This window comes from Vipera berus (genome assembly GCF_964194415.1).
Source record: "Vipera berus genome assembly, chromosome: 1".
Taxonomy (NCBI): domain Eukaryota; kingdom Metazoa; phylum Chordata; class Lepidosauria; order Squamata; family Viperidae; genus Vipera; species Vipera berus.
Genome location: NC_138202.1, coordinates 116,684,840 through 116,821,744, shown reverse-complemented (window position 1 = coordinate 116,821,744; position 136,905 = coordinate 116,684,840). Strand labels below are relative to the sequence as shown.

Below are 136,905 nucleotides of genomic sequence, written 5' to 3'. Positions count from 1 at the left end.
GGAAAACTTCACTCTGAGTGGCTTGAACTCAATTTTATGACAAGCACTTTTCAGAAAGAAGGCTAAACCCTGTGCTGAATCTGGGTTTAGTGCCCTTTCAGAAGATTATTAAATCCACGTTTACATATAGCCTCTAAAGCAGCTGACTGTGTAAGTTCTCAGCAACTGCTATAAGTTGAAGTTTGAGGCTTTGTTGACCAACACTGGAAAGCTAAGGTGTTGCCCAGCTGACCAGCTGCTAGGAGCTTGGGCAGAACCTGGAGTGGGTTTTTCCACAGAGGGTTACATCTAAGAGTCTAGCCATTTGTCCAAATTCACTGGGTCTCATTCCAGTTAAGGAAAATGAATGGGATTTCAATAGGATGGGAGGGAAGGAAGGAAACCAAGATAGGGGGATCCACCAACATTTGGCAGTATGCTTCCAGTGGTAGGGTACTATGGACTGGCAGTAGGGGCAGCAAATACATTGACATAATACTCTGTCACTTTAATTTTTAATTTTTTAAATTTTAATCCCATTTATATCCTTCCCTTCTCCGAAGACTCAGGGCGGCTTACAATCTAAGAAGCACAAATCAATGTGCTTAGCAATAGCCTTCATTCTATGTATATGCCTGCTTGTTAGGGCTTTCACACACACCCCAAGCGGCATTATTACAAAGTCAGCTTAATTGCCCCCAACAATCTGGGTCCTCATTTTACCTACCTCGGAAGGATGGAAGGCTGAGTCAACCTTGAGCCTGGTGGGATGCGAACCTGCACTAATTGCAGGCAGCTGGTGTTACTTAAGGAGGCATTAGCCCACTGCTCCACCAAGGCTCTAAACTTGATGGATTGATGGATGGCACTTTAATGAGGCTGTGGGAAAGAATCCTTGTTAGCACTAGTTCTGTGAAGGTATCTTAATGTTTCATTTTTGAACAGATTAAATGCAAATAATTCCTCATCTCTGCTGAAGACCTAGTCACCCATGTTTGAGATTCACAAACAAAGATGTACCGAGTCCTCCACACACTCCAGTCCAAAACCTAGTAACATTCACACTGTTTGTCTTGTTAGTATTACAATACAGTACTTTGCAGGCAAATGCTGAAGTTGACAGAAACTGTACCTTTCTCCAGTATGGTAAACATTGTCAGGTAGGCTAGAATTCCCTGAGTGAGAAAGACACAAGATTTTACAAGGATCATAATGACAAAAAGCATGAAAAAAAGCATGCTTTGGTGGCCTTCCCCGCTTCCCCCCATCTTGCTTCCCTGCATTGGCCTCCAACTCATCCCTGGCCTGCAAGAACGACATGTTTAAATCATCCTTGATTTTATCAGTAATATTTTCCCCCTTGTTCCTGTACTGCCAAGGATAGCCTTAAGGTGGAAAAATCTGCCACGTTTGGTCATTCACTACCATAGAAGGAAATCCAGTGATAGCTGTGATGTGAAATACAGGCAACAGAGTCAAGAAAGGGAGCCTGCCAACTCAGGAAGAAATGAGAGCATTTCAATAGCAAAGGGGAAAAGCTACTAGTTTCCACCAGGGTGTCCATAGAGCAGGAGTAGGCAACCTCGGCTCTTTTATGACTCATGGACTTCAACTCCCAGAATTCCTGAGTCAGCATAGCTGACTCAGGAATTCTGGGAGTTGAAGTCCATGAGTCATAAAAGAGCCGAGGTTGCCTACCCCTGCCATAGAGTATGGTTGAAAAGTCAAGATGTGTGTTGCACATCTTGAAAATGGGCAGAACTTCAAGATCATAGCTGACCTTCCTGACTGTACCCTGTGGACATCCCTAATTCATACAGAAGCCACGAAGTAATGCCTTGCTTTGTGCTGTGATTGCCAAGTGTTTGCCAACCCTGCATTGTTACAATTTCAAACCTCCTTAAATAAACATTTAACCATGGTTTATTGAAAAATTGGCTGGCTTGGCAAAACATGCGAAGGCATTAATCCTAAGAACTGAGTTTATGAATACAATATAAGCACCTTTTTTTTCGTGGAAGCATCATGTTGAGGAGTCTTTGGTGGTGTCTGAGCTTGGTTGTTTTCTTGCAGATGTTTCATTACCTAAAACAGGTAATGTCATCAGCGCTAGTCCATCATCATGTTGCCCTTCATCTTTGCATACTTTATTGAAGAAGAAGAATTTTGCTGTATATGAAGGAGAAAGAGAAATCTAGAAACTTTTCTTTTGGGCTTAGTGGATAAAGAACTTGAAAAAAGTAGAACTTTGATGTTGTATATGCTGAGAGCAGCAGGCATACTCTGTGCCCAAAAATGGAAGAACACTTTGATTCCCACCATGGACAAACGGCTGCAAAAGTTGATGGAGTTAGCAGAGATGGCTAAATTGGCTGCTTTGATTAAAGAAAAGAATACAATTAATTTTGTTTCTACTTGGAAACCACTTTTGGACTTTGTGCTTGAGATGGGGAAAAAATGAAACTTTGATTTTGGGTTTTGCTAATTAGATAGGTTTGTTGTTATAGAAATGGCTAGATATATTATGATGTAAAAGTAAGAAGCTGAGGTTGTATGTTATTCTGCTGCACAAAAGAGATGGAAATTGATGCCTTTCTTTTTGTTTTCCCCTTTACCCTCCCGTTTTTCCTCTATTATTATTATTATTATTATTATTATTATTATTATTATTATTATTATTATTATTATTATTATTATTATTATTATTATTATTATTATTATTATTATTATTGCATTTCTGCATTTTATATTTTGATAAAATAACAAAAATTAGAGGAGAAACAGCAATCTGTTTCTTAAAAAGCAAGCTTATCCATCTGTAGCTCCTAGACAATTTTGCCCCCCTCAGTTGATAGTTGACAGCTTGTGAGGAAGTGGATTGTTCTAGACCCCAAACTCTTGCCTGAAAAATGAAATATAAGCATCTGTGGCCAAAATACAGATTTCACCATACAGATGCTAGTGATTCTTTTCATTTAGTGAAGGGGGAGGGCCATTCCATCTTAATTAGGTGCCGTAAATATGGCAGATATTTTAATGCACCTTGAACCCTATTAAGCAAATAAATGACAGTAATCCAATAAATCCTAAATTTTGAAAAGTTGCAATTCTGATATGTTTCAAATGGAACAAAACTTTTTATACAAGTATAAAGGTAAAGGTAAAATAAGAATCCTAAAGTGATAGCAACAGAATTAAGGAATCATCTCTGTGATAAGGCAGTTTTCAAAAGCTTTTGATGGGGATGTAGTGGCTCACACAAAACTGAATCCCGTCGACTGGAGGTTTTGTAAATGGGTGGATTAGGAAATCTGCTGTTCTTGACAGAATGGCTTTCTCCCTGAAGAAGTAGTTGTATCATTCTGCGATGTTTCTAGAATCACAATTATCACCAAAGACCAAGTGGCTATGGAGGCTAATCCCATTTTATAGCATTATTCAGCCACCACTAAAGCAATACAGTATAAAACCTGTCTTCATGACATTAGAGAAGCACAATGATAGTTGGATTATATCAGAAACCAGTAGAAATCTTTAATGAGGAAATAATCAGGAAACACCTTAAACTAATATGCCAGCTGAACAAAGGTTACTTTGACACTGATGTTTTCTGGCCTCAGGCTATGATTGACAGAAAAGGCTCTTAATTACCGTAGTGGAATCTCTATTCTGTTACCATGGAGCTACCCTTGCCAGTGGTCTAGAAACGGCACCAAGAGCAGAACATAGCAGTAAGATTATTGACTAGTGCAACCAGGTCCTGATGTATAACCTAGCTACTGAGAAAATTGTCCATGCAACTCTTGGCCATATTGATGTTGTAAGCCAGTCACTCTCACTCAACCTTAGGAAGAAAGCAATGGCAAACCACTTTTGAAAATACTGTCACTTAAATTGCTGAGACTTATCCAGGAGTCTAGAATACTAAAAACAACTTCAGTAGACTCGAGCAGGTGGAAGGATCACCTGGTGAATGTTCTCTTCACTATGGAGAGACAGAGGTCTATTTTATTAGCAGTCATTCCTAACTTTCCTCTTTTTTATTCTGCCCTTTTCCTTTTCTTTCCTTTTTGTGTGACATGAACACCTTACTCGTGGGTTTTAACATTTCCTATATTCCTTACTCAGTATCTTCCAGTATCACACTTTTCTTAACTCTGCTTTGCTATGTCCCCAAGTCATATGATATATGAATTATTTATGTGTATATGTATCTGTATACACGCATATGATTAGTCAAGGATATATAATCAGTTTGATAAATCTAGCATCTTAAACGTAGAGTTTTCAGTAGAATACGTTCATGCATAAATATTATTTTTAAAATGAATACAAGTCACAATCATCACATTTTAGTGATGATTGTGACTTGTATGAGTCATACATATGTGAAAGAGTAAGCTTAATAGAAGAGGCCTATTTGGAGGTAATCAAAATTTTCTAATCTCATATTTAAGAGTACATTAATAGCTGCCCCCCACCTAAAATAATCGGTGGGAGAACTTATCTATCCTCTTTGTCTTCTAGTTGCCCTGCTCTCCATAGTCCTTAAGTTTGAATCTATGCAAAAACCAGCTGCATTTCAGTTCTAAATGAATTGTGATGGAAACAAACATATGGTCCTGACCAAAATGTAATTCAGGATTAGCTGCCTGTGCCCAATCAAACAAAATAAAATCATTCTGGGAGTGATTATACTGTAAGTCTGGTTATTCACTTGACTTTCATGTTTTGTCAATGTCAGCTGAACATTGCCAGGTAGATCCAAGAGCAGCAAGTCCCTTTGAAGAAATGAGAAGCTTACTTTTCTTGTAATTATCCTCAGTCACTGATGGAGCCACTTCAGGGAGGATCAGCCTTCCACACCTTCCACCATGTTGGCGATTTCAGTTAGTCCCTGTTCACTGATGAAGTCCTTATCTAGAATGCTGCTTAAGCAGACTAAAGAATATAGAATTATGCATGGAGAGAAATTTCTCACTTCTCTTTTACAGATTCTGCAAGGCCTGCAGTCACAGGAAGAAAGAGAAACTAGAGGAGTTGCCCCATATGTTATTGTAGCAGGAACTGCAATACAGATTATGTATCATTTATCATTTATGGGCAGTACTCGACTTACAATGATTTGGTTAGTCACCATTTGAAGTTACAAAAGCACTGAAAAAACTGATTTATGACCGTTTTTCACATGACTGTTGCAGCATCCCTCTGGTCATGTGATCATAATTCAGATGCTTGGCAACTGATTCCTATTTATGACGGCTGTGCTGTCCCGGGGTCATGTAATCACCTTTTGTGACTTCTGACAAGCAAAGTCAATGGGGAAACCAGATTCACTTAAGGACTGTCCAATTTTCAGGGATTAAATACTGGAGAATCATAGATTTCATTTCAACATGATCACTTCCATGCTCAGCAGCTGAAATGAGAAGAAAGGAAACAGGGGCTACCTACTCTGTTTGTAAGCTTCCTGAATGCCTCAGTCTGTCTATTGTTGGGATGGGAAGATACTTTGGCCAGGGAGTTCTTGAACTCTGCTTAGCTTTAACCATGTAGAAATGTATCTGTATTGTCACCACTGAAATATAGAAGCTCTGAATGAAACCCCATCAGTGGAACTTTCTTTCCCTGGACTGCTGATCTCAAGTCTGTCAAAGGACATAAATATACTAACCCCCCCCCCCACACACACACAGCTCATCCATGTAACTCTGAGATGCGCTTTCGTTTCTTCCCTAAAGTGAGAACAAAGTATATCACTCTGCAAACCAATGTCCCCACATTCTATTTCTTACAACCCTGAAACAATGATTACCCATTCAAAATGGTGGTGGTGGGACATTTAGCTGCTCCAGCTGCTATAAGTGGCAATATTCTTCTGAAGCGGTGGGAAACAGGAGGTCCAAGAAGATCCTTCTATTATTTAGAATAAAACTAAGAAGGCAGAGGGACTCAGGTGAAGATCAGAAAGACTTTGGCAGAGAAAAAAAGAGAGGTGTTTATTTAATCATATTTTCACAGGACTCCCACACAATTGATTCTGTGCAGTTTACAGTACCTCCTCTTCAAATTTAGCAAGACAAAAAATAAGAAAAAAACAAAAGAAACCGCGTCTGATAATAAATAGTCATCTGAAAACAATGCCTCATCCCAAACCTAGACTTCAAGTTTCTTTTAAAGGAAACAAAAACCTCTGGAAGTTGCCATTTCAGAGGGCATGGCTGGCAATCCCTGCAGAAATCATCTCTCCAGCTGAGTATCTAAGGCAGGGGTGTCAAACTCGCAACGTCACATGACGTGTTGTGACGTCTCACGACTTTTTTGCCATTGCTGGCTATGGAGTGGGTTTTGCTATGACGCATCCTGCCCGCGGGCCGGCAGTTTGTCACCCCTGATCTAGTGTATTATAGATAGTGTGTAATATAAATCACATTTAATACAAACCATTATTTACTGTATTTATTTCTGGCTTACCTCAGCGCAGTAAGACTGTACATGCTCTGACATATTTTTGATATTGCTAGAATCAATCCAGTGATTTTCTCAGAGGTAAAACATTCAGCTCCTCTCCAATACATTACATTATATATTATCAGGGCTTTTTTTGTCATAGAACGCTCAGAACGGAGTTCCGACACCTTTTTTGGATGGAACCTTGTAGGGTAGGCAAGGCGGGTTGTAAGACATGTGTGAGTTCTGGCACCTTTTTCTTTTACAAAAAAAGCACTGTATATTATAAATTATACATAGCTTTCCTGGGCTTGCGAACCATACAGGTGAAGGTCTTTTTAGAAGAAGGCTTTGCAAGGATGACTATGACACTGAAAGGCCTTAATGAGAACCGGATTGTGGACACCACAGTGTTCTAGCTTATATGGAAGCTGCCTCTGTCCAAAGCAAATGTTCAATAAAGCACAGGATGGAAATTGATAGAGTAACTTAGCTTGTCTGCAATTGTACATTTCTGGAATCAAAGGAGGAAGTAAGCTTTTAATAGATTTACAGCCCAGCCCTACAGATGATTGTTCAAAAGGGAAATTGCACCTGTTTCTGTTAAGTTATGTGTCAAATTCCTCAACCCTAACCTGAGCTGATATTGAAAAATTTAGTCGAATCAGATTTGGTAGGCAAATCACTAGGAAAAATCAGACCTGCAGGCTAGACCTGGAACCCCCTCCACTCCTGGAAGAGGACAGTTGCAAAAAACTGGGATGGGGGGAACCCTACCTGAGCACATCTATTAAAGCACCAGTTACTGAGTCCAACTCAAGGGAGTCTTTACACATTCATGATGGCCCATGAGTCAGATAATTAGGATACACTTTAAAATGTCAATGGAAGGGACGTGGTGGCTCAGTGGGTTAGGACACTGAGCTTGTCGATCAGAAGGTCGGCAGTTTGGTGGGTCAAATCCCGAGTGCCGCGTAACAGAGTGAGCGCCTGTTACTCGTCCCAGCTTCTGCCAACTTAGCAGTTCAAAAGCACATAAAAATGCAAGCAGAAAAATAGGGACCACTACAGTGGGAAGGTAACAGCGTTCCGTGTGCCTTTGGCGTCTAGTCATGCCAGCCACATGACCACGGAGACGTCCTCGGACAAGCGCTGGCTCTTCGGCTTTGAAACGGAGATGAGCACCAGCCCCTAGAGTCGGAAATGACTAGCACACATGTGCGGGGGAACCTTTACCTTTACCCTTTACCTTAAAATGTCATCATAAAAGCCCTAATACGAGGCTATGTTTATCACTGGAACTGTATGCACTTAAGGGTCCTTGCTACTCAGCAGTTTCAGTTATTTAATTTTTGTGAGCAATGTTATCTTTCTTTTCCATGTGTGTATGTGGGGAGGGAGTTCCCAGCTATTTTAGATGTTGCCATGGAAATACTGAATTCAGAAATATCATGAATCTTAACTGTATCACTGATGTATGATCCTAGTTTATTATTTTATTTGATAACAAATTAATACACATATACTCAGTAGCATCTACAACTACCTGTAATGGTGCCAGCACAATGATATGCATTAGGTGACACCATTCTGCCAATGTTCCACCATGTATTTGCATCCGGACAGCTGATGTAAGTACTTAAGTCATGTCATTTGTATGATGATGTTGCAACACTTAGCATTTGCTCTCCCCCCTGCCCCATTAATAGCATAGCACTAACACTTAGCCTTATATACCACTCCATAGTGCTCTACAACACTCTGAGTTTACAAATGCCAGCATATTTCTCCCAACAATCTGGGTCCTCATTTCACCAACCTCCTGAGTCAATCTTGAGCCAGTCAAGATCAAATTCCTGACAGTGGGCAGAGTTAGCTTGCAATACTGCATTCTAACCATGTACCACCACGTCTCAGTAATCATGTGTACATCCATGGCACATCTGTAAATGAGGAAAACTATCTATCTTCCACCATTCTTCCAGGAACTCAATGTAGTTTAATGGGAATCTCCATTTTATCCTCACAACAACATGCTGTAAGTTAGATTGCATGGGGAAACAGTGGGCTAAAGTTTCCAGTAGGTTCTACACCATAATCCCCATACTACATATCTCTCAGCTTAAGGTTGAATTAAAATTAAGAGAAAAAAGTTCAAATGGTTCCTTGGAAAGTTTATTCAAAGTCAAGATGTGAAAAAAGCTGAAGATATTCACTGCCCTGAAGATGCTTCTCTGCTTCTGCTTACAGAATATCAGAGTCAAGTGTCAGTTTATCATCAAGGTTTTCAGTTTATCATCAACAAGGAGACGCCATTCGTTCATTTTATAAAAAGCCCAGTCATTGTGGCCATTGCTCTAGGACACGTCCAGCAGAAAGCAATCTCTACAAATAACACAAAAGTAAGATAAACAAGCTCAGACGTTTGAAGGTGCCAGTGAAATCTTCCAAAAAGCAAATTGGAAATATTGCAAACAAGTCTTGTTCCATGACAGAAGATGCCTTTGAACCAGACTCTCTCTGGTTTTAGTCCATCAGTAACCTGCTGATAAAATGTAGTGGATGGGGAGTGCAGGAAGACAAAAGGGGAAAATGTGTGCATGAAATCTAAACCAATCAGCAGCATTTTCAGAGGTATTAACACCACCATGGAGAAGATTCAGGGAACCTTTCTTTACTGACTACAGAAGACGGTACCCAGCCACTTTTAAAAAATAATTTGCCTTCTCTTCTGTCTCTGAAAGAGACACCTCTGTGAATGGCTATTCACAGCACAAATCCCTAATTGCTCAGAAATCCACTCTGTGTAAATCACATGACTCAGGGGTGCCTCTCTGTTGGCTGAGAAGGTAATCTAGGGAGAAGGCGGCTTTACCTACCAGCCAGACCTTCCCCTCCCTACCCCCTCAGTCTCTTGCAGCATCTCTGACTGCCTGTGACGTCATTGCTGACAGAAGCCAATAAGGCCACTTTCCCCCTTTCTCTGGGATACAGCGTGTGGTGGAGCTGAGCAGCCGGGCTAAGAGAGCTGTTATCCATGTTCAGCCGGTCTGGCTGATGCAGTGGACGGTTCAGTTGCTAGGGACCCAAGGGCCTGGGAGCACACACACCAGCTGGCTCCCATGCAGGGAATGGGGAACTTCCGGCTGGGCAGAAGGACTGTGATGTACACAGTGGAAACTATTCCCAAAGGGAAGAACCGAGTGCTGGGGGTGAGTGACAGAAGCTTGGGAGAACCCCCTCTGGGCAGGGAGCTGGGTTGGGCAAGGTTGGGGGTGGATAGAAGAGCTGGGGGTGGGTTTCTCCTGCATGGTACTGGCTCTCTTGATTTAGGCTAAGCAGTATGATTCTCTGGTGCATGTGGATATGTGTAAATGAGGGGTGTAGCTGGGAAAAGGTGGAATGGGAGAAAAGCTTTAAACTAAATCAATGTAAAAAGCCTGGGAATCAATCACGTCCCCACTTAGGGAAAATAATGAGCCATTTGGCTAGAACACCTTCCTGAGAATAGCTCTTCTGCCAACAGATGTATACTTGTATGCATTCCAATACTAAATATTCCCAGAAGTAGGAATGAACTCTGGTGCCAGGAAGGAGAACAAGAAATGATCCGACTGACCCACAACTTCAGAATTGCTCTCTGTTGTAAAGACTGGGCACTATCTTCAGTATCTGGCTTGGGGCAGCAGAAGAACGAACAGCCCAATATTAAACACTGAAGTCAATGCCCTAAGTACATAGGAGAAGTGGATAATGTCATTCTAGGAAGAAAATGTATTAAAATGCAGTTGAAAGCTGTCGACAGAGACCCTGTTCAAGCTAAGAATTGCTGTAGTGTATAAATGGAACCTGTTTGTTCAGAGGTGGTTTAGCTCTGAATACCAAATATTAAGCCCAGCCACCTAAAAATGCCCATCATTTCTATGCCTTTTTAAGCTTCCACAAGTGTTCTGTTAATGGAAAAGTTAGGCTACATGGGTCCTAATTAGGAGAACACTTCCAGTAATAGGTTGATCAAGGTTCTGGACTGCCCAGAAAACTAATCCAAGAGTCTCTCTATTTTTAATTACATATGCCCAGAGGGATTATTTTTACTTTTAAATCCATATTCTCCACACAGTGCTCAGCCTACTTTTTTGTTTTTTAATTATTAAGTTTTAATTTAAAAAAAACCCTGATCTTCGAATCGTAGAGACATGGTTTGTGCAAATCTGCCATAGCTTGTATAAATTAAGCCAAAATATCCATGTTTTTTGCAGACAGAGGAAAATAGCCTTCTCTTAACCCTCCCTTGCCACCACCCTCCATTTTTTCTTCCATGTCTCCCCCACAGTGATAAATAATGGGGGGAAATAAAAGCATTTAGAACTGTTCTTCAAGAGCACACCACATTAGCCCTGTCGAGGTTTCTTTTTCTGGAGACAAAATACATTTAAAGATCAGAGCTTAAGCATAAATCCATTTCCATTTGTATTTGTACAGAAATCGCTATGCGCTCTCTAAAGGGTATCAGCCATGCAGAAATTCTGAATAAACAAATGGCTACATTACAAAGGGAAATCCTGCAACTGAGCCACTGCTTTTTTGCTACTACAGAAGCACATAAAGGTGCTTTTTCTAAGAATAGGTATGGTATTGGGATTTTCTAAGAATGTTGGGATTGCCCAGATCGCAACCGCTAAGTCCCTTTTTGAAAGCAATAGAACCTCTAACTGGGATGACTGGGATTGTGAAATGTCAGATAGGCTGTAAGATTGCTCTGGATCCAAATACAGGGGGGGGGGAAAGGCTCAGGTTGGGAAAAAGCAGTGACAGCACATCACCCTGTTTTTCCAAGCTGTGCTCAGATGGAAGGAACTATATATTCACTTTTTCTTCCCAGCTAATTGCAGAAGTTGGCTTCAGTGCATCAAAGCGTTAAAATGAAGATGATTTTCCAAAAGAAATAAGGGATGCAGATTATATAATTAACAAAAAACAAAAGGAGACAATAAATATCATGTTATTTTTTAAAAAGAAAATCCAGAAACTTTGATCAGGGTTATCCTAACATTTTTCCTGTTAGTTGATGGCAGATTCTATCTGTTTTTGAACCGGATATTCTGCCTTAAAAAAAAATGATCCATGCGCACACAAAGCAGAAGGTAGATCTGCCTAGGCAAAACTATATTCTACTGTCACATTTAGCAATAATCATTTTACGGAGAAGCACCAGGCCTAGTGGGGAAGATGTGAGCAGATGGCTTGTCCTCCCTCACAGTTGCCATTCCAGGCCCTCTCTACGTACGAGCAATTCCATGCCTTTGTCTTTCTGATTGCTCACTGTCTTTCAGCTTGCCCTGGACAAAGGAATGCCTAAAGACATCAATATGGCATGTTGCCACTTTAGATACGTTCTGACTGATTTGCTTTGAGTGGCATTTGATCTCCTAGACAGCTGCCAACCTCATCTGATGCATCAGTATCTCTTAACTTAGAAAAATTAATCAAGCAATCCCAAAGCTACCAGAGTCATTGTCTGGTGTTTGCTGACTCCAATCCAGTATCTTTTGCACATGTTACCATGAGGATAATGAGAAATTTTCCCATATTTAATCCACCCAAACACTGTTGTCGGCCTGACTGGCAACACGGCAGTAACTACGGTATATAGCTTTTACCCAAACATTGGACTCTCTTCTGAAAAATTTGCCTTCTTTCTTCCCCCTTCCCCTCCCCCTTATGTATCCATCCACAAAGCAATGGACTTTTTTAACAAAAACCCACAATAAACAGAGAAACAAAAATTACACCACAACAGAACAAAACAAAATAGAAAAACCAAATCCCTGCTTAATTTAAAGAAGAGAAATGAAATTTTAAGCACCCATATTCCATATTTGAATCCAGAAGGACACTTCTAGAGACAAAGGCAATATATTAGGAATTCCTTCATAAAGAGAAGCAAAATGTAACAATCAAATAGAAATAACTTACTCTAATGAAGCTTGCTCCAATTGAATAATCCAGAATTTTTCAATTTATGTAATGGACTTTGAATGCAACTAATAAAATTTCCATCCAATTATCCCCTGAAATAATAGGCAAGACTGTTGCATCCAAAATAATTGATCAAGGCAATTAACTTTAACTTTGATAATATCTTTGGGATATTATGAGTGATGAAATTGATGTTATAAAAATAACATAGATTGACACAAATGGTATACTTTGGATTTTAAGAGACACTTGAGGATACCAGATATTCTCTCCCCAATTATAGTAAATCAAGGTTTTGTTGTATTATTCTTCTACATTTGTCTACTCTAGACCTTTGATTATTGTCAATAGAGGCCAAAAATAAAGACAGGAGTGCTCAAATCAACCTAGGCCAGCTGGCAGTAAAAAGCTGCTCCTGAAAAGTCTTCTCCTGGCATCTTCTCGGAAGCTCCAAGTAGCTTCAACACCCACTGTTATGATTCCCAATGTCTCCCCTGTGAGGTCTATTTAAACCACCAACCAAAGTAGAAAGGCTATAATTTTTTTTAGGTGTACTATATGCAGGGGATCTGTTCCCATCCTCCATATCCTAAAAATATGAATACTATATTTGTGAAATCTGGGTTGAATGAAAAGCTGGATTTTAACACAGTCCTTATATTCTCTATGACAACCTTCTTCCCCACAGAGAATTACTTTGCTTGGCTGCTTAGGAAATAGTGAAGACCGAAGCTGTAAGCCAGGAAGGGCCACATTATGTATGATTGGTTGACCTAAGGCAACAAAGCAGCCAATAAAAGGCCTAAGCTGTTCCCTGTGTGAAGAGGATCTATGTTTACTTATCAAAGTTCAGATCCTTTTACACAGCACTGTGATACATCTGAAGATGGTCCATCAGGCAACTACAGACTGGTCCCAAGCAGATAGGAACACCAGAATGCTCCCATAAATTCCTCCTTTCATACAGACTAGGTGACCCCAATATAACCAGTTAGGCACACCTAATGTAAAACCGTTCTATGACCTCTGGCTGACCCCGTTTGAGCAAAGGACCATATAATGAGGAGATCAGAGCACCAAGAGCCTTAGAAGTAGTTCAGTTCATTCTACAGACTCTTTTGGGCTAATGAGCCTTCCCAAACCTCAGACACAGAGTCACCTGGATTTTATTATTTATTTAGTTTTTCAAATTTATATACAGGTAATCCTCAGCTTATAATGGCATTAGGGACCAGAATTGCTATCGCTAAGCGATTCAGGCATGAAGTGCAATGTCACATGACCATGTCACTTACCAATGGCAATTCCAGCAATCCAATTGCTATCATTAAATGAGGACCGTGCAGGTCATTAACCACAGGTCTTGGGAGAATGCATTAGAATCTCACACATAGTACAGCCAACTTGTTGGGTCCCTGTTATGAAGGTATCCCCAGGCCTGCTGAAAGAAAACTCATTTTAAGAGATTTGCAGGAGGTCAATAGGCCCGGGGCTAACTTTGGAGGGGATATCTACTAGTTGCTGCCAAAATGAATAGTTAATTATACAGGTTTATAAACCCCAGATTTCTTTTCACTAGCAGTCTTAAATTATTCTCACTAATTTTTAGGAGCTCTTAGAAGCTGATAATCTGCAACCTAAACTTGAGGGCAGCAGTGAGGAGAGAGAAGGGCCTGTTTAGTGGAAAGAGGCTCCAGGGTAACTTCCCAAACCTTTGGCTAAACTGGGTGGGAGATGAAGGGTGGAATCGGACAACTTGCCATGGCCAACTTGACGCGGCCAAATCACCACAGCCAGTTTGCCAAAGGACAACTCATTGCGGGACAGTTCAACAATTCAATTTAATTATATAAAATAATTTTTAAAATATTTTAATTTTTGTCATTTGCATTTCATTTTGTCCCTCCTTTGGCTTCCTTTAATGATTCTATTCCACTATTTCTTCAATATTAAGATAACTCTTGTCCCATAGCGTCCCATGGCAAATTGGCTATGGCGAATTGTCCCGTGGTGATTTGGCCGTGGTGAGTCGGCTGTGGTGAATTGGCTGTGGTGAGTTGGCTGTGGCGAGTTGGCCGTGATGAGTTGGGGAGGTGATCTCCTACACATAAATAGGTGGTAGCCATATGGGACAGAAAATCCTCGGTGCCAACCCTTTGAAGTCAGTGTGTGTGTGTTTGTGTGTGTGTGTGTGTGCATGCGTGCGTGCGTGCATGTGTGAATTTAATCCATCAAGTGTCAAGTATTATTCCCCTGATTGTTCCCACAGACCATCCAGATCATGACTGGCTTCATACACATTAGCTTTGGGATCATTCTCAGCACCCTGTCCAGTGTATATACCTCATTCTTTGTATCTGGAGAGATTCCCTTCTTGGGAGGAGCTTCCGTGAGTATCACAGACCAGAGAAAATCCCTTTCCCTCCAGATAGGTGGGGAGAGGTGGAAGAGCGGGTGGGGAGGAGACAGAGAGATTATATGAAGAAGGGAGGAAGGGTGGTGGGAGGTCCGGGTGAGAAACAGACAAGACATCAGCCACTGAAGGAAATAGTTCCTGGATTATATGATTAACTAAACAGGTACTCCTCGACTTACAACAGTTCATTTGGTGACCATTCAAAGTTACAATGGCACTGAAAAAAATGACTTATGACTGTTTTTTTACAGTTACAATGTTTGCAGTATCCCCATGATCATGTGATCAAAATTCAAATGCTTGGTTCATATTTATGACGGTTGCTGTATCCCAGGGCCATGTGATCAGCTTTTGTGACCTTCTCATAAGCAAAGTCAATGGGGAAGCCAGATTCACTTAACAACTGAATTACTAACTTATCAGTTGCAGTGATTCACTTAACAACTGAGGCAAAGAAGGTCTTAAAATGGGGCAAAACTCAATTAACAAATGTCTTACATAGCAACTCAAGGGCTCGTAAGTCAAGGATTACCTGTACATTTCCTTCTCAATTAATTCCGTGATGCTTCCTCCCATCTCAACCAGCACTGGCTGAGATTTCTGTCAATGTTGTGGAACAAAGCTTCAGGTGCCTGCCTGATTTCTTCAAAAGGGTCTGATCTGTCATAAATCATCATTAGTTCTTGCTGAAAACTGTCCTGTCTGTTCAAAAAAATATGCTATGAAGTTGTGTATCCTTCCTTCTTTCCTTCGTTTTGAAGCGTCCACATTTTTAGTTTGTAATTTTTTTTATTATATCCCTATCACCTCTCTTGCTAAACTGAAGTACTTTCACTTTTGCCCAAATGTCTTTTTTCCATTTTGTTAAAAGCATCATTAGTTTGAGGAGGAAATATTATTCTTCTAAAAAAAGGAAAGGAGTATAAATTCTAAATATAATCACCATTGTTCTGAGATTTTATAGCATAAGGATGTGGATTCAGTTTCATGCCAAAGAAACATATATCCTGTTTTTCTTCTACTACATGCTTATAATTTGCTTTAAAATGCAACTTCAATATGCTGCATGTATGAAAGAATCACAGAGTTGGAAGCAGCCTGACATCAAGTCAACCCCCTTCCCCTGCATATTGCAGAATTCACCCTTAATAGATGACTATCCAGCCTCTAATTCAGACATGTCAAACACAAGGCCCGGGGACCGGATCCGGCCCGCGAAGTGGTTTCATGTGGCCCGCGAAGCCATCCTGGAAACAGTGAGGCAACGGCCCCCACTGCCTTGGCCCTGGCCCAGAGACCCTCCTTCTGCCAGAGACCCTCAGGTCTGTCCCACACCTGCCCAGGCCCCCATAGGCACCCTTGATGCGAATGATGTAGAGCTGGCCATGCCCACCCAGTAGGCCATACGCACTCTAGCCACGCCCACCCAGTAGGCCACACCCACCCTAGCCATACCCACCTGGCCCCTTGAGGGCAACTGCAATGCTGATGCGGCCCTCAATGAAATTGAGTTTGACACCCCTGCTCTAATAGAAAACCTGCAGTGAGGGGGAAGAATTCAGTCCCACTGATTGACAGTTTTTACTGTCAGGAAATTCTTTGGGATATCTAATCTGTCTCTAAATCCTGGAAGTTTCATCCCATTGATTCTAGTCTTTTCCTCCTGAACAATTAGAAATAAATCCTCTACAATGCTATCTATATTCCACCAAATATTTGAAGATAGCAATCATGTCCCTTCTCAGGGTAAATATTCCTAGAATCACTCCTCTTGGGCTTGATTTCCAATCCTTTCACAATCTTGGTTGCTCTTCTCTCCATTTGCTCCAGTTTGTTAATATGCTTTTTAAACTGGGAAGATGCAAAGAGGCAGGTCACAAATTGCAAAATTACAATTCTTTTTTTTTTGAGGACAGCTTCTTTCCCCTCCCAGAAGGTTGTCACTTAAAATATTCTTCCACACATGTACATTTGTGTCATTTAGGGATCAGTTGTGTATCTATACTATCTTTTGGAGTGGGCAGACCTAACAAATCATCACCAATGCTCTCACCATCATCTATTTTGGGAGCCAAATAATCCTGCCCCATTTTATTGGTGATAGCAACAAGGCTGGTGTTTTCCTTGGAATCACTGAAGCTTTGCAACCCTTGTAGGCAGTCTGTTTTCCTATTGGCAAGTATTCTCATATCTTCCATCTTCTGGGGTCAAACCACCCACTGCAATTTCTCCTACCTCCCTTTCCATAGCAGTACAGCATCCTCTTCCTGTCTCTAAGCAGTATTGATTGCTCTCCAGCTTCTCTAACCCAGCCACCATAGCAACCGTCAACCATCATCCCTGCTGTTGGGAAAAGGGCCCACAAATTGCGAAACTGCTGCCTTTTCACACAGCAGAAGAACAGCAGTTGAAAAACCTTGCTGAGATTTCAGCACTTTGTTAACATTTTTTAAAACTCAGACCCCCCACCACCACCACTTTCTATAGCTTCCGAGAGCAAACCCTTAGGGGTTGTTTTTTTTTCAGTTCACCTGAAAAATATGCACTCAAAAAGTTTGGGGGAATGTATTGAAATTCATTTTATTTAAATTCAGAGTGAAGTGAGGGATGAGATATGAATATGAATATGAATATTAATGTAATTTTCCTCTTAATTTTTTTTATTTATTTTAATTCCATTTATATCCCGCCCTTCTCCGAAGACTCAGGGCGGCTTACAAGCTTAGCAGTAGCCTTCATTCTATGTATATGCCTGCTTATTAGGGCTTTCACACACCCCCCAAGCGGCATTATTACAAAGTCAGCTTAATTGCCCCCAACAATCTGGGTCCTCATTTTACCTACCTCGGAAGGATGGAAGGCTGAGTCAACCTTGAGCCTGGTGGGACACGAACCTGCACTAATTGCAGGCAGCTGGTGTTACTTAAGGAGGCATTAGCCCACTGCTCCACCAAGGCTCTTATTTTGTGGCAATTTGTGGCAATTTTCCTGTGAGCACAATCAGTATGCTTCATCAAACAGTTGGTGCCGTGTGTGTGGACTTCAGGGACTGGAATCAGCCCAGCACTCATTCACTAGCTGAAGTGTGGGGTTGATATGACTGGACACTATTTCCCAGGATTATTCTGTTGGGGGCAATGGGAGAGTCCAGATCTTGCAAATTTGCCTCACACCTGTACTCACCTGATCTCTGAGTCATTTCTGGTCTGGGAGATCTGGCTTTGACAGAATGATCCCTCCAGTGCTTTTTTTGTAAAAGAAAAAGGTGCCGGAACTCACACATGTCATACAACCTGCCTTGCCTACCCTACAAGGTTCCATCCAAAAAAGGTGCCGGAACTCAGTTCTGAGCGTTCTATGAGAAAAAAAGCCCTGGATCCCTCCAACTCACCATGGAAGGAGGGATGAGCTATGAAAAGGGAAGGAGACTCTAGCTCATGGGTCAGCAACCTGAAACAGTGAAAGAGCCACTCGGAACCGGTTCCCTCACAAAAGGAAAAACTGGGAGCCGCAAAAAAGTGTGTGCGCATGCGCGTACATGCGTGCATGCGCAGAACAGGGTTTGACTGAAGAGTGGAGCCAAGGCAAGATATGCACCTACCCTGCATATTTGAATTGATTGGTTGAACTTTTTTAGTCCCACTTTTTTTTGGGGGGGACTGCACATGGCAGAAGACTGAGAGCCAGAGGAGACGGCTGAAAGAGCCGCATGCGGCTCCGGAGCCGCGGTTTGCAGACCTGTGCTCTAGCTGCATCAGACAACTCTTCTGCAAACCTGCCAAACATTGCTCTTGGGCTTAGTGTAGCAGTTTTAGCAAGTTTAAAGAGCTCTGGTTGTCCTGGCTCTCTACAGGTAGCTGATGCCAAGGCTGAAAGAAGTAACAAGAGGGAAGGCCAAAGACCTGGCTCTCTGATCCTATGGCACAGTGTTCTGTGGGATCAAAGGCAGATGACTCCCAGTTTGGGAGATCTGAAAGGGGAAGACAGGAGGTTGGCTAAACCCATAGATCTAATTATTTAATCATCCCCCTATTTTTATCAAGAGCACTTCTGGCAAATCTGGATGCAAACACACCTTGGCAATTTGTTATTTCTTCTGTGTTCCCTTTGCCTTATAAGCAGTTCTGAATGACAGCTATAAGTCATCTTTAGCTACCTTTTGTTCAGATAATGTCCTCTCCTTTATTCTCATAAAATGTTCAGAGTGTGGAAATCCTTTCTCACCCATTTTTGAGGAGGAAATAGGTGATGGCAGCACACTGAACCAGAAGCAATAGAGGCAGGATAGGGGTGAGTAATGGAGAGAACAAATTTGAAGCCAGTATAGTTTTCTGATGCCTCAAGAATGTGTGGGGAACACTTTAATTCAGTAGTGTGAAAGGTCTTGGTCACATATGGACTGCAAATGGTGCCAATCGATGTGCAGTATGAACGGAACTTCATTAATACGAGAAATGTTTCTGGGTCCACACTGGATGATTTTGGGTCAGTCAGTCCTTGACCCAATCCACCTCACAGGATTGCTGATGTGGGCATAACATAAAGGGAAATCCCTCTGTAAGATGCCTTGAGCTCTTAGAGAAGAGCTGGAGTATAAATCTAAGAAATAAATAACTGTACTTTAGAGCTACCACCTCTGGGTTGTCCGGATCTGAGTAGTCACTGTTGCTGTTTCCTCATTCAGTCACATTAACTGTTGTTGACCCGATAAGCAGCATGTTGCCACAGTTGTCTGTTAATAGTTGTTTCTTTAAGTTCTTGTAATCTCTTACTTCCATCATCTGAGAGGATATCCAACCATCTTGTCTTTGGTCAGTCAGCTTGTTCTAAACATGGGGGTCTTCTTCAGTGACCTTTGGATAAGATATCCAACATAGCTAAGTTTTAGCTTCATTTTTAATGCTTCCAGCGGGCAGTCTACTTTAACTTCATCTAATACTGAATGGTTTGTATCCTCTTCTTGTGGTCCAAGGTGTCCTCAGTAATTTTTCCAAAGCACAATTCAGAAGCATCCTTTTTCTTTATTCATAGAGTATGTTTCAGATGAGAAAATAATGTCCTTGATAATTCATATTTTTGTGGTGAATGGGACATTTCTTCATTTTAATGTCAACCAGGTGATTATTGGACACAGCAGAAAGATATAGAAACTGCTAGCTCTCTACTGCACCTACTTGTCTAAATGTTTGCAGCTCAGACATAACTCTAGCACAGCCTTTTGGTTCTGTTACTGCAATTTTGGGGCAAAATGGTGTGCCAATCTTCTCTACAGTGAATGGGATGTCAGCATACAACTATCCTGGAAAAGTTTCAACATGCTGTTCTCTCATTTGGATTATTTGATTTATGTATTTTTCACTCATGTAGAATACAAAGTACTTTAATCTCTATTCAGGGGCTATGTACTACCACCAACTCTTGTGCCACCTAAATCTAATTCTTAAAATACAATAGATTTAATTTAATTTGAAATAAACAACTTTAAGGTCAGGGCTAATGAACACATATGAGGGCCTTCTAGTTATTTTGTTCAGAAAATGACTTTCGTTTGGGGACAAAATCCAGTCAATTTAGAAAGTAGCAAAATGTCCTCTTAACAAATGTTTATTTGGCATTTGACTTGAAACTGGCCTGTGATGCAACACACACAAATAAACACAAACACACATTGTTTCACTATTTCCTTATTCTTGTTGTGCCTTTTCATCCTAGAAATTAAGTTCTATTCTTTGTTCTGTTTTATTAAATACTGTACTATAAATTGCATTCCTATATATCCTGATGCATTGGATGCAGAGAGAGAGTGAAAAAAAATTGAGAAAGGATCTGTCAGATGATGTAACAGATAATTTGAGCATCCTCTAAGAATAATTATCAGAGAGAGAGAGAGAGAGAGAGAGAAAAGACCAGAGACCTCAGCAAAGTCTACCTGGGCACAAGGATGCACACTTGCAAATAGAAAGATATAGAAATAATCTAATAAATATTGAATAGTGTTGTGTGGGGAGCAGGAAGGTATACCATGGAAGTTTTGTCCAAAACTTTTTGTGGTTAAGACTTTGTTTTTATAATGTAGGCTATGTGTTCATATCTTCATGCTTAACAGCAAAGGCACTTTGCATATAATAAGACAAACCTGGAAAGTACAATCTCTAACAGATTATACATAAACCCAGATGTTTCTTTGCTAGCTTTAGGAGAACTGCATCCAGCAAATTCTGTTTGTGTGTGAAGCAGCAGTGTGAGGTACTGTCAATGCTAAGTCTGACTCCTGTTCAGTTCTGTGACTGTCATCTGAACAGTTTCACCATCAATTTCCTGTGTAGGTGTCCATATTCTTATACATGTGTTCATGTAGTTGTCTCTGTTCGCACAACTTCATTTCTCCATGTTTCTCAGACCAGTTATCAGTCTGATCACCCTGCCTCACTTTTCATTACTATCCTTCCAACATTCTTCTGTATTGTTGTATACATTCCTATATGAGGCTTAAGAGGAGGTTTGCTTAAATTAGCATGTGACCTAAGTCTGAAATCAAAACTGACTCTCTCCTGTTTTCCAGCAGCTAGCAATAATGCTGGTGCCAGGTTTGATGCTGGCTGTACCAAATGCCCTATCTTGGAACCCCTCCTCGGTCAACAGGACCCTAGCTATTGGCTTCCCTGCAGATCTGCAGCTCTGCAGATCTGCAGCTACAGTGCTGCAGTGGAAATTAAAATGGCTCTAATGGTTATTAACTGACTAGGGGCTGACTCTGAATCTGATAATCACAAGTGTGTATTTATGAAAAGTAGCAAGGGAAGAACTCAAAGACTATTTAAGCCTCATACAGAGAATTACCCAAAACTACATTAGCAAAATCACTTCCCAAAATTCATTTATTTTCATTATCTGACTAGGGCTGCAATGAATATTCTCTATAAATCAACACAAATTATTATTGATAAAAAGATTGGTCTCACTGAACAATCACATTTTTGTCCTCACTAGCCATGCCCCCATTTGCTCAGTGCCATTGAATTTTTGCGGTGAGGCTCTATGTGCTTATGTTGAGTAGATTTTTGTCTTCATGATGTTGATAAAAACTAACAGATTTACTAGCACAGCCAGCAGGGCTAAAGTGTAATGTTGGCAAATGAGGACAAGGGAGGCTTTTTAATACGAAATACAAAAATATGGCAAATACTTTCATCTCAGCCCTAAAATGAATCATAATTGAGCACAGACTGTACTGTTCTATGGATCCAAAGCAAAGAATCCATAATTTGAAGGCACAGACAGACAGACAGACAGATGATATAGATGGATGTAAGACTGATTTGCCTGAAAAGATAGACTTCTCAATATTTTTTCACAGAGATCTGTGTATTGATAGAAAGTGTATAAGCAAATACCTTGATAAACAGCCCTGAGTCACTGAGAGTAAGTTGGGCGGCCATATAAAATTTCTTAAATAGATAAATAACGGAGCTAAAAGCGAAACGTTCTCCCCACTCCTATTCTTACTGATATACCCCCTCGCTCTGTTTTTATGGGATCTATTATTTTCTTTTCTTTTTTTTGTCTCTGTCTTTTCCTCCCTGTTGTGTCAGATTGAAACTGAGTGCTTTTTACTGTGGATTCAGATGTATTATTAGCAGAAGGGACTCTTGTCTCCCATCTTTGATTAAATGTTTGACCTCCAGGATAGATATTGGGTTATATCCCACTGCTTAGTTTACAGACAGCTTTTCTTTCTTGACAAAGCATTTTACGGTACCAATCTTCCTCTTCATTTCTACCACCGTGGGATTGTCTAGTGAAGGTTGGAAGGGATGTTCTCTTCATTGCAGTGCAAATGTTTACGACTTTCCTTCTTTCCACGCAGTTCATTGTTTCTGGATGTCTCTCAATTGGTGCTGAGAAGAGTCCTACTGAATGTGCAGTGAGTCTGCCTCACGTTGTTTTCTTTACTACGACCTGCAATTTAAGGCTTTAAATACTAGAAAAGATCTCAGTAAAACAACTGCATTTGCATCCATGGGGGGAAGGGAGCAAAGGTGTGGCCACTTCATCACACAGATGCCACAGCTTACTTCTGCTGGACATGGGGACACAAGTACATAAGTGTGGGATTTGTGTGATGATCTCCCTGCACGCTTGTTATTCTTTTTTGAAATCACTGGGGTTGCTGCAAATGTTGCTGATTGCCTCCCAGGAGCACATGTGACTGCTTTAAGAAGGTTTAGAAGACATTAAATGCATGTGAGCCTCTTAGAGGAGAATATTTGGGTGGTGAGGCAGGGGTGGCAGTGTCATTAGAGTACATAGGCATTGTTCATTTGTCCTATTAAAAACCCACTACACTTCTAGGAGAGATTTCTTTCTCCATTTTTGGAGGACTTTAACTGTCTTTAGTATAACATTAGGGACGCGGTGGCTCAGTGGGTTAGGACGCTGAGCTTGTCGATCAGAAGGTCGGCAGTTTGGCGGGTCGAATCCTGAGTGCCGCGTAACAGAGTGAGCGCCTGTTACTCGTCCCAGCTTCTGCCAACCTAGCAGTTCGAAAGCACGTAAAAATGCAAGTAGAAAAATAGGGACCACTACGGTGGGAAGGTAACAGCGTTCTGTGCGCCTTTGCCGGCCACATGACCACGGAGACGTCCTCGGACAAGCGCTGGCTCTTCGGCTTTGAAACGGAGATGAGCACCGGCCCCTAGAGTCGGAAACGACTAGCACACATGTGCGGGGGAACCTTTACCTTTACTAGTATAACATTTCATATACTGTAACACCAGCTATTAGAATCAGAAGCATGGTTCCCAAAAGTACTCGTAACTTGTTCTGCCCAGAGCATTAAACTGTATTTTAGATTTTGCCTTCAGACGGGTGTTCCATCACTGGAGGTTTTTAAGAAGAGATTGGACAACCCTTTGTCTGAAATGATACAGGGTCTCCTGCATGAGCAGGGGGTTGGACTAGAAGACCTCCAAGGTCCTTTCCGTTATTCTGTTGTCTGTAGCCCCTATGCAGCAGCTCTTTGCCTCTGCATTTATCCACACAGAACTCAGTAGGGCTTACCTCTGAGTAATCCTCTATATGGGGAAGAGATAGAGAGAGGCTCTAGTTTTTCTTAGTGATTGTATTTCTGGAAAGAAGCAGAAAACATTTGTAAGGAGATTTTGGACTAATGTTATTACAAAGGAAGTTACATCCAAAAGGGAAGAGATTCAGACTGACAGTACTCACTGGTTCATCCTTCTTGGTGAACTCCTCAAACTTTGGAAGCTGAGCTTGCTTTTTGAGTAACTGACGGCAGCATTCTTCACTATATGCCAGTTGACTGTACTGCTGCTTTTGCAGCTCAGTGTGTGGATTGTCTGGAGAGTATTGTACCTATTTCAGACAAAGGTGAAAGTAGGGTCAAAGAGATTAGAGCGTGTGACACTGAAAACGATATCTCTGTCATCACCTTCGACTGTCTAAAACATGTCTGTCTCCAGTCTAATCAATGTCTGTAGGAGGCAACTACTTGAAACTTCCTGATTTTCTATGAAAAGATTGAATTTTCAAAGATACGAGAAGCAGAACTAGAGTTGAAGTAGTTCTTCCCATGTATTAATATTCTGAACCAACCTTCACTGTGAAGGGTCTTTGGTGCTCTCTGAGCTTGGTTGTTTTCTTGCAGACATTTCATTGTCCAAACTACGTAACATCATCAGTGCTTCTTTTACTATCCTTGTTCTCTTCCAACATGTTGGATTACAATTCCCAAGTTCCCAGCTATTTGCTCTGGAGATTTTGAAGGATTTGTCCCTCTAGTACTTTGAACATCTAGAATCACCAGTCATTATTATGGCCCTGAATATAATCAGCAACACAATGATTGATGATGCAAGAAGATGCTTTAAGTCACTAGGGGAACTTCTTCCTCAAAGCTGTAGTCCCAACCCATCTGGATGACACCTGACTGAGTAAGGCTGTCCTAAATTCTCAATGCAGTAACAAATGTTCTTGCTGTAATGACCTAACATTCAATGTTTGTGCCTTTTAGGTAAAAGGCTCACAAGCCATGAATATCATCAGTGCCATTTTTGCGTTGCTTGGAATATTGGCCTTTATTGTAGATCTGAGCATAAATGGGCCATTTCATTCAGATGATAATTATGAGTATTCACTAGTGATGGTAAGTGTCAACGGTTCAGACATAGTGTAATACTGCCAGACACTAGCAAAGGAATTAGAAGGGTTGATGGTCTAGTTATTGTACATCTGAGAAGGAAAGCAACCACTTTCAAAGTAAAATAATGCATACAGCTAAAGAATATTTCATGTGGGCACTCAATCATGTATATCCAGCACACCTGAAACCCAGATGAAGACACTTGAATCCAAACTGGTAACTTGGTTCAAGCTACGGTTAGCCAGGTTTCAGTGCCACCCTTCTGTAGTTTTAGGCTGTACTGTTAGACACGATTTCCTTAGCATGGCACCTGTTTCTGCTTCTGGATTGGCTCTGTAGTGTGAATTGCTGTCCTTAGGATTGCCTGATAATTTAATCACAATGGACATGAGAATGGATCTGACCCCCTCTGACTCTTGAAAGAAAGAAAAAATTGAACCACAGTTTAAATGTTGAATATTCAAATATGTTCAGTTTGAAAAGGCTTTTGTTCACCAAGAATAGAGAAGGAGTCCTGAACCTTTTAATTCTGAAGCGGACATTTGCAAAGGGTTGAAGGACAGAGAGGAAAATTTCCCGGTTCTTTTATCCAAATGTGACCTGCCATTCTCTCCCAACCCTCTTTCTACAGGACTTCTCTTCGCCCCCAATTACTTTTGCCTTCTTTCCCCCAATTTCTTTTGCCCCCTTTTAAGCAGCTCAGCTGTCTCTGGACTACTGCTGCTGTTCATCACTATTTTCTAAGAATAGCTTACAGGACCATTTGAGATACAGAAACATTTTTAGAAATTAAGATGCTGCTGCAAGGTACTGATCCAAAAGGTGATGTCTGCAAGAGTACTAGAGCCCCAAGATCTGAGACAGGATCCTGAGAACAGAACAAAGCAATTATATGGACTAAGGCAGCCCCTAAGTCTAGAGAAGTAAATGGATAGATTGCCATTTATTAATTGGCTTGTATCATTATGTTTCCTTTTGGGAAAAGACAGGCAATAGGATCGCCATTGTGCTGTTGACATTCACCATTGTGGAATTCTGCATTGCATCAGCAACTGCATATTTTTGGTGCCGGGCAACCCGTTCTGACTCCAATGAGGTGAGATTTACTACCCAAATTATATTTGCTGCTACATCTGTGAATCAGACTTAGGTGGTTGTTATTGTTTTCGATTCTGATTAAAATGTGTCAGTCATTGTGTGTCAGGGTTTGATGAAAAAAAATGGCATATTGTAGCTTGGATGGACAGATGAATGTGGATTAAACAGAATTAATCTGAGAGGGAATGAGGTCAGAAAATGAAAATATTTTTTTAAAAAATGATCCAATCGGTTGAGTTTTGTTGTTTGTGGGAAGCAGAATCAATTCCTCAAATGAATGTGAAAAAAGCTGGGATGGGAGACAAGTCTAATGTGGTTTGTTTTCTAGGCTATATTGATCGACCCAAACACCGTCAGGACTGATAATGAAGTTCCTTCTGTAGAATCTTCCGTACATTGTCCACCAAGCTCTAATGATGTAAGTTATGATTTAAAAATTGAGTCCATGTAGAAGACTAGTCTGGAGGAATTTGTATGGAGAAGTCACATCAGCTGCACTTCTTTGGGGCATAAAAGTTAGCCTTTTCCTGCATGACAGAGATCCTTCATTTTTGTCAGTATTCCAGCTGGCAGGCCAATGAAGGCAAAGGGACTGTCTCTCTACTTTCTCCTGTACTGTCTCCATTTAAGCCTGGAACAACAAGACATGGGACTTGATATTTTTTGCCTTGGAGTAAAAGGTAATGGTTTCATTTGCATGGGCTGTGTATGGAAATAACCATATGTGACATGTGGATTGCTGAGCTGTTGAAGTGCGGTTCGAGGACAATCTTGATACTTTGTTGGAAATAGTCACAAAATAGTTGGTGACCCAGACTGAGAATATGGAAGTGAAGCCAATAGATGCCCAATGTGGACATTAATGCATCTTTTCAGCTCTGGCTGGCTGTGGTAGCCATTGAAACTGAAACCAGTTCATGATGTTAATTTCTATTGGCCAAAGTCCTGTGTTGCAGCTGGTTAATAAAGACTCTGTACCATTCTTAGGTGTCCCAGCAAATGTCCAGTATATGCGACTGTCTGGGCCTCAGTCTCTGTAATTGATTCCCCCTTACGTTTTCTTACGGGAACTGGAGATCAGAATACTGTAGAAAGTAGCATCTGCAGATTAATTTGAGCAAAGCTGATTGGCTTTATATGAAGCATATCTGCAACTTTGGATGCTCATTATTCTGTTTGCCATTTATATTTGCATTTAGTACATTCTATTAAGATATTCATAGAACAGCCTTGGGAAATGTTCCATCCTTTATTTTTTGCAAGTACTGCTTGTTTGTGACAGTCTCACTTGCAGCTTTGCTGAGCCAAAATTGCTGTTTCAGTTTCTTTTCACTGGCTGTACCATATAAGAATGCATCCTCAGAGGATAAAGCGCTCACACCCCAGAATGTTAAATCCTAGTTCAACTTTAGGTATTTCAAAGTTGGATATGCAGTTTAATATCTCCATGTCTTGTAAAGAAAAGAATGGCACAACTTTTAATGGATATCCAAAAATCTTGGGCAATGTTTTGTAGTAATCATTTCTAACGATGGACCAGTAACACTTTTTTTTAATATCACTGAAGCCCAGCTGTTACCTTGATGCAGGGCCAGAAATACTGGAAGAAACATGGGACTACTACATGTCTGTTCCTACACTGATAACCAGACTGAATTGGTTCTGGATTTTATCTACCATTCTCCAAATGGTTCCCTCCCAATGTTTAGGACTATAACTCTAATTAACTACAGCTAGTAAGTGCAGCCAGCATTCAGGGAGAATGTAGGGATGCTATAAGCAAAATTAAAAGTGACCTAAGCTTGGAAAGGCTGGCTTAGAAGAAATGGCTTTTCACTTAAAAATGTCTGTTGCAAGAAGGAAAGCATTTAGACTGGATCCTGACCTTTAGCCAAGTATGCAGCTTCAATGCAGAATGCTGGATTGCTCCCCAATCCATCAGGCAATTCTCTTGGTCACACAGCACTGAAATGAGTTAGAGAGTTCATAAAACATGTGATGTTTGTGAACATGGATCATGGAATTTGCAATGGAGAATTTTTGATAGACCCTGGCCCTGGCCTTTAAAAGTGTTGGGTTGGGATGTTTCCCCCTTTGTTTGTTTCTGGCTGCATATTATATATTTTGTACTGTTTTCAGAGTTTGGAATTATCTGGCTTGAGATTGGTTTCCTTGGCTGCTAAGCATCTTGACTAATGTTTTTTCAGAGCATGTTTCAAGAGAAATTTCTACAATTTTAATGCCTTTCTGTGAAACAGGGATAGCTAACTTGGGTGACTTCACTGAGGTCTGGTTCTTGTAACTGTTTATTCAATTTTAGACCAAGTTAAATCTTAGATTTCTTCAGTGATTCACTATTTTTAAATCTGACCTTGTTTTTCATGAATGTTTTTAAAAACTGCAATAAAACATGTACTTGAGACAAGTCATGTCTGTCCTATGTCTTTTCTCTGATGCTTAATAAAGAATCCACCTTCATAATGTTGAATGGTCTTAGCTTCTCCAAAAGAAAATATTGGAATATGTTGTTGGAATGTATTTTTGTGCAAAAACTACAGTAGTATTCAGCCAGTAGATGGCAGTGTTTACATGTTTGGATCTATGGTATATATATTCTATGTAAGGGCTTTTCAACGTGGTACGGGTACCACCTGTGGTACATTGGCACCTGGCAGGTGGTACACGACCATCCTAGAAAAGTGGTAGCAGGGGAGGGGAGTGAGCTGAACCGGTGGCAGCACCACACAAGCCTGAGTGAGAGATGGCTGGAGATGCAGGGCTGTCAGGGCTCAGCTGAAGCACCAGGATCAGTGCTTCTTCGGGGCTGTCAGAGCTCAGCGGAAGTGCCAGGCTCCAGCTGGAGCTCAGCACTGATCCTGGCGCTTCTGCTGAGCCCAGAAGAAGCGCAGATCAGCTGGAATGTTGCAGCATCTCTAGGGTCTTGTGATTTACATTCAGATGCTTGGCAACTGATTTATATTTATGATGGTCACAGTGTCCCAGGGTCATGTGAAGTGACTAAAACCTGCTGCAACCACCCAGCAGACAGGGGTAATAAAAACCAAACACCCCCCCCCCCCGCTGCCAATCCTCAACAGAAATGCTCACAACAATGAAAACCTCGGACAGGAGGAAGAGCGCCGTTGGGCTGGCAGACAGGTGTCCTGCTCAGCTGTGGCTTGGGGGGCACTTTTTTCAGTGCTGTTGTACTTCGAACAGTCACTAAGTGAACTGTTGTAAGTTGAGGACTACCTGTACTTTATTACTCCCCCCCTTTTTTTGGTCATCAAGTTTTTGACACCTTGCTAGGCGACTGGTGGTACTCGGATGTTGCTATAGCTAAAAGTGGTACAATGGGTGAAAAGGTTGAAAAGCCCTGCTCTATGTTCTTTTTGTTCTAAGTAGAGTTTCCTGTTTCTTGTTACAGTTAAACAGTTAAGCAGTAAAGCACATGGTGATTGTACACTTTTTGATTTTTGGTGCTATATACTGTATAAACAGAATTTCTAACAGAAAATGAACTGTGGGACCCCTGTTACCTTCTTCTGTAAGTGGTCTGACAGACAGATGTTAAGTGAATATAAAAGGAAAATACATTTGTTAGTTCATAAATTTCTCAGGAATCTGAGAATCAGATTGGTGTAGTGATAAAATCAGGCTAGAAACTGGGATCCTAAGAGTTCTGGTCCCACCTTAGGCAGAAAGCCAACTGTGTGACTACAGGTAGTCCTCGACTTATGACCACATCTGAGGCCAAAATTTTAATTCCTAAGCATGATAGTTGTTAAGTGAATTTTGGACAACAACAACAATAATAATAATGTTGGAAGGGACCTTAGAGGTCATCTAGTCCAACCCCCTGCTCTGGCAGGAAACACTATACCATTTCAGACAAATGGCTGTCCAATCTCTTCTTAAAAACCTTCAGTGTTGGAGCATTCACAGCTTCTGGAGGCAGGTTGTTACATTGATTAATGGTTCTAATGTCAGGAAATTTCTCCTTAGTTCTAGGTAGCTTCTCTCTTTGGTTAGTTTCCATCTGTTGCTTCTTGTCCTGCCTTCGGGCGCTTTGGAGAATAGCTTGTCAGGAAATAGCTTGTCAGGAAATTTCTCCTTAGTTCTAGGTAGCTTCTCTCTTTGGTTAGTTTCCATCTGTTGCTTCTTGTCCTGCCTTCGGGCGCTTTGGAGAATAGCTTGCCTCCCTCTTCTTTGTGGCAGCCCCTGAGATATTGGAACACTGCTATCATGTCCCCCCTCGTTCTTCTCTTCATTAAACTAGACTTAACCAATTCCAGCAACTGTTCCATTTTACAATCTTTCTTGGCACAGTTGTTAAGTGAATCACCACAGTTGTTAAATTAGTTACATGGTTGCTAAGGGAATCTGGCTTCCCCATTGATTACACTTGTCAGAAGGTCACAAAAGGTCATACAACTGTCATAAATACAGCTACATGCCAGTTATCAAATGTCCTAATTTTGTTCACATGACTGTGGGGATGCTACAACAGTTGTAAGTGTGAAATACAGTTGTATCACTTTTTTCACTGCCATTGTAACTTCAAACAGTCACTAAATGAATGGTTGTAACTCAGGGACTACCTGTAGTCACTTTCTAGTCACTAGAATGAGTCATTTTCTCTCAGCCTAGGAAAGAGACAAGGGCAAATTACTTTTGAAAAACCTTTCCCTGCAAAATGCATAGATTAGTCCAGGCAGTCTCTGAGAATCAGGCATAACTGAATGGAGGAAAAAAACAAATCTTAAATTCCATATGCACACATATAGATACATAACTCCACGTCTACTTTCAAATTTTACTTATCAAGAAATGATGGAATGCTAAAATGAAGCCCCAGCTTAATAGACAGGATTACACCTGATCTGCCTCTTTTCTGTTTTGATCTGGGTTTTGGAGAAGTTCTGGGAAATGAAGCGTCAGAAGGGACACATCAAGCACTGCTGGAGAAAGATGAAGAATTCATCTGATCATACACGTGTAATGTCCCATATTAAGGCTGACACAGTGGTGAAAAGAGTAACAAAATTTAATTATTCCTCCCTTCCATACTGCATTGGCAGAATGTGCCCAGTGACCTTTTTTTAAGGTAACCTGGTCTCTCATGAGGGTTGAGGGACAGGAAGAACAACTGAAGGGCTACTGTGAAAAATATCCTAGGCATCTGATGGATTGATGAAGAAGTGCACTCTAGATGAACAATTCTGTACCTAAGAAATTTGAGCCTGTGAATGTCAAAGATTTGGACAGGATCCTCTGGGATGTCAGAGCTGCTTTCTATGTTTTAATTCAATGTCCCTCCTGCTTAATTTTCCCAGGGTATGAAAAATTGCTAGTTTCAAGTGATGCATTTGAATGAGTGGGGTCCTTCTGTTTACCTTCAAGGATATTGGTATGCCCCCTCTTCAAGAAGCCGCTGATGGACCTGGTTGTGTTGGATAAAACATTTTTTTATCAGTTCTCAATCTTTGCTTTTTGAGAAAGGGTCTTTTCCAGTCAGGCTTTACTGTTGGGTACAACAGTAAGATAGCATTGATCATGCTTGCGGACAATCTTTGGTGGGTTTGGGATTGAAATGGTATGACCATCCTGGTCTTAGCTGCATGTAATACTGTCTCAGTATCACATCAGTATACCAGTATGGTATACTCAGTATACCATCACAGTATCCTTCTGGACTGCCTTTGAGGGTTGGAAGTAGGGGGTACTTTTTTTAACAATAGTTCTTCTTTGGGTCCAGTTTCAATCAAGTGGGGAGACATCCACCCCAAGGGCCTTTCTTTTGTGGAATCCCAAAAGCCTCAACACTCTCTCCACTCCTATTTAACACCTACGTCAGTGGTTCTCAACCTTTTCTTCACCATGGACTCCCCCTTTAAATACCTTTTGTGGACATGGACTATGGCCATGGACCACCAAGTCTTAACTCAAGATTGAAATCATAATATTTCTTCAACCTTTCACTGACCCCCTGTGATGACATTGCACAGACTACAGGTTGAGAACCAATGATCTACAAGATAAGTGAACTTATCCAGTTTGAATGAAATCAGGTATCATCAGTAAGCAAATGATATCCAGCTTTACATCTTGCCCCCAGGTGGGGCAGTGACATCTTGGACTGGAAATTCTGTCCCAGTGCAGGGAGGCTATTAGTGTTTGAATGGGGAAGAACAAGCTTAGGTTGAAGCCTGCCAAGACTGTGAGTGGTTTTGGTTTCAAGGAACTGCCACTCATAATGATTTACCATCTTTAATTCTCAGCAGAATGGTATATAGAACTGGTATATAAATTAGGATCCTCTTGGACTCCTGGCTCCTGCTCAGTGAGCAGTTGGCAGCTATGGCCAGAGCAACTCTTACAGAGATCCATCTTGTCTTTCAAATTCATCCTTTTATAGAAATGGAGGCGCTTCTCACAGACACTCTTGACTTAGTCACTTCCCCTTATGAGTATTATGTATAAGAGTTTTACATTGGCTGTTCTTGAAAATCGCATGGAACCTACAACTGGTCCAGAATATAGCCATATTAGCAATTATTGTGCTTCTCATTTCACTCATATACTGTGAGCTGCATTGGCTACTGGTGGGCTTTGGGGCGAAATTCAAGGCTTGTCACCTACACAGAGACCCTTGTAGCTTAGGTTCTCATTTCTGTTCTTCTCCTGCTGTTCTTGCCCAATGAATAAGAGCTGGAAAAGCTGGCAAGCATTTTCACTTGCAGGACCTAGGAGATATGACTTCTCTGCAGATGTGACTGCCCCGTGGAAAACAGCATGTCCCCTGAGAAGCACATGCCCTAAACTGTATTTGGATTTTGTAATGCTGTAAAAATCTGGCTCTTTCATCTGTCCCTAGAGAAGTTGGACAGGTGTATTCCTTATGGGGTTTTTTTTTGCGCGGGGGGGTTGATAGGGGATATGTTTTACTTGTTGTTTCCATGATTATGTCATGCATTCCTCTAGTCTTATTCATTTGTTTTTAGCTGTTATTTATTTGATGTATTAACCCTATACTATAAGCTGCCTATTATTGAGGTTGCATTGAAACTGAATAAACAAATAAACATATAAATAAAATTCTACCATGCCAAACATAAAAAAAAATCCAGAGATATGTTCAGAATGATAGCTTGCTTCATTCCCTATCAAAAGACATTTGCATTTTGTTGCTATCCAATATTTCCCTCCATAATTTTGGAGGCTATTTTTTTTAAAATCAGTAGATAAACTAGAGAATGGGAGATAATTATTCATTTAACTTTTAAATATAAAGTTACCTCATTTGTATTTCAAGAACCAAAATGCTGTTAAATCTCAAATGTGCTGTTTTGTGATTTCTCTAATAATAAACCATGCATTATGGAGTCTTGTTTGCAAACATGTGACTATTAGGGCAGCATGTACAAAAAATATGTATTCAGTAGAAATTGTGAAAATGATGCGATGAAGGAGAAACAAGATCCAAGTGGGGAAATAAAAACTGACAAAAGTCAAAAATGTTAATATTTGTCCATTCCTAAAGAAAGCATGTCAGGGAATGATTAACTTCCCTGAGCAAATTCTGAGAAATATTACAGTTAATATTTGCAGGAGAGATCATCAGAAAATCCCAGGAAAATGGAAAAGCAACATGTAAAGAGGAAAGAGCAAACAAGAACAATTCCTGCCAACAGATAGATATCAAAGGGGGGAAAACATGGTGTGTCACCAGGAATCAAAATCAATGTGAATGTGAAGATGATTTTATGTGAAGGAAGACACAGGAGGGCTGCAAATGGAAGACGGCAACATCTGAATTCCTCCTCCCTTTGCCAAAACATTTGGTATCTCTACGTAATGAAACCTTTATCTGGAAGAATGTCTTTTCTTGTTATATGAATTTCAGATATGAAGTCAGGTATCTACCTTGTTCCCATTCCTAGCCCTCCTTCTGTCAGGGCACCCTGCAGAGCTGTACTGATGACTAAAACGCTCTTGTAAGTTATTGCGTGGGTTAAGGGAAAATTTCAAAAGATCTTGATCCAGGGAACTATTTAGAAGGTTTTGAAAAGAGATGATGCACAGACTGAGCATCATAATAATTGAAAAAAAACCAAAACCCTGGAGATAATAGGAGACAGAGTGCTTAATATAGAAAACAGGATAGAACATCAGCTAGACTAAATTATGGAGGCTCAGACACAGATTTATTTATCCCATGGGAGTTTATACTTTCAGGGTATTGTAACAAATTTAAAGGTTGGTGCAGGTTCGTGTGTGTGTGTGTGTCTGTGTGTCTGTGTGTGTGTGTGTGTGTGACAAAAGAGGAGAGGCCGCTGTCCAGGAGAATAAAGTCATACACACAGAGACATTCCAAATAGCAAGGCAATTTCTGATTCAACGTCATGGAACTACTAAATATAGAGCACTGGAGAAATTCAATTTGTCTGTTGTTTTTTTAAATGTTGTAAATTTCCTGGATTTGGAGCCAGGCTGATGCTTCTGAAATCCTCCTGGGGCACCAAGTGGAGAGATCTATTTGACAAGGCAAAGGGAAGCGGCACCACAAGTACTCTGGTCAGGCTACACTTGTACTAAAAATGGGACACTGGAATTAAGCATGACTGGTACTTAGGTATTTCATCAGCCAAACAACAGGGTAATCTAGAGATACAGAATGGAGGGGAATTAGTCAAAGGGTTATAGGTTGCAGACCATATCTTTAGATGCCAATATTTAAGCCAATTGTCTCACTTCATTCACTAAAGGCCTTTCCACCCTGCTGAATTAAAGTACAGTACACTTAAATCCACATAGAACAATGCCAATGTCTGCATACATTTGCTGCCTTGTTATCAATCCCTATCCGGCCTCCATTCCTCTCCCCTGTAGCTATTCCAAATCACTGCCAAATGGTGCTGCACCAGTCCTTGTATACAGGCTGAATGCTTTTCTTCTCTAGTCTTTGCTGTTTTCAGCATATCATTAAGTAGCAGGGAAAACATCTGGACACCACCATAGCAGGAAAAGGTGTGGAATCTGTCTTGGGACACTACCTGGGCTTTTCTGTCCTTCCTCCATCCCCCATTTAGGCATTTCCCAAGTTACAAACTGCAGGAAAGCAAGAAAATATGAGGAAATTCTGGAACAAAAGTAGATACAAAGATAAGGAAGCTAAACTCTGCTGCGACTGTGCAACTAGCTGGGTCCTGTAGAGTGGGAGAATGAAAACGTATTAGTTGTTGGACCTCCACAGTTTTCTTGCACAAGGGGTGGGGAGAGGAAGTGATTGAAATGGAAGATATAGGGAAAGTTTCAAACATGATCCTTCTTTTCTTCCCAATGGAAACAGTGTCTCTTTCACTTTTTATTGAAAGCCTGGAGGAAAAGTTGGTTTCAATGGTAGGAATACAAGAAATACAATGCCATTGCAGAGGACAAATACTGGGAGAGAAATGATTGAGAAGAAGGCTGTGGAAGAGTCTACGGGGGTTCTGCTTGTAGCTCCCAATGCCTCCCAAGTATACCAAAGATCACATCCATTCCCAGTTACTTAACCCCACCTCCCATGTAATGGGTGGCAAATCTAACATATTGCATAAGTTTCAAAGGATCGTATTTCTTAGCACTAACTGCCCATATGACCTAGTTAAAAGGACAAGACAGTGCATGTTTAAATGTACAATGTGCAAAAGAGTATTTTTTAAACATTTTTTTTCATCTTTAACTACTAAGTAATCTTAACAATACTTTCTTTAAAGTTGGACGGCAAGCAAGGTTGGATCTGCTGGTACTTGTTTAAAGGTAAAGGTAAAGGTTCCCCCGCACATGCATGCTAGTCGTTTCCGACTCTAGGGGCCGGTGCTCATCTCCGTTTCAAAGCCGAAGAGCCAGCGCTTGTCCGAGGACATCTCCGTGGTCATGTGGCCGGCATGACTAGATGCCAAAGGCGCACGGAACGCTGTTACCTTCCCACCGGAGTGGTCCCTATTTTTCTACTTGCATTTTTATGTGCTTTCGAACTGCTAGGTTGGCAGAAGCTGGGACAAGTAACAGGCGCTCACTCTGCTACGCGGCACTTGGATTCGACCCGCCAAACGGCCGACCTTCTGATCGACAGGCTCAGCGTCCTAACCCACTGAGCCACCGCGTCCCTTTGGTACTTGTTTGGAAACCTCTAAATAAGGAGTATTTCACTGTTTCAGGTTGCTGACCCCTGGTTTAGGACATGGTACCTTTCCTATCCAAGCGAGGTCCTTCTGAAGTGCAAAGATATGCTGGGCACGTGAATCAATTTTACAATTAGGCTGTGTGATTTGTTGGTTTTGTTATACTTTACTGTGGAGATAAGGTAGCTGATGGTGACTAGGAGTAGGAGCAGCATAGGGATTGGCAGTGTCTTGCTTCTGGTTTCAAATACTGATTCTCACACAATTGCCATGGTACTTCAGTTTACTCAAGGTCAAAGAGATAACAGTCAAAGCATGCAAACCAAATCAGAGTCTCTGACAGATGCTTGCCTGAATGGTTAGCTTTTTAACAGGACAGTGAAGAAGAGCCAGCTTGGTTTAGTGATTAAGGCACCAGGCTAGAAGCCAGGAGTTCTAGAAGGAGGAAGGGGTACTAGGTACGTTTGTGGCCTTGCTAGAGTTACTTACAAAAATAATGTATAAATGGTGGATAACAGTCCAAAACCAGTCCAACTTTTCAAGAGCTGGGTCAGAGTTTTCAGCCAGTCCAGAGGTCAGAATTACATGGATTGTCACACCAGAGATCAAATAATTGTTTTCAGCAAAGGAATATGGATCAGGGCTGCCTCTGAAATCAGGCTGCAGCCAGCTGTTGCTAATCAACAAATTTACTCCCTTGCTGAGCAAAAATGTCTCTGCTCTGCTCTCCTCCCCCCTGTGAGGTTGTTTGTGGGGGAAGGGGTCCTGGAGTCTTATGTCATCCTCATCTGGTTGCTCCAGTTTTACAGGTGGTTTCTATTGTCCATCATTCTCATGTAGTTCCTGGTTTATTGTCTCCTGAGGCTGACATGCTTTCTTCTAATTTATAGTCTGGGGACTGGACCATGAAAGGCAATATAGGGCAGTAGAGTTTTCTGTTGACTCAAGAATGGGAAAAAAGAGAGAGAGATTTTTTTTTGTCCTCAGAACAGCAGAAACCTTGATATCCACTTTTGGCACATTAGTTGAAAGGGGCTCTAGGAGTCTAAAGAGAGAGAGAGAGAGAGAGAGAGAGAGAGAGAGATATTTGAGTTATATGTAGCCCTAGCTGTTGTCTCACTCCACTTTACAGGAAGTCCACAACATACAACCATTCGTTTAGTGACTGTTCAAAGTTACAGTGAAAACAGTGAAAAAGGTGACTTATGACCGTTTTCACGCTTATGGGTGTTGCAGCATCCCTATGGTCACATGTTCAGATTTCAAATGCTTGGCAACTAGTTCATATTTATGACAGTTGCGGTGCCCTGGGGTCATGTGATCCCTTTTTTGACCTTCTGACAAGCAAAGTCAAGTTTCACTTGACAACCGTGTTGCCAACTGAACAACCCGCAGTAATTCACTTAACAACTGTGGCAAGAAAGGTGATAAAAGGGAGCAAAACTCACCTCACAACGTCTTGCTTAGCAACACAAATGTTGGGATCAATTATGGTAAGTCAAGAACTACCTGTGTCAGTTAAAGTTGATTAATTGACAAACTTTAAAGATGTATCCCTCTGTGCTGCAAGGTTTCTTTGTTTTAATTATGATGGTTTCATCTAGCTTAAACCCTTGCACAGGATTTCTTTGTTCAAAATGCAGTCCTGTTTCTTTTCCAAGCTTTGTGTGAACACTTGCAGTACTTGGCAATTGGCACTGGTGACAGAATAGATGGAAGCTTAGGTGTGCCACAGGCATTACACTGGAATCCAGAGAGGGGAGGAGAGGGAGAGGGAGAGAGAGAGAGAGAGAGAGAGAGAGAGAGAGAGAGAGAGACAGACAGACAGACAGACAGACAGACAGACAGACAGACAGACAGACTTCTCAGAATGTGGCTTCAAACAGCTATGTAAATGGAAGATGGTGCAGGCTGGTGGCTGATGGGAGAGAGAATGTAGTCCATTTCATTGGATCCGGAATTGCAGTAGTATTCTACATTGAAGTATCCCCAAGTTATACTACTAATCATTCAGAGCATTTGCCCAAAGTTCTTGATTTTCATTTTCTAGTCTGTTCTGTCACAGGCTGATGCATAATGCAGAGCCCTCTGCTTATCCCATTCTGACTTGAAACAGCATCTGGCTTCCAGTCACAAAACCCTGTAAGATGATAGTTTTCATTATGCCAGCTTCAGCTGGTAAATATACATGGTGTTTTCAAAAGGTCAAAATTCATTATTGGGCTTCTAGGTATGTATGGCTTTACAGCTATGCAATAATCATTACTGGGATTCTATGACTAGCCTAACCTGAATGATGAGTATATTATTCTTATCATTCTATTTCCCTGTGTTATTTTGAACAATCTAAAACTCCATATAAGAATGCATAACATACATTCCCTAGAAGGTAAAATTAGAGTGTACAAGGTAAGTGCATTATAAAAAGCAGGGTAGTTTATTAGTGTTTTCTTTATGAGGATTTGGTTTTTCCATTATACAAAAACTCCCATCTTTGCTACCTCTTGATGAGCATCAGATGATGATCTTAGCACAATAGCACTTAGACTTATATACCGCTTCACAGTGCTTTACAGCCCTGTCTAAGCGGTTTACAGAGTCAGCATCTTGCCTCCAACAATCTGGGTCCTCATTTTATTGCCTCGGAAGGATGGAAGGCTGAGTCAACCTTGAACTGGTAAGAATCTAACTGTGGGCAGTTGGCAGTCAGCAGAATTAGCCTGCAATCCTGCATTCTAACCAATGCACCACCATGGCTCTAGATAGGTAGTTTTAAAATGCTGTGTAGTTTTTCTAACAATGGCTTCCAGGGGTTTTATGATCACTCTATGATTTTCACTCTATTTCCACAAATGAAATGATGACAACTTGTACACCCATGTACATTATGACATCATGGCTAAAATACCTTGCGGTTTAAAAATAATTCTGCTGTCCCTCTGAGCATCTGCCACTAGAAACGTCCCTTGAAGTATTGCTGTTCACTGAGCAGTAGCATCAGCGAAACGTTCTTCTTTTTATCTTATCCCACAACTGATGCTTCAGCTAACAAACCCTTAAGCTCTGCAAATGCCTCACCATGTATAAAATAGTAACCATAATCAGCCTTAACCATGTACATTTAACTACTGAAACTCAACAGTCTGCAATAGCAATTGTCACAAAAGTGTGCTTGGTTTATATTTCATATAAACAAAACCCAATGACCATCCTTAAAAAACCCTTGGTAATTCCATGCACTCAGTAATAATGTCCATTTTAATTTCATCACCATCTATTATGAGAATGTGGCTCAAATATTTTATTTCTGCCAGTCTATATCTACATTTTGCTGCATTTAGTTACAGATTTTTTTTTTCTTCTCTTCATCTGGTCAATAATTGTGCTACTATTTTTTCAATGTCACTCCTTAGTTTTTTTGGGTTTTTTTTACAAATCAATATATGACTTCTACCATATCTTTAAAGACCTGTTATATTATTTCCTGTTACACTTCAAAGTGTAGAGTTTTTCTCCTGGCGGTCCTTTCCATCTCTTCATTTGAATCAAAGATTTTCCCATGAAGCTAATCCTTCAGTTTTGGGAAAAGGTGGAAATTGCAAGGCATCAAATCTGGCAGATGGGATAAGATGATGAGACTTAAATTTGTAATTGCAGGTAGTCCTCAGATTACAACCATTTGTTTAGTGACTGTTCAAAGTTACAAGCTCACTGAAAAAAGTGACTTATGAGCAGTCCTTGCACTTATGACTGCTGCAGCATCTCTGTGGTCACATGATTAAAATTCAGGTGCTTGACAACCTGCATGTGTTTATGGTGGTTACAGCATCATACAGTGATGTCCCAGCATCTCCTAATCACCCTTGGTGACGTTCTCAGATGGCTTCCAACAAGCAAAGTCAATGGAGGATGCCAGATTTTCTTAACAACTGTATGATTCATATAACAGCTGCAGTGTTTCACTTAACAATTGTGGCCAAAGAAAAACCATCATAAAAGCAGGTACAACTCACTTACAATCATCTTGCTTGGCAACAGAAAGTCTGGACACAGCTGTGGTTGTAAGTCAAGAGCTTCCTGAATAACAGAATAACAGAGTAGGAAGGGACCTTGGAGGTCTTCTAGTCCAACCCCCTGCTCAAGCAGGAGACCCTATATCATTTCAGACAAATGGTTGTCCAATCTCTTCTTAAAAACCTCCAGTGCTGGAGCACCCACAATTCTGAAGGCAAGCTGTTCCACTGATTAATTGGTCTGTCAGGAAATTTCTCCTTATTTCTAGGTTGATTCTCTCCTTCATTAGTTCCATCCGTTGTGTTATGTCAGTAGCTTTGTTGCAAAGAAGGTTCCTTTGAAGCGGGAGATTTGGGTGCAATTATTGGTTAATCTTGTAAAGGCGGGAAAATCCGGGCTTGGGATTGGATACAGTTCAAACAGCTCGAGTATATAAGCCGGAGTTATTTTGACAGTTGCCAGTTGACATATGTGTATTAATAAACCTTATTGCTGTTACCCCTCACTGAGTCATTCGTCTGTCTGGACCAAACAACTGGCGACGAGGGTGGGATAGACGGCGGACTAGTGAAGGATCGGCGACAAACAGCTGCGCGTAAGGCGGTAAATTTAAAAAAAATTCACAGTCAACCGCAAGCGGCCGCGGCAGAATCAACAAACCTCCGAATGGCGCAAATTGGTTCTTTAAAAGAATTCGATCCAAACTACCCAGAGGACTGGGAAGAATATGTGGGACAGGTCGAAGGGTTTTTGCTCGTGAACGGCATAACCGATGACCGGAAAAAGGCGGCTGCCTTACTAACTATCTGTGGCACACCTGTGTACCGGGTTGCCGTGGGACTTTGTCAACCATTGCCGGTATCTAGCGTTTTGTATGCGGACTTACTGGCCAAATTAAAGGTACATTTTACGCCGAAACAATCAGAACTCTTTTGGCGGTGCATTTTCGAAAAACGAAATCAGAGACCGGGCGAGTCAATAACCAAATTCGTTGCTGCAGTTAGAGAAGCAGCGTTACGTTGTAAATATGACAATTTAGAAATAAGGATCCGTGATAGAGTGGTGCTGGGCTTGCGAGACGAGCAGTTACAAAATAGAATTATCGCTAAGCCCACCGGCGACTTGCAAGAAGTCCTTGACGAACTTTTGACGTATGAATCCACTGGGTATCGCGACCCCCCCCGCAATAGCACGGCTGCTTCTTCCGAAATTAACCAAGAATGCCTTGTGAACAGTGGGGAGGTGGACCAACAATGGGAAGCCGACATAGCCGAAGTCTCCAGAAGGTTTGGAAAAATGGCGGCAAACCCATCCCGCAGCGAAGGACCAGAACCGAGTCGCCGATTCCAAACAACAACACCACGACAACTGAAAGATATTCCAACAAGACCGCGTGACAGCGACAACAGATGTGGAAGCTGCGGGGGCAACCATCCCCGAACAACATGCAGATTCCGCTCCGCTAGATGCAGATTGTGCGGAAAGACCGGCCACATTCAAGCCATTTGCAGGGGTCGTGCACGCGACAATCGTCTACACGAAATCGACGTTTGGCCCGAAGGTAAGGTAACCCCTTACTATAGTGGCAAGGAGACCCCTAGACCTAGGGCACAATACCCCAACCGCGGGGAGGTGGCGCGAGTCAATCACAGAGGAAAGGGAAAAATAAACTATATTTTGAGACCTAAATTAAAAATCTTAGTCCAGTTGCAAGGAATTCCTTGCAAAATGGAAATTGATTCTGGGGCCTCAGTGTCCATAATTTCTAGCGAGACCCTTAAACAGATTGAACTTAAAAGTGGTCGTAAAATTCCACTTAATTCAACCAAAATTCAATTGGCAGATTTCCAAAAAGCCCCAATAAAAATTAAGGGAAAAGTGACCCTTAAAGTTAAATATAAGGGGTTTAATGGATTCTTAGACTTAATAGTCACAGAAGGCCATAGAACTAGTTTAATAGGCCTTAACTGGTTTCCTGCCCTGGGAATTTGGGTCGGGGGAATAAACACCATTAATAATAATAATAAGACCCTCAAATCTGTCTGCGATGAATTCGCAGACGTATTTGATGGGTCTTTGGGTAAATATAAAGGGCCCCCAATTAATTTTAATTTAGACCCAGCAGTTAAACCCATCAGGCTTAAGGCCCGACGGGTGCCTTTTGCCCTTAAGCAAAAAATCGAGGCTGAGCTCGATAAGCTTGTAGGCCAAGGCGTTCTAGAACCGGTCGAGGGTGGCTTGTGGGAGACGCCAATTGTCACACCCCTTAAACCTAATGGGGATGTGAGGATTTGCGCTGATTATAAAGCCACCCTGAACCTCGGAATGAAAAAGCATGCTTACCCGGTCCCGACGGTGAAGCAGGTCCTCGCCACGATACAGGACGGCGCCATATTTGCCAAGTTAGACTTGGCGCAGGCGTATTTGCAACTTACTGTTTCCAGGGAAGCTGCTGAAGCTCAAACTATTGTTACCCACAAGGGGGCGTTCCGGGTCCACAGACTGCAATTCGGTATTGCAGCAGCTCCAGGCATCTTCCAGGAGGTGATGGAGAGGACCTTAAAGGGCATACCAGGTGTATGCCCTTACTTTGATGATGTTTTGATAGCTGGAAGAAATGAAGAAATTTTAGCTGAGCGTCTGGAACAGGTATTGGGAAGATTTAGGGAGGCTGGACTTAAATTAAAAAAGGAAAAATGCTGTATAGGAGTTAAATCCACAGAATTCTTAGGATTTAGAATAGATAAAAATGGAATTCATCCTACAGCTGACAAAATTAAGGCAATTAAATTGGCACCAGAACCAAAAAACAAGGCTGAATTACAAGCCTTTTTAGGATTAGTTAATTTCTATCATACATTCTTGCCACATAAAGCTGCCATCGCGGAACCATTACACAGACTATTAGATAGAAAAACCCCATGGCAGTGGCAAGAAAAACATAGAGTCAGTTTCCAAACTTTAAAAGATACAGTATTCTATCAAGCCAATCTACAGTTACTCATTTTATTGAGAACAAACTGATCTATTTAGCTTGTGATGCTTCACCTTATGGTGTAGGGGCTGTCATCAGCCACATGGATTGCCAGGGCATTCAAAAGCCAATTGCATACTATTCCAGGACGCTTACTAAAGCTGAACGGAATTATGCACAAATTGATAGAGAAGCATTAGCTATTGTGGCAGGAGTAAAAAAGTTCCATGATTACCTTTATGGTAGGAACTTTACCATACTCACTGACCACAAACCATTATTGGGACTGTTTACCACTGATAAGCAGACACCCCAAATAATGTCTCCCAGAATGCTGAGGTGGTCAATTTTCCTCTCAGCATATTCATTTTCACTGCAACATAGACCAGGTAAGGAAATGGGCCATGCAGATGCCCTTAGTAGACTGCCTTTAACCAACACCGGGGAGGACCCTGCCCCAGTAGGACAAATTATGTCATTACATGAAATTCCTGAATGCCCCCTAACAGCTAGAGAAATAACTGAGGCTACTAAAAAAGACCACATTCTCAATAGAATTATGACCTGGGTACTAGGGGGTTGGCCAAGTACTAACCCTGATTCCAAGTACATCCCATATTTTAGGAGGAAGAATGAACTATCATCCCATTTGGGGTGTATATTGTGGGGTAACCGTGTTGTTATTCCTGAACTTCACAGGAATACAGTTTTAACTGAATTACATGAAGGTCACCCCGGAATTGTTCGAATGAAGGCATTAGCTAGAAGTCATTTGTGGTGGCCGGGGTTGGATAAAGATATTGAAGAATGCGTTGCAGGGTGTTATCTGTGTCAGCGATCTAGACCAGAGCTGGCACACGCACACACGCATAAGTGGGAATTGGCCAGGAATCCTTGGTCTAGGATTCACATTGATTTTGCAGGGCCATTTCAAGGCCTAACCTTCCTAGTTGTGGTGGACAGCTTCTCTTGGTGGCTGGAGGTTGTGCCTGTTAATTCAATGTCATCAGGTAGAACAATACAGGTTTTAAGGGGCCTCTTTGCCACTCATGGGTTACCTGATGTGATTGTATCTGATAATGGGCCCCAATTCACCTCTGCTGAATTTCAGGACTTCCTCAGGGCCAACTCGATTAGACACACAACATCAGCACCTTTCCACCCGTCCACCAATGGCTTGGCTGAACGCAACGTGAGAACCACCAAAGACGCCTTGAAGCGAATCATCCGTGGCGACTGGCACCAAAGACTTGCAGACTTTTTGCTGACTCAACACACAACCCCTTGCACGGCTACCGGGAAAAGCCCTGCGGAAATGAGGTGGGGCAAACAGCTAACCACCAAGCTGGACAGGTTACATCCTGACAAATTACCCTCAAGTGCTGAACCTGACATCCCAAACAGGTCCTTCAACATCGGAGACTTGGTCTGGGCCAGAAACTATGGACAGGGGGACAAATGGGTTCCAGGGGTAGTCACTGACAGAATGGGGCCGTTGTCTTACACCATTGAGGGGGAAGGGAATAAAGTAAGTAAAAGACATATTGATCAATTAAGGAAGAGGGTTGCCGGAAGTATGCCAGTTTATGGGGGTCAAAACGTACACGGGGGCAATACAGCATCTTGGCTTAATCAAAACAACTTGCCAGTCAGTGGAGAAGTGGAAACTCGAACCAGTGTGGCTGCAGCAAACCCACAACATTGTCAAATCGATTGGGAGCTGTCCCCTATGAACAGGCCAGCAGTACCTGAACAACCACAACTGACACAACAGCAATCACAATCAGTTAGTAGTGAATCTTCAGAGCCTGTAACCCAAAATTCCAGACCCATAAATATCAGCCAGTCAATCAGACAGTCAGTTAACAATGACATAAGTAGCCAACCCAATAGATACCCATCTAGGGTCCATAGGCCACCCAAATACTTAAGAGATTACGTCAACAAATAACATCAACTGGGGGGGAAGGGGTGTTATGTCAGTAGCTTTGTTGCAAAGAAGGTTCCTTTGAAGCGGGAGATTTGGGTGCAATTATTGGTTAATCTTGTAAAGGCGGGAAAACCCGGGCTTGGGATTGGATACAGTTCAAACAGCTCGAGTATATAAGCCGGAGTTATTTTGACAGTTGCCAGTTGACATATGTGTATTAATAAACCTTATTGCTGTTACCCCTCACTGAGTCATTCGTCTGTCTGGACCAAACACGTTGCTTCTTGTTCCTGCCTTCAGGTGTTTTAGAGAATAGATTGACCTCCTCTTTCTGGCAGCCCCTTAGATATTGGGGGGCTGTTATCATATCATGGCATACCTGTACAAAGTATGAGGCCCAGAATTGTAGTGTTGCAGAACAAAAAAAGTTCTTTTTGTGCTTCCAGACGCCTCTTAATAATTATTTCAGAATTTTGTTGCAATGTAGTGCCCTAATTTAATAGTGGTACTAGGTTCAAGGAAATCCATACTGCATAAATAACATTTCTCAAAAAAGAAAATGAAATTGAATTTTTGTACCACATTTCTTTTTTCTTTTCTTTTCTTCTTTTTGACAGGTCCTAAGATTTCTGCTATCATAATGATGTGAAGAAATTTCTCAGCTTCATTTTTCTAATGTGAGCATTACTGACAAATTTTCACTCTTCCCGCACTTTCATTTTTTCTGTCACCATGCAAGGAAACATCTTGCACAAATCTTCCAGTATTGGAGAATAACAGTAATATGATTCACATGTTCCTGAGCAATGCCAAATTTGACAGCAATTACAGTTAGAGTGACCAGCCAACTGGCAGGTCATCACATTTGCTATGACAGATCATCCACTTCATTCTTGATCATACAAATCAGCTCTTTCTAGTTCACCATCTTAACATTTTTCGCTCAGTGACACCTAATATTCACATCAACACAGCAATGATAATAAACAGCCTAGTTTCAGTAATGAATTTCATCTTCTGGCAGTCAAAAATTCAGTTATGGCACATTGTTTAAAGCACACTGTAGGTTTTCATATTACAAACAATATCAACCCTTTTTTTCCCCTTTCACAGCAACTTCCTACCAAATGAAGTAAAAGAACTGATGCTGTGTATAACATGTTTTTGCTTCCAGCATCAAAGCACTGCCATCTGTTGGCAAATTGTAACATTGGTGTCATTAATTTTTATGTAACCTTTATAAATACCTTCCTCTCAGGAGCATGCAAGAAAAAAAAACCTGATGGACATCTACACTCTTCTTATCATCTTTACTAGCCACACAATAAAACTCATTTTTTGCTTCCCCAGATTTCTGTAACATTACTTCCAAACTCCAACTTGTCTAGAGGTTTCAACTAATTCCTCTCAACTCAGTCTGCTCCAATCACTAAATTGGAGCCTTGGTGGAGCCTTGGTGGAGCAGTGGGCTAATGCCTCCTTAAGTAACACCAGCTGCCTGCAATTAGTGCAGGTTCGAGTCCCACCAGGCTCAAGGTTGACTCAGCCTTCCATCCTTCCGAGGTAGGTAAAATGAGGACCCAGATTGTTGGGGGCAATAAGATGACTTTGTAATAATGCCGCTTGGGGGGGGGGCGAAAGTCCTAATAAGCAGGCATATACATAGAATGAAGGCTATTGCTAAGCACATTGGTTTGTGCTTAAATTGTAAGCCGCCCTGAGTCTTTGGAGAAGGGCGGGATATAAATGGGATTAAAAATAAAAATAAAAATAAATGCTATGTTTGTTTCTAAGACAACAGTAAAAAAGGACCATCCATGCATAAATATCTATAGCAAACCAAGATTACATCTAAATGAAAACACATTAACAGTAAATTCATGATGCAAAGGCTATCCTTAAATTCTGACTTCTGACACAAGGAATAAGCTGTGATTTTGTATTAGGGTACATGACACATTTATCTGTTGCCTTCCCTCCCCCCACACCCCTGTCCATGGATCTGAGGATAATATGAAGAACTTTATTCTTTGATTTATTTTTCTTTGAAGACATTTTGCTTCCCACCCAAGAAACTTCTTCAGCTCTGACTGGATGGTGGGGAATGGACGGATTTATATTCCTTGCGGACAGATGGTCATCTGCATTCTTTTAGAGAGAGTCATTGAGGCCACCTGGAGGTTTACAGTATCTGTGTCCTTGGGGTCACCTGAGAAGTGCAAATGGGTATGGCGTCTTCTTGGAACTACTGAAAGGACTGTGTTATAGACAGGAGTTACTGTAGATGGTATCATATTTATTATTTATTATTAGTTTCCTCCCCCTCTGTTGAGACAAGGCTGTTCAGTTTTATAGATGGCCTCTTTGACCCGTCTTTCAAGCCAGCAGACCTCTCTATCCAAAATGTGGACTTTGCTGTCTTTAAAAGAGTGGCCTTTATGTTTTAAATGCAGATGGACTGCTGAGTCTTGTCCTGGTGGGTTTGTTTTCCTATGTTGTGCACAGTGATGTCCTCCCACAAATGCTGAACTTATTTATTTGCATTTCAGCACCTGAAGCATGCTAGTTGCAGTATTTGCATGATTATATCAATGTATATACAGTAGTTTGACATTTGCTGACCTTGGATCCGCCTGCAGATGCCCACAGAGAGGGAGGAGTGTTAATTCACATTTGAAAGTGAACATATTTCTTCATTTTACAGAAATTTAACAGAGGAATTTAACTAATTCTCAGTAATGCTCTTTGCATTATGATACCTTTTCTGTCTTAATGTTTCCCAGAAGTAAGAAGGTTAATTTTCCATCATTATAAGCCAGCATGAACAATGGATATACGTGGGGGGAAGCTTTGGTTTAACTCATAAGAATAATACTGTCTTAAGATCTTTCCTTCTGTAGCCGGTTACAACCTCTCAAAAGCCTTTCCAGAAGCCAAGAACCACCAAGAAAACATAAAATGGGGCTCAGGGGAGAAGAACACTGGCATACTATGAACAGATATCCATGAAGAACTTAACAATAGTCAGGATTTGAACAGAAACTTGAATATATTTATCATGAAACAGAAGATAATCAAGACAATAATGTACTTACCAGTATTCAAATAACACAGTAACCAGTTTTTCAAATAATATGTTTACCAAAGTTTTCATTAATAACGTACTTAACAATATTCCACCCTAGAAGGGATAACCAGACAAAACACCTATAGAAATGTAGTAGGCTGTACTACAAATAAAAGCTGATACACCCCCAAAGCCAATATACTGTATATCAGTCAATTCTCTTCAGTTCTGAAGAGAAGCTTCTTCAGTTCTTGGATGAGAAACAAAATGTCTTCAAGGAAAAACAAAGGAAGTCCAGTTGCCTCTTGAAAAAGCACCTTTGGGTTATGCCTGAAGATGCACAGAAATGTAGTCTAGATATAGATAAGATCATCTTCCATGTAATTGGGATTGCAGAGAATTTCCTGAATATTAGAATATGTGATTTGTGTTTTGGTAAATCTGGCTAAAAAGGGTTGCACTATAGATGACAATATCCTGTGTAATGTACTGGGATTTTACTTGAACTGTTTCACATGTCTGTTTGAATTCTGCTTAAGGTTGCTCAATTGATGTGCCTGTGTAACAGTCACTGACTTGCCAGACTTGCTGTCTCCAAGAAGATCATTGGATGATTTGGGGCGGGAATGGGTTCCTTTAAACCTAGTGGCCACCCGTATAAGTAGCTGTGCAGAAGCCTCTGATTCAGTTCTGTTCCTGCTTGCCTCAATAAAGCAATGTTCCTGTTTGCAACCTCTCGTCTCGCTTACTGCCTCCAAAGAACTCACTACACAACACTGGTGATGAAGGTGGGATCCTGCTTCTTCGGAAGAGCTGAAAGTCACTAGGGGGTGAGGCCAGCAAAGCGCCTGGCAGGGACTGCATTCCCCACCCCTCAGTCAGCCTAGCAAGCCACGCTAGCGACCACACCGCCCTGCGGACCAGTCCCAGGGCCTACAGAAGAAGCAGGATGAGGCAACAAGAGGCACGAGCTGCGAAGACTTCCATATGATGGCAAAATTCAGAAAGTTTGAGGAATTTGATGTTACTCACCCAGAGAGATGGTCATCCTACATCTCAAGAGTAGAAAACTACCTCCATGCCAACCAAGTCGTCGAAGATGGTCTGAAGGCCACAATACTCCTCTGTGTCTGTGGGTCTGCAACATTCGTCATCGCAGAGAACTTAGTTGCACCAGTGCAGCTGGAGTCCGTTACTTACGCGAACCTGAAGAAACGGCTTGGCAACCATTCCCAGCCCAAGCTGTCGGTGATTGTGTGGAGGCATGCCTTCGAATGACGAGTTCAACAACCCGGAGGCAGCCATGGAATTCATTGTGGCGTTGAGACAAGCTTTGCGCCTGTGCCAATTTTCGGACTTGGAAGAAAGGCTTCGAGACCGGCTCGTCTGTGGACTAAGGAGCAGAGAGCTGCAACAGAAACTTTTTGCAAGAGAGACTCTCTCGCTCCAGGAAGCCTTAAAAGAAGTCATGGCGGATGAAGCCACCGGCGGAGCCGTGAAGGCCTTGCAGCCACCAAAAGCAATTCTCACAAGGAAGCCCTCCACTACAAGAACGCCAAACTTCCAGAAAATGCCAACTTTGACCACAAAGTTGACAAGATCCAACAGCACCATGACAAGGAACTGAAGCCCCCTTACAAGGCAATTCCATTTCCTCAATGTGCGGGCTGTGGCGGCCGCCACCAAGTGGACTGCCGGTTCCGGACAGCCATGTGTTGGGCATGCGGGAAAACCGGCCACATCGCATCAGTCTGTAGAGGTCACCAGAAGGACCGCCAATCGGACGATCCAATCAGTAGAGGTACCAGGACACTGGGGGTGCATAGAGTAGGGTTTTGCTCCAGCCGTTGGGGCGTTTGCCATACGGGAGCTCGCTGCCCCCTTAAGCCCAAACTTTGGCTTCAAGTCGAGTTGCAAGACGTTCCTTGCAGGATGGAACTGTACACTGGTTCAACTGTATCCATCATTTCCATGGAGACCTTCCAGTTCATGTGCAATCGAAGCAAGAGGTGGGCCAACCTTAGGCCATCCAATATCATCCTGACTGACTTCCAGAATTCCCTAGTAGCTGTCAAAGGCAAGGGCACCTTGGCTGTCAAATTCAAGGGGCTTTCAGGGCCCCTAGATGTGATTGTGGTGGAGGGCCAGAGAACAAGTTTAATAGGGCTCGATTGGTTTGATGCTCTGGGCATCCAAGTAACCGGGATTCACTGGAGACAAACGGCGAACTTGGTATCAGTATGCAAGGAGTTCGTGGATGTTTTTGACACTAGCCTGGGAGAGTACAAGGGCCCTCCGATAGCCTTTAAACTTGATCCTGCCATAACGCCTATTAGGATCAAATCCCATAGTGTTGCACTGAAACACAAAATCGATGCAGAGCTGGACAAGCAAGTCAGTCAAGGGGTACTACAGCCCATAGATGGGGGTGAATGGGAAACCCCAATTGTCATGCCACTTAAGGCCAATGGGGAGGTCAGGATTTGCACTCATTACAAGTGCACCATAAATAGGGCACTTAAGCAGCACACATACCCGGTGCCAGTCGTTAGTCACATCTTGGCATCACTGCAAGGGGGTACCATGTTTGCTAAGTTAGATTTGGCACAGGTCTATTAGCAGTTACCTGTGGACGAGGCTGCTGCAGCTGCACAAACAATTGTGGCACACAGGGGGGCTTTTAAATTCAAACGCCTTCAATCGAGGGTTAGCGTAGCCCCAGGAATTTTCCAAGGAGTTATGGAGCGTATGCTCAAGGGCATTCTGGGGGTTTTCCCCTAGTTTGACGATGTGCTGATTGCTGGTGAGTCCACTGAGGTACTTGCAAGGAGGCTCAAAGCCGTCCTTCAATGGTTCTGCAAAGCAGGACTTAAATTAAAAAGAAACAAAGGTAACATTGGGGTCCCTTCCACGGAGTTCCTGGGATTCCGTATTGATGCTGAAGGCATCCACCCTGCCGAGTCCAAGCTGAAGGTCATTCAGCTGGCACCAAGCCCCAGGTCCAAAGGAGAGCTTCAGGCATTCCTGGGTCTCCTTAATTTTTACCATGCGTTCCTTCCTAACAAGGCCACAGTGGCAGAGCCGTTACACCGGCTCTTAGACAAAAACACCCCTTGGAAATGGACCAAGGTTCACAAAAACAGTTTTAGGGCAGTAAAATCACTATTGTCCTCCAATTCAGTGCTTACGCACTTTAATGAAACATTGCCTGTGTGTATTGCGTGTGACGCATCCCCTTATGGGGTAGGGGCAGTGCTAAGCCACTTGTCAAGTAATGGGACTCAAGTCCCCATTGCCTATTATTCAAGAACATTGTCCTCAGCTGAATGCAATTACGCTCAAATTGACAAAGAGGCCTTGGCCATTGTGGCCGGGGTGAAGAAATTCCATGATTACTGGTATGGCAGGGAATTCACGGTCTTCACTGACCACAAGCCACTGTTGGGGTTATTTATTGCAGATAGGCAGATGCCTCAAATATTGTTCCCTAGAATGTTAAGATGGTCCATTTTTATGTCAGCCTACAGCTACAAGCTGGTTCACAAACCCAGCAAAGACATGGGCCACGCAGACGGCCTTAGCAGGTTGCCATTGCCACAGGTAGAACCAGATCCACCTCCAGCAGCTCGCATGTTGTCAATTCAGGATTTGCCTGAGTTTCCCCTCCATGCTGGGGATGTTGCTGCAGAAACTGCTACAGACAAGGTTTTAAGCAGAGTCTTGTCATGGATTCACACTGGGTGGCTTGAAAATAGCCCTGGACCAGAGTTCCAGAGCTACTTCACACGTAGACATGAGCTTTCAGCTCACAAAGGCTGCATTTTATGGGGGAGCAGGGTTATTGTCCCCAGTTCATTAAGGCACCGTGTACTTCAGTCTCTGCATGTTGGCCATCCAGGCATAGTCCGGATGAAGGCATTGGCACGGAGGTACCTATGGTGGCCAGTGTTAGTTAAGGCTATCATGGCCCAAGTACACGGGTGTTACACGTGTCAACAGTCCAGACCAGAAATGCCACATGCTCCCATCCACAGGTGGGAGGAAACTCATACACCATGGTCAAGGATTCACATTGACTTCGCTGGGCCCTTTCAGGGACAGCTGTTTTTGATAGTGGTTGACAGCCACTCTAAATGGTTGGAAGTAATTCCTATTTCAACTATGACTACTGCTAGGACCATCCAGGTGCTTAGAAAGCTTTTTGCCACACACGGGCTACCGGACGTCGTAGTCTCAGACAACGGGGCCCAGTTCACAGCAGCAGAGTTTCAGGCCTTCTTGAGGACTAACCTCATAAGGCATGCAACATCAGCTCCCTTCCAACATCAGCGGAAGTGTTTTGCAGAATGGCCACTAAGCGAGGACCTCATGGCAGGTCCACAAATAGAGCCAGAAACCAGCAGCCAAGCAGGGCAGTTCACACGCTCTGAGGACTCAACCAATCAGTACAACGGGGAGGTGGTCATAGATGGACAAAGTCCGGGAGTGCAACATGGGTCTCCAAATGGGGAAAGTCAACCCGAACAAGGCAGCAACTGCACTGACTCTGCTTCTTCTTTGGACTTTGGTTTGGGCCAACCTGGAATAGCCAGCCAAAGAGACTCGAGTCAATCCGACTCTCGTGAACTTGTGAGCCCTGGTCTACCCAGCCTGGCAGGCAAGCTGGTAGACTGGGGGTTGCCTGGGTCCCCCAGACAGTCTGCAAGGTCGCGCAGACCACCACATTTACAAGACTTTATTCTTAAATAATATTAATAATGTGTGTACACTGTAGGGGGGAGGGGTGTAATGTATTGGGATTTTACTTGAACTGTTTCACATGTCTGTTGAATGCTGCTTAAGGTTGCTCAATTGGTGTGTCTGTGTAACGGTCATTGACTTGCCAGACTTGCTGTCTCCAAGATCATTGGATGATTTGGGGAGGGAATGGGTTCCTTTAAACCTAGTGGCCACTGCCTAGTGGCCAACCATATAAGTAGCTGCGCAGAAGCCTCTGATTCAGTTCTGTTCCTACTTGCCTCATTAAAGCAATGTTCCTGTTTACAACTTCTATCTCACTAACTGCCTCCAAAGAACTCACTACACAACATCCTGCTTGTGCAGAACTTTGATCTTCTTTCTTAAATTGGAGAAAGTCTCCTGAATGGTGTCTGGCCCAGGATACACACAAAAAAAGGGATTGTGGGGTGAAGGAACAATGTTCCTCGTTAGTTTCAGTTGGCTTCTTGTTACAAGATACAGGATTACAGACCAGACAGGATCCAGTTCCACTGTGCTGGGAAGAGTTTCAACAATACAGTTTACTGGTATATTTACCGTATATACTTGAGTATAAGCCGAATTTTTCAGCCCACTTTTTGGGCTGAAAAATTCCACTTCGGCTTATACTCCAGTCAACAAAAAAACTTACCGAGGACTTGTGCGCGGCCGAGGCTTTGGTGCTTCCGGGATCGCCCGCACCTCTCCCAAGCCACCGCCGTCCGAGACCTGCCGAAGTTTGGGGAGGTTTGGGGAGGTGCGCGCGCACCTCCCCAAACTCCGCGCCTTGCCTGCCTGCTTCTTTCCGCAGCGGAAAGAAGCAGGCAGGCAGGGCGCGGAGGAACGGAGACTTGCCGACGTTTGGGGAGGTTTGGGCGCCTCCCCAAACCTCGGCAGGTCTCCGTTCCTCCGCGCAGACCTGCCGACGTTTGGGGAGGTTTGGGCGCCTCCCCAAACCTCGGCAGGTCTCCGTTCCTCCTGCCGACCTTTGGGGAGGTTTGGGCGCCTCCCCAAACCTCCCCAAACCTCGGCAGGTCTCCGTTCCTCCTGCCGACCTTTGGGGAGGTTTGGGCGCCTCCCCAAACCTCCCCAAACCTCGGCAGGTCTCCGTTCCTCCGCGCAGACCTGCCGACGTTTGGGGAGGTTTGGGCGCCTCCCCAAACCTCCCCAAACCTCTGCAGGTCTCCGTTCCTGTTTGGGGAGGTTTGGGCGCCTCCCCAAACCTCCCCAAACCTCGGCAGGTCTCCGTTCCTCCGCGCAGACCTGCCGACCTTTGGGGAGGTTTGGGCGCCTCCCCAAACCTCCCCAAACCTCGGCGGGTCTCCGTTCTTCCTGCCGACCTTTGGGGAGGTTTGGGCGCCTCCCCAAACCTCCCCAAACGTCGGCAGGTCTGCGCGGAGGAACGGAGACCTGCCGAGGTTTGGGGAGGTTTGGGGAGGCGCCCAAACCTCCCCAAACAGGAACGGAGACCTGCCGAGGTTTGGGGAGGTTTGGGGAGGCGCCCAAACCTCCCCAAAGGTCGGCAGGTCTGCGCGGAGGAACGGAGACCTGCCGAGGTTTGGGGAGGTTTGGGGAGGCGCCCAAACCTCCCCAAACAGGAACGGAGACCTGCCGAGGTTTGGGGACGTTTGGGGAGGCGCCCAAACCTCCCCAAAGGTCGGCAGGTCTGCGCGGAGGAACGGAGACCTGCCGAGGTTTGGGGAGGTTTGGGGAGGCGCCCAAACCTCCCCAAACAGGAACGGAGACCTGCCGAGGTTTGGGGACGTTTGGGGAGGCGCCCAAACCTCCCCAAAGGTCGGCAGGTCTGCGCGGAGGAACGGAGACCTGCCGAGGTTTGGGGAGGTTTGGGGAGGCGCCCAAACCTCCCCAAACAGGAACGGAGACCTGCCGAGGTTTGGGGAGGTTTGGGGAGGCGCCCAAACCTCCCCAAACGTCGGCAGGTCTGCGCGGAGGAACGGAGACCTGCCGAGGTTTGGGGAGGTTTGGGGAGGCGCCCAAACCTCCCCAAACAGGAACGGAGACCTGCCGAGGTTTGGGGACGTTTGGGGAGGCGCCCAAACCTCCCCAAAGGTCGGCAGGTCTGCGCGGAGGAACGGAGACCTGCCGAGGTTTGGGAAGGTTTGGGGAGGCGCCCAAACCTCCCCAAACAGGAACGGAGACCTGCCGAGGTTTGGGGAGGTTTGGGGAGGCGCCCAAACCTCCCCAAAGGTCGGCAGGAGGAACGGAGACCTGCCGACGAGCCTTGGCCACACAGGGTATTCCTGTGTATTCAGGCTTGCAAAATGGCGGATCGAGCCTCTGCTGGCGGCAGAGGCTTGCAGAACGGCGGATCGGCTTATACTCGAGTCAATAACTTTTTCCAGTTTTTGGGGGTGAAATTGGGGGTCTCGGCTTATACTCGAGTCGGCTTATACTCAAGTATATACGGTACTTTATAACTAAAGCCCTCAGGACAAAGCAAATAGCTAAAACCCATAGTGCATTAAGTCACGGTTCATTTCAACAATGGTTTGTTGAATAAATCTTAAGTATAAACCAAGCCATAATCTAAAAAAACATGGTTTACAAGTACCATTATATTTTAGTGCAATGTAGGCTTATGGTCATCAAGTTCACAGGACCTGTCAAAAAAAAAGCAAATGATATTTTAGAGGTAGTCCTGGCTCTTTATGACTTGTGGATTTCAACTCCCAGAATTCCTAAGTCAGCATGGCTGGTCCAGGAATTCTGGGTATTGAAGTCCACAAGTCATAAAAGAACCAAGGTTCCCTACCCGTGTACAACCACAATTGGGACCAGAATTTCTGTTGCTAAGCAAGATAGTTGTTAAGTGAGTCATGTCCTATTTTACATCTTTTTTTGCCATAGTTATTGAATGAATCCCTGCAGTTAAATGAATCACACGGCTGTTAAGCCAATCTGGCTTCCCTCATTATCAGAAGCTGGCTGGGAAGGTTGCAAATGGTGATCACACGACTCGGGAATAGCGCGATTGTCATAAATACATGCCAGGTTCCAAGCACACAAATTTTGATCACACTGATCATGAGGATGCAACAAAAGCAGTAAGTGGGAGGGCCAGTCATAAGTCACTTTTTTCAGTGCCATTAAAACCTTGAATGTTTTTTTTAATGAATGCTTCTAAGTTGAGGACTCTACCACCACTTACAGCACAATTTCCAGCATGTTAATTCTCAGATACACCCACTGAAACTCACCACAAATTCATAAGAATACAATGGAGTGGAGTGGAGTGGAATAGGAATTGAATTCTTTATTGGTCAAGTATGATTGGATACACAAGGAATCTGTCTCCAGTGTATAACTCTCAGTGTACTTAAAAACAATAAGTAATAAATCACAATTATAATCATAAAATACATTCATCATAAATCATAAGATACAATACTCAGTGATAATCATAGGATTCTAAATAAGCAATCAACATAAATCATACTAGGATACTAAATAAAACAATATAAATTCTAAGATACAACAAAGTTGTATTCATAAGAAGATAAGGAAATAGGTAATACAGTAGGAAGATGAGAAAGATAATAGTAATACAGTCTACTAGTAGTTTGACATTGTTGTGGGAATTAGTTGTTTAGCAGAGTGGTGGCATGGGGGAAAAACCAGGCCTTGTGTCTAGTTGCTTTGGCCTGCAATACGCTATAAGGTCAACTTGAGGGAAGAAATTGAAAGAGTTTACATCCAGGATGTGAGGGGCCTATGGATAATTTCACAGCCTTCTTTCTGGCTCCTGCATTGTACAGGTCCTCAATGAAAGGCAGGCTGGTAGCAATTGTTTTTTCTGCAGGTCTATCAGTTGAAGTTTGTCTGTCTTGTTTGATTGATTGCAGTGTCAAACCAGACAGTTACAGAGGTGCAAATGACAGTGTCAATGTTCCTTGGACAGTCTGAGCTTTCTGAGTTGGCACAGGAAGCACATTCTTTGTTGTGCTTTCTTGATGACATTTTTGATGTTAGGTGTCCATTTTAAGTCCTCAGTTATTATAGAACCTAGAAACTTGAAGGTCTCTACTGTTGATACTGTGTTGTCTAGTATTGCAAGAGATGAGAGGAGGGCTTCTCCTAAAATCTACTGTCATTTCTAGTGTTTTGAGTATGTACAGTTCAAGACTGTTCTGACCACATACAAGGCTAGTTGTTCAACTTCCCGTCTATACGCAGATTCGTCGAAGAAAATAAATTCTTGCTTCTAGGGAAGTGTTATAATTATTAGAAAAATAGAACTTTTAAAACTTGCCACCATTTAATTTGGTGTTTAAAGGTTGTAATTGAAATACAAATAAGGAAGCTGGAGGACAAAACAAAGTAACGCATTGCTTCTCCTGAAACCTCTGTTGCAACACTTCTATATTTCCTTCCTGTTTTACTGAGATTTGGTGATCATGTTCTCGTAAGTTGGTGGAGGAGGAGGAGAAGGATTTGGTTCAACTGTGACTGCTCCATCTCCGATGACTTGGTAAGGCAGAAAATGCGTAGTTGGCTGTAACAGAAAAAAATAGTCAATATTCAGGGAGGCATCTCTTACTCCGGGTAGGAGAAATAGATTCTCCAGTTGTGTGTTGTTAGCTGTAATACTGGCAGTCTCAACAACAGGCTGAAATCCTTGATAGCTCAAAGTCCTCATAGAGAATTCTTTAAAACTATAAATTAACATGCAAATGATTTAGGGCCTGGGCATTTAAGTGACTTTTCCTGATCAAACCTGCCAGCCTTATCCACACATTCAGAGAATATCTGCTCAGGATCTCCCACCTACCCAGAGGTCTGACAGGAAGACACTCGCCCCCACCCCAGTGCGTGTTTTCTGTATGTAACCCTAACCCTTCTGAAATAAGGATGGTGCTAACTGGGATGGTCCTCTGGACATTGGTAAGAGAAGTGAACCGGCTTCTCCTGGGGACCTTTGAGGGACTGATTTTATTTTGTGCATTAGTTTTTTTTGCTGTTATATATTGCTTATATTTTATGTTTCTGAATTCATACGGTTACTCTCTTGTTGTAAACCTCCTAGGGTCCAACTTAATTGAGGAGCATATAAATAAATAAATAATATTCTCGTGATTTATTCAAAAAAGACATCAGATTATTAACTTATTTTAACATTTACAGGCCGGAAGAAGCAGCATTTCCCTCTAGGGAAAATTATTTTTTGGTGTCTGAAATGGCTTCAGTTGTTCTGAACGGATACAGGTGCTGATAAAGGAGAATATTTGTAGCTCAGGGTTGAAATGAGGAGACCTTGATGGTCTCTAAGCTTGGTTGCCTTTTTGCAGATGTTTCACTACCCAAATAATAAACCTGCACTGATGATGTTTCCTTGTTTGAGTAATGAAACATCTGCAAGAAAACAACCAAGCTGGAGCCCACCAAGGCCTCCAAGACAGGTATCTCTGCATGCTGATTTAGCTGCTTACACTGTTTTTAGAGTGCTTCTGTTTATTCAGGTCCAACCATATTCGCCCCTTTCAGTCTTTGTTCTTTCCCATTTTCTTCCTCTCAAATTAATCTGAAGCATTTCTGAAAGGTTGAGAGTATGTTTGTTACTGGTACAAAAGGAAGCTAATTGTCATTTCTGCTGAACAAGGGACAGGTGTGGCTTTCTGCCCCACCACAGAACTTGCCAATGCAGAATGGAGGCCCTTGGTTGGTAATTCAGTTGTTTTCAAATGGTTTTTTTCAAAAACCTTTGCAGCTCTGTTAAAATCCCTTTATTACCACATCAATATCTGGAGATCTTAGGTAGCAAATGGTAGTCATGTATTTAGCTGTTGGTCTGAGATTTAAAAATAATGTTATTTAAAAAATATATATGAAAAAGACCTATTTTTCCCCCCAAAAATGGTAGCATTGTGAGAAGACGTGGTCAAGTGACAGATGCTTTAAATAAATGCAGTCACACTACTAAAGTAAATATATGCATTTAGAACGGAGCCCTCTTAAATGAGGACATGAAGTTCTGCATCATAAATTAAAAAGAGAAATGTGTTGCATTCATGACATTCCCTCTCTGGCAAAACAGAATCTATTATCAAACGGTCATATATTTACCTGTTCATTACCACAGCAAGTTGCCTGGCACCCAAAATGTGCAAGTGAAACAGCGATGCAAAATTCCAGCAGGCTGAACAAGAGCAGCACAATGGAGAGGCCATAACCAACACCCTGCAGAGTATGGAGACATGTGGAAAGATGGTTGTAATTTGCTGAGAAATTAATGTAGTGTATGTATTTTATTTTATTTTATGTGCTACACCATTAAAAAGGGACTGCCAACTGCTTCCTGGGGAAACACTAGGAGGAAAAATTGTACTGGGAAAAACAGAGACAGCATACAGGTAATCCTTGACCTACAATCAGAATTGGGACCAGAATATTCCATCGTTAAGCAAGGCACTTGTTAAGTGAGTCATGCATAATTTTACCTTTCTTGCCACTGCTGTTAAGGAAATCGCTGCAGTTAAGGGAATCCTACGGTTGCTAAGTGACTCCAGCTTCCCCACCCTCATCGTTTTGGCTGATCAGAAGCTGGCTGGGAAAGTTGCAGAGGGGATGCTGCAACTGTCCTAAATACATTGCTAGTAGCCAAGCCCCCCCCCCCCCCGAGTTTTAATCATGTGACTGTGAAGATGCTACAATGGCCATACATGCAAGGAGTGGCCATAGCTTTGAGTGCCACTGACTCTTTGAATGGTCACTAAATGAATAGTTGTTCATTCAGTTAAAGACTGCCTGTACAGCCTGTGTGATAGGAGAAAACCACTCCAGGGAACTTTAGCACCTCTTATGCTATGCAGCATTCTGAAGCGAAATTCCAGATAACACTGAGAATCAAAGGGGGAATCAATCATATTTCAGAGCCACACATCAGGTTAAATCATTGCACAGTAGCACCTATTTCACCTGAGCCTTGTTTCTCCTTTCTGCACCACAAAAAGCTGCTCATGGAGGATGAAGCAGAGAAGAAGAATCCAACGCTCAGGCTAAATCATTAGTTTTACTGATGCAGAATTTCTCAGCTCTCCCAACTAAACTGGCTGAAGGACATTGTTCAAGGTGGTAGTAGTGTTAGCAGGCCAGATTGAAGCCTTTGTAGGAATGTGGAATTTGGAGGGCCCGGGCCAGACCACGATAAGGACATCCCATAATAATGTCAAAGGTTCCCTTCCAGCTGTAAAGCCCATAGTACGATGTACATTACTTTAGCATTCTTATCCAATAGTTCAAAGGGTTTTTAACCAATAATACTTCTTACTTCTAGGCTCTTTGGCAATCTGCCGGCCAGGTGCCCAGTGATCACTCTAGCTTTGCATGTCAGTAAAAGATGCTTTGTTTTATCTTCAGTCCCTCTGCTTCCTTATTTAAAGCTACATGTTCCCAAGAACAAGATATTCAGGTTATGATGACTCAAACACGGGTGAACATTTTGGGTGCATGTTCTCCTGAATTACACCAAGAGTCACAAGGGACTGAACTGAAAGCAGTTAACACAGAGGCTGGCTAGTCCAAAGAGGAATAGCAAAAGGCCTCCCCACTGTCCTAACATATCCAGTCTTGGTCACCTGACTTTATCTCCAAGATAATGGATGAAGGGAAATAGATTGTATACACCTTGAGGCTGTTGTTGGATGAGGTCAGAATAAGAGGAGAGGAAAAAACTAGTTTTATACCAGTACAGCTAATGATGACTTAAGGCTTGGAATCTTACTCATCGGCTAAGGATAAGGTAAAGGTAACCTCATGGCAAAATTGGGGAAATTGGCATTAAGAGTATGGTTAAAGGCAGCAATGTGATTTAGATTCAGTCAAAGATATATTGTGTTCCTTCATCAATAAGGATGCAGCTATATCTATTTTCTTTAGCCAAGTTCTTTCCAATCATCTGTCAAGTTGAAAAGGGGAAAAACTCTGGATGTGATACTATTATGATTTAACACTCATAAGCACTTTACAAAATAGTAAAAAAATCAAGCCGTTGGTCCTAAGTATTGGTATGGTTCTAAACTGTCCACACTTTAGAATTTACCTAAATTTCAGTTTTCTAAAACTGGTGTGGCAAATGCAAAGATGGGGATGTGGAGGTGGTAGGAAAACGTGGTATAAATTTCAACATGTATGGCTGTATTCTGTTCTATATAGAGTTTTCAAACAATCTATTTAAGAAATAAAATTTATTGATGGAAGAGAATATTTGTAGCTTGGATGAAATGGGGGATCCTTAGTACTCTCTGAGCTTGGTTGTTTTCTTGCAGATGTTTTATTACCCAAACTGATGCACTGATGATATTACCTAGTATGAGTAGTGAAATGTCTGCAAGAAAACAATCAACAACCATATCTATCCCTCTTCCCACCAAAAAACAAAAACTGGAGAAGAAAGATGAAGTCTACAAAGTCCTATGCACTTTGTACTTGGATAACCAGAAGATTGCTTGCTCTTATTTAACAAATATATAAATATATTTTAAAAATTCAAATGAAATAGCACTCATGTCTTTGAGACTTAGACCTATTCAAAGAAACGTTTCAAACAAAACTCAAAGGGTATCCCAGCAGCATATATACTCTCCTTCAGGATTCTGCACATGTAGTCAAAATTTATGACCATATTAGTTTACTTACAATTATACTTGTAGTGTTATATAGAGAAGCACTGCTGATGATCAGGTCGCACATATACAGCATGATACCAACTAATGCCATTATAGCACTTGTGATGTTCAATCCTACACTAGATTTCACCTGAAACATCAATGCACCAGAAGGAGAGAAATTACAATTACGGTGTCAGCTTAAGTCTTATTAAATACAAAGCATAAAATAATTAGCCACAACTATGGTAAAAACAGTGACAGAGAAATTCTGTGAGGCTGCTTAATGACACATAACCATTCAGTGGTGAAACCAGACAATATCCACTAAAACCATAGGTATCAAACAGCAGCAACAACAGGGTTTTCCACAGTGGAAAGGCAAACGTCACAATTCATTTGAAGGTTTTTCTAGCACTGTCAATTCTTTCTTTCTGTTTCTGGATGTCAGCCTCCATTGAAGGCCAGGTGGCTAACAGTGACAGGAAAACTGGTAAGGTTTATTCACTCAATAACATTCTGGTAAAGAAAGAAATCCCACACTGTTTATTCTAGGACACAATGCACTCTAAGCATTAAATGTTAAGGTCAAATGCTCTTCTAGCTATACAACATTACAGAGAGGCAACTAGTGAGACGGGGATGGAGAAACCCTTGGAGTCACTTGTGAGAATTCTGAACGTTCAAAAACTGCTCTGTTTTTAGTTCTCCCATGTCGGGAATGTAGTATTTTTCTATCAAGATGGTTATTTTCCTTCTCGGGAATCCAGACTATGTTCCTTTACAAGACAAAAACATTTCTGTGTTGCCATGAACACTTTAAACCAAGGAGAAACAGGAGAGAAAAAAGCAAGCTCTTTGCAGGAGGGCTACCATCAGCTGTCTCCTCTCTTTGATTCCCAGGATGAGACCCACACTTATTCCATACTTTTACTCCTAATACACTGCTTTTTTGTTTCTAATGTTGCTTCCATGTAGGAATACTGCTGAAACAGGAACCTCTGTCAAGATGGAGGAGGTAAAGGAGTAGGAGCTTTTTTGGCGATCTGGTTCAAGATAGAGAATGCGAGAAGATACTTCTTTACTCAGGACTAGCAGTAGCCACTAAGGAAGCTCTCGTAGAACAAGCACCCACATCATGGTCATTGACTCTCTCAGGCTTCTCTCATTTTCGTCATGGTACTGACAGGACTTGCAGTACTGCAAGTTGCACATCAGGAAGGGAACTTGGGAAGAAGCCCATTGCAAAATGGGGACCAGGGGAGGCTCCAATTCTGGATGGTTGATCAGTCTCTACTGTTGATACACAGCTTTTAATGGAAGCAAAGCTCGGAAGAAAAAATTGATCAAAGAAGAAGGGGGGGGGCTTTTTAGTTTGCTTTTCTTTCCCAAATGTTGATTTAAGACTGAGCAGTATCTGAAGGCAATAGACAATATAAAGAGTGCTAAGTGATTATCAAGAAACAGCATAAAAGAAGTTCAAATGCTATATACAGTAGCTTTCTCACCAAACCACGATTTGGACCGTTTGCAGCCGCTACACAAAGTGATCCAGAAGTAATGAACTATGGAAAAAGAAACAGAAGAAGATTGATTTTAGTCCACTGGAAATATCCACAGAAAAAAGTATCATAGAAATCTGGCACCCATGAAAAGCCAAGGAGGCTCCAATGCAAACAGGACTTCTCTAGGTATCTATTAGCCATTAACACCTTGGTACATGACGGAATAGAAATTTGCACATACTTACAAATATCCCTCCCCAAAAGGGGTAACCTCCAATTCCAGACAAGTTAAGGTAGTACCGTTGAAAAGGAACGAGACAAAGCGAAACAGCCCCAAAACCAATGTGGATCAACCCAATCATGATTTGGACGGCCTACAGTAGGAAAACACACAGCAAAAGATAAATTAATTCTCTGAATCTGAGAAAGAGAAACATTCTAATTTGTTAGCACTCCAGGAAAGGCATCACTTTCTATCCATCTCTGAAAGGTCCTTGAAAGGGATTGGGGCTTCTAAGCTTCCAGGGCAGGTGTTGACCCAAGGCCTGCTTTCCTATGGTGAAAAATCCAAATGGGGAGAAGGGACAATTTGAGACACGATTCTTACTATGTTCTGGACATTTACTCCAGATTATGATCTAGATTCACCTACAGTGAGGCTGCTCTTGTCAGGAAGAAGGTCTGTATGAATATCAAGATGGGCCTCTGAGGAATGCCACTTCTCTCATTACAGACTCCTCTGCAAGAGGAAGTTAAGCATGGTCATAAGACAAAGCAACGTCAACCGGCTTGGGTTGTAGCCAATCTAGGACCAAATTCTTATGGAGAAATGTCCAACAGTTGCATTTCACAGAGAGAAGGGAGAAAAAGGAACTTCATATCCAAATTCAGAATTTTTTGTAGAAACAGAAAAGAAACTACCAGGAAGAACAGAGGTTTCTGGAGTATATTCCAGAACCAGGGAAACCCAAGGCACTACAGAACTTCAACATGGGGCTCTCAGGACTCTACATAGCTCTAAAACCTTAATAGCCTTCAAACAGGCACATGGCAAAGCATGCGTACCCCAAGCACTTTGGGCTCAGCACTGAGGAATCTCTCCACAGGACCCTTTTGGAGGACTTGATGAGGAGCATTGGTAGAAATTCCAAGTTGCTGAGCTCCATACTGCGGATATGGAATTGCTCTGGATGCCTGAAGCGCAACAGTGGGAAATCCAGGGGCAGTTTGGATTACATTCGCTCCATCAGAGGGGATGACAACTACGGTTCCACTGGCCATGCTTGCTGGAAATGTTGCCATAGCTAAGATACCTGCAAACAAACAAGTGAGAAAAGTTAACGTCTTAGCACAGGGGTCCCCAACCACTGGTCCATGGTCCGGCACCAGGCCACGGCATGCCAGAAACCGGTCCGTGCAAACAAGCAAAGCCCCATCTGTGGGATGCAGGCAGTACATGAAACCACATCCCCTACGGTCCACAGAAAAGCCTCTCTCCATGGAACCGGTCACTGGTGCTCAAAAGGTTGGGGACCTCTGTCTTAGCATCAAGGAGGCAAAGCCTAATCCTTGTCATTAATCTCAATTTATGAGATAACATTTGCCTGCAGTAAAACTGCAGAAGATTGCCAGATGGCTTCACAGAGCAGGGTACTAAACAGGTACAACTTTCTCAAAGATAAAAATCTTCCCTTTTCCCACCATTCAGCCAGAACCAAAGAAGCTTCTTTGTTGAGAACTGAAATGTTTTCAAGGAAAAAAAACAAAAATAACTCCAGCTGCCTTTGGAAAAACACCTGTGGGACAACCATGACCTGGAGGATTGAGAATCTCCATAAATATCAGGGAGAAAAAGTTAATCAGAACATGCTTATATTCCATTTTTCAATGCAAAAAAGTCTCTTTCTAATCTTAGCGCCACCTCAAATCCATCCAGCTAAACGGCATTTCTCATTTGGGAAAGGTTTTATTGTATTTGCCCTCTTCTCCTGTTACTGGCAAAATGGATTAAAGGGATCAAGCATGGACGATCATGCTGGTTGCCATCTTCCAGCAAGTTCATACTCATTTGCATAGGACAAGTTACTGTAAAGCAGCGGTTTACAACCTTTGTGGCTTGTTGGCCCAGCTAGTAGGGGAGAGGGGAACTGGGCTGGGTAGGCACGCACGCGTACAGCCCCTACGCAAAGACCACGGGGCTGGGTAGTAAGCCACGGCTCAGGGGTTGGGGACCCCTGCTCTAAAGGACACAAGAGCAGGGATCTGTATCCCATCTTTGCTTCACCGACATGGTGAGGTTTCTTTTCAGAACACGAGCATCAGCCTGGGTTTCCTAACAAAACTCCGGACGACCCCAGAAAGCAGTGAAGCAATAAAGTCCCAACAGCAATTGACATCTAATAACCCCTCCGGATTTTTACAACCCTGACCAAATGGCCCGAATTAATCCCACCAGTTAGGATTTATACAGACCTTAAGAGGAAGCTACATTCTTTTGGGAAGTCAGAATTAACGGAACTCGACCCACCCACAAACTTTTGAACGGTGAACTTCAAATATTGAATCTTTGTAAATTTACAGGGCGCCTCTGTGCATATTGGGCACTTCCATCAGGGCAAGAAGATCGACTGTAAACTTTTCTCTGTCCGCTAATTCTCCTCTTAAATGCTCCCATCTAGAAAACCTGCGGTGACGGTGAGGCTGAGAAGACCCCGGGTGGACGGCTGAAGGGGAGAAGCGGCAGGCACAGGATGGTCCACACATTAATTCCATATTATTATTTTTAAAAAATAGTAATCAGAATCTACTCACGACAGCCGCTCAAGACGAGATATACGGATACACTAAGGAACACGAAAATAACTAAGGGAAGTAAGTGGAGGGCGGGGTTCCGCCGCCTACTACGTAAAAGGATTTACTCATAGCTTAATCGAGGAGTCCTGGAAAAACTTTTTTCCCCGTTTAACTGTTGCAACAAATAACTGTGTGGCCAGGAACCTTCTGCTTATTCAGAGACGAGAGGAAAATTATCCAAGTTTACAAGGTCCTGCTATTCCCAGGCTAAAACGAATTATTGAAATCAAACGCATCCCTCGATCTTACTTCCTCCCAAAGGAGGCAAGTCCCACGCTTGAAGGAACTCATTTTTAACCCCTTTCTACAACCTTTGCAGGAATCGCCAGAAAGAAAAACAAAGAGGACGCGCACTGCGATCACAGCCTCCCCGTCCGTTCCCTCGGAGTTCTTTAAGTCAGCGTTTCCCAACCTTAGGAACTTGAAGATGCGTGGACTTCAACTCCCAGAATTCCCCAGCCAGCATAGCTGGCTGGGGAATTCTGGGAGTTGAAGTCCACGCATCTTCAAGTTCCTAAGGTTGGGAAACGCTGCTTTAAGTATCCCTCTTCCGGCAGGAGAGGATGCCCCGCCCCCCACCCCCCCCACCCCTTTTCCTCCACCGGCGCTCTCTGTAGCTTTCGGCTTGCTCCTTTTGGCCATTAAATAGGGAAAGCCGCAACGGCGTGAAGGGGAGGAGGCTGGTGGGAGTCCCGCCCAGCCTCTGACTGCGCTCCTTGCGGAACTCTCCCTGTAAACCTCCGAGGCCGCTGAAACTCCTGGACCACCATATCGTTTGGCCACTAAGCACATGCCAAAGGCAAATGTGCATCAGCAGAATTAGCAAATGGGTTAATCTACTGTATTATGTTTCCTGTTGTGTAGCGGGCTTTTTGTCGCAGGAACTAAGACGAGGCAAGCGAGTTCAGGAAAACTCATGGTTTATTGCTTGCAGAATCTGAACTGGGAATTGGGCTGTAACTAGCCGCAAAATATAGTCTAGCCCCTAGGCGGCAGCCAATAGGTTTGAAGCAACCATTGCCGCCTAGGGATAGCCAATACCAGCACTGGAGACTTGTAGTCTGGGTTGCTGGAGAGCCGTTAGCTGCTCCAGCAACCCCCCCTGGTATTACTATTGAGCCCAATGCATAACATTTCCTTTTGCACTTATTTAAACTGAACATTTGCTTTTGAGTTGACTACCGTTGGAGAGTCCCCCATTTTTTCAGAGTGAACTCTAGAGTCCTGATCCTCCTGCTGCTGGAGAAGGAAATGGCAACCCACTCCAGTATCTTTGCCATGAAAACCCCATGGACAGTACCAAAAGGAAAAAAGATATGACGCTGGAAGATGGGCCCCTCAGGTCGGAAGGTTTCCAATATGCTACTGGGGAAGAGCAGAGTGCTAGTACTAGTAGCGCCAGAAAGAATGAAGCGACTGGGCCAAAGCCGAAAGGACGTTCAGCTGTGGATGTATCTGGTGGTAAAAGGAAAGTCCGATGCTGTAAAGATTTTTTCTCCATAGGAACCTGGAATGTAAGATCCATGAATCAAGGCAAGCTGGATGTGGTTAAACAAGAGATGACAAGACCGAACATCAACATCTTAGGAATCAGCGAACTAAAATGGACAGGAATGGGTGAATTTAATTCAGATGACCATCAGGTATACTACTGCAGGCAAGAATCCCTCAGAAGAAATGGAGTAGCCTTCATAGTCAATAAAAGAGTAGGAAAAGCAATACTGGGATACAATCCCCAAAATGACAGAATGATCTCAGTTCGAATCCAAGGCAAACCATTCAATATCACAGTAGTCCAAGTCTATGCCCACCAGTGCTGAAGAGGATGAAATTGACCAGTTCTATGAAGCCCTACAGCACTTTATAGAACTAACACCAAAAAATGATGTCCTTATCATCATGGGGGATTGGAATGCTAAAGTAGGAAGGCAAAAGATAACTGGAATAACAGGCAAGTTTGGCCTTGGAGTACAAAATGAAGCAGGGCACAGGCTGATACAATTTTGTCAAGAGAATACGATGGTCATAGCAAACACTCTTTTCCAACAACCCAAGAGACGGCTCTACACATGGACATCACCAAACGGTCAGCACAGAAATTAGATTGACTATATGCTCTGCAGCCAAAGATGGAGAAGCTCTATACAGTCAGTAAAAGCAAGACCAGGAGCTGACTGTGGCTCAGACCATGAGCTTCTTGTTGCAAAATTTAGGCTTAAACTGAAGAAAGTAGGGAAAAGCACTAGGCCACTCAGGTATGAACTAAATCATATCCCTGGCAAATATACAGTACAGGTGACAAATAGATTTAAGGAATTAGATCTGATAGACAGAGTGCCCGAAGAACTATGGATGGAGGTTCGCAACATTGTACAAGAAGTAGCAACTAAAACTATCCCAAAGAAAAAGAAATGCAAGAAAGCAAAATGGCTGTTTGAGAAAGCTATGCAAATAGCTGAGGACAGGAGGGAAGCGAAAGGCAAGGGAGAAAAAGAAAGATACGCCCAATTGAATACAGAATTCCAGAGAATAGCTGTCAGAATCCATTTATATCATATTCATAAATGGAATGTTTCAAACATTATCCCATGGATTCTGCCATCTCCCGAAGAGAAGAGAATAAATGTGTATTGAACCGGCAATAGGCATTTCAAAGGAAAGGAGAAGCCTTTTGAACTGGGGAAACAAAAGGGGGGGCTAGCATCTGGCTTTTGTCACGGAAGAGAGCAATAAACATGAAGGGTCCTAACTTCCTTTTCCCCACGAGATGGATGATACGAGAGGAAGGATGGGGGACTGACCAAATGGGGATTAAGGGGGGTTAAACCGGGAACTCTTTATAAGGGTTTACTTCGTGGAAATATTAAGTCCTGTCTCATTTCCTACAACCAAGCATGTCATAGTAAAGATTCTTTTTGGAATAGATTTGACTCCAAGAATTTTGTCTTCCTAAGACGTGGTTTGGGGTGGGTCCTGACAATAGCTATAAGAGATAAGAATGCCTTCTTAAATGAACAGTGCAAAGAAATAGAAGAAAACAATAGAATAGGGAGGACTAGAGATCTCTTCAGGAAAATTGGAGTGATGAAGGGAACGTTTCATGCAAAAATGGGTATGATAAAGGACCAAAATGGCAGGGACCTAACAGAGGCAGAAGAAATTAAGAAGAGGTGGCAAAATTACACAGAAGAACTATACAAGAATGAGCTTAATGTCCCTGATAACCAGGATGAGGTGGTCACTGACCTCTAGCCAGACATTCTAGAATGTGAAGTGAAATGGGCCTTAGGAAAGCGGAGCAACAACAAAGCTAGTGGAGGTGACAGTATTCCAGCTGAGCTATTCAAAATCTTAAAAGATGATGCAGTAAAAGTGCTACACTCAATTTGCCAGCAAATTTGGAAAACTCAACAGTGGCCACAGGATTGGAAAAGATCAGTTTACATTCCAATTCCAAAGAAAGGCAGTGCCAAAGAATGTTCAAACTATCGCACCATTGCACTCATTTCACATGCTAGTAAAGTTATGCTTAAAATCCTACAAGCTAGACTCCAGCAGTATGTGGATCGAGAACTACCAGAAATACAGGCAGGATTTCAAAGAGGCAGAGGAACTAGAAATCAAATTGCCAACATACACTGGATCATGGAGAAAGCTAGGGAGTTCCAGAAAAACATCTACTTCTGCTTCATTGGCTATGCTAAAGCATTTGATTGTGTGGATCACAACAAACTGTGGCAAGTTCTTAAAGAGATGGGACTACCAGACCATCTTGTTTGTCTCTTGAGAAACCTATATGCGGGTCAAGAAGCAACAGTGAGAACTGGACATTGAACCACTGATTGGTTCAAAATTGGGAAAGGAGTCCGGCAAGGCTGTATGCTGTCACCCTGCCTGTTTAACTTATATGCAGAGCACATCATGAGAAAGGCAGGGCTAGATGAATCAAAAGTTGGAATTAAAATTGCCAGGAGAAATATCAACAACCTAAGGTATGCAGATGATACCACTCTAATGGCAGAAAGTGAAGAGGAGCTAAACAGCCTCTTGTTACGAGTGAAGGAGAGTGCAAAACTTGGGTTGAAACTTAACATTAAGAAAACCAAGATCATGGCATCCGGCCCTCTCAATTCCTGGCAAATAGATGGGGAAGAAATGGAGGTAGTGACAGATTTTATTTTTCTGGGCTCCAAGATCACTGCAGATGGGGACTGCAGCCAAGAAATTAAAGGACGCTTGCTCTTGGAGAGGAAAGCCATCGCAAATCTAGACAGCACACTAAAAAGTAGAGACATCACCTTGCCAACAAAAATGCGTGTAGTCAAGGCTAGGGTCTTCCCAGTTGCAATTTATGGCTGTGAAAGTTGGACCATAAGAAAATCTGAGTGCCAAAGAATTGAAGCCTTTGAACTATGGTGCTGCAGAAGACTCCTGCGAGCCTAAATGGACTCCAGAAGATGGTAGAGGACAGGAAGGACCGGAGGAATGTTGTCCATGGGGTTGCGATGGGTCAGACACGACTTCACAACTAACAACAACATTGACCTGTGCCACGAACCTCTACGCGGGGTTCTATAATGCTTCAACATTATAGTGTTTTGGAAGGGGAATCAGCTTCTGCCCTTCCCTCCCATGAGCTATGCTATTACCAGATTTCATCTTTTTAAAAAGCTTTTTAAAAGTGATTAAAGTTCAGTTTTGCAGTTAAACTCTGCCCACAGTCTGGACTTTGATCCTGATGGGGCTCAAGGTTGGCTCAGCCTTCCATCCACACAGGGTCAGTAGAGTGAGGATGCAGATTGTTGGGGGCAACATGCAAATAATGCTTCAGCATTGTAAACCACACAAAGTGTGCTGTAAAGCATTAAGGGGCAGTGGTGTACAAGTGGTCCTCAATGTACAACCACAATTGAACCCAACATTTATGTTGTTAAGTGAGACATTTCTTAAATTAATTTTCCCCCACTTTACGACCTTTCTTGTCACCATTGTTAAGAGAATTACTGCAGTTGTGAAGCTAGTAACACGGTTGTGAAATGAATCCAGCTTCCCCATTGATTTTGCTGGTCAGAAGGTTGCAAAAGGGATCACATGAACCAAAGACACTGCAACCGTCATAAATATGAGTCAATTGCCAAAAGTGTGAATTTTGATCACATGACCTTGGGGATGCTGCAATGGTCATAAGTGTGAAAAATGGTCACTTTTTTAGTGCCATTGTAACATTGAACAGTCACTAAATGAACTGTTGTAACTTGAGGATTACCTCTGTAAGCCCAAATGCTATTGCTAATGCTATTTTTTCTGTTTCATGTAAAAAGTGTCTAAGGGGCTTCCGGTCAGTCCAGTCTTTTGTCTAATCAAGGAAGTCAATTTAGCCTTGTCTGCAAGTTCCATCATTTTCACCAACCATTCCTCTATTGTGGGTTACGTCAAACCTTCCCTCTTTTGAGCATATTATAATCTCCCTGCAACTGTCATATATAAAAACAAAGTTCCATGGCTTCTTTCTCACTGTCTCTCCGTGCATCCTAAAGAAAAGCATACGGTTTTAATTGTACCTGAGTCTTTAAAAATCTGAATTTATCTAGGTATTTGTATCCAACATTTTTTGGAAATTCTCTTTTTCTGAATAGCCAGAAGATCAGAACTGCAGATTCTACAAGTAAAAATATTAATCTTTCAATTAAAGTTGGTGTGGAGGCATCAGGAAGGAGATGATAAAAAGTTTTTCTAATGACAACAATATATATTATTAAGAGAAATATTTGAAAAATTAGAATCAGAACTGCAAATGAATCCAGAAAAGAAGATTGTGAAAAGAGTAAATGGAAACAATAAAACATAAATTAAATTTGTTGGATTCAGAAAAATTGGCACATAAAAAGAGCAAAACAAAACATTTTTGAAAATTCAAACCAACCGGGAAGATGGCTAGCTTACGAACTTAAAAAACAGAAGGAGAAGAAAATAACAACAACAACAACAACAACGATAATGATGGAAATAACAGAGGCCATAAGAAGACAGAGAGAGAGAGAGAGAGAGAGAGAGAGAGAGAGAGAGAGAGAGAGAGAGAGAGAGAGAGAGAGAGAGAGAGAGAGAGAGAGAGAGAGAGAGAGAGAGAGAGAGAGAGAGAGAGAGAGAGAGAGAGAGAGAGAGAGAGAGAACACTGGGGCCAGATGGACTACCAGCAGAGCTATATAAAACTTTACAAGATATATTAAGTAAACCGTTGAAAGACATTTGCAATGAACTTTTGTTGGAGGCTAAACGCCCAAATACATGGATAGAAGCAAATATTACCGTAATACCAAAAAAAGATTCAGACTTGACACAGATAAAAAATTACAGGCCGATATCGTTATTAAATGTGGATTATAAAATTTTTACTTCAATAGCAGCAGAGAGACTGAAAAGATTCTTAACTGAATTTATACATTCAGACCAAAATGTTTTTTTACCAAAGAGACAAATTAAAAATAATTCAAGAGTGATAATGGATGTTTTGGAATATTATGAATTACATCCAGGGAAACAATTAGCACTAATATTTTTAGATGCCCCAAAGGCATTTGATAATGTTTCCTGGCAATTTATGATTCAGCAATTAAAAATAATGTACTTTGGACAAAACTTTATAAACACGATTAAAACAATATACAATAAACAAACAGCGAAAGTGAATGTGAATGGAGATTATACAGAGAACTTTGAGATAAGGAAAGGCACAAGGCAAGGATGTCCATTATCTCCATTGTTATTTATTCTGACCTTGGAAGTTTTAAATAGAAATATTAGACAAGATACAGAAATTACAGGAACTAGAAATAAAAGGTGAAACATACAAATTACATTCATTTGCTGATGATTTGGTATTCAATTTAGAAGAACCTTTGGAGATGATTCCTAAACTATTGGGAAAGATAAAACAGTATGGAGAAACAGCAGGACTGAAAATAAACAGAAAAACTAAAGTAATAGTCAAAAATATTTCAGATAAACAAAAAAAATGTCAAAAAAAAACACCCAGAATTACAAATACTCAAAAAGGTCAAATATCTGGGAATATACTTGACAGTAAGATGTTCAACAATAAAAGAAGATAACTATACAAAACTATTGAATCAAATAAGAGTGGATTTGGAAAAATGGAAAAACTTGCAATTATCAATATTAGGAACAATTGCTAGAAAAGATGTTGGGAGAACACATAGATTTTAAACCTGAACTTTTTTTTAATTAGGTAAAATGCCAGAAAAGACTGGTAAACAAAGCATATATTTGACTTTGCATGCTATAACAGCAGCAAGAATTATATTTGTGCACTATTGGAAAAATGAAGGAATACCATCAGTTGAAGAAATAAAAAAATATTAGAATGTGCAGAGATGGATAGACTGAGACTGAAAGAAAAAGAAGAAACAGAATATTATCAAACTTGGGACTTATTTTATCAATGGTTAGAGGAAAGAATAAAGGATTAGGAACTAAATATGTAATAGCGAATGTAAACTCAAGGCAGCACGTTTGTTGAATAAATACTATTGAATGTATGGAAAAAAATAAAAACCTTTAAACAGGAAAAACGTTTTGTAATATTTTCTGATCCTCCTTCTCCATAAGTTGTCCTCTAAATTCATCTTCTTTGGGAGGAAGGATACTTGAGAGAAAAAAAAAATTCAGGCAACCTAGTTTCCCAGATCAAATAAGCTGCTTATTGGGCCTTTTCACCTTCTAATCCAAATCTGCCTCCTCTGAAAATCACAACCTTCCAGCATTAAATTATAATTGGAATATGTACAAATTAATGAAAAAATATAAAAATAAAAAGACCACAATCATGCAGGTATACATGAGAGTTGGCAAACGCAAAATGTATTAGTCTTTTTAACAATAACACATGTTGAAAAAAATCAATTTCATTTTCATTTTAGAAGTTGAAATTCACATTTTAGGGTTGATAAATCCCTGTATGTCATCTGTCCTGGCATTAGAAGTTATCAATAGAAGCTAACATTCATAGATGGTCGGAGGGTCATAGTTTTCACCAGGGCTTTTTTTCTCATAGAACGCTCAGAACGGAGTTCCGGCACCTTTTTTGGATGGAACCTTGTAGGGTAGGCAAGGCGGGTTGTATTTTTTTTTTAATTTATTTTAATTCCATTTATATCCCGCCCTTCTCCGAAGACTCAGGGTGGCTTACAAGCTTAGCAGTAGCCTTCATTCTATGTATATGCCTGCTTATTAGGGCTTTCACACACACACCCAAGCGGCATTATTACAAAGTCAGCTTAATTGCCCCCAACAATCTGGGTCCTCATTTTACCTACCTTGGAAGGATGGAAGGCTGAGTAAACCTTGAGCCTGGTGGGACTCGAACCTGCACTAATTGCAGGCAGCTGGTGTTACTTATGGAGGCATTAGCCCACTGCTCCACCAAGGCTCTATGACATGTGTGAGTTCCGGCACCTTTTTCTTTTACAAAAAAAGCACTGGTTTTCACTAAGCTCTCATTCAGGTTGAGTGACTGAACCAGCTTACTTCATAGGGACGTATCCTGAGCATGTTTCACGTCCTTTCCTCCAGTTAGGGAGATGGTTCGGAAGTATGCTGATAGGTTTTGCTTCCTCTGCATAGCTGTTCTCTACTTGGAGCTGCCCTAAGACTGAACTGCAGGGGAAAAGTCCCAATTGCTCCCTCTAACCTGGGTGTTTGGAGGAGGAGGAGGAAGAGGTGAGTTTTTAAAGAGGGCTGCAGTGGCTGATTGAACTATCATTCAACTTTACTGATCTTGGAATAACCAGCCTGTGAGTCCATTGCAAAAACCAATGGCCCAACAGGCAGATCCCTTCATGGACTGCTGTGTCTACAGAGGTCCTGCCCTACTACTTTTTCTGACCCTAAGAGGAAGACCACTGAGCAGCAACCTGGTCACAAAAACTGCCTCATAGGCTAACCTGCCTATCAGGCCTTCCCCCTCCCCTCCCGAATCCAGAGTTGACAGGAAGGTCATTTTAGAGAAGTCTTGATCTAGCACTAGCACAGCATCAAGAGTGGTAGAGAAAGCAGTAAAGAATTACCTTCCTAGAGTGACCTGCCTGTCAGTCACATAGAAACGGAGCCAACCCAGGCCTGCTGGGAAACTAAAACTATGCTAACGGCCAGTGGCGTAGCGTGGGGGGTGCAGGGGGGGCCGGCCGCACCGGGCGCAACATCTGGGGGGGCGCCCATTAAGCTCGCCGGAGGGGGACGATTCTGCTTCACCGAGGGTCGGAGGAGCGAGCGAGTGGGCGGAGCATAGAAAGCAACCGCATTTGCTGCGCCCAGCCAGAGCGGGATCCCGTCCTCTCGCGGCTGCGGATCGCCTCCTTTCTCGGGTGGGGGTGGGGAGGCTTGGCGGCGTCTCGCCTCCCTCTCTTTCTCCCGCCGCGGCTCTCCTCCGCTTGGCTCTCAACCTGCAAGCCCGCCCCCCCCGACCCAGCTCCCGCCCCCATCTCCTTTCCCGGAGGTAAAGGTAAAGATGAGATCCCCCCATCTCTCTTAGATTCAGAAGACCCGGTTGCTGAAGTTGTGAACTCGCCGGGTCGCGCCCGTCTTCACGGGGCCTGAATGAAGGCGTCGGTGTTAAATCTAAACAGTGGCGTAGCGTGGGGGGTGCAGGGGGGGCCGGCCGCACCGGGCGCAACATCTGGGGGGGCGCCCATTAAGCTCGCCGGAGGGGGACGATTCTGCTTCACCGAGGGTCGGAGGAGCGAGCGAGTGGGCGGAGCATAGAAAGCAACCGCATTTGCTGCGCCCAGCCAGAGCGGGATCCCGTCCTCTCGCGGCTGCGGATCGCCTCCTTTCTCGGGTGGGGGTGGGGAGGCTTGGCGGCGTCTCGCCTCCCTCTCTTTCTCCCGCCGCGGCTCTCCTCCGCTTGGCTCTCAACCTGCAAGCCCGCCCCCCCCGACCCAGCTCCCGCCCCCATCTCCTTTCCCGGAGGTAAAGGTAAAGATGAGATCCCCCCATCTCTCTTAGATTCAGAAGACCCGGTTGCTGAAGTTGTGAACTCGCCGGGTCGCGCCCGTCTTCACGGGGCCTGAATGAAGGCGTCGGTGTTAAATCTAAATAACCAATCCATCACCCTCCATTTAAGCAAGAGGAACGGATAGGCGGTTCTCAAAATCACTCGGCGGCTGCCCCTGATCTTGAACTTCCTCTTAACCAAGACAAACGGGAGCTCCCAGGTTGAGAATTCAGAGGAGCTTCCCCTCGGCCGTGGAAGTTCACTTTTGAGACAGCCGCTATCTTTGGGCAATTGGTTTCACTGGGTTTCTATTGTGGGGTAAGGAGGGGGAGGGGGGCAATGTACCTTGTCCGGAAGGTATTGAGGAGAGGAGGAAGGTGACTGGAGAGGGACGGAAGTCCAGGTAGCGCCAAGTTCCTGAAATCTCTGCCAGAAAAGGAAGGAAGAGAACGGCGCTTGTCCTAGTCCTAGTTGGGAAGAGGAATCTGCCTGAAATTGACTAGTCAACGGGACTTCAGAGTTTTCCCTTTGGGGGGTAGGTCCGAGAAATTGACAAGACCCACTCTCGAATCCGTGTTGAATTTAATAAGGTCACTTTATAGTCCAATCCCCTCCGTGCTGAGAAGTAGCCGAAGCAAGTTCCGTGAGATTCATTCCCAGGTAAGCAGAGACTTCCCAGTACGTTCGACTACAGCATCCCTCATCCTTGATTGACCCTGGACGAATTGGTGATGACTGGGACTTGAAATCCAGGACATCGAGCGAGCCCGGGTTGGGAGGGGAAAGGGGGAGGAAGGGGGTAGCCTGGACTGTGGGTCTGCAGGAGGCAACAATCTGGAATATGGACAATTTGGAATAACCTTGGGAAGCTGAGGCATTGTAAGTTGGAAGTCATTGTTTGTTGCCTAACATGTTGGGTCACCCCACACCACATGCTAAGCCATAAACCGTGGTTGGTATCCAGGGTTTAGGACAAGATGGAGAAAACTAGCCAATTGTGGGATCATAAATCTTGATGAAGCCCATCATCGCTCCATGTGATGTATGCACTCAATCTACAAACGTAGTCCAAGCCTATTCACATCTGTTGTAAGGTCATTCTCTCGTGGGGTTTATCTTGACATCCACTAAGAGTGGAACAAACATGCCCCATTAACCATTTTCAACGCCATGTCCTCTCTTTGTCTCATCCTAAATCACAGCTGAGGCACCTTAAAGTTGCCTTGTTTCAGTTTTAAACTAGCATTTTCCCTCTTCTCCAGAGACCCTTTTTTGCCTTGAACCTAACTCAAGGGTAGGCAACCTTGGCTCTTTTATGACTCATGGACTTCAACTCCCAGAATTCCTGAGCTAGTGGAAGAGACTCGAGTGCTAAAATCCACGGGTTAGGGGGCGCAAATTACTTGCCTTGCCCCGGGTGCTGACAACCCACGCTACGCCACTGCTAACGGCAGTTCTGGTTTATGCTTTTCCACAGTCTTGGTGAGGCTGCTTTTCTTCTGGGATCATGTCTGTCCAGCATCACAACCCCAGATCGCCCTGGAGGGAAGTCAGCAGCCATCCTATCAGTAAAGCAATGCATATAAAGGAAAGGAAAGCTGAAGTCAGAACATAAGCACAGTTGCCTAACCACTTTGCTTAATGATCGACAATCCAAGTGTGGCTCTCCAAACAGACTATCGGCAGAACTACATTGCTATTAAACCTCTGAGCCTATCTCTCACCCACTAGTTTTAGTGGGTGCTCTTTCTGTTGCTGTCTATCGAGTCTACAGAGTGAAATACATCAAGCAACGTATTTTGAGATTTTCTCTCCTGCTCAGAAGATTCGCCCTGCACCGTTATTCTACAAGGGAAAAAAACTATCCAAATATTTTGGCACCCAAGCAAAGCACCAAGTTGTATCTGTGATACAAGCCACATATCCTAGAACCAAAGCTTTAGAAAATCTTGCTGGAGTATCAGTTCTTGCCTTCTTTCGCCTGAAGCCATCTGCTTTACTGTACTATGTGGTGGGTGGCACTAGTTAAGATGTAAGTTATTAGCTCCATTCCTATTCAAGCACATTGAGGAATCTACAAAAATCAACCTCTCAGAAATTGTCATCCACAGAGACCCTCCACAGGGGATCTTTTAGACAACATAAATGCATCCCAGAAGTGATCTTGAATCTGTCTGCCTTTCTTAATTTAAATCTGGGAAAGCTGAGCTGAAAGAAAATGATAAGTCTGGCTCCAGTGGTTGATTTGTCCAAAGAAAAATAGGGAGGGGGGAAGACTCCAGTTGGATTAGACAACTCTTGATCTTTACATGATTTAATTAGCAATGAAACGGATATCCTTTTATCATGTTCAGCAGCACCCTATTAATCTAGCACCAATTAAAGAGTGGAACCCTGGATCAAATGAAACCCGGTTCCTTCATTTGACTCTACTCCATAACACTTACAGCACAATTTTCAGCATGTTAGTCCTCAGCTACACCCAGTGAAACTCACCACAAACTCATAAGAACCGAACCGAACAGGAATTCTTTATTGGCCAAGTGTGATTGGACACACAAGGAATTTGTCTCTGGTGCATAAGCTCTTAGTGTTCATATAAGCAACGAGTAATAAATCTTGATCATAGTTTATTTATTTATTTTATTTTAATTCCATTTATATCCCGCCCTTCTCCGAAGACTCAGGGCGGCTTTACAAACTTAGCAGTAGCCTTCATTCTATGTATATGCCTGCTTACATACATAGTTGTTAAGTCGTGTGCAGTCGCGTGGACACAATAACAAGTCAGCATCGTTCGGAATGTTATTTATTGTTTACAAGATGGAAAAGACGAAGCCCAACCCCTGGTGCCCCCTTTTAAACTACTGATGCCCCTGAAAATCAGCCAACCCGGTTGCTCTATTTTCTCGCCGGCCAGGTAACACCCAACCTGGCATTGTATCTTTCCCGCCGGACAGGTTGACCAATCTGGCCAGCTGACCGATGCCACCTGGTGTATGGTGTCAACACCAACCTGGCATCTCTCATACATAACAATAGTCATAAAATACACTCATCATAAATCATAAGATACAACATTCATAGCATACTAAATAAGCAATTAACATAAATCATACTAGGATACTAAATAAAACAATATAAATCATAAGATACAAGCAAATAAGTTAATAGTCATAAGATAACAACATAGGCAATAGGAAAGATGTGATGGATAATAGTAATACAGCCCTACTAGCTAGTTTCAGTGTTGTGGGAATTAGTTATTTACAGAGTGAAGGCATTAGGGGGGTGAGAACTGTCTTTTTGTCTAGTTCTTTTGGCATGCAATGCCCTATAGCATCGTTTTGAGGGGAGAAATTGAAACAGTTTGTGTCCAGGATGTGAGGGGTCTGTAGATATTTTCACAGTACTCTGTCAGTATTCTTGTACAGGTCCTCAATGGAAGGCAGGCTAGCAGCATCTTTTTTTTCTGCAATCCTAACTGGAAGCCTGTGTCTGTCTTGTTTGGTGGCAGTTCTAAATCAGACAGTTATAGAGGTGCAAATGACAGTTTCAATGATTCCTCTGTAGAACGGTATCAGCAGCTCCTTGGGCAGGATAGGTTTTCTGAGCTGGCACAAGAAGAACATTCTTTGTTGTGCTTTTTTGATAACATTTTTTGATGTTAGGTGTCCATTTTAAGTCTTGAGATATTATAGAACCTAGACACTTGAAGGTCTCTACTGTTGATACTTTGTTGTTTAGCATTGTAAGTATAAGAGGGCTTATACTAAGAATAAGAGGGCTTCTCGTAAAATCTACTATCATTTCTACAGTTTTTAGTGTGTTCAGTTCAAGATTGTTCTGACCGCACCACAAGGCTTGTTGTTCAACTTCCCATCTGTATACAGATTCATTGAAGAAAGTAAGAGTGACATCATTTCAGCTGAACTAGATTATATTCAGGATATTGCCCATCAACTTAAACTTCAAAAACTGTGCAAATGTATATTTTGTACATCTGTAAAAATCACTGCAGGAGTCAAACTTTTCACCATGTAATTATGGACAAGCAAGCAACAAATCTTCTTTACATTCCAATGGACTCTCTTTAGGAATATACCAGGGATGGGCAATTCTGCAACCTTTATGAACTGTAGACTTCAACTCCCAGAATAGCTGAATCAGCCATGCTGGCTCACAAATCCTGGGAGTTGAAGTCCACAGGTTATAAAGGGGTTATAGTTTGCCCCCCCACCACATATACCATCCCTAAAAGTATAAATAGCTTTGATTTTGGAATTGCATGCTTACACAGTTGTAAACTCTTCAAGGATGCAACTAATGAATATGTTTACATCTTCCCCTGTTGGAGATGGGACGATAGACAAAAAAACAAAAACAAAAGTTTGCATGGAATCTGTGTTTTTGATCAGCTTAAGTTCCCTAACAATATGGAATATTTTTGTTATATGCAAATTTCTGTTTGGGATCACAGTGATTATGCAACTGCTATTAAAGGCAGTTGTCAACTTACAAGTGGTCATTTAGTGACCATTGAGTGTTACAACAGAACTGAAAAAAGTGAGTCATGAACCATCTTCACATGTACCAGCATTCCTATTTCATGTGATCAGAATTCAGGTGCTTGGCAACCAGCCATGTATGTTGCACGCCAGGCTTGAGGCATGCCAGGCCTGCAGATTGTTATTTCAGACCTTCCCAGCTGGCTTTTAAAAAGTCAATGGGAGAAGTCAGATTCACTTAAAGACCATGTTAATCACTTAACCAAAAAACGTCATAAATTGGGCATAATTCACTTAACCACCTCACTTAGCAATGGATGTCCAAACTGCAGTCTGGTCCAAACTACAGGTAGTGTGTCAATTACATGTTTTATTAATAGTTTGTGTTGTAATTTTAGTAGCTGTTTTTCTTTTCTGTAGCATCAGATCTCCTACTTAATTTCATATTCGTCATAAAAACACAAACATTGTTTAGAATATAAACAGAAGAGCAATAAACAGCTTGCATCATTCACTGTAGGAAATGTACTTCCTCATAAATACGCTAATGCACAAACTCTTGCTTCTTGGGAAGCGTTATAATAACAGTTAAGTAAAATCGAAGAACTTTTAAAATTTGCCATCATTTCATTTAGTGTTTAAAGGCTGTAACTGAAAAATAAACAAGCTGGAAGACAAAATAAAGGAATATGAAATGCGTTGCTTCTCCTGAAACCTCTGTTGCCAACACTTCTCACATTTCCTTCTTGTTTTACTGATATTTGGTAACCATGTCATCATAGGTCGGTGGAGTAGTAGGAGGAGGATTTGGTTCAGGTGTGCCTGCTCCATCTCCAATGACTTGGTAAGGCACAAAATGCATGGTTGGCTGTAACAGAAAAGAATAGACAATACAAAACATACTCAGAGAGGCACCTATTACTCTGGGTAGGAGAAATAGATTCTCCAGTTGTGTCTTGTTAACTGTGATGCTGGGAATCTCACCAACAGGCTGAAATCCTTGATAGCTCAAAGTCCTGATAAAGAATTCTTTAAAACTATAAATTAACACGCAAATGATTTAGGGCCAGAGCATTTAAGTGACTTTTCCTGATTGAATCTGCCAGCCATATCCACATATTATATTGAATATAAACATTTTTCTAATATTTAACAATAACATCAGTATGTAATATCTTTTCTAATCAGCTCATTTTACATTTGCATTTGCAAAAAGTCATCTTATGTAGCTTAGTTTCCTCTCAGTATTCAAAACATTTCTTGTCAGTTATAGTTTTCTTAAAATTGATTACATTTAAATATCCAAAATATTTCATACATTCAAATCATCCCAATATTTTTACATTTCATATCCAAAATTTGAGGGGGAGTTTCACTCATATTTCTCTTTTTATTTTTTGTCTCCCAAATTCTGGTGATTCTCCTGACAGCTATATTGTCCATTTTATCAAATCTTCTTTCTTATCTTCCAAGTTTGTTTTGAAGTTCTGAAAGATGAAATGTTTTCCATTTCCAATGTTATAGCAAAATCTTGCAGATTTTTCTTTGTCTGCGTTAAAACTGTAATTTTCTTCATTTGTAGCCTCCATCTTTGGGTCACTTTCCTTTAGTTTTTGTTCTATTTTCTGATTTATTTGTTCATTCTTTGTCACCATTTTCTGAGAAATTTTTGATTGTGAGCTTAGGTCAAGGATGTTCTCATTTATATAATCAAAATTATTTTTAATCTCATTATTATTTGAATCAATTGTCATTTGAATTAGTTGCAACATAACATACATTTCTCCTGGAAGATATTTGTCTTGACTTGAAGTATTACTCCTGCAAATCTCTGATGTTCCAGACTGGGGATTTTAGAAAAGAATATTGTATGTGCTTTCTTACCACTTTTAGTTGTATATGCAACCTCCATTTTCATCAAACCAGCCAGTCTTAAATTCCAAGCACTATAGTCTTATATGTCTCTTATCTTTATAAACAATCCAAAATGTTCAACCACTTAAAAACAATCCAGTAATTTCCCTCCTAGAGGAATAGCCAAAAAGTCAAAGTTTTTCTTTCTTTCTCTGCAGACGATTCTTAAACTTAGATATCACAGTTCAGTACGTGTTTATTATCCAAGAAGGTCAGTAGTGTACATAACAATTGTATTTCTAATTCTGAAATATATAGTTCAGTGTATTTTCTTTCCTCTATTCCCACCTGTTCTCTGTTTAGCTAAGGTTCACTAGGATCAAAGGCATAAATTGTGCTCTGTTTCTGGGCATCTTGCCAATTTCTGAGGCAGAGTACCTGTAGTTCTATACACTGTTCCAGCTATGTAAGTAGCTGTTTATTTTTGAACTTTTAAAACAAAAAGATTATTTTCTTATAATTTCATCGATATTCTTTTAAATGAAAAATCTTAATAATTTCCATAGTTTTCAGTTTTATCCATAGATTTACATTAGTCAATTTCAGTGTGTTTCTGTCCCCCATAAAAATTAAATCGCTGCTTCCATCTATGGAAGAGTGGGGGTTGTAGTCCCCTTCCTTCTCACTTTCGGAGGATTTTTTGCTTCTTGGGGTTCTTTTTCCAGGAAATCACTTTCAAAATAGAGAAGATCAATATTGTCACCTAGCTCCAAAAGGCTGTTCACAGTTATTCTTAGTCGGTGCTTTTGGACTTTGGATGCCTGTAGCTTGGGCTAGTCACCAGAGTGTAGCTAGCCTTTCTCCTGTTCCCCCAGATCAAACAGATTGACCGCCATCCTTCTGTGATTGAATGGGGGGGCCTCCTTCTTCGTTGCCACTCCAGGGCAACTTTAGACCCATTTAGGGTCCCCAGGCATGGTGAAAACAGCCACGGGGTGCAGAGTTCCACAATCCCTCAACCGCATCGCTATGATGCAAAACCAGAAGCCCCTTGTGCATTAGTTTTTATTGCAGTTATATATTGCTTATATTTTATGTTTCTGTATTCATATGGTTACTGTGTTGTTGTAAACCTCCTAGGGTCCAGCTTGAGGAGCATATAAATAAACAAATAATATTCTTGTGATTTATTCACAAAAGGTATCAGATTATTAACTTATTTTAAAAATTTAAAGGCCCAAAAAAGATGCATTTCCCTCCAGGGAAGATTATTTTTGGGTGTCTGAAATGGCTTCAACTGGCAATTGTTGTGAATCAATACAAATGCTGATAAAGGAGACTATTCATAGTTCAGGATTGAAATGAGGGGACCTTTATGCTCTCAAAGCTTGTTTTACTGCAGATATTTTATTACCCAAATAATAAACCTGCACTGAAGATGTTATCTAATTTGAGTAATGAAATGTCTGTTACAAAACAATCAAGCTAGGGATCACCAAGGTCCCCAAAACAGGTATCTCTGCATACTGGTTTAGCTGTTTTTAGAGTTCTGTTTATTCAGGTCCAACCATATTTACCCCTTTCAGTCTTTGATCTCTCCCATTTTCTCCCTCTCATAATAATCTAAAACATTTCTGAAAGGCTGAGAGTATGTTTGTTATTGGTACAAAAAGAAGCCAATTGTCATTTCTGCTCAACAAGGGACAGACGTGGCTTTCTGCCCCACCACAGAACTTGCCAATGCAGAATGGAGGTACTTGGTTGGTAATTCAGTTGTTTTCAACTGTTTTTTTAAGATCTTTGTTAGACTCCCTTTATTACCACATCTCAATGCAGTAAAAGTGCTACACTCAATTTGCCAGCAAATTTGGAAAACTCAACAGTGGCCACAGGATTGGAAAAGATCAGTTTACATTCCAATTCCAAAGAAAGGCAGTGCCAAAGAATGTTCAAACTATCGCACCATTGCACTCATTTCTCATGCTAGCAAAGTCATGCTTAAAATCCTACAAGCTAGACTTCAGCAGTATGTGGATCGAGAACTACCAGAAGTACAGGCAGGATTTCGAAGAGGCAGAGGAACTAGAGATCAAATTGCCAACATACGCTGGATCATGGAGAAAGCTAGAGAGTTCCAGAAAAACATCTACTTCTGCTTCATTGACTATGCTAAAGCCTTTGATTGTGTGGATCACAACAAACTGTGGCAAGTCCTTAAAGAGATGGGAGTACCAGACCATCTTATTTGTCTCTTGAGAAACCTATATGTGGGTCAAGAAGCAACAGTGAGAACTGGACATGGAACCACTGATTGGTTCAAAATTGGGAAAGGAGTCCGGCAAGGCTGTATACTGTCGCCCTGCCTATTTAACTTATATGCAGAGCACATCATGAGAAAGGCAGGGCTAGATGAATCAAAAGTTGGAATTAAGATTGCCGGAAGAAATATCAACAACCTAAGATACGCAGATGATACCACTCTAATGGCAGAAAGTGAAGAAGAACTAAAGAGTCTCTTGTTGCGGGTGAAGAAGGAGAGTGCAAAACCTGGGTTGAAACTTAACATTAAGAAAACCAAGATCATGGCATCTGGCCCTCTCAATTCCTGGCAAATAGATGGGGAAGAAATGGAGGTAGTGACAGATTTTATTTTCCTGGGCTCCAAGATCACTGCAGATGGGGACTGTAGCCAAGAAATTAAAAGACGCTTGCTCCTGAGGAGGAAAGCCATGGCAAATCTAGACAGCACACTAAAAAGCAGAGACATCACCCTGTCAACAAAAGTGCGTATAGTCAAGGCTATGGTCTTCCCAGTTGCAATGTATGGCAGTGAAAGTTGGACCATAAGAAAGGCTGAGCACCAAAGAATTGAGGCCTTTGAACTATGGTGCTGGAGAAGACTCCTGCGAGTGCCTTGGACTGCAAGGCGATCAAACCGGTCAGTCCTAGAGGAGATCAATCCTGACTGCTCTTTAGAAGGCCAGATCCTGAAGCTAAAACTGAAATACTTTGGCCACCTAATGAGAAGGAAGGACTCACTGGAGAAGAGCCTAATGCTGGGAAAGATCGAGGGCAATAGAAGAAGGGGACGACAGAGAATGAGGTGGCTGGATGGAGTCACTGAAGCAGTAGGCGTGAGCTTAAATGGACTCCAGAAGATGGTAGAGGACAGGAAGGCCTGGAGGAATGTTGTCCATAGGGTCGCGATGGGTCGGACACGACTTCGCAGCTAACAACAACAATTACCACATCTATATTTGTACATCTTAGGGAGCATATGGTAGTCATGTATTCAGCTGTTGGTCTGGGATTTAAAAATGTTATTTTTAAAAAAATGAAAAAGACCTAATTTTTTTTCAAAGAATGGTAGCATTGTGAGAAAACATGATCAAGTGACAGATGCTTTAAATTAATGTAGTCACACTACAAAAGTAAATATATACATTTAGAACTGAGCCCTCTTAAATGAGGACATGAACTTCTGCATCATAAATTAAAAAGAGAGAACACAAACTGTGTTGCATTCATGACATTCCCTCTCTGGCAAAACTGAAGCTAGGAAAAAATTGCATCATCTAATTATTCATATGCAGAAGCAAATAACCATGGGGTGTTGGATCAAAATTCAAGTTTCTCCTAGTTATAAATGTTATTGAGTAACCTGAGTAGCCAATCTCACCTATTCTTCAAGGTAATAGCAAAGAAACAAGCAAAAGGTCGGGTTAGGTGGAGTGTAAATATAACGAAGAAAAATAGACAATCTTCTTCTTTAACTTCTTTAACAATAAGAACTGCTAAAGCTGGACTTCCGGTAGTGCTGCCGTGCCAAATGGCAGCGTTCCGAAGCCGCCCGATCCTGGGAAGCGTCAAAGCGCCCGGAGGCAGCGAAAATCAGCTGTCCCGCGGCGCTGGAGCTTCTCCCTCAGGAGAAGAGGGAGAGGCGAGCCTGCCTGGGTAGAGGTAGAGCTCCCCTGTGATTCTACCAAGTAGTTTGGGGGATAACAGGGTGAGCCCCCTCGGAGCCCAGGCTTTCTCCGCTCTCAGGACGTTTTCGCTCCAAAACGAGCGGAACCAGACGCAACAACTGCACCTGCTGCTTAGATGGGACTGTGAGTATTTTGTTCTTTGAGAAGCAGGCAGAGCAAAGCAGGAAGATCTGAATTTTTAAGTTGGATTATAACTTTAACTCAGCTTCATTATCTTCTTCAAGTTTCAAGTTTGAAATGGAGTAAAAATGGCGCTGGAATGTTTCTTTCCTGTGCGAAGTGAAAACTGTTATATTTTGCTATAATGCAAGAGATACAATTTGCAACTGACTTTACCCAGTATCGGATTTTGATTATTTGAAAGCCTGTTATCGAAGGTTAAGAACTTTGTGAGAATTTTTATTTTTTCTTCCCTTTTTCTTTTTTTCCTTTTTCCTTTTTTTTTGAACTTTGAAAGAGGAAATCGAATCCTAAGAGATGGCTGCGAGACATGGGGGAGGGCCTCTAATCTCTAAACCTACAGTACAACCATCCTCCCCCCCTACCTCCTGCATTTACACTGACAGATATTCAGCGAGTTGTGATGCAGTTAACACAAGTTTTGCAGCAGGAAATAAAGGAAACAAGGGAAGAATTTGTTAACCAAAACAACCAGATGAGGGAAGATATAGTGCTCGCACTTCAGGGTCTGGCTGTACATATAGAACGCCTGGATGTTCGTGTGGACTCAGCTATGGAGTATGTGGAGAATTTGGAAAATAAAATCATTGATGCTGAACAGAAGATTGACAGAGCAGAGGCTAAGATTGACAGAACAGAAGATGAGCTTATTATATTACATATAAGAATATGGAGTTTGCTTTGCGTATCAGAGGCCTCAAAGAGAATTCTAAAGAAGACTTGGAATGGGAAGTGGCACGAGCAGCGGCTCCTGTTTTGAAATGTGAACGTGAAGAATTACTTAAGGAAATGGATAAGACATTTAGGGTTAACTCCTGGATTGCTAGACAAAAAAATTTACCTAGAGATGGAGTGATTTATTTTTCCAGGAGATTAACCAGAAATTCTATTATCCAGGCTTTTTATCGGGAAAAATTTATTTATTTATTTATTTATTTATTTATTTGTTTTTATAAACCGCCCTTCTCCCGAGGGACTCGGGGCGGTGTACAGAGTAAGGTAGGTATACAGATTGAACAATAGTGAAAAACAATAGTAAAAACAAACTGGGACCCCAATTAAAGCTATCAGGCCAGGCCGGACTGCTGGAACAGGTAGGTTTTTAAGTCGCGCCGGAAGGTGCGGAGGTCGGGGGCCATCCGGATTTTGGTTGGCAAGCAGTTCCAGAGGGTTGGCGCACCCACTGAGAATGCCCTCCCCCTGGGGGCCACCAGCCGACATTCCTTGAGCGGTGGCACCCTGAGGAGGCCCTCTCTGTGGGAGCGCACAGGACGGTGGGGTGCTGACATTGGCAGAAGGTGCTCCCGTAGGTAGTCCGGACCCATGCCATGTAGGGCTTTGTATGTCATTGTTAGCACAAATTTCAAATTGCAGGCCAAGATATTATGATTTTAAAGGAGATACCTCCAAAAATTCTTAGAAAATGGAAAGATTTTGCCTTTCTGTCTGATGAGCTTAAGAAGCGACGAATCCAGTTCAGATGGGAAATACCTATTGGAATTGTGGTAAATTATGCAGGGACCAGATACAGATTGGATACAATTTTAAAAGCAAAAGATTTTTATACTAAGGTCCTGAAAGCAGGCTTACCATCGTCTCCTCGAATCAAAAGAATAGAAGTAAGACAAGAAGATAAACAATTGAGTGAAGGGGCAATGTCATTGCCTCTTGAGGAGATGCGGCAGGTGGAGTCTACGGAGCAGAGTTTGGCATTAAAGAAAGACCCAAAAGAACAGAGGATGACAAGAGCTGCATATAAGCGTATGGAAAAAGAGCAAAAACAAAAGCCTGCAACTGGCCCAGTTACGCAAGATGCGGCTGTCTCAGAGCTTGTGGGGGGAGTACGTCCGAAGAGAGCAATAGCTGATCTTTAGGCCATGTTTCAAAGGCTCATGGTCATCAGAGATGGTGAAGTTCCTGACAAATTCACCACAGAAAAGAAAGTCTGAAACAACATAAAAATGACGTTGTTTGTTTACAAGAGACACATATTGTATTAAGTTCTTTTTATTGGATTATATGCTCCAAGTCAACAATAGTAAAAATTCTTTAAATTTTTACATCAGAGACTAATCGAACTGGATTATAAATTTGTTACTATGATGGGGGACTGGAATGGAGTTTTGGTGCCGTTTGAAGACAAGAAGGGATCCTCTAAAAACTTTTTTAATTCGAAATTGCCTAAAGCTTTTTTTGATTTGAAGGAAGATCTGGAATTATGGCGGGAAAGGAATATGAGAGACAGACTTGTTCTTACAGAAAATATATGAAAGAATCTTTTGTTATAAATATGCATAGGTACCTTGATAGAAAAGGTTTGGGATGCTAGTCTTATTTTGAATCCATTGGATAATAGGGTATTATTGTAGATTGTGATGTTAAAGAAACTAATTTGATGTTGAATATAAGATGCTCCAAGTCAACAATAGCAAAAATTCTTTAAATTTTTACATCAGAGACTAATCGAACTGGATTATAAATTTGTTATTATGATGGGGGACTGGAATAGAGTTTTGATGCCGTTTGAAGACAAGAAGGGATCCTCTAAAAACTTTTTTAATTCGAAAGTGCCTAAAGCTTTTTTTGATTTGAAGGAAGATCTGGAATTATGGCGGGAAAGGAATATGAGAGACAGACTTGTTCTTACAGAAAACATATGAAAGAATTTTTTGTTACAAATATGCATAGGTACCTTGATAGAAAAGGTTTGGGATGCTAGTCTTATTTTGAATCCATTGGATAATGGGGTATTATTGTAGATTGTGATGTTAAAGAAACTAATTTGATGTTGAATATAAAAAGGATAGTTTGTTTATTATAGAAGAATGGGTGTCTAAAGTTTCGAATCTTGCAGAGATGTCTAAGATTTTTTGTGTATTTGAAAGATCATTCACAGGATATATTTCAGTTTGGAGGAGATGGATAGATTATATTTAGAACAAATATGGGACTAAAAAGTTCCATTTAGCTTATGAGTAGATTTTAGTGGGATATTGTTATTGGTACTTTGATTGTAGTTATGTTAAAGGGGAGTTAAAGCACATTATGAATTTGGTTAATTGTATACTTGCATAATTTTTATTTAGAATATGATTATTATAATTATAATCCTGTATTTAGCTCTGGGAAGTGGGTGGTTTTGGGGTGGGGGGGATTTGGGGGTAAAACTTTGTTTTTGTAAAACTTTTCAATAAAAAAAAGAACTGCTAAAGCTATTACTGAACTATCACATATTTACCTGGGCATCAGAACAGCAAGTTACCTGGCACCCAAAATGTGCAAGTGAATCAGTGATGCAAAATTCCAGCAGGCTGAACAAGAGCAGCACAATGGAGAGGCCATAACCGACACCCTGTAGAGTATGGAGACATGTGGAAAGATGGTTGTAATTTGCTGAGAAATTAATGTTGTGGTATGTATTTTATGTGCTGCACTATTAAAAGGGACTGGGAGGAAAAATTGTACTGGGAAAAACAGAGACAGTGTACAGGTAACCCTCGACCTAGAATCACAATTGGGATCAGAATTTCCATTGTTAAGCAAGGCATTTGTTAAGTGAGTCATGCATAATTTTACCTTTTTTGCCACTGTTGTTAAGGAAATCGCTGCAGTTAAGGGAATCCTACGGTTGCTAAGTGACTCCAGCTTCCCCACCCCCATCGTCTTTGCTGATCAGAAGCTGGCTGGGAAAGTCGCAGAGGGGATGTTGCAACTGTCCTAAATACATTGCTAGTAGCCAAGCACCCCAAGCTTTAATCATGTGACTGTGGGGACAGTCGTACATGCGAGGAGTGGTCATAGCTTTCAGTGCCACTGAAGCTTTGAATGGTCGCTAAATGAATAGTCATAAATTGAAGACTGCCTGTACAACCTATGTGATAGGAGAAAACCACACCAGGGAACTTTAGCACCTCTTATGTTTTGTAGCATTCTGAAGGGAAATTCCAGGTAACACTGAGAATCAAAGGGGGAATCAATAATATTTCAGAGCCACACATCAGGTTAAATCATTGCACAGTAGCACCTATTTCACCTGAGCCTTGTTTCTCCTTTATGCACCACAAAAAGCTGCTCATGTAGGATGAAGCAGAGAAGAAGAATCAACGCTCAGGCTAAATCATTAGTTTTACTGATGCAGAAGTTCTCAGCTCTCCTAACCAAACTGGTTAAAGCAGGAGTCCCCAACCACTGGTCTGTGGACCAGTACCAGGCCATGGCACACCAGCAACTGGTCCACACAAACAAGCACAAGTCCCATCTGTGGGATGCAAGCCTCCAATACAGAGAAAAACCTTTCTCTATGGAACTGGTCCCTGGTGCCCAAAAGGTTGGGGACCTCTGGGCTAAAGGATATTGTCCATGCTAGAAGGTGGTAGCAGAAGGCGGCCAGACTGGAGCCATTGTAGGAATGTGGAAGTTGAAGGCCCCGAGCCAGACCATGGTAAGGACATCCCATAATAATGTCAAAGGTTGCCTCCCAGCTGTAAAGGGCATAGTATGATGTACATTACTTTATCATTCTTATGTGATAGGTCTAAGGCAGTGGTGTCAAATTGCCGGCCCGCGGCTGGATGCATCAGAGAAACTGCGCCCACTCCATTGCCGGCAATGAAAAAAAAGTCACAATATGTTGTGACACGTCATGTGACATTGCGAGTTTGACATCCCTGCTCTAAGGGTATTTAAGCCATAATCTTTCTTAATTCTAGGCTCTTTGGCATTCTGCCAGCCAGGTGACCAGTGATCACTCTAGCTTTGCATGTCGGTGAAAGATGCTCTGTTTTATCTTCAGTCCCTCTGCTTCCTTATTTAAAGGGCCATGTTCCCCAAAACAAGGTATTCGTGTTATGATGACTCAAACACGGGTGAACATTTTTGGGTGCATGTTCTCCTGAATTACACCAAGAGTCACAAGGGACTGGACGAGGAAAAGCAAAAGGCCTCCCCACTGTCCTAATATATCCAGTCTTGGTCACCTGGCTTTATCTCCAAGATAATGGGTGAAGGGAAATAGTTTTTATACACCTTGAGGCTTTTGTAGGATGAGGTCAGTATACCAATACAGTTATTAATGACTTAAGGCTTCAAATCTTATCCATGGGCTGAGGATAAGGTAAAGGCAACTTCATGGGGAAATTGGCATTAAGAGAGTATGGTTAAGGGCAACAATGTGATTTAGATTCAGTCAGTCTAAGATATATTGTTTCTCTTCATCAATAAGGATGCAGCTATATCTATTTTCTTTAGCCAAGTTCTTTCCAATCATCTGTCAAGTTGAAAAGGGGAAAAACTCTGGATGTGATACTATTATGATTTAACACTCATAAGAAAGCACTTTACAAAATAGTAAAAAAATCAAGCCGTTGGTCCTAAGTATTGGTATGGTTCTAAACTGTCCACACTTCAGAACTTACCTAAAATTCAGTTTTCTAAAACTGGGTGGCAAATGCAAAGAAGGGATGATGATGTGGGGGTGGCAGGACGTACCTTGATGACCAGAAGATTGCTTGCTCTTATTTAACCAATGAAATAGCACTCATGTCTTTGGGACTTAAGATCTATTCAAGCAAAGGTTTCAAACAAAACTCAAAGGGTATCCCAGCAGCATACATAATCTCCTTCGGGATTCTGCACATGAAGCCAAAATTTAAGACCAGATTGGTTTACTTACTATTATAAGAGATATCCTTGGCCAGCCATCAAAGAAATAGTACTGATGATCATCTCAGATATATACAGCATGATACCAATTAATGCCATTATAGCACTTGTGATGTTCAATCCTACACTAGATTTCACCTGAAACATCAATACACCAGAAGAAGAGAAATTACAATTATGGTGTCAGCATAAGTCATATTATATGCAAAACATAAAAACAATTAGCCCCAACTATGGTAAAAACAGTGACAGAGAATTCAACGTATGTGTTTAATGACACATAACCAGTCAGTGGATGTCAGCCTCCATTGAAGGCCAGGTGGTTAACAGTGACAGGAAAACTGGTAAGGTTTATTCACCCAATAACATTCTGGTAAAGAAAGAGATCCCACACTGTTTATTCTAGGACACAATGCACTCTAAGCATTAAATGTTAAGGTCAAATGTTCTTCTAGCTATACAACATTACAGAGAGGCAACTAGTGAGATGGGAATGGAGAAACCCTTGGAGTCACTTGTGAGAATTCTGAATGTTCAAAAACTGCTCTGTTTTTAGTTCTCCTCTGTCAGGAATGTAGTATTTTTCTATCAAGATGGTTGTTTTCCTTCTCTTGAATCCACACTAAGTTCCTTTACAAGACAAAAACATTTCTATGTTGCTATGAACACTTTAAACCAAGGAGAAACAGGAGAGAAGCAAGTTCTTTGCAGGAGGGCTATCATCAGCTCTCTCCTCTATTTGATTCCCAGGATGAGATCCATTGTTCTGTTTCAAGTAGAGATGTGAATGCTGATCCCTCTTGAAACAGCCAGAATAAACTCAAATGAAATGGGAATAACAAATCACTTTATTTCACATGCGTTCAATGTCAATAACTCACGGTTACAGTAATGGTCCATCCGGAATGCAAGGTTGTAATCTGAACCCATCTCATTAGGCAAAAAAATGATGAACTTTCCATCCTGTGCAAAGTTACATGTTGAAAATGGAGCTTGATATCCCCAGCCACACCAAGGTTCATCCAGAGAGATAGTACAAAGACAAAGGCAGGAAGTCCTGCCATAAACTATGAAAGCTCCATCCACTTAACTAGAAAGCATGGTATTCACTATACAGCTAGACTACAATTCCCGTAAGGCATCTCTTGAAGAAATAACATTTAACCCTGTAAATGCTACATGTTCTTACATACAATGCTACTAAGGGCATTGTATTAACCCTGTAAATGCTGTATACACTAACACAGTTCTTAATTCCTAAACTAGGTATAAAATGGAGCTGCTGAATATATACTGGTCCAGCACACCCACACTTATTCCATACTTTTATTCCTAATACACTGAGCTTCTTTCTAATGTTGCTTCCATGTAGGATTACTGCTGAAACAGGAACTTCTGTCAACATGGAGGAGAAGAAGGAGAAGGAGGCATGTTGGCAGTCTGGTTCAAGACTAAAGAATGCAAGAACACACCTCTTTGTTCAGCACTAGCACCATTACCAGTAGCCACTAAGGAAGCTCTGGTAGAACAAGCATCCAGATCATGGTCACTGATTCTTTCAGGCTTCTCTCATTTTCATCATGCTACTGACTGGACCTGCAGTGTTGCAGGTTGCACATCAGGAAGGGAACTTGGGAAGAAGCCCATCACAAAATGGAGACCAGGGGAGGCTACAATTCTGGATGGTTGGAACATTCTCTATTTTTGACATAGAACTTTTAATGGAAGCAAAGCTTGGAAGCAAAAGTTAATCAAAGAAGAAAAGGGGGCGGGGAGGTTAGTTTGCTTTTCTTTCCCAAATGTTGATTTAAGCCTGAGCGGTATCTGAAGGCAATGGACAATATAAAGAGTGCTAAGTGATTATCAAGAAACAGCATAAAAGAAGTTCAAATGCTATACAGCTTTCTCACCAAAGCACGATTTGGACGGTTCGCAGCTGCTACACAAAGTGATCCAGAAGAAATGAACTATGGAATAAAATAGAATTTTTTTTTAGTACACTGGAAATATCAACAGAAAAAATATCAGAAAAGAAGGCTGCAATGCAAACAGGACCTTTATTGGTATCCGTTAGCCATTAATACAATGGTGCATGACTGAATAGGAATGTGCACATACTTACAAATATCCCTCCCCAAAAGGGGTAACCTCTAATTCCTGATAAGGTAAGGTAGTAAGAAGGAAAGAGACAAAGCAAGACAGCCCCAAAGCCAATGTGGATCAACCCAATCATGATCTGGACAGCCTACGGAAGGAAAACACAAAATAACAAAAATTAATTCTCTGAATCTGAGAAAGAGAAACATTCTAATTTGTTAGCACTCCAGGAAAGGCATCACTTTCTATCCCTCTTGAAAGGTCCTTGAAAGGGGTTGGGGCTTCTAAGCTTCCAGGGGAGGTGTTGACCCAAGGCCTGCTTTCCTATGGTGAAAAATCCAAATGGGGAGAAGGGACAATTTGAGACACGATTCTTACTATGTTCTGGACATTTACTCCAGATTATGATCTAGATTCACCTACAGTGAGGCTGCTCTTGTCAGGAAGAAGGTCTGTATGAATATCAAGATGGGCCTCTGAGGAATGCCACTTCTCTCATTACAGACTCCTCTGCAACAGGAAGTTAAGCATGGTCATAAGACAAAGCAACATCAACCGGCTTGGGCCAGAGCCAATCTATTTCCAGGTTCTTCTGGAGAAATGCCCAAGAGTTGCACTTCTCCAAGGGAAGGGAGAAAAAGATCTGGCTGAAACTATGGCTGAGCTCCACTTTTTCACTTAAAGAGCAAAGCACAGGAGTGCATATCTGAGTCAGAACATTTTGAAGAAAGACAAAAGAAACTACCAGGAAGAACAGATGTTTCTGGAGTATATTCCAGAGCCAGACAAAATCCAAAGCCAAGTTCCAGAACTTCAATATGGGGCTCTCAGGTCTCCACATAGCTCTAAAACCTTAACGGTCTTCAAATAGGCACATGGCAAAGCATGCGTACCCCAAGCACTTTGATCTCAGCACTGAGGAATCTCTCCATAGGACCCTCCTGGGGGGCTTGTTGAGGAGCACTGGTGGAAATTCCAAGTTGCTGAGCTCCACACTGAGGATATGGAGTTGCTCCAGATGCCTGAAGAACAACACCGGGCAATCCAGGGGCCATTTGGATTGCGTTCGCTCCATTAGAGGGTATGACAACTATGGTTCCACTGGCCATGCTTGCTGGAAATGTTGCCATAGCTAAGATACCTGCAAACAAACAAGTGAGGAAATTTAATATCTTAACATCAAGGAGGCAAGCCCCAGTTCTTCTCATTAATCTCACTTTAGGAGATAACATTTGCCTGCAGTTAAGCTGCAGAAGATTGCCAGAAGGCTTCATGGAGCCAGGTACTAAACAGATGCAACTTTCTCAGGGGTAAAAATCCTTCTTTTCCCCACCATTCAGCCAGAACCGAAGAAGCTTGTTGGATGAGAAGCAAAACCTTTTCAAGTAAAAAACCAAGAAAGTCCAGTTGCCTTTTGAAAAACTCCTTTGGGACAACCATGACCTGAAGGGCTGAGAATCTCCTCAGAGAGAAAAAGGTAATCAGAACACAGAGAATATGCTTATATTCCATTTTTATATTTTTATATTCCATTTTTCAATGCAAAAAGTGTCTTTTTAATCTTAGCACCACCTCAGATCTAAAGGCATCAAGCATGCATGATCATGCCGACTGTCACCTTCAAGCGTGTTCATACCGATTTGGACAGAACAAGTTACTGTAAAGCAGTGGTTTCCAATCTCTGCGGCTCGGAGGTGCAGGGGGGAGGGGAGGGAGAGAGGGAACCGGCCCAACTCCGAAAAGGCCATGGCCCGGGGGTTGGAGACCGTTGCTGTAAGGGCCACAAGAGCAGGAATCTGTATCCCAGCTTTGCTTCACCGATATGGTGAGGTTTCTTTTCAGAACACAAATGGAGCATCAGCCTGGGTTTCCTAAAAAAACTCCGGACATCCCCAGAAAGCAGTAAAGCCTCAACTTCCATCGACATTTAATAGCCCTCCGGATGTTTAAACCCCTGACCCAATGGCCCGAATTAATCCCACGGTTGCGATTTGTACAGACCTTAAGAGGAAGCTACTTTCTTTCCTCACCTTCCTTCCTGACTTCCTTCCCTCTTGGAAGTCAAACTTAAGGGGAGCTCCACCCACCCACCCACCCACCCACCTTTGAACGGCGAACTTCACATATTGAGTCTTTGTAAGTTTATAGGGCGCCTGTGTGCGTATTGGCCACTTCCATTATGGCAAGATTGTTTGCAAACTCTTTCCTGTCCGCTAATTCTCCTCTTAAATGCTCCCATCGAGAAGACCTGCGGTGACTGCGTGGCTGAAAAGACCGCGGGTGGATGGCTGCAGGGGAGAAGCGGCAGTCAAAGTGCAAAGTCGCGTGGTCGCACAGAGAGACGGACACTTGAGCTGGGTAGTATTTCTTTTATTCGGATCAGGAATGAATCTGAGAGAAAGGGGTTTACCTGGTGTTTCTTATACCTGCCCAGGTGAATGATGACCAATAGATTTGAACCTGGGCTTCCCGCCAGTGCGTGTGGCCAATAGGTTTAAACCCTGGCTTCCCGCCAGGATTGACCACGCCTGGAGCTGTCAGACTTGCTCCATCCGGCTTTTCCCGCCTTCGCGGTTATTGCCTGGAACTGTCCAGCTCCCTGCTGCGCTGGCATTTCCTGTGTATGCTAGCAGCATACACTACACCCCTTCCCCCATAGTGAGGACTTTCCTCTGTCAAACCATCTCCAACTATATACACATATTTACAAAACATGGTTACATGGATACACTTAGTTGTTCAGTTGCCCCCCCTATGAGCGTACATAGTCAGCGAGGTAGCTTGGCGCTTTGTGTGGCCTACTTGACCTTCTTGGTACAGGTTCTCCAGGAGGTATGGTGGCATGGCTATTCTCTCCTTCCTGAAGCTCCTGTTGAGGAAGGTTGCTGTGTGTCTGTGTGTGTGATTTGCTGATTCCTGGTGACTGCCTGGTTTCTCTATCAGGCTCCTGCCTGTACAGGGGTTGCCATTGCTCCCCCCCAACCATCCTCCTTGGTGAATGTGTTTGTATTGGCTTTTGTGTTGGATCTTCCTCCTCACCCCCCAGTGTGTCCTCTGCCACCCTTTCAGGAGTCCTTTTCCTCAGTTGATCCAGATGCCTTTTCCACAGGAGTCCCCCCTCCACCCTTAATCTGTAGGAAAGGGGCCCTGTTTGCTCTATAATTTCCCCTGGCACCCATGGATAACCCGTACTGTAGTTCCTGGCCCAAATGAGGTCCCCTGAGGTAAAATGTGTCTTGATGTTGGGGTTCCCCGTGTCTGCGGCTACTCTGTCTGGATGAAGCCTGTCTAAAGTTGTAATGAGGCGTCTCCCCCATCTGAGTTCCGCTGGGCTTTTGCCTGTGGCAGTGCAAGGTGTTGCGTGTTGGTGAAGGAGGAATGTGGCTAGTCTTTGCTTCCAATCTCCCTGTACTATGCGCTTGAGTGCATCTTTTGTTGTTCTCACGAATCGTTCTGCCAATCCGTTACTGGCAGGGTGGAAGGGGGCCGAGGTGACGTGTCTAATCCCCAAGGTCCTCAGGAACACCTGGAAATCCGAGGAAGTAAATTGCGTTCCATTATCTGACACGATTACATCAGGCAACCCATGTGAAGCGAATATCCCGCTCAATGCTTGGATGGTCCCTGCTGATGTCATGCTGCTTACAGGTACCACCTCAAGCCATTTTGAATGACTATCCACAACTACCAGAAATGTGTGACCTTGGAATGGGCCAGCGTAGTCTATGTGCACCCTGGACCAGGGTGAGTGTGTTTCCTCCCACTTATGGACTGGTGCATGTGGTTGTTCTGGCCGTGTCCTCTGGCATGTGTAACACCCCGCTACCTGTGCTTCTATCTCCTTGTCCAACCCTGGCCACCACAGGTAACTCCTTGCTAGAGCCTTCATTCTTACTATCCCTGGGTGTCCTTCATGTAGTGATTGGAGAACTCGTTCCCTGAGCCTTGTGGGAATTATGACTCTGTTTCCCCACAAAAGGCACCCTTTGTGTGTGGACAGTTCAAACCTTCTTGAGAAGTAAGCAGTGAACTCTTGCCCTGGTGATTTGTCTTGCCACCCACTACTCACCCACGAATGAACCCTGCTCAGAACCTTGTCTTTTGGTGTCTCTGTGGCTATGTCCTTCGCGTTGAGGGGGCATTCTGGCAGTTCTTGGATTGCCAGGATTTGGGCAGCCGGTGCTGGGTCCGGCTCCCTGTCCATTAGGGGCAGTCTGCTGAGACCATCAGCATGCCCCATCTCCTTCCCTGGTCTGTGTAACAATTTACAAGAATATGCAGAGAGAAATATTGACCATCTTAGCATTCTAGGTGACAAAATCTGTGGTGTTTGTTTCTCAGTTGTGAATAGTCCTAATAAAGGTTTATGGTCTGTGAAGATTATGAAATCTCTGCCATACAGGTAATCATGAAATTTCTTTACTCCAGCAACCACTGCCAGTGCCTCCTTGTCTATCTGGGCGTAGTTCCGCTCTGCAGCTGACAGGGTTCTGGAGTAGTAGGCGATGGGAGCCTGAGTTCCATCCTCCTTGAGATGGCTGAGCACTGCTCCAATCCCATAAGGGGATGCATCGCACGCAAGACAGATTGGCTGATCCTCCCTGAAATGGGTGACAGTGGCATCGCTTGCTAACATGTTTTTTAGTGTTTGGAATGCTTTTGCATGTTTGTCAGTCCATTCCCAATGCGCTTGCTTGTCAAGTAGCCTATGTAGGGGTTCTGCAATTGAGGCTTTGTGAGGCAGGAATGTGTGGTAGAAATTGAGGAGCCCCAAGAACGCCTGCAATTCAGGCTTGTTTTTGGGAGCAGGGGCTTCTTTGATTGCCCTCACCTTTGATGCAGATGGGTGGATGCCTTGAGCATCTATCCTGAACCCCAGGAATTCTGTCTCTGGGACCCCAATCCTGCACTTCTCCCTTTTGAGTTTGAGACCTGCCCCCCTGAACCTCTCAAGGACCGTCCTTAAACGGGTCGCCAGCACGTCCGGGGAGCTGGCTGCGATCAGGACGTCATCAAAATAAGGGCAAACCCCTGGTATTCCCTTAAGCGTCCTTTCCATCACCTCCTGAAATATCCCCGGCGCTACGCTAACCCCAAACTGCAACCGGTCTACCCGGAACGCTCCCTTGTGAGTGATGATCGTTTGTGCTCTAGCAGCCCCTGGGTCTACCGGCAATTGCTGATAAGCTTGGGCGAGGTCCAATTTAGCGAACACCGACCCGCCTTGTAGGGACGCTAAGATGCTGCTGACTGCAGGGACCGGATAGGAATGGGCACTTAAAGCTCGGTTTATCGTCCCTTTATAATCAGCGCAGATACGAATTTCCCCATTTGCTTTAATTGGCGTTACGATGGGAGTTTCCCAATCTGCTCCATCCACTGGTGTTAACACTCCCTGGTCTACCAGCTTATCCAATTCCCGCTCTATCTTTTGCTTTAATGCGAATGGAACACGCCTCGCCTTCATCCTTATGGGTTGTACCTGGGGATCTAGTCTAAATGAGATTGGGGGACCCGTGTACTTTCCCAACTGCCCATCGAACACGTCCGCGAATTCCTCGCAGACTGCTTCTAGGGACAAATGGCTCCGTGTTTGATTAATCCCTGTGATTTTGATGCCCAAAGCGTTAAACCACCCTAACCCCACAAGGCTAGTCCGCTGGCCCTCGATGACCAACACACTTAATTTACCCTTGAATCCCTTGTACTGCACCCACAACAACACCTCCCCCCGGATTTTGATCGGTGAATTTTGAAAGTCAGTGAGGGTCAGTCTGGATGTTCTCAAGGGAACCCGTTGGCCGCTCCGCTTGCAAATGTCTAAAAACGTTCTGGCGGAGATGATGGATACGGCTGACCCTGAGTCCAGCTCCATCAAGCAGGGGACCCCTTGCAGCTTCACCCTCAGTTTTATTTTTTGGGCTAGCGCCGCAGGAGCCCCTGTTTTGAAAACGCCCGGCCGTCCCGACGTGTGACTCACAGTCAGACCCAACGACCGCTTCCCAGTACCTGTGGCATACTGGAACTCAGCTTCCACCTCGTGTAGGCTGTCCCGCTGCTTGCCTCTGCAGACCGCCGCGATGTGCCCCGTTTTTCCGCACGACCGACACTTCGCTGATTTGAAACGGCAGGTAGACCGGAGATGCTGTCCTCCACAGCTTGCACAGCGGGTAGACCGGGAGCCGCTCGTGCCACAGCCAGAGCACTGGGTAGACCGGGGCTGTCCGTAACCGCTGTTTTGGGTAGACCGGGAGTTGCAGCCGCAATGCTGGGTAGACCGAGGGCGATTCGCGCTGTGACCGTGAGGCTGGGTAGACCGGGGTCCGCTCGCTCCGCATCTGCACTCCTGGTCTCTCTCGCCTGCCGTGGTTGGTCTCGGTTCTTTCCTGTTGTCTCGGTCGGGGTTGAAGGATCGCTGAGGTCGGTTGATGGCATCCACCTCCAGCTCTGCCCCGTCTGCGTCGGTGCCTCTTCTCACCTGGTGGATGGATCCGCCTTCCCTCGTCTCGGGCTCCTCGGCTGCATCCCAGGCTAGGAGTTCGTCTTGGACATCCCTCAGGGTCAGTTTCTGCTTAGCAAAAAGTTTCTGGCGCAGCTTCCTGTCCCTCACCCCGCAAACAAGCCGATCCCGCAGCCTAATTTCTAGATTTTCGAAATTGCAGAGGCGAGCTGCCAGCCTCAGAGCTGCCATATACTGTTTGGCAGACTCACCTGGTCGCTGATCCCGTTTTTCAAAACGATACCGCCAGGCGATCTCGGACGTCTCGGGCTTGAAATGTTCAGACAGTTTCGCCAGCAATTCGTTGTAGCCGACCGAGTGGATGTCATCGGGTGCGCAGAGGCCGACCGCCAGCTGGTAGGTTTCTGTGCCGCAGCTGCAGAGCAGTACCGCCGCTCTCTGCCGGTCCTCCTTCACCCCGTTCGCCCTCAGGTAGCATTCTATCTGCCCCACGAAGGCTTCCCACTCCTCAGGGCGGCCGCTATTGAAAAGGGGATACTGACCCAGTTGTGTCATCTTGTCGTCTCGGTTGTCCTGCGTCTGGATCCGGGGCTGCCGATTGGATTCTGTCCGTGGCTAGCGTTGTCCGATGCAGGATCCCACCTTCGTCGCCAGTGCAAAGTCGCGTGGTCGCACAGAGAGACGGACACTTGAGCTGGGTAGTATTTCTTTTATTCGGATCAGGAATGAATCTGAGAGAAAGGGGTTTACCTGGTGTTTCTTATACCTGCCCAGGTGAATGATGACCAATAGATTTGAACCTGGGCTTCCCGCCAGTGCGTGTGGCCAATAGGTTTAAACCCTGGCTTCCCGCCAGGACTGACCACGCCTGGAGCTGTCAGACTTGCTCCATCCGGCTTTTCCCGCCTTCGTGGTTATTGCCTGGAGCTGTCCAGCTCCCTGCTGCGCTGGCATTTCCTGTGTATGCTAGCAGCATACACTACACAAAGAATTAATTCCATTTTTTTTTAAGAAAAAGTAATCAGAATCTACTCACGACAACCGCTCAGGACGACACACAACAGGGAAAAGCAAAGTAACTTAACGGAAACAAGTGGAGGGTGGGGTTCTTCCGCCTAATACGGTAAAAGGAGCGATTTACTCATAGCTTAATCAAAGAGTCCTGAAAAAAACCTCTTTCTTGCCTCTTTAACTGTCGAAACAAATACAGTTTGGGGCTAGGAACCTTTTGCTTATTCAGAGACGAGAGGAAAATTTCCCAAGTTTCGAAGGTCCTGTTATTCCCGGGCTAAAACGAACCACTGAAATCAAAAGCCTCCCTCGACCTTATTTCCTTCCAAAGTACGCAAGTCCCACGCTTGAAGTCTCTCGTTTTCAACCCCTCGGAGTCTTCTACAACCCTCGCAGGAATCGCCAGAAGAAAACCAAGAGGACGCGCACTGCAACCGCAGCTTCCCCGTCCGTTCCCTCGGGGCTCTTTAAGTAGCCCTCGTCCGGCAGGAGAGGATTTCCCGTCCCCCCCCCCCCACTTCCTCCTGTTCCCTCCACTGGCGCTCTCTGTAGCTTTCGGTTTGCTCTTTTTGGCCCTTGAACAGGCAAAGCCGCAGTGGAGGGAGTCGCTCCCAGCCTCCGACTGCGCTCCTTGCGGAACTCTCCTTGTAAACCTCCGAGGCCGCTGAGACATCTGGACCACCATATCGTTTGGCCACTAAGCAGATGCCAAAGGCAAATCCCCTCCGTGCATTGGCAGAGTTAGCATATGGGTTAATCTATTATGTTTCCTTTTGCACTTTTTTAAACTGAACATTTGCATTTGTCTGAAATGGTATAGGGTTTCCTGCCTGAGCAGGGCGTTGGACTAGATGACTTCCAAGGTCCCTTCCAACTTTACTATTATGATTATGATTACCCCGTAATATAGAGAGAAATTTCTGCTCTATTGGAGAGTCCTGATCCTCCTATTGCTAATTTGTATCGGCCTATGCCACGAACCTCGGGGGGGGGTGTCTGTGTGTAGAGCAGGTAGCTTCAATGTTATAGTGTTTTGGAAGGGGAGTCAGCTTCTGCCCCCCCCCATGAGCTAGGCTATTCCCAGATTGCTAATGCTATTTTTTTTCTGTTTCATGTAAAAAGCTCTCTAAGGGGCTTCTGGTCAGTCCTATCTTTTCTCTAATCAAGGAAGTCAATTTAGCCTTGTCTGCAAGTTCCATCATTCTCACCAACCATTCTTCTATTGTGGATTATGTCAAACCTTCCCACTTTCGAGCATATTATAATCTCCCTGCAACTGTCAAATATAAAAACAAAGTTCCATGGCTTCTTTCTCGCTGTCTCTCTCTGCATCCTGAAGAAAAGCATCCCATTTTTATTGTACCCGAGTCTTTAAAATCTTCTGAATTTATCTAGGTATTTGTATCCAAGATTTTTTGGAAGTTCTCTTTTTCCGAACAACCAGAAGATCAGAACTGCAGATTCTACAAGTATAATTTTTAATCTTTCAATTAAAGTTGGTGTGGAGGCATCAGGAAGGAGATGATAAATGTTTCATTATGGTTTCTGATCCTCCTTCTCCATAAGTTGTCCTCTAAATTCATCTTCTAAGGGAGGAAGGATACTTGAGAAAAATTCAGGCAACCAAGTTTCCCAAATCAAATAGGCTGCCTATTGGACTTCACTTCCTAGTCCAAATCTGCCTCCTCTGAAAATCACAATCTTCCAGTATTAAATTATAATTGAAATATGTACAAATTAATGAAAAGAATAAAGGACATAATCATTCAGGTAAGCTGAAAACATGTGAGATCACATGAGACCACTGAAATTTCACGAGGGCAAACTCAAAAGATATCAGCCTTTTTAACAATAACAACACATGTTGAAAAAAATCAATTTCGTTTTCATTTTAGAAGTCCCAATACACATTTTAGGGTTGATAAAGCCATCACTGGAAACTAACATTCATATAGATGGTCGGAGGGTCATAGTATTCACTAAGCTCTCATTCGAGTTGAGTGACTGAACAAGCTTACTTCACGGTGACATATCCTCAGCATGTTTCATGTCCTTTCCTCCAGTTAGGGAGATGATTCAAAAGCATGTTGATAGGATTTGCTCCCTCTCCATATCTGTTCTCTACTTGGAACTGCCCTAACATTGTCCTGCAAGGAAAAACTCCCAATTGTTTCCTTCATGGAGTGCTGTGTCTACAGAGGTCCTGCTCTAGTATTTGTTCTGACCCTAAGAGAAAGACCACTGAGCAGCAACCTGGTCACAAGAAATGCCTCATAAGCACTGGGCCTTTTTTTCTCCTATCCAGAGCTGACAGAAAGGTACTTTTAGAGAGGTCTTGATCTATCAGTAGCACAGCATCAATAGTGGCAGAGAAAGCAGTAAAGAATTACCTTCCTAGAGCGATCTGTCAGTCACATAGAAATGGGGCATGGCCTGCTGGGAAACTAAAACTGTGATGACAGGGAGGTAGCTACACAGCAGTTCTGGTTTATGCTTTTCCACAGTCTTGGTGGGGCTGCTCTTCTTCTGGGATCATGTCTGTCCAGCATCAAAACCCCAGATGCCCTGGAAGAAAGTCAGCAGCCACCCTATCAGTAAAGCAATGAGGAGAGAAAATGGAAAACATGATTTCCACATTGAATCAGAGGAAGCCAATGGTAGCTACCCTCAGCTATGGACTGGAAATGAGAGGGAGGTTGTATTATGCAGATGAGTCCTTAAAGATGGTACCAGAAGTCTTTGAGGCAAAGTCAGGAGGCTGTGTGGATGGGCTCATTCTCTCATTAAGCAATCTCATTGTGCTCAGTGAGGAAGAGTGTCTTCCAGCACTCAAGCTACAAGTAGTCTTTATTTAACAAGGGTTCATATGAGCAGTGCTTTTTTTGTAAAAGAAAAAGGTGCCGGAACTCACACATGTCATACAACCCACCTTGCCTACCCTACAAGGTTCCATCCGAAAAAGGTGCCAGAACTCTGTTCTGAGCATTCTATGAGAAAAAAAGCCCTGCATATGAGTGATGGAAAAGCAACTTTTAAGACCAAGTCTCAAATTTAGAGCCTTCAAGGGTTTGTAAAGCAAAGGAAATCTGAAATCTGAACATAAGCAGAATTGTGGTTTCACTTAGAAACCACTTTGCTTAGTGATTGCCAATCCCAAGTCTGACTGCCAAACAAAAGACTATATCGGTATAAATACATTGCTATTAAACCTCTGAGCCTATCTCTCACCCACTAGTTGTAGTGGATGCCCTTTCTGTTGCTGTCTATGGAGTCTACAGAGTGAAATTAAGCAACACATTTTAAATTCTCTTTCTTGGTCAAAAGATTCACCCTGCACCCTTATTCTACAAGGGGAAAAACTACCCAAATATTTTGGCACCCAAGCAAAGCACCAAGTTGTATCTGTGATACGAGCCACATCTCCTAGATCCAAAGCTTTAGAAAATCTTGCTGTTGTATCATTTCCTGTCTTCTTTCACCTGAAGCCATCTGCTTTACTGTAGTGTGGTGGGGTGGCATTCATTAAGAATATAAGCTATTACCTCTATCCCTATTCAAGTACATTGAGGAATCAACATAAATCATCCTCTTAGAAATTGTTATCCACATAGACAACATAAGGGCACCCCAAAAATGGTCTTGAATCTGCCTGCCTTTATTTAAATCTGGGGAAACTGAGCTGAAAGAGAATAATAAGTCTGGCTCCAGGGGTTGATTTGTCCAAAGAAAAGGTGTGTGTGGGGGGGAAGATTCTAGTTGGATTAGGCATGTATTGATCTTTACATGACTTAGTTAGCAATGAAAGGGATATCTGCTATCCTATTTAGAAGCACACTATTAATTCTGTACAAGTTACAGAATGGAACCCTGAATGAAATGAAACCATTCCTTCAATTCATTTGACTCCACTCCTCAACACTTACAAGCACAATTTTCAGTGTGTTAGTTCTCAGCTGCACCCAGTGTAACTCACCACAAACTCATAAGAAATAGGAAATGGAAATGAATAGAATAGAATAGAATAAATAGAACATAGAACAGAACAGAATAGAATTAGAAATATTTATTTGCCAAGTGTGATTGGACACACAAGGAATTTCTCTCCGGTGCATATGGTCTTAAGTGTACAAAAAAGCAACAGGTGATAAATCATGATCACAAAATACCTTCAACATAATTATAAAACATTTAGTGATAGTTGTAGTATATTAAATAAGCAATCAACATAAATCATACTAGGATACTAAATAAAACAATATACGGTAAATTGCAAGATACAGGAAACAAAGTTAGTCATAAGAAGATAACGAAATAGGTAATAGGAAAGATGAGAAGGATAGTAGTAATACAGCTCTACTAGGTAGTTTCACAGTGTTGTGGGAATTAGTTGTTTAATAGAGAGATGGCATGGGAGGAAAAACTGTCCATGTGTCTAGTTGTTTTGGCTTGCAATGCCCTATAGCAGGCATGTCAAACTGCCGGCCCATGGGCCGGATGCATCACACCAAAACCATGCCCACCCCATTGCAGGCAATGGGGAAAACGTCATGATACATCACGCAATGTCACATTACATTACGAGTTTGACATGCCTGCCCTATAGCATTGTCTTGAGAGAATAAATTGGAAGTTTATGTCCAGGATATGAGAGGCCTATATTTTCAAAGCCCTCTTTCTGTACCGTGCGTTATACATGTCCTCAATGGAAGGCAGGCTGGTAGCATTTTTCCCCCCTGCAGTTGTAACTATTAGTGGCATTTTTGATGTTAGGTGTCCTTTTTAAGTCTTGAGATATTATGGAACCTAGAAACTTGAAGGTCTCTACTGTTGATACTGTGTTGTGTAGTATTGCAAGAGATGAGAGGAGGGCTTCTCCTAAAATCAAAATTGTAAACTCTTCAAGGATGCAGCTAATGAGTGTGTTTACAGCTTCCCATGTTGGATAGTCAAAAAAACCCCAAAAATGGCAATTTGCATGGAATCTGTGTTTTTGATCAGCTTAAGTGCCCTAACAATATGGATTATTTTTGTTATATGCAAACTTCTTCCAATCTGTTTTGGGATCACAGTAATTATGCAACCGCTATTACAGGTAGTTCTCCATTTACAATGTCATTTAGTGACCATTCAGTTACAACAGAACTGAAAAAAATGACTCATGACCAGTCTTCACACACAGCATCATCCCCATGTTCGTTACGATCAAAACAGGTGCTCGGCAACCAGCACGTATGTATCACAGCATGCCAGGCTCAGTGATTGCTATTTGTGACCTTCCCAGCTAGCTTTTAAGAAGTCAATGGGGGAAACCAAGTTCACTTAATGATCACGTGAGTCACTTAACAACCAGGATAATTTACTTAACAACAGCGGCAAAACAGGTCATAAATCGGGCACAATTCACTTAACTGCCTCACTTAGCAATGGACATTCTGGTCCAAATTGCATTCGTAAATTGAGAACTACATGTATTGTGTCAATGACATTTTTTATTAATAGTTTGTGTTGTAATTTTGGTAGCTGTTTCTCTTTTCTGTAACATCAGATCTCCTACTTAATTCCATATTTGTCATAAGATAAAACCATCTAGAATATAAACAGAAGTGTAATAAGCAGCTTCCATCATCCAGTGTAGGAAATCTACTTCCTCATAAATACACTGATGATCTGCAGCGCAAATTCTTGCTTGTTGGGAAGTGTTATATAGCTATTAAGTAAACTAGAAGAACTTTTAAATTTGCCACCATTTAATTTGGTGTTTAAAGGTTTAATTGAAAAACAAACAAGGAAGCTGGAGGACAAAACAAAGTAACACATTGCTTCTCCCGAAACCTCTTCTGCAACACTTCTCACATTTCCTTCTTGTTTTACTGAGATTTGGTAGCCACGCTATCATAGGTCGGTGGAGGAGGAGTGTTTGGTTCAGCTGTGACTGCTCCATCTCCGATGACTTGGTAAGGCACAAAAACCATGGTTGGCTGTAACAGAAAAGAATAGTCAATACAAAACATATTCAGGGAGGCACATGTTATTCTGGGTAGGAGAAATAGATTCTCCAGTTGTGTCTTGTTAACTGTGATGGTGCCAGTCTCACCAACAGGCTGTAATCCTTGATAGCCCAAAATCCTGATAGAGAATTCTTTAAAACTATAAATTAACATGCAAATGATTAGTGCCTGGGCATTTAAGTGACTTTTCCTGATCAAATCTGCCAGCTGTTCTCTGTATGGAATAGATGGCCTTCTGAAATCCGGATGGTGCCAACTGGGATGATTCTCTGGGAAGTGGCAAGTGGTAAGAGAAGTGAACTGGTTTATCCTGAGGACCTTTGGGGACTGATTTTATTTTGTGCATTAGTTTTTATTGCAGTTATATATTGCTTATATTTTATGTTACTGTATTTGTATGTTTACTGTGTTGGTGTAAACCTCCTAGGATCTAGCTTGAGGAGCATATAAATAAATAATATTGTCATGATTTATTCACAAAAGACATCAGATGATGAACTTATTTTAACAATTTGAAGGCGCGAAGAAGATGCATTTCCCTCCAAGGGAGGTTATTTTTTTAGTTTCTGAAATTGCTTCAACTGGCAGTTGTTCTGAACAGATATAGGTGCCAATAAAGAAGAATATTTGTAGCAAAGGGCTGAAATGAGGGTAACCTGACGCTCTCTTGAGTTTGGTTGTTCTTTTGCAGATGTTTAACTACCCAAATAATAAACCTGCACTGAAGATGTTACCTAGTTTGAGTAATGAAACATTTGTTAGAAAGCAACCTAGCTGGAGCCCACCAAGGCCTCCAAGACAGGTATCTCTGCATGCTGATTTAGCTGCTCACACTGTTTTTAGAGTGCTTCTGTTTATTCAGGTCCAACCATATTCGCCCCTTTCAGTCTTTGTTCTTTCCCATTTTCTTCCTGTCAAATTAATCTGAAGCATTTCTGAAAGGCTGAGAGTATGGTTGTTACTGGTACAAAAGGAAGCCAATTGTCATTTCTGCTCAACAAGGGACAGACGTGGCTTTCTGCCCCACCACAGAACATGCCAATGCAGAATGGAGGCACTTGGTTGGTAATTCAGTTGTTTTCAAATGGTTTTTTTCAAAAACCTTTGCAGCTCTGTTAAAATCCCTTTATTACATCTATATTTGGAGATCTTAGGTAGCACATGATAGTCATGTATTCAGCTGTTGGTCTGAGATTTAAAAATAATGTTTTTTTCAAAATGAAAAACAAATCTTGTTTTTTAAAAAAAATTATAGCATTGTGAAAAAATGTGATCAAGTGACAGATACTTTAAGTTAATATAGTCATACCACTAAAGTAAATATATTTAGAACTGAGCCTTCTAAAATGGAGACATGAACTTCTGCATCACTGAATTAAAAAGAGACAACATAAATGTGTTGTATTGATGACAATCCCTCTCTAGCAAAAGAGAAGCTGGGGAAAAATTCATGTCATCTAATTATTCATATGCAAAAGCAAATAACCACAGGGTGTTAGATCAAAATTCAAGCCTCTTACTGAGTATCCTGAGCAGCCAATCTCACCTATTCTTCAGGGTAATAGCAAAGAAACAAGCAAAAGGTCGGGTTAGGTGGAGTGTAAATATAAAGGAGAAAAATGGACAATCTTCTTCTTTAACTTCTTTAACAATAAGAACTGCTAAAGCTATTATCGAACTATCACATATTTACCTGGGCATCAGAACAGCAAGCTGCCTGGCACCCGAAGTGTGCAAGTGAAACAGCGATGCAAAATTCCAGCAGGCTGAAGAAGAGCAGCAGAGTGGAGAAGCCATAACCGACATTCCGTATAGTTGTAATCTGCTGAGAAATTAATGTAGTGGTACGTATTTTATTTTATGTGCTACACCATTAAAACGGACTCCCAGCTGCTTCCTGGGGAAACACTGGGAGGAACAATTGTACTGGGAAAAACAGAGACAGCGTACTTAGAAACCACAATGAGGACCAGAATTTCTACTGTTAAGCAAGGCAGTTGTTAAGTGAGTCAAGGGTAACTTTATCTTTTTGCCACTGTTGTTAAGCAAATTGCTGCAGTTAAGGGAATCCTACGGTTGTTAAGTGAAGCTTTAATCATGTGACTGTGGGGACAGTCATACATGCGAAGAGTGGCCATAGCTTTGAGTGCCACTGACACTTTGAATGGTCGCTAAATGAATAGTCATAAATTGAAGACTGCCTGTACAGCCTGTGTGATAGGAGAAAACCACTCCAGGGAACTTTAGCACCTCTTATGCTATGCAGCATTCTGAAGGGAAATTCCAGATAACACTGAGAATCAAAGGGGGAATCAATCATATTTCAGAGCCACACATCGCGTTAAATCATTGCACAGTAGCACCTATTTCACCTGAGCCTTGTTTCTCCTTTCTGCACCACAAAAAGCTGCTCATGTAGGATGAAGCAGAGAAGAAGAATCCAACGCTCAGGCTAAATCATTAGTTTTACTGATGCAGAATTTCTCAGCTCTCCCAACTAAACCGGCTGAAGGACATTGTTCAAGGTGGTAGTAGTGTTAGTAGGCCAGACTGGAGCCTTTGTAGGAATGTGGAATTTGGAGGCCCCGGGTCAGACCACGGTAAGGACATCCCATCATAATGTGAAGGGTTCCCTCCCAGTTGTAAAGGCCATAGTATGATGTACATTACTTTATCATTCTTATTCTTATGTTCTAAATGTAGTTAACCCATAATCTTTCTTACTTCTAGGCTCTTTGGCATTCTGCTGGCCAGGTGACCAGTGATCAATCTAGCTTTGTATGTCAGTGAAAGATGCTTTATCTTCAGTCCCTCTGCTTCCTTATTTAAAGGGGCGTGTTCCCCAAAACAAGGTATTCAGGTTATGATGACTCAAACACAATAGAACATTTTGAGTGTACGTTTTCCTGAATTACCCCAGGAGTCACAAGGGACAGAACCGAAAGCAGTTAAGGCAGAGACTGACTAGTCCAAAGACAAAAAGCGACAGGCCTCCCCACTGTCCTAACATAACCAGTCTTGGGTGAGGGGAAATAGATTTTATACACCTTGAGGCTGTTGTTGGATGGGGTCAGAATAAGAGGAGAGGAAAAGACTAGTTTTATACCAGTACAGCTAATGATAACTTAAGGCTTGGAATCTTACTCATCGGCTAAGGATAAGGTAAAAGTAACCTCATGGGAAAATTGGGGAAATTGGCATTAACAGATTATAGTTAAGGGCAACAATGTGATTTAGATTCAGTCAGTCTAAGATATATTGTTTCCTTCATCAATAAGGATGCAGCTAGATCTATTTTATTTACCCAACTTCTTCCCAATCATTTGTTAGGCTGAAAAGGGGAAAAACCCTGGATGTGATACTACGATTTAACACTCATAAGAAAGCAAAGGACAGGACTTTACAAAAGTTACAAAAGTGATCCCAGGTATTGGCATGGTTCTAAACTGTCCACAATTCAGAACTTACCTAATTTTCAGTTTTCTAAAACTCGTGTGGCAAATGCAAAGAAGGAATGAGGATGTGGGGATGGCAGGAAAACCTGGTATACATTTCAACATGTACAGCTGTATTCTGTTCTATATAGAATTTTGAAACAATCTAAGCCAACAACCAAATTTTACACTCTACAGAGAAATAGTCAAAAGGTATGTCTAACACACATTTTCCATTTTTTTAAAAAAGTAATCTATCCACCTCCCCACCCCCACCCCCCCAAAAAAACACTGGAGAAGAAAGAAGAGATCTAAAAGATCCTACACACTTTGTTCCTCGATGACCAGAAGATTTCAAACAAAACTTAAAGTGTCTGGGATATCCCCCCTATATACATAATCTCCTTCTGGATTCTGCACATGAAGCCAAAATTTAAAACCAGATTGTTTTACTTACATTTAAATCTTCAGTGTCATATAGATAGCGATATCTAAAATAAATACTAGAGAAGATCAGCTCACATAGATACAGGATGATACCAGTTAATGCCATTAAAGCACTTGTGATGTTCAATCCTACACTGGTTTTCACCTGAAAATATACCAGGAGAGAAAATACAATTATGATGTGAGCATAAGTCTTATTAAATGCAGAGGATAAAAACAATTAGCCCCAACTATGATAAAAACAGTGACAAGAGAATTCAGTGTATGTTTATGGTTTTTTAAAATCTGTTTTATTGGTTTTTTAACATAATCACCTTAATATTTGGTAAACAGACTGCTGTCTGGGTTTATATTTAAAAAACAATCAATAATAATTAGTTTATATAATTCTATATTCCACATAATAGCTTTGCTTGATTTTCTCTTCTTCCAATAATATTCTTTTTTTCCAATCTTGAATTAATACAATTCTTATTTTTTTGATAAATAAATATAGATGAATATTTCTGCAAATAATAACCACATCAGAATAAATCTTCTTTTCTAAACGATTACCTTGATTGCCTCGTCATAGATCCTATTTACAAAATTCTTATTTAAATTTGTTTTCTCCACAATATTCAAAATATTTTTACTGGTTAAGATTTCTCAAGAGAGAGGGAGAGGACAGGAGAGGAGAGGAGAAAGAGAGAGAGAATAAGAAGATAGTATATGATTTAAAATACATGTCCCTCTTAGGCTAATGTATATTTATATCCAAATTTTTTCTCTTCTTTTTAACCATTTAGACACTTACACTTAAGTATCTAAAACATTTCCTTTATATAAACCATCCCAACATTTTTATATTTCTCATGTCAAAAAATAAAACACAAAGGAAAACAGAAAGAAAAAAATAGTATGTTACTTGAGGGGCTCATCCTTCTTAAACTAAAATTCATTTATATCCAAAATCTTTCAATTTCTTTAACCATATTCAAACAGATGTTTAATTTTTAAATATTCCCTCTGATAAATCCCATCATCTAATTTCTTACTTCTCACTTTGCCCCCCCCAAACATCTTTCCTGATCAATATGCTCCATTGAATCAAAGAAACTTCCCAGTCTTGTGGATGTCGTTATAGGTACAAAACACAAATCAGGTAAGATGTTTTTATAAGAAGATTTCGCCCCTTCGTAATCATGGAAAATCTTTTCCTTTCTCTCTTAATTTCTCTTATCATGTTTTCTCTCAAGTTCTCGTAGTTCTCCCGGCAGCTCTGTAATCCATTTTGTCAAATCTTTTTTCTTGTCCTCAAACTTATTTTGTGATCTCAGTGTAAGTTATCTTTTCCAAGTCCAATATTTCCTGCAAGTTTTTTCCCCACCTGGCTTAAGTCATACTTCCTTTATTGTTAGGTTTCATCTTTAAATTTCTTTCCTCTGGTTTATATTCAGTTGTCTGTTTTATCTGCTTGTTCTCTATTTTTATTTTCTGAGAGATTTTTTTTGGTCAGGTTAAATTGGAGATGTATTCATTTATATTTTCAAAGTTATTTTTAATTTCCTCATGGTTTGAGATCGTTATTTGAATTAGTTGCAACATAGCATATATCTCCTCCTGGAAAGTGTTTTTTCTTGGTATATTCTTTCTGCAGATCTCTGGTTTTCTATGATAGCCAAAAATCAGGGTTTTCCTTTCTCTGCAGACAGCTTTAGTGTCACAGTTGAATAGGTATTTGTAATCCAGAAAGGTCAATTTTTTTTCCTGTAAAGTGTATAATTCTCGCTTTGCAGGTAGCCTAAAATGTTTTCTTTTTTTGTCACAGCTGTTCTGTTATTAAGACATTGAAGATCACCAAAAACAAATTATCTTTTCCTGGGCTTTTCCAGTTCCTGTATTGGAGCAACTACTGTTGTATATTTTCATCCACCACTAGATGTCAGCACCAGTTCGTTTTTGAGTTTTCAAAATAAACAATTTTCTTTATTTTCATGATTTAAAAAGGAAATCTTAACAAATTCTACCAATTTCAAACTTATCCAAATTTAGGTTTATATTCATTTCTTTTCAGTATATTTCTGTCCCCCCTAAAAAGTTTAATTTACCACTTCCATCAGTAGGAAGGTGGGGCAAAGATCCCTCTTTCTCACTTTCAGAGGTTTTTTGCTTCATGGGTTGTTTTTTTTCCAGGAAGTCAATTATAAAGTAGAAGAGAGAAAATCACTGTTTTTACTCAGTTCCAAGCATGTTGTTTACAGTCAGCTTAAAATAGTGCTTTTGGGCTACGGCTGCTTGTAGCTTGGGCTAGACTCTGAACTTAAGCTAGCCTTTCTACTGCTGGTTTCTGGAGGGCTTTTTCCAGACCAATAGAATTGACTGTCTCTCCGCTATCAATGGGATTCCCCTCCTCCTTTGTTGCCTCTCCGGGGCGATTTCAAGCCCATTTAGTGTCCCCTATTAGGCAGAAATCGGCTGTAGGATGTGGAGCACCACGATCCCTCAACTGCTGAGCTACTGCACAAAACTGGAAGCCTGTATGTGGGTGTTTAATGACAAATAACCATTCAGTGATGAAACTAGATAACATCCACTAAAACCATAGGTATCAAACAGCAGCGACAACAGGTTTTCCACAGTGGAAAGATAAAACACAATTCATCTGAAGGCTTTTCTAACATTGTCAGTTCGTTCTTTCTGTTTCTGGATGTCAGCCTCCATTGAAGGCCAGGTGGCTAACAGTGACAGGAAAACTGGTAAGGTTTATTCACCCAATAACATTCTGGTAAAGAAAGAAATCCCACACTGTTTATTCTAGGAGACAATGCACTCTAAGCATTAAATGTTAAGGTCAAATGCTCTTCTAGCTATACAACATTACAGAGAGGCAACTAGTGAGATGGGAATGGAGAAACCCTTGGAGTCACTTGTGAGAATTCTGAACGTTCAAAAACTGCTCTGTTTTTAGTTCTCCCCTGTCAGGAATGTAGTATTTTTTCTATCAAGATGGTTATTTTTCTTCTCTTGAATCCACACTATGTTTCTTTAGAAGACAAAAACATTTCTGTGTTGCCATGAACACTTTAAACCAAGGAGAAACAGGAGAGATGAAAGGAAGCTCTTTGCAAGAGGGCTACCATCAATTCTCTCCTCTCTTTGATTCCCAGGATGAATCCCACACTTGTTCCACACTTTTACTCCTAATACACTGAGCTTCTTTCTAATGTTGCTTCTATGTAGGAATACTGCTGAAACAGGAACTTTTGTCAAGATGGAGGAGGGAAAGGAGTAGGAACTATGTTGGCAATCTGGTTCAAGATAGAGAATGCAAGGAGATACTTAGCAGTAGCCACTAGCAGTAGCCACTAAGGAAGCTCTTGTAGAACAAGCACCAACGTCATGGTCACTGAGTCTCTCAGGCTTCTCTTATTTTCGTCATGCTACTGACTGGACCTGCAGTGTTGCAGGTTGCACATCAGGAAGGGAACTTGGGAAGAAGCCCATCACAAAATGGAGACCAGGGGAGGCTCCAATTCTGGATGGTTGGAACATTCTCTATTTTTGACATAGAACTTTTAATGGAAGCAAAGCTTGGAAGCTTGTGACCTCCCGTTTGGACTACTGTAACGCTCTCTACATGGGGCTGCCCTTGAAGAACACTCGGAGGCTTCAACTGGTGCAGAATGCGGCCGCGCGAGTTGTAATGGGGGTTTCCCGATACTCCCATGTAACACCTCTACTCCGTGAGCTGCATTGGCTTTAATATTTTTTAATCTGGTTCTTAATTTTAGTATTTTGGATTTTTAAATTCCCTGTAAACCGCCCTGAGTCCTCAGGGAATAGGGCGGTATATAAATATAACTAAATAAATAAATAAATAAATAAATAAAAGGTAATCAAAGAAGGAAAGGGGGCAGGGAGGTTAGTTTGCTTTTCTTTCCCAAATGTTGATTTAAGCCTGAGCGGTATCTGAAGGCAATGGACAATATAAAGAGTGCTAAGTGATTATCAAGAAACAGCATAAAAGAAGTTCAAATGCTATACAGCTTTCTCACCAAAGCACGATTTGGACGGTTCGCAGCTGCTACACAAAGTGATCCAGAAGAAATGAACTATGGAATAAAATAGAAAATTTTTTTAGTCCACTGGGAATATCAACAGAAAAAATATCAGAAAAGAAGGCTGCAATGCAAACAGGACCTTTATTGGTATCCGTTAGCCATTAATACAATGGTGCATGACTGAATAGGAATGTGCACATACTTACAAATATCCCTCCCCAAAAGGGGTAACCTCCAATTCCTGCTAAGGTAAGGTAGTAAGAAGAAGAGAGACAAAGCGAGACAGCCCCAAAGCCAATGTGGATCAACCCAATCATGATCTGGACGGCCTACGGAAGGAAAACACACAAAATAACAAAAATTAATTCTCTGAATCTGAGAAAGAGAAACATTCTAATTTGTTAGCTCTCCAGGAAAGGCATCACTTTCTATCCCTCTTGAAAGGTCCTTGAAAGGGGTTGGGGCTTCTAAGCTTCCAGGGCAGGTGTTGACCCAAGGCCTGGTGAAAATTCCAAATGGGGAGAAGGGACAATTTGAGACACGATTCTTACTATGTTCTGGACATTTACTCCAGATTATGATCTAGATTCACCTACAGTGAGGCTGCTCTTGTCACAAAGAAGGTCTGTATGAATATCAAGATGGGCCTCTGAGGAATGCCACTTCTCTCATTACAGACTACTCTGCAAGAGGAAGTTAAGCATGGTCATAAGACAAAGCAACGTCAACCGGCTTGGGCCAGAGCCAATCTATTTCCAGGTTCTTCTGGAGAAATGCCCAAGAGTTGCACTTCTCAGAGGGAAGGGAAAAAAAGATCTGGCTGAAACTATGGCTGAGCTCCACTTTTTCACTTAAAGAGCAAAGCACAGGAATGCATATCTGAGTCAGAACATTTTGAAGAAAGACAAAAGAAACTACCAGGAAGAGCAGATGTTTCTGGAGTATATTCCAGAGCCAGACAAACCCCAAAGCCAAGTTCCAGAACTTCAATATGGGGCTCTCAGGTCTCTAAAAAAGGTAAAGGTAAAGGTTCCCCCGCACATGCGTGCTAGTCATTTCCAACTCTAGGGGCCGGTGCTCATCTCCATTTCAAAGCCGAAGAGCCAGTGTTTGTCCGAGGATGTCTCCGTGGTCATGTGGCCGGCATGACTAGACGCCAAAGGCGCATGGAACTCTGTTACCTTCCCACCGTAGTGGTCCCTATTTTTCTACTTGCATTTTTATGTGCTTTTGAACTGCTAGGTTGGCAGAAGCTGGGACGAGTAACAGGCGCTCACAGTCTTCAAACAGGCACTTGGCAAAGCATGCGTACCCCAAGCACTTTGGTCTGAGCATTGAGGAATCTCTCCATAGGACCCTTCTGGGGGGCTTGTTGAGGAGCACTGGTGGAAATTCCAAGTTGCTGAGCTCCACACTGAGCATATGGAGTTGCTCCAGATGCCTGAAGAACAACACCAGGCAATCCAGGGGCCATTTGGATTACGTTTGCTCCATTAGAGGGGATGAAAACTATGGATCCAGTAGCCATTGTTGCTGGAAGTGTTGCCACAACTCAGTTACCTGCAAACCAGCAAGTGAAGAAAGTTAATGCCTTAACACCAAGGAGGCAAAGTCTGGTTCTTTTCATTAATCTCACTTTATGAGATAACATTTGCTTGCAGTAAAACTGCAGAAGATTGTCAGAAGGGTTCAAGGAGCAGGGTAGTAAACAGATAGAATGTTCTCAGGGATAAAAATATTTCCTTCCCCCACCATTCAGCCGGAACCAAAGAAGCTTCTTTGTTGAGAAGTGAAATGTTTTCAAGGAAAAAAACAACAACCTCCAGTTGCCTTTTGAAAAGCACCTGTGGGACAACCATGGCCTGGAAGATTGATAATCTCCATAGACATCAGGGAGAAAATGTTAATCAGAACATGGAGAACCTGCTCATTGTTATGACCCAGGGGGTCAAGGCAAAGCAGCCTCTAGAGAGTTCTTTATTTCTCTTAGCAAATATTCCATCCAATGGCCCTCCAACAACCAGTAAGACTTCATCCTCACACAAGGCACAGACTCCCAAAAATAGTCCCAGTAGTACAAAGAAAGCCCACAGAGTAGGAGCAAAGTCCAGGGCAGTCCTCAGGGTTCCACCAGGCAGGGTCCAAGGTCAGTCCTCAGGACAAGAAACAGGTCAGTCCTCAGGACAAGAAACAGGTCCCAGAAAAGAGGCATTTCCAAAGCCCCAGGGTAGCAAAGCCAAACGTAGGCCACAAGAGAAGGGTGAGGTCCAAAACACGAGGTGAGGCAAGGCAAGGCAAGACAAACAGCAACAGGCACCAGTAAAAGCCGAGAAAGTGTAAGGCAAAGTCAACAATTGTTCCTGGCAAAGACTTAACTACCCAAGGCTTCTCCTTAAGTTATTCCCCTCCAGGTGTTCCTTGTGAGGAGGGGTGGGGTGACCTCTTCCCAACTGGCCTTGCAGCCTTCCCTGGGCTTGCCTATGCTCCATTCTCCTTGCCCTTGGATCAGTGAAGTAGGCAGCTGTTCCTCATCAGAGGAGATTGCCTGCCTGTCAGCACCACTGATGGTCAATAGCCAATCCTCTGCTGTGTCTGTGCAGGCAGGCAGCTCTCCATCTGCTCAACCACCTCCCCCAATTCCTGAGGGGCCCCGGACAGCATCGTCCTCAGCCCCTGGTGTGTCTTCACTGTTGCCAGGGTCCCAGCTCCAGCTCTTCCTCCTCCTCCTCCTCCTCCTCCGAACTGGTCTCCGAGGGGACCATGACACCTACCTTCCATTTTTGAAATGCAAAAAGTGTCTAATCTTAGCACCACCTCAAATCCACCCAGCTAAATGGCATTTCTCATTCGGGCAAAATTTTATTGTACTTGCCCTGTTGTCCTGTTACTGGCAGATGCTTATAAGCCACAGCCCTGGGGTTGAGGACCTCTGCTGTAAAGGACAGGAATCTGTATCCCATCTTTGCTTTGTTTTTTTTATTGGAACACAACTGGAGCATCAGCCTGGGTTTCCCAACAAGACTCTGGGTGACCCCAGAAAGCAGTAAAATGTCAACTGCCATCAACAACTAAAGTGAGGGAAATAAGTATTTGATCCCCTGCTGATTTTGTACATTTGCCTACTGACAAAGAAATGATCAGTCTATAATTTTAATGGTAGGTTTATTTTAACAGGGACAACAGAATAACAGCAACAAGAAATCTAGAAAAATGCATTTCAAAAAAGTTATAAATTGATTTGCATTTTAATGAGTGAAATAAGTATTTGATCCCGTATTAATCAGTAACATTTCTGGCTCCCAGGTGTCTTTTATACAGGTAACAAGCTGAGATTAAGAGCCCTCTCTTAAAGGGAGTGCTCCTAATCTCAGCTTGTTATCTGTATAAAAGACACCTGTCCACAGAAGCAATCAATCAATCAGATTCCAAACTCTCCACCATGGTCAAGAGGGGTCAGCAACCTGAAACAGTGAAAGAGCCACTCAGAACCGGTTCCCGCACAAAAGGAAAAACTGGGAGCCGCACAAAATTTGTGCGCATGTGCGTACATGCGCGCATGTGCAGAACAGGGTTTGACTGAAGAGTGGAGCCAAGGCGAGATATGCACCTACCCTGCATATTTGAATTGATTGGTTGAACTTTTTTAGTCCCACTTTTTTTTGGGGACTGCACATGGCAGAAGACTGGGAGCCGCAGGAGATGGCTGAAAGAGCTGCATGCGGCTCCGGAGCCACGGGTTGCAGACCTGTGGTCAAGACCAAAGAGCTGTCCAAGAATGTCAGGGGCAGGATTGAAGACCTACACAAGGCTGGAATGGACTACAAGACTATTGCCAAGCAGCTTGGTGAAAAGGTGATTATTTGCAAATGGAAGAAACACAAAATAACTGTCAATCTCCTTTGGTCTGAGGCTCCATGCAAGATCTCACCTTGTGGAGTTTCAATGATCATGAGAAAAGTGAGGAATCAGCCCAGAACTATACAGGAGGATCTTGTCAATGATCTCAAGGCAGCTGAGACCATAGTCACCAAGAAAACAATTGATAACACAATACACCACAAAAGACTGAAATCCTGCAGCGCATGCAAGGTCCCCCTGCTCAAGAAAGCACATGTACAGGCCCATCTGAAGTTTGCCAGTGAACATCTGAATGATTCAGAAGAGAACTGGGTGAAAGTGATGTGGTCAGGTGAGACCAAAATCGAACTCTTTGGCATCAACTCAGTTTGCCATGTTTGGAGGAGGAATGCTGCCTATGACCCCCAAAACACCATCCCCACTGCCAAACATGGAGGTGGAAACATTATGCTTTGGGGGTGTTATTCTGCTAAGGACAACTTCACACCAAAGGGACAATGGACCAGGCCATGTACCATCAAATCTTGGGTGAGAACCTCCTTCCCTCAGCCAGGGCACTGAAAATGGGTGGTAGATGGGTATTCCAGCATGACAATGACCCAAAACACATGGCCAAGGCAACAAAGGAGTGACTCAAGAAGCAGCACATTAAGGTCCTGGAGTGGCCTAACCAGTCTCCAGACCTTAATCCCATAGAAAATCTGTGGAGGGAGCTGAACGTTCAAATTGCCAAATGTCAGCTTCGAAACCGTAATGATTTGGAGAGGATCTGCAAAGAGGAGTGGGACAAAATCCCTCCTGAGATATGTGCAAACTTGGTGGCCAACTACAAGAAACGTCTGACTTCTGTGATTGCCAACAAGGTTTTTGCCACCAAGTACTAAGTTATGTTTTGCAAAGGGGTCAAATACTTATTTCACACATTTAAACGCAAATCAATTTATAACTTTTTGAAATACGTTTTTCTGGATTTTTTGTTGTTATTGTCTCTCACTGTTAAAATAAAGCTACCATTACAATTATAGACTGATCATTTCTTTGTCAGTGGGCAAACATACAAAATCAGCAGGGGATCAAATAATTTTTTTCCTCACTGTAATAACTCTCCGGATGTTTAAAACCCTGACCCCAATGGCCCAAATTAATCCCACGGTTGCGATTATGCAGACCTTAGCAGGAAGCTACTTCCTTCCTCAGCTTCCTTCCTTCCTTCCCTCTTGGAAGTCAAAGTTAAGGGGAGCACCACCCACCCAGTTTATAGGGCGCCAGTGTGAGCATTGAGCACTTCCATTATGGCAAGATTGTTTGCAAACTCTTTGCTGTCCGCTAATTCTCCTCTTAAATGCTCCCATCGAGAAGACCTGCGGTGACTGCGTGGCTGAGAAGACCGCGGGTGGATGGCTGCAGGGGAGAAGCGGCAGGCAAAGAATTAATTCCATATTATTTTTAAAAAGTAATCAGAATCTACTCACCACAACCTATCAAGACGACACACAAAGAAAACGAAAGTAACTTAACGGAAACAACTAGGGGGCGGGGTTCCGCCGCCCACTAAAACGAGGGATTTGCTCACAGCTTAATCGAGGACTCCTGGAAAAACTTTTTCCCCTTTAACTGTTGCAACTAATAACAGTTTGGGGGCCAGGGACCTTCTGTTTGTTCGGAAACGAGAGGAAAATTATCCGAGTTTACAACAGTCTGCAATTCCCGGGCTAAAACCAATCACTGAAACCAAACGCATCCCTCGACATTTTTCGCTTCCTCCCAAAGTACGCAAGTCTCGCGCTTGAAGGAACTCCCTTTTAACCCCTCGGAGTCTTCTACAACCTTTGCAGGAATCACTAGAAAGAGAAACAAGAGGACGCGCAGTGCAATCACAGCCTCCGCGTCAGTTCCCCCTTCCGTCCCCCGGACCTCTTTAAGTAGATCTAGCAAGCGGAGAGGTTTCCCCCCCCCCCACACACACACACTTCCCTCCACCGGCGCTCTTTATAGCTTTCGGCTTGCTCTTTTTGGCCCTTGAACAGGCAAAGCCGCAGTGGAGGGAGTCGCTCCCAGCCTCCAACTGCGCTCCTTGCGGAACTCTCCTTGTACACCTCCGAGGCGGCTGAAACATCTGGACCACCCTATCGTTTGGCCACTAAGCAGATGCCAAAGGCAAATCCCCTCCGTGCATTGGCAGAGTTAGCATATGGGTTAATCTATTATGTTTCCTTTTGCACTTTTTTAAGCTGAACTTTCGCTTTTGGGTTGACTACTATTGGAGGGTCCCCCATTCTTTCAGAGTGCACGTTACACGGGAGCGCCCTCTAGAGTCTTGATCCTCCTATTGCTTGTTTGTATTGGCCTGTGCCACGAACCCCTACGCGGGGTGTGTGTGTGTAGAGGAGGTTGCTTCAACGTTATAGTGCAGGGCTTTTCAACCATTTCACCCATTGCACCACTTTTAGGACATGGCAACATCTGAGTACCATCAGTCGCCTAGCAAGGTTTCAAAAACTTGATAAAGCATCTGAATGTAAATCACAAGACCCTGGAGATGCTGCAACATTCCAGCTGATTGGTGATTCTTGTGGGCTCAGAAGCACCAGGATCAGCGCCAAGATCCAGCTGGAGCTTGGTGCTGATCCTGGCGCTTCCACTGAGCCCTGACAGCGAAGTGCTGATCCTGGCGCTTCTGCTGAGCTCTGACAGCCCTGCAGCTCCAGCCATCTCTCGCTCAGGCTTGTGTGGTGCTGCCACCAGTTCAGCTCATTCCCTTCCCCTGCTACCACTTTTCTAGGATGGTCGCATACTACCTGCCAGGTGCCAATGTACCAGAGGTGGTACCCGTACCACTGGTTGAAAAGCCCTGGTATAGTGTTTTGGAAGGGGAATCAGCTTCTGCCCCTTCCCCCCATGAGCTAGGCTATTCCCAGATTTCATCTTTTTAAAAAGCTGCTTGCCGTTATCTCTTTCAGATGCCAAGACAATTTCCCTATAATATAATATTGGCTTTTCAGTCTTTAGTTCAACTCCTAGCAGTTCGTGTCAAGGGGAAATCAGACAGGTGTTTCAATCAATGGGATGATAATCAGATGTGAGCGTGTGGCAGGTCCAGTTACCTGACACCATATAATTCTGAAGTTAAGAGACAAGAGGAAATCACAATATAAGCTGCAAAGAGAGAAAAAGAAAATATAAGACGGGAGATAATGTACTGGTGGACAATGTGGCTATATAAGAAAATTATTAATATTTAATTTATATAAAGGACACGTTATTCCACTGGAGAAAACAACCGAGTAACAGAAATACTAATACAGAGTAAAGAAAACAAAAAGGAAAAAAAGATAAAAGCAAAAGTGCAGAAAGAAAAGAGAAAAAAAGAAAAAAGCTTCCTATCTTCTTTGCAGCAAATATAAACATCATTACAAAACTATCTTACAAAAAGGTCACTTTTTCCTATTTTTTTTCTAATTGTCAAAAAGTCTAGTCGCAAGTACATTTTATGAGCCCTGATGGTACAGTGGTTAAAGGTCAGTATTGCAGGCAAACTCTGCTCAGAGTCTGGAGTTTGATCCCGATGGGGCTCAAGGTTGACTCAGCCTCCCATCCAAATGGGGTCAGTAGAGTGAGGACCCAGATTGTTGGGGGCAATATGCAAATAATGCTTCAGCATTGCAAATCACCCAAAGTGTGCTGTAAAGCATTAAGGGGTGGTATACGTCTCAACTTACGACCACAGTTGAGGCCAACATTTCTGTTGTTAAGTGAGACATTTGTTAAGTGAGTTTTCCCCATTTTACAACCTTTCTTGCTACCATTCTTAAGTGAATTATGCAGTTGTGAAGCTAGTAACACGGTTGTGAAGTGAATCCAGTTTCCCCCATTTACTTTGCTGGTCAGAAGGTCACAAAAGGGATCACATGACCCAGAGACACCGCAACCGTCATAAATATGAGTCAGTTGCCAAAAGTGTGAATTTTGATCACATGACCACGGGGATACTGCAAAGCGTGAAAAATGGTCATAAGTCACTATTTCGGTGCCGTTGTCGGTCACTAAATGAACTGTTGTAAGTTGAGGACTAAATGCTATTGCTAATGCTATTTTTTTCAGTTTCATGTAAAAAAAAGTCCCTTAAGGGGTTTCCAGTCAGTCCTCTAATCAAGGAAGTCAATTTAGCCTTGTCTGCAAGTCCCATGATTTTCACCAACCATTCCTCTATTGTGGGTTATGTCAAACCTTCCCTCTTTTGAGCATATTACAAGGGCAATTTGGAAATAAATGTCTGAGCATGTATGAGAAATAGGTGGGGATAGCAATGCCCGTTCTATGGCGCCATGCACAGTAGTTCAGTAGGCAGTGAGGAGTGGAAGGAAAAGGTTGTGTTGCAGTTGACTCGTCCGCTAGATCAATTGAAAATGAACCCTGCCATAGAAAATCCCTCCAATCGTGAAAAGTGAAGTGCGTGCAGTAATACAATTCCTGTGTGCGAAAAAGCATTTGGCACCTGCAATTCATCGCGAACTGTGTAATATTTATGGACCAAATGTGATGAGTGAAGGTGTCGTACGTCAGTGGTGTTGCGTGATGAAAGATGGACGAACTGACGCACAATGAGGCAAGCAGTAGCCGCCCATCTGTAGTCAGCTATGAACTCATGCAGGAAATTGACAAAAAGATCCGTGAAGTCCATTGGTTCACGATATCTGCACTTTCTTTGCACTTTCCCAAAATTTCTCAGACTGTTTTGTACGAGTTAATGACAGAAAATTTGGGATACTGCAAGTTCTCTGCTCGTTGGGTACCAACACTCCTTTCTGAGGAGCACAAAACACACCAAATGGTTTCACGATGCTGTTACAGGCTGGCTTCATTCCCAGGTGGGAGATTTTTTTTGCAGAAGGAATTTCAAACCTCGTAAGACGTTGGGACAAGCGCCTCAATTTGAATGGTGATTGTGTTGAAAAGTAATGTAATGTTGTAGTTTTCTAATGTGTATAATAAAAGCTCTGTATCTGCAAGCGTCTGTCATTGTTAACCAAACAGAGGATTATTTCTGAATTGCCTTCGTATAATCTCCCTGCAACTGTCATATATAAAAACAAAGTTCCATGACTTCTTTTTCACTGTCTCTTCATTCATCCTGAAGAAAAGTATCCAGTTTTAATTGTACTTGAGTCTTTAAAATCTTCTGAATTTATCTAGGTATCTGTATCCAAGATTTTTGGAACTTTTCTTTTTGCAAACAGAAGATCAGAACTGCAGATTCTACAAGAAAAATGTTAATCTTTCAATTACAGCTGGCATGGAGGCATCAGGAAAGACTTGCTAAAAGTTTCTTATGGTTTCTGATCCTCCTTCTCCATAAGTTGTCCTCTATATATAGGGGAGGAAGGATCCTTGGGAAAAAGAAAATTTCAGGCAACCTAGTTTCCCAGATCAAATAAGCTGCTTATTGGACCTTTTCACCTTCTAGTCCAAATCTGCCTCCTCTGAAAATCACAACTTTCCAGCATTAAGTTATAATTGAAATACGTACAAATTACTGAAAATAAATAAATAAAGGCAAATCATGCAAGATGAAAACTTGTGAGATCACATGAGACCACTGAAATCTCACGAGAGTTGGCAAACTCAAAACAGCCTTTTTAACAATAACAACACATGTTGAAAAAAATCAATTTCATTTTCATCTTAGAAGTCGCAACTGATATTTTAGAGTTAATAATGCCCAGATCTCATCTCTCCCTGTATGAGAAGCCATTACTGGAAGCTAACATTCCTATAGATGGTCGGAGGGTCATAGTTTTCACTAAGCTCTCATTCAAGTTGAGTGACTGAACCAGCTTACATCATGGGGACGTATCCTGAGCATGTTTCACATCCTTTCCTCCAGTTAGGGAGATGGTTCAGAAGCATGTTGATAGGATTTGCTCCCTCTCCATAGCTGCTCTCTACTTGGAGCTGCCCTGAATTGCAGGGAAAAACTCACAGTTGCTCCCTCTACCCTGTGTGCTTGGAAGAGGAGGAGGAGGAGGAGAGTTTTGAAAGAGGGCTGGAGTGTCTGATTGAACTATCATTCAACCTTACTGATCTTGGAATAACCAGCCTGTGAGTCCATTGCAAAAACCAGTGGCCCAACAGGCAGATCCCTTCACGGACTGCTGTGTCTACAGAGGTCCTGCCCTACTACTTTTTCTGACCCTAAGAGAAAGACCACTGAGCAGCAACCTGGCCCCATGAAATGCCTCATAGGTATTGGGCCTTTTTTTTCCTACCCAGGGCTGACAGAAAGGTACTTTTAGAGAGGTCTTGATCTATCACTACTATAGCATTGAGAGTGGTAGAGAAAGCAGTAAAGAATTACTGTACCTTACTAGAGTGACCTGCCTATCAATCACATAGAAATGGAGCCAACCCACAGAGCAACTGGTCTGCTGGGAAACTAAAATTGCGATGATAAAGGTGGCTACACAGCAGTTTTGGGTTATGCTTTTCTGCAGACTTGGTGGGGCTGCTCTTCTTCTGGGGTCATGTCTGTCCAGCATCAAAACCCCAGATGCCCCTGGAGGGAAGTCAGCAGCCATCCTATCAGTGAAGCAGTACAAATTGTGCATATAACAAGGGCTGTGATAAGGGAAGATGGAAAAACATGATTTCCACATCTAATCAGAAAAGGCCAATGGTAACTGCCCTCAGCTATGGACTGGAAATGAGAGGGAGGCTGTATTATGCAGATGAGTCCTTAGAGAAGGTTACAAGAAGTCTCTGAGGCAAAGTAAGGAGGCTGTGTGGATGTGCTCATTCTTTCATTAAGCAATCTCATTGTGCTCAGAGTGAAATAGAGCGTCTTCCAGCTACAGGTAATCCTCATTTAATAAGAGCTCAGAGTTACACCAGTGATGGAAAAGCAACTTTTAAGACCAAGCCTCACATTTAGGGCCTTCAAGGGTTTGTAAAGCAAAGGAAAGTCAGAAGTTGTGGTTTCACTTAGAAACCACTTTGCTTAATGATTGACAATCCCAAATGTGGCTGCCAAACAAAGACTATATCGATATAACTACATTGCTGAGCCTATCTCTCACACATTTGAGATTCTTTCTCCTGTACCCTTATGCTACAAGGAGAAAAAAACTATCCAAATATTTTGGCGCTCAAGCAAAGCACCAACTTGTATCTGTGATACAATCCACATTTCCTAGAACCAAAGCTTTAGAAAATCTTGCTGGAACCTTTGAGTATCAGTTCTTGTCTCCTTTCAACCCCCCATTTATGTAGTGGGTGGCACTGCTTAAGTCATTACCTTTATCCCTATTCCAGCACATTGAGGAATCAACATATATCATCCTTTCAGAAATTTTTATCCACAGAGGATCTTTTAAACAACATAAATGCACCCCAGAAGTGGTCTTGAATCTGTCTGCCTTTATTAATTTATATCTGGGAAAGTTGAGCTGAAAGAGAATGCTCCAGGGGTTGATTTGTCCAAAGAAAAGATGGTGGGGGGGGGACTCCAGTTTGGGTTAGGCATCTATGGATCTTTACATGACTTAGTTAGCAATGAAAGGTGTGCTGGTCAGAGTAAACAGCTATTTTAGGAATTAAGAACTCTTCCCTTAAAGGATAGCCTTTTGGGTAATGTAGTTTTAAGTTACTCTGTCACATCTTTGTTTCAGATTGGCCATTGGGAGGGACTTCTGATTGGATAGCTGGGATTACTGGCTACATGCAGACCAGTGGGCCTTTTATGAATTCCAGCCATTTGCTCCTTCAGTATGGGAAATACTACCTCTTTTCACCTATGTGTTGGGTTAAGATTCTGCAGAAGAATCTCTCCAGTAACTGTGAGTTAATGTTTAGAGAATGCCTGATGAATTCTGCATGAAACCCTTTCTGTGGAGTTTATCTGCCTGTATCAACCACTACTGTAGTAGCCCCCTTTGCTTGAAACAGAATAAAAGGGATATCCTCTTATCATGTTCAGCAGCGCCCTATTCATCTTGCACAAGTTACAGAGTGGAACCCTGGATCAAATGAAAACCTGTTCCTTCCATTTGACTCCACTCCATAACACTTACAGCACAATTTTCAGATAGTTCTCAGATACATCAAGTGAAATGCACCACATAAGAATAGAACAGAACAGAACAGGAATTCTTTATTGACCAAGTGTGATTGGACACACAAAAAATTTGTCTCTGGTACATAAGCTTTTAGTGTACATACAAGCAACAAATGATAAATCATGATCATATTGATAAAATACATCATAAATCATAAGATAGAATACTCAGTGGTAGTCACAGGATACTAAATAAGCAATTAACACAAATCATACTAGGATACTAAATTAAACAATATAAATCGTAAGATACAAACAACAAAGTTATAGTCATAAAGAGATAAGGAAATAGGTAACAGGAAAGATGAGGAGGATAATAGTAATACAGCCCTACTAGGTAGTTTACAAAGTGATGGCATAGGGGGAAAAAGTGTCCTTGTGTCTAGTTGTTTTGGCTTGCAATGCCCTATGACGTCATCTTGAGGGAATAAATTGAAAATTTATGTCCAGGATGTGAGGGGTCTGTAGATATTTTCACAGCGCTCTTTCTGGCTCGTGCAGTATACAGGTCCTCAATGGAAGGCAGGCTGGTAGCAATTGTTTTTTCTGCAGTTCTAAGTCTGTCTTGTTTGATCGCAGTGCCAAACCAGTTATAGAGGTGCAAGTGAGAGACTCAATTATTCCTTTGTACAACTGTATCAGCAGCTCCTTGGACAATCTGAGCTTTAATTTAGTGTTTAAAAGCTGTAACTGAAAAATAAATCAGGAAGCTGGAGGACAAAATAAAGTAATATGAAATGCATTGCTTCTCCTGAAACCTCTGTTGCAACACTTCTCACATTTCATTCCTGGGATGCTTGATTGAATGAAATTTGGTAACCACCTTATCGTAAGTCGGTGGTAGAGGAGGAGGATTTGTTTCAGTTGCGACTGCTCCATTTCCGATGGTTGGCTGTAACAGAAAAGAATAGACAATACAAAGCATACTCAGAGAAGCACCTACGGTATTACTCTAGGTAGGAGGAATAGATTCTCCAGTTATGTGTTGTTAATTGTGATACTGGCAGTCTCACCAACAGGCTGAAATCCCTGGTAGCTCAAAGTCCTGATAGAGAATTCTTTTAAACTATTAATTAAGATGCAAATGATTTAGGGCCTGAGCATTTAAGCGACTTTTCCTGACTGAATCTCCCAACCTTAGCCACACATTCAGAGAATGCCTGCTCAGGAACTCCCGCCTACCTACTAAGGGGTATGACAGGAAGACCCACACCCGCCCCAGTGAGTGTTCTCTAGTATGGAATGGATGACCTTCTGAAATAAGGATGGTGCCAACTGGGATGATTCTCTGGAAAGTGGCAAGTGGTAAGAGAAGGGAACTGGCTTCTGCTGAGGACCTTTGGGGACTGATTTTATTTTGTGCATTAGTTATATATTTTATGTTTCTGTATCCATATGGTTACTCGGTTGTGGTAAAACTTCTAGAGTCCAGCTTGAGGAGCATATAAATTAATAAAGAATATGCTTGTGATTTATTCACAAATGCTATCAGATTATTAACCTATTCTAAGAATTTAAAGGCCTGAAGAAGATGCATTTCCCTCCAGGGAAAATTATTTTTTTGTGTCTGAATTGGCTTCAACTGGCAGTGGCTGTGACTGGATACAGGTGCCGATAAAGGAGAATATTTGTAGCTCAGCATTAAAATGAGGGGACCTTGATGCTCTTTCAGCTTGGTTGTTTTTGGCAGACATTTTACTACCCAAATAATAAAGCCGCACTGATGATGTTACCTAGTTTGAGTAATGAAACATTTGCTAGAAAGCAACCAACCTAGAGAGCACCAAGGTCTCTGAGACAGGTATCTCTGGCGGCTGATTTAGCTGCTTACAATATTTTCAGAGTTCTTCTGTTTTGTCAGGTCCAACCATAATCAGCCCTTTCAGCCTTTGTTCTCTCCCAGGTTTTCCCTCTCAAATTAATCTATTCTAAAGCATTTCTGAAAGGCTGAGAGTATGGTTGTTATTGGTACAAAAGGAAGCCAATTGTCATTTCTGCCCAACAAGGGACAGACGTGGCTTTCTGCCCCACCACAGAACTTTCCAATGCAGAATGGAGGCACTTGGTTGGTAATGCAATTGTTTTCAAATGTTTTTTTCAAAGGCTTTTTTAGCCTTCTTAGAATCACTTTATTGCCGCATCTATATTTGGAGATCTTAGGTAGCTTATGGTAGTCATGTATTCAGCTGTTGGTTTGGGATTTAAAAACTGTTACTTTTTAAATTAATGCAGTCACACTACTAAAGTAAATATATGCATTTAGAACAGAGCCCTCTTAAATGAGGACATGAATTTCTACATCATGAATTAAAAAGAGACAACACAAACTTGATTGCATTCATGACATTCCCTCTCGAGCAAAACAGAAGCTGGGGAAAAATTGCGTCATCATCTAATTATTCATATGCAGAACCAAATAACCACAGGGTGTTGGAACAAAATTCAAGCCTCTTACTGGCTATTCTGAGCAGCCAATCTCACCTATTCTTCAGGGTAATAGCAAAGAAACAGGCAAAATGTCGGGTTAGGTGGAGTGTAAAGAAGAAAAATGAACAATCATGTTTACATTCTTTAACAGTGACAAATGCTAAAGCTATTATCAAACTATCAACATATTTACCTGGTCATCACTACAGCAGGGTTGCCTGGCACCCAAAGTGTGCAAGTGAAACAGCGATGCAAAATTCCAGGACACTGAACAAGAACAGCAGAGTGGAGGGGCCATAACTGATATTATGTTCGGTAAACTGTAGACATGTGGAAAGATAGTTGTAATCTGCTGAGAAATTAATGTAGCAGTATGTATTTTATTTTATCTAATGTGCTGCACCATTAAAAGGGACTCCCAGCTGCTTCCTGGGGAGACACTGGGAGGAACAATTGTACTGGGAAAAACAAACTGTGTACAGGTAATCATTGACTTACAACCACAATTAGGGCCAGAATTTCCACTGTTAAACAAGGCAGTTGTTAAGTGAGTCAAGGGTAATTGTTAAGCAAATTGCTGCAGTTAAGGGAACCCTATGGTTGTTAAGTGAAGTTTTAATCATGTCACTGTGGGGACGGTCATACATGCAAAGAGTGGCCATAGCTTTGAGTGCCACTGACACTTTGAATGTTCGCTAAATGAATAGTTCATTCACTTAAAGACTGCCTGTACAGCTGTGTGATAGGAGAAAACCACACAAGGGAACTTTAGCACCTCTTATGCTTTGCAGCCCCTTCATGGATTACTGCCTTGTCGTGGCGAAGGGGCTTGTGTAATTCAATGAAGCTATGAGCTATGCCGTGCAGGGCCACCCAAGACGGACAGGTCATAGCAGAGAGTTCTGACAAAACGTGATCCACTGGAGAAGGAAATGGCAAACCACTCCAGTATCTTTGCCATGAAAACCCTATGGACAGTACCAAAAGGCAAAACGATATGACGCTGGAAGATGAGCCCCTCAGGTCGGAAGGTGTCCAATATGCTACCGGGGAAGAGCAGAGGGCTAGTACTAGTAGCGCCAGAAAGAATGAGGCGACTGGGCCAAAGCCGAAAGGAATCTCAGCTGTGGATATGTCTGGTGGTGAAAGGAAAGTCCGATGCTGTAAAGATTTTTTCTCCATAGGAACCTGGAATGTAAGATCCATGAATCAAGGAAAGCTGGACGTGGTCAAACAAGAGATGACAAGACTAAACATTGACATCTTAGGTATCAGCGAACTAAAATGGACAGGAATGGGTGAATTTAATTCAGATGACCATCAGGTATACTACTGCGGGCAAGAATCCCTCAGAAGAAATGGAGTAGCCTTCATAGTCAATAAAAAAATAGGAAAAGCAATACTGGGATACAATCCTCAAAATGACAGAATGATCTCAGTTTGAATCCAAGGCAAACCATTCAATATCACAGTAGTCCAAGTCTAAGCCCCAACCACCGGTGCTGAAGAGGATGAAATTGACCGGTTCTATGAAGCCCTACAGCACCTTATAGAACTAACACCCAAAAATGATGTCCTTATCATCATGGGGGATTGGAATGCTAAAGTAGGAAGCCAAAAGATAACTGGAATAACAGGCAAGTTTGGCCTTGGAGTACAAAATGAAGCAGGGCACAGGCTGATAGAATTTTGTCAAGAGAATACGATGGTCATAGTAAACACTCTTTTCCAACAACCCAAGAGACGGCTTTACACATGGACATCACCAGACAGTCAACACAGAAATCAGATTGACTATATGCTCTGCAGCCAAAGATGGAGAAGCTCTATACAGTCAGTAAAAACAAGACCAGGAGCTGACTGTGGCTCAGACCACGAGCTTCTTGTTGCAAAGTTTAGGCTTAAATTAAAGAAAGTAGGGAAAAGCGCTAGGCCAGTCAGGTATGAATTAAATCATATCCCTGTTGAATATACAGTAGAGGTGACAAATAGATTTAAGGAATTAGATCTGATAGACAGAGTGCCTGAAGAACTATGGACAGAGGTTCGCAACATTGTACAACAGGTAGCAACCAAAACCATCCCAAAGAAAAAGAAATGCAAGAAAGCAAAATGGCTGTCTGAGGAAGCTTTGCAAATAGCTGAGGAAAGGAGGGAAGCAAAAGGCAAGGGAGAAAAAGAAAGATATGCCCAATTAAATGCAGAATTCCAAAGAATAGCTAGAAGAGATAAGAATGCCTTCTTAAATGAACAATGCAAAGAAATAGAAGAAAACAATAGAATAGGGAGGACCAGAGATCTTTTCAAGAAAATTGGAGAGATGAAAGGAACGTTTCATGCAAAAATGGGCATGATAAAGGACCAAAATGGCAGGGACCTAACAGAGGCAGAAGAGATTAAAAAGAGGTGGCAAAATTACACAGAAGAACTATACAAGAATGAGCTTAACGTCCCTGATAATCACAATGAGGTGGTCACTGACCTCGAGCCAGACATCCTAGAATGTGAAGTGAAGTGGGCCTTAGAAAAGCTGAGCAACAACAAAGCTAGTGGAGGTGACAGTATTCCAGCTGAGCTATTCAAAATCTTAAAAGACGATGCAGTAAAAGTGCTACACTCAATTTGCCAGCAAATTTGGAAAACTCAACAGTGGCCACAGGATTGGAAAAGATCAGTTTACAGTACATTCCAATTCCAAAGAAAGGCAGTGCCAAAGAATGTTCAAACTATCGCACCATTGCACTCATTTCTCATGCTAGTAAAGTTATGCTTAAAATTCTACAAGCTAGACTCCAGAAGTATGTGGATCGAGAACTACCAGAAGTGCAGGCAGGATTTCGAAGAGGCAGAGGAACTAGAGATCAAATTGCTAACATACGCTGGATCATGGAGAAAGCTAGAGAGTTCCAGAAAAACATCTACTTCTGCTTCATTGACTATGCTAAAGCCTTTGATTGTGTGGATCATAACAAACTCTGGCAAGTCCTTAAAGAGATGGGCATACCAGGCCATCTTATTTGTCTCTTGAGAAATCTATATGCGGGCCAAGAAGCAACAGTGAGAACTGGACACGGAACCACTGATTGGTTCAAAATAGGGAAAGGAGTCCGGCAAGGCTGTATACTGTCGCCTTGCCTATTTAACTTATATGCAGAGCACATCATGAGAAAGGCAGGGCTAGATGAATCAAAAGTTGGAATTAAGATTGCTGGAAGAAACATCAACAACCTAAGATATGCAGATGATACCACTCTAATGGCAGAAAGTGAAGAAGAACTAAAGAGCCTCTTGTTGCGGGTGAAGAAGGAGAGTGCAAAACTTGGGTTGAAACTAAACATTAAGAAAACCAAGATCATGGCATCTGGCCCTCTCAATTCCTGGCAAATAGATGGGGAAGAAATGGAGGTAGTGACAGATTTTATTTTCCTGGGCTCCAAGATCACTGCAGATGGGGACTGTAGCCAAGAAATTAAAAGACGCTTGCTCCTGGGGAGGAAAGCCATGACAAATCTAGACAGCACACTAAAAAGCAGAGACATCACCCTGTCAACAAAAGTGCGTATAGTCAAGGCTATGGTCTTCCCAGTTGCAATGTATGGCAGTGAAAGCTGGACCATAAGAAAGGCTGAGCGCCAAAGAATTGAAGCCTTTGAACTATGGTGCTGGAGAAGACTCCTGCGAGTTCCTTGGACTTCAAGGCGATCAAACCGGTCAGTCCTAGAGGAGATCAACCTTGACTGCTCTTTAGAAGGCCAGATCCTGAAGCTAAAACTCAAATACTTTGGCCACCTAATGAGAAGGAAGGACTCACTGGAGAAGAGCCTAATGCTGGGAAAGATTGAGGACAATAGAAGAAGGGGACGACAGAGAATGAGGTGGCTGGATGGAGTCACTGAAGCAGTAGGAGTGAGCTTAGATGGACTCCAGAAGATGGTAGAGGACAGGAAGGCCTGGAGGAACATTGTCCATAGGGTCGCGATGGGTCGGACACGACTTCACAACTAACAACAACAACAAATGCTTTGCAGCTTTCTGAAGGGAAATTCCAGATAACACTGAGAATCAAAGGGGGAATCTGTTAGATGTTTAGTGCCAGCCATTGGCAGTTCCCCAAAAGGGTCATCAGATGGAGGCAAAGAGACTTCTTTGCTTCCACTGATGAGCCAAGGGTCCCAGACCCACAGCCCCATTGGCGAGAGAGTTTTATGGTCAAGGAGGGGCCAAGACCCCCCATAAATACCTCTGCACGAGGGGCTGCTCTTTGTTCTCCAGTTCTATCTCTACTCCTAACCTCTATTTTAGTCATGTAATCCTAGCTTGTTTTGTTTTATTTTATTTCTCTCTCACATGCAGGCATGAATGCTTTCATGCCAAGTATTTCTTTCTCTTTGATCTATCTTGAATAAAACTAATATGATTGCATCTCTGCGTTCTGCCTTTGCTTGGGAGCTCCTTTAACGATTCATTGTGAGTCCACCTCACATGTTGGTAGTCAGAGCATGGTTTAAAGGAAAGCTTCCAAGCCAGCCAGGAACTAACCAATAAGATGTCTGGAGGACCCGGCTCCAATCCATTTATAACAGATGGCAGGACTTCTACTATCGTGACCAGGAGTCATCGATCGAAGACAGCCTCCCTGCCTACATCCAAGACTTCAGTCCCTGAAGCAACCTCAGCTGCAGATGAAAGCACAAATGGCCTTCATCCCGTCAGAGGATCCAGCAGAGCGTCTAGGACCCCTTCACATGCCTCTCTACAACTGAACGCCACAGAGGAGAGCATAGAAGGATTACAGACTGTCCAAGGCTGCTCAGATGCTGCAGAGACGGACCTGGCTGAGACCAAATGCCGCGTGAGTAAACTGACTGCACAGGAACGTGAAGAGCTGCTTAAAGAGATCCTTGCAATGCAGGAGGAGGGAGGGGCAGCCCAGGGAACAGCTCAGAAAGCCTTAGAACCCCTGGTGAGCCTCTCCCTAGAGACCACGAGGCCCCCAAATATGGCGCCCGCCTCCCTTAGTGACCCCGGGACCCCAAGGCTTTTGGCGCGAACCCGCCCCCCCAGCTGTGAGCTACAGCTTCCTGGGGCAAGCGGAAACAAGATGGCTCCGCCCACGTGGTCTGGCACAGGAAACAAGATGGTGGCCCCCACTAAATCTAACAAAGACTTGATCTTTTTAAGTCTGGAAAGCCAGCACTCCCTGGCATCCAACCAAAATAGCCAACAGTCCCTGGCATCCAGCCTGAATGACATGCAATTCCTGGCATCCGAGCAAGGCAGCATGCATATTCCTGATTTCTCCCCCCCACAAAGCCTAAAGTGCTATGATGAGATTGAGATCTGCCCAGCCGATACTGATACAAATACAAATGCAATTAAAACGGCCATCCAAGTCCTGACTACGGCCCTGGGGGCCAAGCAGACGTCGGGGGTGCCCCCCCCAAGGCCTCCCATCCTCTCCCCAGGGCCCAACTGCCGGGGGGAACCCAGCCTGCAGCCTCCCAACAATCAACCCCCATGGCCTCCCACCTTCTCTTCAGGTCTTCATGACCAGCGAGGGCAAAGAGAAACAGACAATGATGAAAATCCATGTGCTTGCAGCAACAAGAAAGGGATGCCGGCCGGCAAATCTGGGCTCCGCCCCCCCAATGCCTCATGGGAAGAAGGGAGAAACCCTGAACAACGCCCTCCCCCGGGTCACATGGTTTCTGGGCACGCCCACCTGGAGTCAATAAGTAATCAAGAAGGATTCACTTCAGGAGTAAGCATTTTTCCGCTTCCTTTTACATCAATGGACGTGTCAGATTTCTTTGAATATGGGTCTGAGTTTCTAGCCACAGACCTTCCTAGAGATTTTAAAAAGCTGCAGCTGGGTGGAGAAAATTATAGCAGTTGGAGTAAAGATATACAGCTATATCTCTTAAAGAATGGGATTCTACAAATGGTTCGAAAACCACCCCCTCCCCCATGGGGACGTCAAGAAGAGCTGCGACACCTGCAGGCTTATTCTGCTCTACTCAGTTCTCTGGACAATAACTTGTTCCCTAGCATTCCAGCTGGTCTCAGAGCTGCTGAGGTCTGGAAACTGTTATTCAAACTATTCAACAGCGATACCATTGGTTCCATCACCAGATATACAACTGAGCTTTATACAACCAAACTGAAATTTGGTGCCAGCATGCCTGAACATCTTGCAAAATTAAAGGCACTCAGGGCAGAATTGATTTCCAGAGATTTTCCTGTGTCTGATGTGAGCATGCTCTCCATAATTTTTACTTCTCTAGACAGGAGTTGGAGCAATTTCATTGTTTCACTCGAAGCGGTCAAGAGGGAAGACATAAATCTGTCCTACCTCACAGGGAGACTGATTGAAGAAGATCGGAGAAGGAGAAATGCTGGAGAATACGCTAGAGTCACCACTCAGCAAGCCAGAAGGGGGTGCCACAACTCAGAGCAAATTAATGCTCTGCTTAAATGTTTCATCTGTGGCTCTGAGGAGCACCTCAAGAAAGACTGCCCCCATCAACATCAAGCCCCTAAACGTGGTCCCAATCAAGTAAGAAGCAAAGGGGGAGGAAGGGGGCGTGGCAGGGGCAAGGGAAATTCACTGCATACTTGTTCCCTCACCCCCACAACAAAGGCTGATAGCTCCACTGACTTATGGTTACTGGACTCTGGAGCTTCTTCTCACATTACTAATATGAGTCAAGGTTTTAAAAGGTTAAAGAAAATTAACTCATCTGTCAAGGTTGCAAATGGTGATACTGCTTCAATTGTTGGGGAGGGTTTTGTTTCTGTACCTGGGCTTGGAAAAGTAGAGGGTGTCTTGCACGCCCC

At 42.4% G+C, this 136,905-nt stretch overlaps 4 protein-coding genes across 7 annotated transcripts; 1 reads left to right on the top strand and 3 right to left on the bottom strand.

Annotated features, from left to right (window-relative positions):
- Positions 1 to 9,551: 9,551 nt before the first annotated feature.
- LOC308668627 (membrane-spanning 4-domains subfamily A member 12-like) lies at positions 9,552 to 28,501 on the top strand (the record flags this gene model as incomplete). The annotated part of the gene is made up of 6 exons (XM_081328659.1): positions 9,552 to 9,641; positions 14,678 to 14,797; positions 22,692 to 22,748; positions 24,858 to 24,989; positions 25,972 to 26,082; positions 26,413 to 28,501. 6 exons carry the CDS (start codon positions 9,552 to 9,554, stop codon positions 26,533 to 26,535), a joined length of 633 nt encoding a protein of 210 aa, XP_081184785.1. The 3' UTR covers positions 26,536 to 28,501.
- A 27,751-nt stretch (positions 28,502 to 56,252) lies between these two features.
- Positions 56,253 to 66,486, bottom strand: LOC308668615 (membrane-spanning 4-domains subfamily A member 15-like). 3 transcript variants are annotated; one of them, XM_081328628.1, is made up of 7 exons: positions 66,287 to 66,486; positions 64,188 to 64,435; positions 63,368 to 63,496; positions 63,126 to 63,182; positions 61,649 to 61,768; positions 59,078 to 59,191; positions 56,253 to 57,509 (listed from the first exon to the last, which is right to left on the bottom strand). In XM_081328628.1, the coding sequence occupies exons 2-7, from the start codon at positions 64,422 to 64,424 to the stop codon at positions 57,393 to 57,395; spliced, it is 774 nt and encodes a 257-aa protein (XP_081184754.1). In that variant the 5' UTR covers positions 64,425 to 64,435; positions 66,287 to 66,486; the 3' UTR covers positions 56,253 to 57,392. The 3 variants fall into 3 exon arrangements, with proteins under 3 accessions (XP_081184754.1, XP_081184753.1, XP_081184755.1); XM_081328627.1 differs by having other exon boundaries at positions 65,934 to 66,439; XM_081328629.1 differs by having other exon boundaries at positions 66,225 to 66,437.
- Positions 66,487 to 78,779: 12,293 nt separating this feature from the next.
- Positions 78,780 to 102,104, bottom strand: LOC308669228 (membrane-spanning 4-domains subfamily A member 8-like). Its single transcript, XM_081329831.1, has 7 exons — positions 102,056 to 102,104; positions 95,164 to 95,411; positions 94,296 to 94,418; positions 94,084 to 94,140; positions 92,184 to 92,311; positions 89,751 to 89,864; positions 78,780 to 81,360 (listed from the first exon to the last, which is right to left on the bottom strand). The coding sequence occupies exons 2-5, from the start codon at positions 95,398 to 95,400 to the stop codon at positions 92,186 to 92,188; spliced, it is 543 nt and encodes a 180-aa protein (XP_081185957.1). The 5' UTR covers positions 95,401 to 95,411; positions 102,056 to 102,104; the 3' UTR covers positions 78,780 to 81,360; positions 89,751 to 89,864; positions 92,184 to 92,185.
- On the bottom strand, positions 78,780 to 121,292 carry LOC308669216 (membrane-spanning 4-domains subfamily A member 15-like). Of its 2 annotated transcripts, none has more exons than XM_081329809.1 (8): positions 121,004 to 121,292; positions 116,986 to 117,233; positions 115,880 to 116,002; positions 115,668 to 115,724; positions 111,641 to 111,775; positions 109,443 to 109,574; positions 105,665 to 107,719; positions 78,780 to 81,435 (listed from the first exon to the last, which is right to left on the bottom strand). In XM_081329809.1, the coding sequence occupies exons 2-7, from the start codon at positions 117,199 to 117,201 to the stop codon at positions 107,609 to 107,611; spliced, it is 774 nt and encodes a 257-aa protein (XP_081185935.1). In that variant the 5' UTR covers positions 117,202 to 117,233; positions 121,004 to 121,292; the 3' UTR covers positions 78,780 to 81,435; positions 105,665 to 107,608. The 2 variants fall into 2 exon arrangements, with proteins under 2 accessions (XP_081185935.1, XP_081185936.1); XM_081329810.1 differs by having other exon boundaries at positions 109,443 to 109,571.
- Between the last annotated feature and the right edge of the window lie 15,613 nt (positions 121,293 to 136,905).

Excerpts from the sequence above, each read along its gene's own strand:
- LOC308668615 (XM_081328628.1), bottom strand. The coding sequence starts at position 64,424 with ATGGCAACATTTCCAGCAAGCATGGCCAGTGGAACCGTAGTTGTCATC. Across the intron at positions 61,769-63,125 it reads ACGGTCCAAATCGTGGTTTG|GTGAAATCTAGTGTAGGATT; the intron begins GTGAGAAAGCTA and ends TTGATGTTTCAG. Across the intron at positions 59,192-61,648 it reads ATAACACTACAAGTATAATT|GGTGTTGGTTATGGCCTCTC; the intron begins GTAAGTAAACTA and ends CATACTCTGCAG.
- LOC308669228 (XM_081329831.1), bottom strand. The coding sequence starts at position 95,400 with ATGGCAACATTTCCAGCAAGCATGGCCAGTGGAACCATAGTTGTCATA. Across the intron at positions 94,141-94,295 it reads CCTTTTGGGGAGGGATATTT|TTCATTTCTTCTGGATCACT; the intron begins GTAAGTATGTGC and ends TTTATTCCATAG. Across the intron at positions 92,312-94,083 it reads ACCGTCCAAATCGTGCTTTG|GTGAAATCTAGTGTAGGATT; the intron begins GTGAGAAAGCTG and ends TTGATGTTTCAG.
- LOC308669216 (XM_081329809.1), bottom strand. The coding sequence starts at position 117,201 with ATGGCTACTGGATCCATAGTTTTCATCCCCTCTAATGGAGCAAACGTA. Across the intron at positions 115,725-115,879 it reads CCTTTTGGGGAGGGATATTT|TTCATTTCTTCTGGATCACT; the intron begins GTAAGTATGTGC and ends TTTATTCCATAG. Across the intron at positions 111,776-115,667 it reads ACCGTCCAAATCGTGCTTTG|GTGAAAACCAGTGTAGGATT; the intron begins GTGAGAAAGCTG and ends GTATATTTTCAG.